At 40.7% G+C, this 137,003-nt stretch overlaps 1 protein-coding gene across 1 annotated transcript; it reads left to right on the top strand.

Moving 5' to 3' along the window:
* On the top strand, positions 16,391-80,951 carry CENPF (centromere protein F). The gene is made up of 20 exons (XM_013970408.2): positions 16,391-16,503; positions 19,278-19,480; positions 20,754-20,950; positions 28,021-28,142; positions 28,569-28,660; positions 30,797-31,088; positions 32,202-32,404; positions 41,426-41,551; positions 42,654-42,782; positions 44,606-44,728; positions 50,502-50,637; positions 52,489-55,886; positions 57,145-60,432; positions 61,660-61,812; positions 65,987-66,163; positions 66,548-66,709; positions 68,948-69,110; positions 72,607-73,083; positions 75,492-75,670; positions 79,989-80,951. Exons 2-20 carry the CDS (start codon positions 19,319-19,321, stop codon positions 80,190-80,192), a joined length of 9,783 nt encoding a protein of 3,260 aa, XP_013825862.2. The 5' UTR covers positions 16,391-16,503; positions 19,278-19,318; the 3' UTR covers positions 80,193-80,951.

Here is a 137,003-nt window from a genome sequence, read left to right as displayed (position 1 = left end):
ATCTGTCTGCAATGCAGGAGACCTAGGTTCGATCCCTTGGTCGGGAAGATCCCCTGGAGAAGGGAATGGCAACCCACTCCAGTATTCTTGCCTGAAAAATCCCATGGACAGAGGGGCCTCTCAGGCTACACAGTCCATGGCATCGCAAAGAGGACACGACTGTGCAACTAACACTTCACTTTGTCTAGAGTTGACCAGCTAGCTCAAAGAATCTGCCAGAAATAGTGAAAACTGTAGCAGTTTCATGATAGTTTGGAGGAAGGAGAGTGCCCTTGGGTTGAAGGTCTTAATTGGTAAGGCTGTTTTGAGTTGAACCTGGAAGGAGAGAAATTAGAGAGGTGGGGGGGAAAGAATTCCAAGCAGAGTTTCAAGGTGGGCACAGAGGTTCGAATGAGCACAGTGATAGGGATGGGGGTGGGGGTCGAGGAAGGCTGTTTGTTCCAGCCAAGGGAGGGGCTGCCTCTGAGGAACAGGATACAGCCTCTTCTCTGAAGGATGGCCTTAGCATGCCTGCCCAGTGGCCCATGCTGCTTCTGTCTGGCAGAAAGCCTTCATTAAGAGCTTTTGAACTGCCAAGGAAATTAGTCCCCAGTTTGGGTGAGTTAAAATTCAACTCTCCCCCATCCCACCACCAACCCTTCAGGATCCTTTCCTTTGGCCATAAGACCTTTAACGCTGCTGAAACAATGAGGCAGAGAAGAAAAGGTTAACAGTTTTTCCTAAGCAATTAATTTGGGCATGCTATTTGAGTAACAAGTTTTCTGGTATTCTCGTAATTTATTTTTCGCTAAAAATTCGTATCAGACTCATAGCTACTCCACACAAGGACAAGTTTTGGAATTCTTTCTTTGTTACACACACTCACACTCATGGCCAGTTACAATCTCATCTCTCTCCCTCACTCAGAATTTCCCATAGGTTCTGACCTGGGGCCCACTTAATAGCGCTAACCGGTGAAAGTAGCAAAGGAAATCTTAGCATTTGACTTTCAACTCATACTAAACATTCAACTGTGTGTACACGTTGCATAGGAAAGCATAGAATTATAACACTCAGGGGGAAAAAAAATCTTCCATTTCCCCCAGAGGAAAAAAAAATCACATTGGCCCAAGAATCTTGTAGTGTTCTTTTATTTCCCCTCTTAATTCCTGAAACCTAACAAGAAGATCCCAGAGAATGATTATAGAGTTTCCCAAGCTTGGTCCTCAGTTCTTCTAAAACACTCTTCTTTGGGTTTACATGAGTGTGTGGATCTTTATTAGATTTGGTCTTTGCCCAAATGCCTAACTCAATCTGTTGTCGTCCTGTTATCTTCAAGTGAAATCCGAGTCTCCAGGAGGAACTTGAAAAAAAGCAAAACAAAAACAACAACAACAAAAAAACCCCACACCTGGTCTGGCACCCAGAACACTAAGGGCTGAAAGCCAGGACAGATTCTTTAAGTATAAGAATCAAACCATTCACTGTCTGGCCTTGGGATCGAGTCTGCCAGCCAAGAGGGAACAGGAAGCTTGCCTCTGAGCCCAGGACTATGGAATGCAAACCCCCAAGCAGTTATTTGCTGTGGTTTCAAGTTTTGTCCTAGAAGTTAAGAACAATGTGAACTCTTTTCTAAGTAGCATTCTAGTCAATAAGTACCAACCTAGCGCCCAGAGTCTTTGAACCTACTCTAGTATGCACCCTTTACACACTATTTTAACACTGTATTAGGTTTTAAAGCCAATCTAATATGGGTACTAGTGTACAGAGAGCCTGGATCTCTTGGCTCATTAGGTTGCTATTTAAGACTGAGGGAGATCAAATACCCTCCCTAAAAGTCCTTAGTAGGCATCTCAGTGCCTTCTGTAAACCTCAGCCGACTACTGGACATTTCTCACGGGTCACACTCGATTTGTAGTTTACAGATTTGTCTAGGGTCGGGGACAGTTTGAGAGGAAAGGTCTGTAGCTAATACACACGTGCATTTAGACCAAACGCTTGCTGGCATGGAATGTAATAACTCATTTCCAAATCCTTTCTTGGAAAAAGAATTCAGATTACATAATCATGAAAAACAAACCTGTTGCCACTGAGCATGAACTAACATGTTACAGTATTTTATGGCTGAGAGTTGTTAAGCCAGCAGCCAGTTTCATGCACAGAGGAGAACGCTGGGAAAATGAGAATCTGCCAGTTTTGTTCAAAGTTATGCCACTTAGTGGTAATGACACAGGCAGTTCACCTTTCTTATTAGATCACATTACCTTGGGACTCTGAGTTGATTAAGTAGGTGCTCATTTACTGCTCATTAGAGCCATAGGATTATTATTAATAGCCACCTAGGAGCCGGTTAGAGCGATTCATTAGATGAGCTCTTCTTAGCAGGAAGACCACCTTGGGTGTCCCCAGGTGTCCTCCAGTTTCCCATCACATACACCCTCTGCTCTGGAGCCTTCCTGATGCTGCCTCCCTGGGCAACGGAAGTAATGAGCTCCGATCTGGTGTAGCTGTTCACCAGCCTACACTGTCCATTAAAGTCAACTGGAGAATTCTAGTGTTCTGAGTCTGTAAACGTTTCAGTTCAGACGGGCTTGGAGATAAAAGACTCTAAACTGGATTGTCATCTATGCTTCCTAACTTAAGAGCCAGATACAGATTCTGTCCTAAGACTCCTGCTTGTGATTCCTAAAGGAGATCTATGAGCCACAAGGGTGGGTCGGTGGCCAGGCATTAAAAAGCATTACGTTCTCCTTGCAGACGCTTTTTCTGCCTCAAGCACAAATTTGACCCAAATTTCTATTTTCAGCACAGAAGTGAAAAAAAAGAAAACAATCTGACTCATCAAATTAGGCAACCACCAACTCACCGTATAACCTTTCTTATGATTAATATACCTTATAAACTTACTAGGAGGTGTAAAAATCACCTTAGTTCTTCCAGCAGAAATCACAGGTAATTAGATGACACAGCCTACCCAGAACAGTACCTTTTGAGTACTTACCGTGTGGCCTGGCACTAAGAGCTCTCCACAGATTATTTCACTTAATCCTCATGACAACACTATTCGGTGGATAAAGGTGAAAAGAAATTGAGTCATTTGCCCAGCATTTCACAGCTGGTAGGTGGTGGCCCTGAGAAGTGATCTTCAGTTTGATACCTACAGCCCAGCACTGGGCTGCCTGCCGGTCACCAGGCAGGATACGAATTTAGAAGGTGAGGAAAACACCCTTCAGTTGCTATGGTCAATGGATCACCTTCATACATCCTGAACATATATTCTGTCACCTTTGACTTTTCGTGAAAAAGATATCTTTTTTCTTGGTAATTAAGAGTATGCAAATCTGAAAAGTGGTGGCTACCTGGTTTAAAATAATCAGGTATTCCTATTTTCTGGTTCTAGAAGTCTAGAAGCAAAATCTTCTCGAAGGGAAACTATAAGAGATAACTTTATACTTTTTCTCTCTCAGCTGTCTGGGTAACCGATACCAACCATGAGAGGAGAGCTAGGTTCCTTCTCAAAGAAGCAGAGGAGACAGGAAAAAAGAATTGCCCATTTGTGGTTCGTTTGCACTTCAACTCATCCTCTGAGGTCTGGGGTGAGGCAAAAAGGAAACCAGTCATTTCCCAACTTGTTCTCTCCCTTCTGCTCCCAAGGACTTTCACGGCAGAGCTGGGTGAGAAGAGTTGGATGAGTTTCTTCTTTTGGGGGACACTTTGATCTATCATTTACAAGTTCTACATACAGTCATTGAAATTTACTATGTGCCCAGCATTGAACTAGGCATAAGGACTCAATGCTCAGCTGTTGGGTGGGTGGCTATGCAGGGAAATGGACATTATAAAGTCAGGCAGTCCCTATGTGCTGTTCAAGTATTGTGCCTGCTCTCATAGCAGGAATAGGTTTAAGGCCGAGGGTGTGAAGAAGCAAAGTCAGGGATCCCCTGGAGAGAAAAGAGAAGGAAAAGAATCCTCATATTTGTCTTGAATTTTTCTAGTTTGAGAAGTGAGGACTGGAATATAAGGGAGTCATAAAACTTGCTATTCATTTTGTGATATAGTGAAGGTAGGGATTTTTCTGAAATCCTGGCTCAGGGGCGCAGTACTCATGATTTAGTTTCTTCTCATGCAAACCTAGCCTCAGCTAAACACCCTGGCGTCTGCATTCATGTAATAGATATAAGGAGATCATCAATTCTGTCTGTGTGAGACAGTCACAGTTTTAGCATTGAAAGTCGCACAACCCACGAAACCATCCTTCTCTCTTGGGTGTTTGTCATGTTGGTCCTTCAGTGATTCCTTGAAAGGCAACAAGCTAAACCTACACCCTCAATATGTAGGATTATGTTTTGCTTAGAAGCAAATGAACCAGTTTTAAACATTCTCTGGCCTTTATTTTTTTTTTCAATGCCTTATACACTAAAATAATAAAAGAATCTCCATCTAAATCCACTTAAAAACATTCCAGAACTAGACTTCCTGGGTGGTCCAGTGGTTAAGAATCCACCTTGCAGTGCAGGGGACACTGGTTTGATCTCTGGTCTGGAAAGATTCAGCCACAGAGCATTGAGGCCACGCCACAACTGTTAAAGCCTGCACACCTAGAGTCCGTGCTCCACAACAAACCACCACAGTGAGAAGCCCACACGTGACGACAAAGAGGTAGCCTCCGCTCTCTATACCTGGAGAAAACCAGAAAGCAGCAACGGAGACCCACCGCAGCCAAATAAAAAAGGATACCTTCTTTAAAAAAAATTCTAGAACCAATAAAGGGTGTGAATGATTTAATTGTTTCTCAAATTTGGGCTTAAAAGAGAGTGAGTATACAATTTAATTGAAAAAGATATTTTTGAGAATAAAAAGGCTGACTAAAGTTATTTAACGTGTCATTTTTAACACATTTATTTATTGAGCAATAAACTTTTTTTATATCAGTGGATCTATAAAATAGTTCCATTAAAAATCATTAAAAAAAAAATCGCTCTTAAAAACATATGCACCAGGAACTTCCCTGGTGGTCCACTGGTCGACTCCACGCTCCCAATGCAGGGGGCACGTGTCCCCTTCCTGGTTAGGGAAGTAAGATCCCGGGTGCCATGAGGTGCAGCCAAAAATCAGAAAGCAAAAACCCATATATACCTATGTATAATAAAGCAAACTTTTGGAAACATTTATATTGATTATCTGAATATTAAAAATAATATAAGCAGAACAATTGTTGTTGGTATGTATTTATATACTTTATTCAGTTTCTTAGCTGTATCATTTGCTAATACTTTGTTACTGAGATATTTCTGAAGAATATGTTGTTTCCAATACGATCTTTACTTTTTCCATCAAATTGCCGCAATTTTTTCCAATTGACTCTTCTCTGGAGCCCACAGTATTTGCAACTGAGAACTTATTCTTCAGGTGATGAGACTCATGGTAAGCTCAGAACAAATTCTGCTGAATGGAGGAGATTCTCAATTCTATTCTTTTTATTTTTAATCGTGTAAATACCTCCGCAAAGGTATTTTCACAGGTGCTTTATGTTTGCCTTCATTCAGAGTATTTTTTTTTTTTACAAATACACTTAACAAGACAAAACTTGTAAGTTGTCTCCATTTATACTTCTTTAAAATATTTTGTACAATTTGGATGCTTCAAAATTGTCAGCTTTTGCAGTTTCATTCCGTCTGGGACAGAATATACGTCCATGAAATAAAAGCAAGAGGCTCTCTCAGAAGATTACTCTACAAGTCTGGATATTCCAAGGCACAATGGTAGAATTTCAAAAGTAAATCTTGCAAATTGATTATGCTCTCATAGTTTAATTTGTTTAATTTGCTTTTGTAGTATACATTTCAATATCTCCGTTTCCAAATTTGTTTTTAAGAAATGCAATTTTCTAAAAGCTTCAAAACACACTTCTGCACTCTATATTTTTTATTTAGCAAGAAGTTTATTAAAAGATAGACTGTAGGCAGAATTTTACCTATATGATCTTCACAAAACAAATTATCTTCAAAATTAAACTTTTAACTAAATTTACAATAGCATTCACAATAAGGTCTAATGAACTTTTAAAACTTTGATTCATGAATCCTGAAAAAATTGAACAATTATTGGAATTAATTTTTAATTTGAAACTGTTGACATATAAAAAATGAGTCATTTAGCTGTCTGCAGAGTTCTCCTATTAATTAAGCCAAGCACATTAATAGTTATTTTTCATGGTTCATACTCATCCAAGAAAACCTTAAAATAGTATCTAAGATTTAAAGTAAATTCTGGGGTCTTTATAGCATATTTACTTCCCAGTTTTTGTTACTACAGACCCCATGGTTTATGGTAAATGTTGGCAAAAATTTTATGTATGTTGTACAATTATTATCAACCTTACTTCATTTTCACTAAACCTGTGTTTTCGTTTTGTTTAGTTTTGTTTCTTGAGCTCATTGTTCCTGAGAGAGCTCATTGTAAAATCTTTAAAAATTGTTACAATAATAAAGTAAATGCAGGTTTCCCCTGCTTTACAAAAGTAGAGTGTTTCTATTATCTTTCCTAAGCTGAAATGACATGAAGTGAGGAAGCAGTTTATTTAAGGCACATCTTGCTAATGGAGGCACAGAATAAATCCAGCTAAGGCACGGATGCTCAAAGTTCAAAGCTGCGGTGGACGTAGTTCCTGGGGAAGGAGCTTGGCAATGCCTCTCTCCCAGCTTCAAGTGTGTGCTCAGTCATTCAGTCGTGTCTGACTCTTCGCGGCCCCATGGACTGCAGCACGCCAGGCTTCCCTGTCCTTCACCATCTCCCAGAGCTTGCTCAGACTCATGTCCATCAAGTTGGTGATGCCAAGTGTGTACTGCCTCTATAATATGGGCTCCTGCAAAACAAACACGCAATACTGTTTTCCTTTTTTGCCCTTTTTTGTGAAAGCAAAAATCCTCTTCAGATTTGGTTCAGTTATCAAAGAAAGGTACTATAAGTGGCTTAAACCAAATTTTCGAAAAGTGGAGGATAGCTGTAAGGTGTTGTGGTCTTACATAGTAGTATAAGACAAAACTGTTTCAGCAAGATTGCTCACACTTCTCTGTAAAAGCTCTACTGCAGGCATGCTTCACCCCCACTTCCCGCCTTTATTTCGCATGCTTGGGAATTTCTGATATCTCACATTTCAAAGTGACCTCTCCCACTGGGAGACTGGCAGTCTACTTCCTCACTCACAGGCCTCTCTCTGGACTAAGAGACCACGATTCATCCACCAGATGGCCACCAGGGGCAGCAGCAAACGCTTCTCCCACATCACTGAGAACCAGAAGTTCCTTGTCCCAAGCCGCCTGCCTACAGGCAACTGCACTTTATCAGCCTGCATTCTATACAGCATATAGGAGGAAAGTGGTGGAGTTAGTTACCAGTGTCGAAACTGGTTTTGAATAAGTCAGAGGTCTTATCACTGCTGGCTTGGATTTATCCACTTATTAATTGCTGGACCCTGCTTACGCACCGTGTAGCTCATTGGCTACCACAGAAGGCCATGGGGGACTTCCCTGGTGGGCCAGTGGTTAAGAATCCACCTCCCAGTGAAGGGAATTCAGGTTCCATCCCTGGTCAGGGAACTGAAATCCCACACGCCACAGGGCAACTATGTCCGCCTGCCGCAACTAAAGCCTGCATGCTGCAAATTACGGAGCTGGCATGGCAACTGCTAAGACCCAACAGTGGCCAAAAACACACAAATATATAAAAAGAAGGCCAATCATAGAATATGGAAGTACAAAGTGATCTATCAGACCTAGCCTGGCTTACTTTAATACAACTGTTTTGAACAATGTTTTCTTAAAAACAACAACAGTTCTGGAACACCTGTTGAACCAGAAGGATGCCAGGACAATATAAGCAGATCAGGAGGTATATTCGCCGTATCTACTACCACGGGGTGCTTCGTGACATGGATTTCTGTACTCTACTCCAAACCTGTTAAATCTGAACAAGGTATAGCATCAAAATTTGTATTATAAGAAGCTTTCCATGATATTCTTGTTTGCTTTAAATTCTATTTATTTAATCTGTTTTTTTTTATTGAATTGTAGTTGATTCGCAATGTTTTGTTAGTTTCTGGTATACAGCAAAGTGAGTCAGTTATACATCCATATATATATCTATTTTTTTTTCAGATTCTTTTCTTTTATAGATTATTATGAAATATTGAGTATAGTTCCCTCCATGGTATTCTTCGGGACACTAAAGTTTTCCTCCTGGTTTAGGGAATTCCTTCACCTTTTACTGTGTCAAGCCCCACGGTCAGAGAGGTTGGGAGGATCACGTGTTTCACTCCATGGCTGATATAACACTTGGATCAAAACTATTATTGAAAATGAGCTAGACACAAATTGAACTTAAATTAAGTTGCAAGATAAAAATACTGTCCTCTCCTTAAGCAAACTTGTCTTGCAAGTTGAGAGATTTATTTTTGGCTATGTCATTGCCTGTTGGGGAATTTGGCCCTATACCAGCCACTTTCTTTCTTTGAGGATTAAGTTTATAGCTAAGGAATATATAATGAACATTGCTTTTAATACTTTGGAAGAGATAAGCATTAGGTTAGATGTTTCCCTCCTAAAAAAAATGCTACTAAAATTTTAAAAAGCATACTTTATTTCATTTGTAAAAATTACTACTGCTAGAGTCATAAGATATGTTTTGAGTTTCTGTAAGGTAGCTGATTCCAGAATAATGATGTTTTATCTGTTTATTTTTTTAATTTGCATTTTGGGTTTTTTTGGGGGGAGGGTCAGTAACCGCTTGTGTGAATTTTTAGAAATATCTTGATCTCACTGACCTCAGCTACAAAATGATTTTAGTCTAGTGGTTGTCCAATGGTCATTCTAGTTTCCTGAATTCATCTTTTAAACCTTTTTGAATGTTTGGAATTTTTATCATGTGCACATTATTGTTTTATTATTTTGTTAGTAAGAAAGATTTTATAAGCAGTAGGATTATGAGCTATTATTTTTTCCTCTACTTTAAACAAACACGTTATTTTAAAAAGAAAGTAAGCAAAAACATTAGATCCACCGAGGGAGGGGGAGAGGAAAGTAGAAAGATGATGTAGCAACCCAGGATATGGGACAGCAGCAAGTTTTAAACACTTTCTAAGGTACGGTATAGGGGATCACCTAGTGGTAGAACTAGGAAAAGCTTTTTAAAAGATTCCTGTGTGAGGGTCCATATGGATTGCAATCAATTTATTTAAAACATGAGATGATGTTGAATATGTATTTTTGTGATCAACTGTATTGAAATCATACTAATAGGTTGAATATGTAAATACTTACGCCAAGCCTCTCTTTTCTAGAGGGATCAAAAATCTCCTAATATTAAGCTTGGAAAATTAACTCTTGTCTCAAAGAGTGTGTTAAATTCATGGTTCCATGGTCAAAAAAGAGACACGACTGAGCGACTTTCACCTCAAGGTCAGAAAAAGTCTAGATATGCGCAAAACAAGCATGAAAGCATGACCCTTACCTATCAGAAAGCTCTGGTCTAAAAACCATGTTGTTGTTTACTTGCTAAATTGTGTCTGACTCTTTGTCACCCCACGGACTGTAGCCTGCCAGGCTCCTCTGTCCATGCGATTTTCCAGGCAAGATTATCGGAGTGGGCTGCCATGTCTCCAGGGAATCTTCCTGACCCAGGGATCAAGCCCATGTCTCCTGCACTGGCTGGTGGATTCTTTACCACTGAGCCACCTGGGAAGCCCAGGTAAATCCATTAGGACTGTACTTCTAATTTAACAGCTGAGATAGCTGAAGTTCTATCTATATAACAGAAACTTTAAACTATTTGGGACCCAGATGGAATTTTCACTTGTTGAAAATAATAATGAAACATATGAGGACGGCAACTTCTGTTTTTGTTTCGGTTCTCCCCAAACAGAGACTAAGAGATTTAGTAGTAGTTCATTTGGAAGTAGTTCACTTGGGTGATGATTCCAGGAAGCAAAGTAGGGAGCAGGGAGGCTGAGACAGGGGAGGGGGAGAAGCCAGGAGAAGGGGGACAAATGGCAGTTATTACAGTAGATGCCTACGGCTTGATTCTCCCAGCATCTCTCAGAATTGCCTGTGGGAAAGATGGAGCCCTGTGATGTTTATCTGCCTCCTGACTCCGTTCACTGAGGATTGCTCCTGTATACTGTAACTGTCCCACATCTCCAAGCTGTGCTGTATGCTGACTGAGCTGCCTCTCTCAGCTTCAGAGAAGGCCCTGGAGCAGAGAATTGGAGTGACATGTGGCTTGTTGAGGTGGAAAAAGTCTGAGCCAACAGGGAATTCTCTACTACAACTGTGGCTGAAATCAGAGCTGGGCCAGGGGGATGTCATAAAGTATGAGCGAAGGGCCACACCTTATATTACTCAGATCTGTTTGTCCTCTTATTAAGTTCATGTTGTCACTGTACCTTCAAGGTGGTGGCCACAATTTCTAGAAAGGACTCTGTGCAGGAGAAATAGTGGAATAAGGTCATGATGCCTGCTGGTCCCAAGGCCATGACTGATATTCATCAACTACCACTTATTCTGGATGATCTCATCCTTGGCCAACACTGGCTGGTCTAATTTATTTGCCTGGTGGGGGAATCCCAGAACTTCATCTGAGAGGTCAGGCCTTTCACTGTCTTGCCCTTATTTTGCTATAGTGACAGCAATTGCTTGTTCACTGTTACTATCAAACACAAAGACACGTAACGGTACCCCAACAAATCCCCTGAGTTCCAGACATATTCTCCACTGCGCCCTTAACAAAGCACCAGTGCTGGCTTTTTATGCTAATCAAGACTGAGTAACCTCACCAGTATTATAACTCCTTTCTTTGCCTGCTGTTACATCCACATAAGGAAACCAAAGAGATCAGTTGTAGCTTCTAATTTTGTGGAACCCTTCATGTGTCACTAAGAGTACTGTGATCCACTCCCCACTTTACGCAGTAGAGCCCATGCTAGAATGGGAAGCACACATGGGTTATTGGGAGTGGTAGTGAGAAGGGCAAAATCCTGTTCCATTTCTTGGCATCTGGATTCCAACCATGGGGGACACCGCCTGATATGTTGGTTAATACAGATAGTGAGTTACGGAGGATATTTTCCCAGGTCTATAGGATGTTGCCTTAGGTGAGCTGTTCATAGGCTGTTCCAATCTGGTATTCGTATTAGTTTCCTGACCCTGCTGTAACGAAGTACAAACAACCGGGTGGTTTAGAATGACTGAAATTTATTGTCTTAGATTTCTGTATTCTAGAGGTTTGAGATCCTGCCATTGGCAGGATTGGTTGCTTCTGAGGCCGTGAACTGAGCCGTGAGGGAGACTGTTCCATGCTTCTTGCCCAGCTCCTGGTCATTTACCAGCAGTCTTTGGTGTCCCTTGGCCCGTGGCAGCGTAACTCCATTCTTCACATGGTGTTCCCCCTGTGCGGCTGTCTCTGTGTCTGAATATCTCCTTTTAATAAGGACATAGCCATACTGGATCAAGGGCCACCTAATGACCTCATCTATAAGCTGATGATATCTGAAATGACCCTGTTTCCAATTAAAGTCACATTCTGAGTTACTGGCAGTTACCACTTCAACATATGAGTTTATGGGGTGGTGGGGGGAAGACACAATTCAACTCAAACAGTATTAGACCAGCTACTTCCAAGAATACTTTGGCCACCTGATCCAAACAGCTGTCTCATTGAAAAAGACCCTGATGCAGGGAAAGACTGAAGGTGGGAGGAGAAGGGGATGACAGAGGATGAGACGGTTGGATGGCATCACTGATTCAATGGACACGAATTCGAGCAAGCTTCCGGAGATGGTGAAGGACAGGGAAGCCTGGCGTGCTGCAGTCCATGGGTTTGCAAAGAGTCAGACATGACTGAATGACTGAACAGCAACTTCCAGGAAAAAGGTAGGATACAGTTCAGTTCAGTTCAGTCACTCAGTTGTGTCTGACTCTTTGTGACTCCATGAATCGCAGCACGCCAGGCCTCCCTGTCTATCACCAGCTCCTGGAGTTCACTCAGATTCACTTCCATCGAGTCAGTGATGCCATCCAGCCATCTCGTCCTCTGTCGTCCCCTTCTCCTCTTGCCCTCAATCCCTCCCAGCATCAGAATCTTTTCCAATGAGTCAACTCTTCGCATGAGGTGGCCAAAGTACTGGAGTTTCAGCTTCAGCATCACAGTAGAACCAGCAAATCCCATAGTCATGTACACATTTCTCAATAAAAGGAGTGCCTTGACCCGAGACAATCTTATGCAGGATGCTATGACTGTTAATCAGGTATTCTGTAAGCCCTTCAGACAGTACAACCAGTAGAGGCACTGCAGAAAGAGGAGATACACCAATATTGAGAGCAGGTGTAAAGTCCTTCAGAGTGGAAGGGATCCAACGCAATTGACTTGCCATCAAGAAGCTGGTTGTTTTCACTTGGGTTTCTGAGGGCCCAGTGTCAGTCTTATGATGACAGGTTGATTATGCACCAGAAATGGTGGTTGCTGCTGCTCAGTCGCTTCAGTCGTGTCCGACTCTGTGCGATCCCATAGACAGCAGCCCACCAGGCTTCCCCATCTCTGGGATTCTCCAGGCAAGAACACTGGAGTGGATTGCCATTTCCGTCTCCAATGCATGAAAGTGAAAAGTCAAAGTGAAGTGAAAAGTGAAAGTGAAAGTGAAGCCAGCCAGGCTCCTCCGTCCATGGGATTTTCCAGGCAAGAACTGGAGTGGGGTGCCACTGCCTTATTGAGCCCATGCTGTTGGGTCCATTTACAGCCATCATCCCTGATACCATGGCTGCTCTGATGATGGGACCATTGTGCACTTGGGTGACTGAGGACATCCACTGGACAATCCATCAGATCAATCATCTTGTCCACCTAATTGTGCCTCCTCTGCGGTGGATGCTCTCCAGTGAGTACTGACGTAAGACACAAAGACTTGAATACTTTGTTCTTTTTCCTATAAGGTCTACCCATAATGCCCTTTTCTAAAACTGTTTATAATATTAATAATTTAATCCTGCTCCTTCCAGGCCCCTGATCAATCAGCCAAATCATTTGCCCAGAGGTGTATCCTGATCATGGGCTACCTTTTCTTCCGTGTGAAGCAGGCAGTAGACTGTTCCTCTCACAGCTTTGCCCACGGGGTGTTCCCCTTGTGGTGCTGTAGGGAACAGCAATTTATTTTCAGGACACCCCAGCACAGTTCTCGAAGTATTGAGCCTTTATTAAAAAAAAAAATCTTTCTTGATAAAAATGCTGCTTCAAGAAAACCTCTTGCATACTGGAAAAGGGAAAACCTTTCAGTGGTTCCTTGCTGCTCTGGAAGCACACCGTGAGCTGGGACCCATGGAGCCGCCCTCTGCAGGGACAGAGCCCCCTTAGGTGCAGAAGCATCAGCCTGTGCCTGGTGGTCAGGGCAGCGGGGGAGCTTCTCCAGTCAGTGCGGACTCCCTACTCAGGGAGTTCCCATTAGGATCTCTGCTGCAGGAGCATCGTGTGCAAGGATGTCCTGAAAGCCCCGCTTCCCTGCTGTTGGTGATGTGATCTGCTGGGTTATCATCAGCAAATTAAGCCAAGCCATCTGTGAATGAAGATCAGGCATTTTCTCCTCTGTTTGCTTGTTTGGGGGAACCTAAAATAACCCGCCTGCACTGCAAGGGGCGCGGGTTCCATCCCTGGGTCGGAAGATCCCCTGGAGAAGGGAATTGTGATCCTCTTCCGTATTCTCGCCTGGAAAAATCCCATGGATAGAGGAACCAGGTGGACTATGCAGTCCAAGGGGTGGCGAAGAGTCAGACACAATGAAGCGACTGAGCATGCACGCACGCACTGTAAGAGCTCAGATATTCACAAAGTCTTGGTGAAACAGAACAGGTGACCTATGGCTACTTTTCTATTTATGTAAGTTATTTATGCCATTTGGACCTGCTTGGACCCCATCACAGAATGGTTTGCTGCTGTACCCACTAGAACCCCTGACTTGGTGGGTCTGACAGTACACAGCTAGTGATGGACACCCCTGATGTTCTCAGGTCAGGCGCTCGGTCTTTAATAAAGACAGCAGCACGTCAGGATGCTTTTATTCAGATGGTGAGTCATTCTCTATGGAAAAAACATGGCCTTGCTCCAGGATGCTAGGGAGTCTGTGCAATGAATTGCTCCCTGATGCTTGCACGCGGGTTGGCCTTTTCTGCTATACTCATCTCTAGCATTGTTAGGTTTGCAGAGGACATGGCCACATACAAGGCCCTCCCTTGATTTTGCACAGCAGTGGCTCTCAGCTTTCTGCTGGGCCAATGCTTGAATATCTCTGGTGATATAAATCAAGTGAAACCCAAGTGTGTTGACCACTAATCTCTCACCTAGGAACATAATCCCAATCAAAATTTCAGAAGGCTCTTGGAAAAATTTATATTCTTATTCTATTTTTTTTTAGAAAGATAAATAAAGGCCCTAGATTAGATGACACAATTTTAAAAGATCAGAATTTAAATCAAGAATTTATGTTACCTAATTTCATGACTTACTATAAGGCGGCAGTAATCAAAACAGTGTGTTACAGATATAAAGACAGACAATATAGATCCGTTAAACAGAAGAGAGGCGCAAATATATCCTTATTTGTATATTCAGTTAATTTTCAATAAAGGCGTTTTCAAAAAAGAAAGGATAATCTTTTCAACAAATAGTGGTAGAATGACTGGATCTCTAGATGGGAAAATGTAAAAATATCAATCCTAACTTCATAACATATGCTCATGAGCTCAGCTGGGTCTGACTCTTTGCGACCCCACAGACTGTAGCCTACCAGGCTGCTCTGTTCTGTTCTTTCTAGTTCTGTTTTCCTTTGACAGCTAATAAATAGTTGAATAATTACCCTGGAAAACAATGCAGCTGTAACCATTGTTGGAATTTGGTTTAAATCCCGGAACAGTCAGATACTAGACTCACACAGCAGTGTCTGAGAACAGTTCTCCCCTACCTGCTCCCTCTTCTCTCCTTAGGGCTTCAAGGAGAGTGGAGAACAAGGCCTTGCCAAGATAATTTTAAGTTACAATGTGCAAGGTTACTAGGGAGTTGCTAGGAATGTAAAGATGAATTCAAAAAGATTTTACCCTACAGGAATTTTTGAGTCTGTAGGGGGAGCCAGACAAAATTAGATATCTATATGTATACCTATATTTATCTATCCATCCATTTTAAAACACAGCAAAAATCCTTATAGTGAAGTATAAGCCAAAATCTACAAAAGGTCTAGGGAATTATTTCAAGGGGTGGGTGGGAAGAGCAAAAATTTTAAGAGGAAAGCGGTGTTTGAGTTGGGTGGAAGGATGAGTAAACTTTCAGTGAAGGATAAGGGGCTGCAGGAATAGCCTAATGGAAGGTAAACAGAAAGGTTGGAATCTGTTGAGGAACACAACAATTCATAGTTTTGATCCTGTCTTCTAAGGCTTATTTTTAGTTTGTTGCTGTTATTTAGTAGCTAAGTCCTGTTGGATTGGTTTTGCGACCCCATGAACTGTAGCCTGCCAGGATCCTCTGTCCAAGGGATTCTCCAGTCAAGAATACTGTGGGTTGCCACAGTGGGTTGCCATTTCCTTCTCCAAGGGATCTTCCCCACCCAGGGATGGAAACCCGCGTCTCCTGCATGGGCAGACAAGTTCTTTACCACTGAGCCACCAGGGAAGTCCATTATTTTTAGTTTAGGGTACATAAGTACACACATTACTAGGGAGCTTCATAAGAAAAGAGGGGGTTACATCCTACGTTCACAGTTTTTCTGGGTACAATCTTCTCCCCTGGAATCACAGATAACAAATGCTTAGAATCACTTGTTTAGAAGCAGTTAAACGTGAGACCCTGTTATCTTCTAGATTTCAGTTTCAAAAGACTTAAGCTTCTCCGTGCCTCAGTTAACCTTTAAATAAAAACAAGAATACTTTCCTAAAGAATCGTTAGGAATGACACAGGAGGAAGAATGTCTGCCAGAATAGTACTTTAGCAGATATGTCCTAAATTACATATTTAATAAGTAAGTAGATACGTGTGTGAAGTATTAAAAAGTTTTCACCTGGCAGCCTTCTCCCGCTGGCTGTAGCCGATAGACCACACCCTCCTAATCCGCCGTCCCATTCCCTGCCTTTGGAGGAAACAGCGGTTCGTAACGCCTCCCAGCCTCGGCTAAAGCACGTGGGCTCCGCCTCCCCACAACAACAAAAAACCCTGTAGCACCAGCCCCGGCCCCTCTGTGGACTTGGCTTGATTTTTAAATCCATCCGAAAGGGCCAATCATAAGCAGCCGTTCGACTATGCGGAAGCCGATTGGCTCACAACCTCTGATAGTGACCAATAGGCTTGCAGCCGAGTTCAGTCTCGAGGCCGGAAGCGGTCGAATCGAAAACCGGTGGCGGTCGCGGGCAGTTTGAATTGGCCTCTGTGCTCCAGCTCACGGAGGCTGGACAAGGACTCGCCTTTGAGAAGGGTTGTTTGCCCTCTCCCTCCAGCAAGGTGAGCGTTCTCCTTGGGTCCCAGCTCTGGTGGCGGGCGTGAGGGAGCCGCGGTCCTTGTGCTGGGGGCTCCTGGGCGGCGATGCCTGTGGGATGGCGCTTCTCGGCACTGAAGGTGCCGCGGGCCGCTGCCTCCTCCCACCCGAGGGACTAGAGAATCAGCCCTGGGCCAGGTTCTTAGGGGTCTCGGCGCCCCTGTGCTCCCGGTGAAAGTGGGCTTGCACTAGTGTCGGGAGCCCTTGCTCTGCCCTTTGGGGGAACTGATTCCTCTGTACGGTAAGGGACTTGAAGCTCAGCAGGTGTTTCACTGGCATCCTTCTGCACCTCCTGTTTGAAATTTGGACATCGGTCTTTTGTCCCTTGGAGGAGATGCCAACTTGGGATGTGAGAGGTTTGATCTGGGCAACGCTTTGGTGTGCCTGTTGTTCGTTGCGAGAGCATTTTCTCTTGCCTTCCCTTTCTTTACGCGTTTATTGGACTGCGCCTGTGGACCTGGCTTGCGCTATGGGATAAGGACTCAGAAATTTTAATTTTGATGAGAGAGGACAACTTCGGCAGATTTAAGGTGTCAATCATTCAACAATCTATATGGAACCACTGGGGCAACAGGACAAAAAAAAAAAAAAAATGTAAACCTCAAGATGAAAGAGGCAAAGGGGGTAGGGGGTGGGGTGATGAAGAAAAGCCCAGGAAGTCAAGGTTCCTGCCAAAAGGATCTGCAGGACTACGATCCTTCCAGAAATGCTCTTTTTATCTTAACCAAGTGGAAGACACTTCCCAGGCTCGAATCACTCAACCCCATAAAGTGCCCAAAGAAACTTGTGACTCGCGCACATCAAGTACTGCAGGCCGGTTCACACTTTTCCCTGTATCAGAATCCCCCATCTTCGGCAAGAAACTGGAGTCCCCGCCTACAGTGCCACCGCGGAGAGACTTTGAGTCCTATTCTCGAGCCTGTCCTGGAGGAGCAGGGAGAGTTTTCATTCACAGTCTCCGCCCCCCACCCCCTTTGCCTCTTTCATCTTGAGGTTTACATTAAAAACATTTTTTTGGTCCTGTTGCCCCAGGGGCTCCATATAGATTGGTGAATGACCGATACCTTAAATCTTTCGAAGTCATGCCCTCCAATCAAAATTATCTTGGGTCTGGTGATTGCTTTAACCGTTTATGTTTTGCTGTATCTTAAGACTTTGAAATGGAAAAGCATTTAACTTGCCAGTCGTCCTGTTTATTTCCATCGTCTGTATCACCTTTTTAAATCGGTTGTTTTAATATTTTGTTTGCTATGGTGTCTTGATGTAATGCTTTCCATGGCTGGCAGAATTGTTTCGGAGTTACAGTTGTGTTCCTCTGAAGGCACCCCTGAACTCCTGAATGAACGAGCTAGTTTATAATAGATGAGGTTGCTTATTGGGAAAGTGTAAATTGTCTTTGTTTCTGGAGAGGCACGCCACTCCTTGAAGTAGTTTTTGGGTGGATGGGAATGGGGTTTAAGATACTGTGTTCAAATAATTAAGGGGGAGGGGAGAATGGGAAAGAAAACCACTTTCCAAGGCTTGAAATTATGTGCTTTCTGAGACCCTTGCTTCTCTTTTAATTTTTGGAAAAAAAATTATTATTCTTAGTATTTTCATCAACTAATTTTTAATCATGCTGATAAATTTCCTTGATGAAGTCGATTGAAACAAAACACTAATATGGTTACGAACTTCATTTAGTAAAAAAAAAAAAACAAACCAGATTCTCATCCCCTTGCTAAAATAACTGGAAAATGAATGCTTTTTTTCCTTCTATTTACGTTCTAAAGGCTAATGAGAAAAGAATAATTGCCATACTTTTCTCCCAGCTGATTTAAATTTTCCAAGATATGTCCCAGAAAGAGGTAGGCTATTGCTGTCTTGGTACCATATGTAGCAATGTACAAATGAAAAAGTGTTTTTCAGGGACTAATATAATAGTTAATATGTATGGAAAGCTTATCAGGAGATAGTTTTCTAAAGGTTTAGGGAGTCACCACCATTATTATTCCCAAACAGGGAAACCAGAGCACAGACCTGTTAAATAATATGCCCAAGGCCACATATCTTGCGTATAGCTGAGAAGGGATTTGAATCACTAAGGCTATATACCTGATTCCTGGTCACAGTTGGCCTGGAGACTGACTTGACTGCATTTTGCAGTGATTCTGGGGCTTGTATGGCATTTATAGTTTGTTCATTCGTGCACTGACTCAACAAATGATAATCACGTGGGAGGAGGAGGCGGTACCTGTGTCATGAGAGACTCTGATGGAGAGAAAACACCAGATTATGATGGATGTCCTCAGGGAAGTCTTCTGGAGGAAGAGGGATGGAGTATGAGTGGGAACTAATGACATGAAGAGAAGAAAGACAAGCGTTTGCAAAATAACTTACGCATCTTCTTTGTCCTGTAAGCCCAATTTCCCCAGAAGCCTTGTACCAAAAAATTCATACCTTGTATAATGAAAATGAACTGAGTGGTAGAAAGCAGGTGGCCTAATGAGAAGTACGAAATGAGAAATAAGAAAAACAGAAAGCAAGGTGAAACCAAATGAGCATAATGTGTACTACTTCGCAGTCAGAGTTATTGGGAGTCACCTGGCAGAGGGTGGCTAGATGGATGCCATACTTTGTTATTTTTTGAAAGAAGTTTTGAAATTTGATTCTTAGAGGTGGTTATGTAGATTAGTTTGTCTCTGAGACTAGAAGTTTCATTTTACTGTGGTAGGATCAGCAGTCTGTTTATTCTTTTCAGTTTATTTATAAATGTTTGAGTAATAAAGAAAGGAGAGCAAAATGAGCTGGGCTTTGGAAGAATGGAAGGAAGGCCTGCCTACAAGAGCTCTTCAGAAGATTCAAGAGCTTGAAGGCCAGCTCGACAAACTGAAGAAAGAAAGGCAGCAGAGGCAGTTTCAGCTTGACACCCTGGAGGCTGCGTTGCAGAAGCAAAAACAGAAGGTATCACCGAAATGCTGGTATTTAAAACTGTTCACTCATTATTTGGATCAACAGTTTTATCTTGGTCCTTTTTTACTTTAGAGAAAGATGATTTTGCTGTCTTCAGGTGGTAATCCTCCTTCCTCTCCTCTACTGAGTCTTTTTTATTGTGATCACCTTATTTCTCCCTCCTCTGTCCTCATTTCTGCTTATGTGCTCGTGTGTAGGAGTGCTGAGTTCCATTTTCACTTCTCTTAGGGATGAATGGGACATTGCTTTCGCATTCAGCACCAACATGGCCAAAAGGCTTTGGCTCTGAATCTGGGGTCAGTGTGAGACTACTCTGCAGCCAAAATAGATACTGCTTTTTTTTTTTTTTTGCCAGGGATGGGGCGGGGGGTGGTGGGGCTGTGCCGTTTGTGGGATCTTAGTTCCCTGACCAGGAATCGAACCTACACTCCCTGCAGTGGAAGCTCAGAGTCTTAACCACTGGATCACCAAAGAAGCCTCCTGCTGCTGCTCAGTCGCTTCAGTCATGTCCGGCTCTGTGCGACCCCATAGACAGCAGCCCACCAGGCTCCCCTGTCCCTGGGATTCTCCAGGCAAGAACACTGGAGTGGGTTGCCATTCCCTTCTCCAATGCATGAAAGTGAAAAGTGAAAGTGAAAGTCACTCAGTTGTGTCTGACTCTTAGTGACCCCGTGGACTGCAGCCTACCAGGCTCCTCTGTCCATGGGATTTTCCAGGCAGGAGTACTGGAGTGGGTTGCCATTGCCTTCTCGGAAGTAGTCTCCTAGACACTGCTTTCTGACAGTGAGCTTTCACAGTGGAGTTCCCAGATCTCTCCAGGGCTAGTAAATGGAAACTTAAGTAGTATTTCTTTCATGCTAGAGTAGTAATAACAATTACTGCTTCTAAAATGTTTTTGCTAGTGAGAGAATTTTTCAATTTCTTACACTTACTGGCTTTGGCAACTGAACTTGAAAATGAGTAGCTAAGAGAGGGTTTCTAAGGTTAACTTTTTAAAATTCTCAAAAGCATATTAAAGCCTCTCTAGGACTGGTGTGTGTAGACCTAGCCAAAGACAGTGTAATACATGACTTTGTAAAGCTTTTCTATTAATAAACTTCAAAATGAGATCATCTAGGATTTCTCTGTTCATCAAGCATTGACTTCTGGATTATTACAATCGTATCTCAGAAAATTAGTCGTCAGGGTTAGACTCAGATTCACAGGTAATGTCTGATAAGTTCGTGAGTAAGTGATGTATTTCCTTTTGAACAATCCCCATTAGATTGAGAATGAAAAAACTGAGGGTGCAAACCTGAAAAGGGAGAACCAAAGCTTGATGGAAATATGTGAAAATCTGGAGAAGACGAAGCAGAAGATTTCTCATGAACTTCAAGTCAAAGAGTCACAAGTGAATTTCCAAGAAGGTCAACTGAACTCGAGCAAAAAACAAATAGAAAAGCTGGAACAGGAACTTAAAAGGTAACTTTTGGGAATAGTATTTATTATGGATGTCTGCATATGTGTTTATCAGATGTGTCCTTTTTATGATGTTGCTACTACATATTGCAGTTTTTTTCTTTCCAGTGGAATGAACAGTGATTTGAGGACAATTCTTATACGCTTCAGTCCTGTTGTCGCATGGCTCAGGGCTGTGTAAATTCATTAATGGTTGCTGGCTTATTCATTTACTTATTCAGTATATGTTTATTAAGCTGCCTCATGTGCCAGGCACTGTGTTTGTTACGAGGGGGGTGCAATGATAAATTCCCAAACTGTCAACAGTGGTTACTGGAAAGATGGAGGGAAGTTAAAACGTGGGTTATATTGACGGCTTGTGTCTTCTCTGCATGGAAAAGCTGTTGTACAGGAGAGAACTAGTCCCCAAGGGTGAGGAGCATTGAGAGCTCAGTGAAGATTGGAGGCCAGGAATTTATAGTGGGACCAGTCCATAGAGCTGTATGAGGTTTTTTTTTTTTTTCTTTAGCATGTGGGATGTAAATGCTAAGAAGATATCCCAGAGGATTGATTTAGGGTTTGGGGGCAAGGGTGATGGGATAGAAGTCAATGGAGTAATTGAGGATGTGGAAGAGAGTGAATGAACTTGCGTGCCAGCTGGGTGCCACGGAATCTCAGCTGGCGAGGAGGAAAGTGAAGTCTGGAAGACTTTCCCACTGAGATCCCCATCCGGGAGACCCTTCTTCCATCTTAAGAATTCCCCAATCAATTCACTGATTTCACTCTATGACTGCATCTCTCTTCCTGCCCTGGAAACACGTGGACACAGTTGGGGAAGATGGGGGTGGGGGAAATGGGGAAATTGGGATTGACATACATGCACTACCTTGTATGAAAGAGATGGCTAGTTGGAACCTATTGTAAAGCATAGGGAACTCAGCTCAGTGCTCTGTGACGACCTAGATGGGTGGGCTGGGGGCGTGGGGGGTAGGAGGGAGGTCTAAGAGGGAAGGGAGTATATACACAGAGCTGATTCCCTTTACTGTGCAGCAGAAACCAAGCACAACATTGCAAAGCAATTATACTCCAATTAAAAAAATAAAACTGCTCGTCTTACAAAAGGCAGCCAATAAAATACTTGTTAAATGCGGAAAAAATCACCAATTTCAATGCCATATTTAAGCAATTTTTTAAAAAAGTGCTTATTACTATTTTTCCATTAAAAAAAAAAATCCCTAAACAACTAGAGGCATTAATCAAAGTTTAGTGGGACTTGAGCACTGCGAGCTTATAAATGGAATCTTCTGATTCTAACAGTGGAAGATTAAAAGCAAAAAAGACTAGCAAATTGCCCCATGTTAATTCTGCAAATGTTCCCCTAGAAATTTTAAGAATAAATTTTATTTTTAAATAACTTCATACTTCCAGAATCAGTTGTTAACACCTTACATAACTGGGGTACAATGACCAAACCAGAAATAAACATTAATTCAGTACTATTAACTTATTGGAATTTCTCTCATTTTTCCAGTCATGTCCTTACTCATTTTTCCAGGAATGTCCTTTTTGTACTCTAGGACCTAAGCCAGGATTCCATGTTGCATTTAGTGGATGTTTTCTTTTTTCCCTAAGCTGTGATGGTTTCTTGACTTTTGTGACTTTGACATCTTTAAGGAGCACTAGACCCCTTTATTGTACAATAGTACTCAATTTGGATTTGTCCGCTGTTTTTCAGCAATGGCAGAGCTGACACTTAGGACTGGATTATTTGTTGTGGAAGGCTGCCCTGTTCACCATAGGATACGTGGAATTCCTGGCCTCCATGCACTACATGCCAATAGCACTTACCCCATCTCCAAATTTTGACAGTCAGGAATGCCACCAGGCACTGCCAAATGCCCTTTGGGAGGGCAGAGTCATCCTGGAGAGAATCTCTGGGTCAGACTGAGGCTATGGATTTTTGGTAAAAGTATCACAGAACTAGTGACATGCCTTTCTCAGTGCCTCATATCAGAGGGTACATGATTCAATTTGACTTTTAAACCATCACTTGGTTAGGGTGTCACCTGAATTTCTGGATTGTAAATTACTGTCTTTCCATTTGTATTTAATAAGTATTTTAATACCAAGAACTTTTTTCCAGGCATAGCTTGTGGTTATTTTAATTCTACCTACAAAGCAAACATATTTTTGAAAGGTAGAACATTTAAAAATTAAGAGTTGACTCTGCAGATCTATGAGTTCTGCATCCACAGATTCAACCACTAGGGTCAAAAATATTTGAAGAAAAAATTTCAGTGTTCCAAAAGCAAAAATTAAATTTGCATGCTGACAACTATTAACACAGTATATACATTATATTAGGTATTATAAGTAACCTAGAGATGATTTAAAATATACAGGGTGATGTGCATAGATTATTATGCAGATGCTACCTAAATGATTTTGTATGAGCGTTGAGCCTTTGCACATTTTAGTATTTAAAGTGAAAGTGCAAGTAGCTCAGTTGTGTCTGACTCTTTGCAACCCCATGGACTATACAGTCCCTGGAATTCTCCAGGCCAGTACTGGAGTGGGGAGCCTTTCCCTTCTTCAGGGGATCTTTCCAACCCAGGGATCAAACCCAGATCTCCCACATTGCAGGTGGATTCTTTACCAGCTGAGACACAAGGGAAGCCCTTTAGTATTTAAGAGGGTCCTAGAACCAACCTTCTGCAGGTACCAAGGGTTGATTGTATGCTTGTCTTTTTATGAAGATGATAGGTACACAGCAGTCTTTTTCTAATTTTGTTTTCTATCCATGTGTAAGGTGGCTATTCAGTCGCAATGTTAGAATGATAAATAAATGTCTATTTTATTCTTTGTTTTCCTAAACTTTATCTTTGTCTGTCTTGTTTATCACTGTATTCCTAGCACTTGGCAGTTGCAGGTCCTCAAATACTTGTTGAATGAATAAATGAAAGAAGCTTTTGTTTTGGAAAGCAGGTGCTTGGGAAGTAGGAAGTTCACTTCAGTATGCTGGAATAATTATTTCTTTGAAAAGAACATTTTGGGTGCCAATGTTAGAAATATTGATTTTAATAATTTAGACAGAAACATTCATATTTTAACATTTGAGGAAGAGATGCTTGGCTAAATGAAACCTAGTAGAAAACAGCTTAATTTAGTACATTTTTTTCAGTGGTGATAGTTTGTGTGTTTTTTTTCCCTAGGAGACAGGTGATACAAAGGTTTATAAAAATAACAGCAGGGTATATTTTTATTTACTATTTAAAATTAAGAAACTTTTTCAAATGAAAAGATAGGGAAAAGGAGATAAGATGTGAATTTGAGAGGGAAAAGAAACACCAATTTTGCGAATTCCTTCAAAATTTCTCTCCAGAGTCACCAGCCTTTTACACCTTGGGAAGTCTGTAGACCTGCAGCGTCCAGTATGGTAGCCGCTGGCTACATGTGGCCGTGGGACACTTGAAATGTGCTTAGTGTAAATGCAGGTGTGCTGGAAGTACACACTGAACTCCAAATTCTGAAGATTTAGTACAAAAACATGTAAAATACCTTATTAATGATTTTTGCATTGAGTGAGGTGAAATGATAATATCAAAAATAATGAGTGAAATATTAAGATTGAATTCATTTATTTCTTGTTATTTTGTTCACACTACTAGAACATTTCTATTGGAGAGGTGTTACCTATTGTAAATTCAAAGGTGATTTTATTTGCTGCATAGCCATTTTCGGCTCATAACATTACTCTTCTTTCTCGGACAGAATTTAGAGCCGGGAGGAGCTAGGGCGCTGAGGCCCTTCCTTTGTTCCTTTCTTCCCTCCCTGCTTTGAGTAATGTGTCCTTGGCAAAGAGAATGGTGCCCATCATTAGCGATTGTCTGAGGAGCTTCATTTTGTTTCTTGTGTTAAGGGAAAATCAGAGACACAGGTCAAGCTGCAAGAATTGAGTTCTTTTGAAAGGTCTTAGGACTTAAATGGTAAGGATACTTGACACCTGCACAGTCCAGGTTCTCTGTATCCTCAGCTTCCACACCTAACAATATGAAGGGCTGAAGATATTACTGCCAATTTTATATAAGGGACTTGAGCATCCCTGGATATTTGTCATCTGCAGGGGTCTTGGAACCAATGCTCCGCACATACTGAGAATGATTGTGTTTAGCTCACTTTCTCCATTTCTTTGGGTCTGTTTCCTGCCAGTATCTTTTCTACATGCATGAAGTTAACTTTTTATATATGCATTTTAAAAATGTCATAAAAGGCATGGTATGTATATTAAGGCTATGTTTTTATTTATTTAAAATTTCTATTTATTTAATTTTTAACTGGAGTATAATTGCTTTATAATACTGGGTTAGTTTCTGCTGTACAACAGTGGGAACCAGCTATAAGTACATGTATGTCCCGACCCTCTTAAGCCCCCCTGCCAGCCCCCCGTCCCAGCCCTCTGGATTGTCACGTGGCGCTCCCTGCGGTCCAGAGCAGCTTCCTGCCAGCCGAGTGTCTGATGCATGGCAGTGTATATGACAGTGCTGCTTTCTCCATCCCCCCGCTCTCTCCTTCTCCTCTGCCCACAAGTCCATTCTCTGTTTCTGCCTGGCAGATGGGTTCATCAGCACCATTTTTCTAGATCCCTTATATATGTCCTAATATGTGATACTTGTTTTTCTCTTTCTGGCCTCCTTCACTCTATGTGGCAGACTCTACGTTCATCCACATCACTACAAATGACCCAGTCTCTTTCCCGTTTATGGCTGAGTAATATTCCATTGTATATTTGTACATCTTTTTTATCCATTCATTTGTCTGTGGACATTTAGCTTGATTCCATGAACTGGCTATTGTAAATAGTGCTGCAGTGAACATTTGGGGTTGTCGTTGTTGTTCAGACACTAAGTTTTGTCTAACTCTTTTGTGACCCCCATGGACTATAGCCTGCCAGGCTCCTCTGCCCATGGGATTTCCCAGGCAAAAAAACAACTGGATTGGGTAGCCATTCCCTTCTCTAGGGGATCTTCCCAACCCAGGGATTGAACCCATGTCTCCTGCATTACAGGCGGATTCTTCTACTGCTGAGCCACTGGTGAAGCCCTAACATTGGCGTACATAGGTCTTTTTAAATTATGGTTTTCTCAGGGTATATGCCCGGAGAAGGCAATGGCACCCAACTCCAGTACTCTTGCCTGGAAAACCCCATGGACGGAGGAGCCTGGTAGGCTGCAGTCCATGGGGTCGCTAAGAGTCGGCACAACTGAGCGACTTCACTTTCACTTTTCACTTTCATGCATTGGAGAAGGAAATGGCAACCCACTCCAGTGTTCTTGCCTGGAGAACCCCAGGGATGCGGGAGCCTGGTGGGCTTCTGTCTATGGGGTCGCACAGAATCAGACACGACTGAAGTGACTTAGCAGCAGCAGCAGCAGCAGCAGCAGCAGCAGCAGCAGCAGCAAGGTATATGCCCAGTAGTGGGATTGCTGGGTCATATGGTAGTTTTTAGCTTTTTTAAGGAACCTCAGTACTGTTCTCCACAGTGGTTGTATCAATTTTCATTCCACTGGCAGTGCAGGAGGGCTCTCTTTTTTTTCTGCATCCTCTACAGCATTTATTGTTTGTAGATTTTTTGATGATGGCTGGTCTGACCTGTGTGAGGTGATACCTGTCTGCAGTTTTGATCTGTGTTTCTGTAATAATGAGCGATGTTGAGAATATTTTCATGTTGTTGGGCGTCTATCTGTCTTTTTTGGAGAAATGTCTGTTTAGATCTTCCATTTTTTTGATTAAAAAATAATTTTTATTTCCGTATTTATTTTTGGCTGTGTTGGGTCTTCATTGCTGTGCAGGCTCTTTTTCCAGTTGCAGTGAGCAGGGCTGCTCTCTTGTGAAACACAGGCTCTAGGGCATGCGGGTTTTGGGAGTTGGGATGCGTGCGCTCAGTGGTTGCAGCTCTGGGGCTCCAGAGAACAGGCTCGGTAGTTGCGGTGCATGGGCTTAGTTGCTCCACGGCACGTGGGATCTTCCTGGATCAGGGATCGAACCCATGTCTCCTGCATTGGCAGGTGGATTCTTTACCACTGAGCCACCAGGGAAGCCCTGTTGTTGTAGTTTTATATTGAACTCCATGAGCTGCTTGTATATTTTGGAGATTAATCTTTTGTCAGTTGCTTCATTTGTAAGTATTTTCTCCCATTCTGCTGCTGCTGCTAAGTCGCTTCAGTCGTGTCCGGCTCTGTGCGACCCCGTAGACAGCAGCCCACCAGGCTCCCCTGTCCCTGGGATTCTCCAGGCAAGAACACTGGAGTGGGCTGCCATTTCCTTCTCCAGTGCATGAAAGTGAAAAGTGAAAGTGAAGTCGCTCAGTCATGTCCGACTTCTAGCGACCCTATGGACTGTAGCCCACCAGGCTCCTCCGTCCATGGGATTTTCCAGGCAAGAGTCCTGGAGTGGGGTGCCATCGCCTTCTCCATTCTCCCATTCTGAGGGTTGTCTTTTCATCATCTTATTTATCATTTCGTTTGCTGTCTGAAAGCTTTTAAGTTTAATTAGGTCCCATTTGTTTATTTTTCTTTTCATTTCTCTAGAAGGTAGGTCAAAAGGATCTTGCCAAAATCTATGTTATTAATATAATGACAATATTATATGTAATGTTATCTAGTTTCAAGATTTGAGCCCCTGCTTCAATGATACCAATGTCCTCCTGTCTTAAGTTCTGGGTTTTTTTTTTTTTTTTTTTTTTGATAACACCGTGTCTTTCTTTGGCCTAGAATATAAAATTTGGTTGGAATGTGTCCCAACCCTCCCAACTCTTCTTTGCTGTGATAGTGGTTATTACAGATCTTCATTATAGCCTTTATCACACTGTAATTGGCTGGCTTATATTTCTGTTTTCCTAACCAGACCGAATTTCTTTGGAGACAAAGGACTGTCTCGCAATTAGTTCTTATGAAGTGTCTGTTGGATAAATGCAGTGGCAGGAATTCTTAGCCAGTGGGTTTTCTTGTCAGTTTGTTGCTCTCTGGGAATGTGTGGTGGTGGCGTTCTGCAGCCGTGACTCTGGTGTGGCATCCTCTCGGGTTGTTTTCTCACAGGTGTAAATCTGAACTTGAAAGAAGCCAGCAAGTGGCACAATCTGCGGATGTCTCTCTGAATTCATGCCTTACACCACAGAAAATTTTTGCAACTCCGCTCACACCAAGCCAGTATTATAGCGGTAAGGATTCTTTTCCCTTTGTATAAATAACTCTTTTGTTGAGATTTTAATTCTGCCCAAGAAAATGAAATCATTCAACCTTGAATTCAGCTTCTAATTTAAGCATTAAAAACAACAACAAAAAGCAGCCATTAGTTGTTACACATATATTTGTGTATCTGTTGAAATATGTTGCACCATCAGTCAGCCTTTAAGCTTTTCACTTTATCCGTCTATGGTATTTTTAAAAATAATTCAGCTTTGGAATATTCAAAATACTTGTCTTTCCATGCATTTTAATACTTGGGTAATTTGAGCAGTATTGGTTGGCTTAACCAAAATGTTCTTTCTATCTGATGTATGAAGATACTCATTTCTAGACTATCATAATGATTCTTTGCAAAATCAGTGATCAAACTGAAACTGTATCTCGTTGTCTGTGTTTAGGGTCCAAATATGAAGATCTAAAAGAGAAATATAATAAAGAAGTTGAAGAACGAAAAAGATTAGAGGCAGAGGTAAAAGCCTTGCAGGCAAAGGTAAGTTAATTATGGGCCTTTTAATGGAGTGTGCAGTTGAAGTACTTTGATATAGGTAGGATAGAAAAAAGAAGGAAAAATCTGCTCTGCATAGGATTGACCCGTTTTTCTTACACTGAGAAAACAGTTCCTGGCTCATTGGTTATGATATTTTTAAGTTTAAAAGTAGGTTAAGAGTGGAATAAAATGGATTGGGCAGGTGACTTGATCTCTAAATATCAAATAGGCCCCAAATTCCCCAGAAACTGTGGAAACATACTTAAGATCTTATGATAAAGAATATGTTTGGAGAGGGTGGGACCAGTTATTCCTGGCTGACTTTGGCACCTGGAGGCAATTGGTTCCTATTCAGACCTTACCAGGGCTTCCCTGGTGTCTCAGACGGTAAAGCGTCTGCCTGCAATGCGGGAGACCCAGGTTCGATTCCTGGGTCGGGAAGTTCCCCTGGAGAAGGAAATGGCAATCCACTCCAGCATTCTTGCCTGGAAAATCCCATGGACGGAGGAGCCTGATAGGCTACAGTCCATGGGGTCGCAAAGATTCAGACATGACTGAGCAACTTCACTTTCACTTTTAACAGGGATGAGAGGTTTAGGGATCATTATTAATGAAATGTTTATTTCAGGTGAGAAGGTTGTCAACATTATCTCTCTAGTTCTTTTAAATAAGTAGCTGACAAGGGATTTAAACTCCAGTTTGATAGGGGAAAAAGGCTGAGAGGTAGGTGAAAGATTTGCTTAACATCAATAAAATAAAACGCATGTTTTGGGAACCCCAGCTTTTAGTTACCAGGTATTTTCAGGGTCAGTCCTGTATCTGTAGAATATACCTTTCCCATTTCTGCTCACATGGTACTATTTGTTTTTTGTTTTTTTAAATTCCAGTTTGGTACTGAATGGCACAGTTCCACTAAGCATGTGAACTTGGTGAGATGGCCCAACTTAGCAGACAGGTTAAGGCTGAATTTATAGGTAGATGCCTTAAATAGTGAGGATCAAAAAGTATCTGTTAGAGTTTTAGCAATTTCAATTTTTTTTTTAAGCCTTTAACCCTTGTTTTGAGATCACCAGAGTTTTGATACATAGCAAAGGCATTGCTTTTCAACACGAATAAAAGTTAAACAGTAAACTTATGATTGTCTTGGAAATATCATTTGTTTTGTTACCCATTTCAGTCATTGGTATCAATTCTGGCCCTGACATCTGTTCCCAGAGTTATTTTGTGGAGGACTGTGAGTCTCCAGAAACATTAAACCTCTCCCCGTGGTGAGAAAAGCCCCTGCTATAAAAAATTTAACTCAGCTGCTGTAGCTGCAACTTGATGTTTGTCAGAATGGAGAGAGAGAACAAACAGGATTCTAAACAGCAGAAGACCCACAAATGTGTTTTATGTAATACAGAATGCCTCTCAGGACATTTCTTGGGGGGAACGGTGTGGTGGAAGATGGAAGAGTTCTTTAGTTAGTACTGAATTCTGAGTCTCTGTGTGCAAAGCTCTAGGGGGAGGGGACCAAGGATGGGCAAAGGAAGATCATATTTCAGAATTCACAATGGCAGTGAGTGCTCACATGCGTTTTTATGAAGTATAGGAGGGATGCAGGATAAATACAAAAGCTGAGCCCAGTTAAAATAGATTGGACCTCAGATGGTACTGGCTTCACCCTCCAGTGGTAAGTCTGACCATTAGAACATTTCTCTGGGTAATGGGACTCAGTGTGTCCTCTGACTTGATGAATGTTCTTTCTTGGTACACAGTAGAAGTGCTATTAAATACCTTCTTGGCGTGGCTTTATGTTCTATTTGAAAATAAGTACGTAGTCTTTTTTTAAAATTTTAGTTGTTGTATAGCTGATTTACAGTGTTGTATTAGTTTCAGGTGTACAGCAAGGTGATTCAGTTATATATATATATATACACACACACACACACATTTTCATATTCTTTTCTGTTACAGTTTATTGCAAGTTATTGAATATAGTTCCCTGTGTGTAAGATCTTGTTTATCTATATTACATGTAGTAGTTTTTCCCCCACCACCACTTTCCTCTTTCATGAGCATATTTATGTCTGTGAGTCTAGTACGTAGTCTTAAATATTGTGACTTCTAAAGGGCTCTAAAGGGCTTCTGTTTTTACAGAAAGCAAGCCAGGCTATTCCCCAAAGCACCATGAATCACCGGGACATCGCCCGACATCAGGCTTCTTCATCTGTGTTCTCATGGCAACAAGAAAAAACCCCAAGCCGTCTTTCATCTAACACTCTAAAAACTCCAGTTAGGAGAGATTTCTCTGCATCTCATTTTTCTGGGGAACAAGAAGTGACTCCAAGTAGATCAACTTTGCAAATAGGGAAAACAGATGCTAATAGCAGTTTCTGTGATAATTCTAGCAATTCTCATCTTTTGGATCAGTTGAAAGCACAGAACCAAGGTAACTTCTTGAGTTAAATTTTCTGAGATAATTTCAGACATGACTCAGACACTTTTAATCCTAGAAAGTGGTAATGTGTTTTGTTAGACCCATCCGTGGTTAACATCCCAGCCTGGTAATATGAAAATAGTGTCTTTGGGATAATGAAAAAAGCTATCACCATTTGGAAAGATACCTTTATTTTACCAAAAAGCTGGTGCTGTGAAGACTTCAAAAGTAGGGTGAGTGGCTTTGACTTTGTGAAGCAGAGAAAAGTGGTTACTGTTGTCATTCCCTGCGCTTCTCACCTGGCTCCTTTTGTGGCCCGTGGAACAAGCTAGTTTTGGCCAGAGGTGTGGCGTGTGTCTACAGAACAGCTTTTCTTTGTGCTGCCAGGTTGTCCATATGGGGGCAAACCTGTAACCTTGGCTGCTGCGCCACGCTGCTGCTGACAGCCAAGGGTGCCAGGTGGTGGTTTGGAATCTGCTCTGCAGACTATGATCATTTCCAGTGCTGTGATAGATTGAAAATCAGCATCAGCGTGCACTGGTGAGAGCTAGCTATTGCACGGCCAGTGCCTTTGGAACCAGTATTGTGTATGTGTGGGGAGAAAAAAATGAAAAGAAATTAGTGTTAATTTTGGCAGTAGAGGAGGCTCACACTGTCTTGCTCTTTATTGGAGGTAAAGCCACTAGAGAACACAGGGGGATGAAGTTTTCACTGCTTAGCACTCATTTGCATTGATACAGGTACAAGCAAGCAAATGTTTTAGGGTGTCTAAAACCAAGTGGTAATTTTAACATGGGGTATTACATGTGATACAATTTTTGCAGTTGTCTCAATAAAATACTATTCCTGATTTTAGAAAAGCATTCTCCCCTGCCACAAGTTTTCTATGAAAACATAAAAGTTTTCTTCTGCTTTTAATAGGATTTTTGAATACAAATAACAATAAAAACTAAATATTGAAATTAAATCCAATTAAAAGCTTCTTTGTTTAATGTGAATTGATTTCTATTTGACTCACCAAAGATTTCAGAGTGTAGTAACGGTGATACATTCTGAGTTTAGTTGTAAATTTCTTTGTGAAAAATATGTGTTAATTGAAGTATGGGTTTTGTTTGTGATTTAAAGAACTAAGGAGCAAGATTAGTGAGCTGGAACTATGTCTGCAAGGACAAGAAAAAGAAATGAAAGGCCAAGTGAATAAACTTCAAGAACTCCAACTCCAACTGGAGAAAGCAAAAGTGGAATTAAACGAAAAAGAGAAAGTTTTGAACAAAACCCGGGATGAACTAGTGAGAACAACTTCACAGTATGACCAGGCCTCAACCAAGGTACTCAACTTTTCATTAGTTATTGATAAATCTGCATTTTTTCATACAATTATTTGGAAAGAGTATGCTTAGACTTGTAAAATAAATATTAGTAATGAACCTTATTAATATATACTAGGCAGTATTGATTGCGGTTGAACAGTAAGTTCTTTTAGAATTTGGTAGATCTGGGTCAAATCTGGACTGTGTATTTTTTAGCTGAGGGACTTGGACAGGTTGCTGATCTCTCTCGCACCTCAGAGGGTGGTGAAGAATAGAGATGTGTGTACAGCATCTGGCAGGTGCCTGATACGTAGAGGAGGCGCTTGAAGTCATGGAGCTTTAAAAGAGGCTTAGGACATATGATAGAGCTGAATCGATCTACTCATGGAAACCAATATATACCCTTCTGCCATTTAACCTTTTTTCTTTTTCAAGTTTTTTCTTTCGTATTGGGGTATAGCTGATAACAGTGTTGTGATGGTTCTAGGTGAACAGCGAAGGGACTCAGCCATACATATACATGCATCCATTCTCCCCCAAACTCGCCTCCCATCCAGGTTGCCACACGTCATTGAGTGGAGTTCCCTGTGCTGAACAGTATGTCCTTGTTGGTTACCCATTTTCAACATAGCAGTGTGTACCTGTCCATCCGAAACTTCCTAACTATCCCTTCACCCATCCTTCCCCCGGCAACCATTAGTTCATTCTCTAAATCTGTGAGTCTGTTTCTGGATGCAATTTGAGTCATTTGCTGACTCATTTGACAAATATTTATTGACAGTCTGCTGTATGTCAGGCACTGTTCTAGACCTAGAATGCGGCAGTAGCAGTGAGTAAATAGACAAAAAGCACTGCCCTTACGGAGCTTCATCCTAATGGGGGATGTAACAAAAATGTATCAGGCACATTGATAGTGCGCTATATGGCAACAAGAGTAGAGAAAAATGAATTCATTTTATATATTTCTGAATTTTATTTACTAATAATTTGTTAAGGATTCTTCTGTCTATATTCATGACGGATGTTGGTCTGCTGTTTTATCTTTTTGTACTGTCTTTGCCTGGTATTTGTATCAGAGGTAATTCTAGCTTCATAAAATGGACTGGGAAGCGTTCCCTCCTCTTCTGAATTTTTGGAAGATATTGTGTAGAATTGGTGTTATTTCTTCTTTATAACATTTGGTAGAATTCTCCGTGAAACTGTCTGGGCCTGCTGATTTCTTTTTGGGAGTTCTAAAATGACAAGTTTAACTTTTAAAATAGTGACAACTATTAAAATGATTTATTTCGCATTGGATGAGGTGGGTTAGTTTGTGATTTTTAGAGTAACTTTCATCTAAATTCTCAAATTCATAAATGTGGCGTTCATAGTACTTCCTTCTTCTTCTGCTGACTGTAGGCCAGGCTTATTCCCTGTTCCTTTCTGATGTTTGTGTCTTCTGTTTTGCTCTTGGTCACTATCGCTGGGAGTTTCCAGTTTTATGGCTCTTTTATTGATCTTACCAAAGAGCCAGCTCTTTAATTGATTGATTTTCTCTATTTACTCTATTTCAGTGGTTTTTTTTTTTTTTTTCTGCGCTCTGTTATTTTCTTCTGCTTGCTTTGAGTTTATTTTGCTCTTTTTCTAGGTTGTTGAGGTGGGCCGCTTAGTTTATTGACTTGAGACTTTTCTTCTTTTCTAATGCAGACATTTAATGTGATAAATTTCCCTTTCCATACTACTTTCACTGTGCCCTTCAAATTTTGATATGTCTGGTGGATTATTCAGAAATACCTTGTTTAGTTTCCAAGTATTTGAGATTTTTCTCTTTTTGTTTTTCATTTATTGTTTGACTCCTTTGCTGTCAGAGAACATATTCTATGATTTCAGTTCTTTAGATTTCTTGGGGTTTGTTTCATGGTCTAGGATATGGTCTGTCTTGGTATATATTTCATAGCCACTTGGGGAAAAAATGTATATTCTGTTGTTGAGAGCAATATTCTAAAAGTGTCATTCAGTTCAGTTCAGTCTCTCAGTCGTGTCCGACTCTCTGTGACCCCATGAATCACAGCACGCCGGGCCTCCCTGTCTATCACCATCTCCCGGAGTTCACTCAAACTCACGTCCATCAAGTCAGTGTTGCCATCCAGCCATCTCATCCTCTGTCGTCCCCTTTTCCTCCTGCCCCCAATCCCTCCCAGCATCAGAGTCTTTTCCAATGAGTCAACTCTTCCCATGAGGTGGCCAAAGTACTGGAGTTTCAGCTTCAGCATCAGTCCTTCCAGTGAACACACAGGGCTGATCTCCTTTAGAATGGACTGGTTGGATCTCCTTGCAGTCCAAGGGACTCTCAAGAGTCTTCTCCAACACCACAGTTCAAAAGCATCAATTCTTCGGCGCTCAGCTTTCTTCACAGTCCAACTCTCACATCCATACATGACTACTGGAAGAACCATAGCCTTGACTAGATGGACCTTTGTTGGCAAAGTAATGTCTCTGCTTTTCAATATGCAGTCTAGGTCGGTCATAACTTTTCTTCCAAGGAGTAAGTGTCTTTTAAGTTCATGGCTGCAGTCACCATCTGCAGTGATTTTGGAGCCCAAAAAATAAAGTCTGACATTGTTTCTACTGTTTCCCCATCTATTTCCCATGAAGTAATGGGACCGGATGCCATGATCTTCGTTTTCTGAATGTTGAGCTTTAAGCCAACTTTTTCGCTCTCCTCTTTCACTTTCATCAAGAGGCTTTTTAACTCCTCTTCACTTTCTGCCATAAGGGTGGTGTCATCTGCATATCTGAGGTTATTGATATTTCTCCCAGCAATCTTGATTCCAGCTTGTGCTTCTTCCAGCCCAGCGTTTCTCATGATGTACTTCATGCATATAAGCAGGGCGACAGTATACAGCTTTGATGTACTCCTTTCGCGATTTGGAACCAGTCTGTTGTTCCATGTCCAGTTCTAACTGTTGCTTCCTGACCTGCATATAGATTTCTCAAGAGGCAGGTCAGGTGGTCAGGTATTCCCATCTCTCTCAGAATTTTCCACAGTTTATTGTGATCCACACAGTCAAAGGCTTTGGCATAGTCAATAAAGCAGAAATAGATGTTTTTCTGGAACTCTCTTGCTTTTTCCATGATCCAGAGGATGTTGGCAATTTGATCTCTGGTTCCTCTACCTTTTCTAAAACCAGCTTGAACATCAGGAAGTTCACGGTTCACGTATTGCTGAAGCCTGGCTTGGAGAATTTTAAGCATTACTTTACTAGCGTGTGAGATGAGTGCAGTTGTGCGGTAGTTTGAGCATTCTTTCGCATTGCCTTTCTTTGGGATTGGAATGAAAACTGACCTTTTCCAGTCCTGTGGCCACTGCTGACTTTTCCAAATTTGCTAGCATATTGAATGCAGCACTTTTGCAGCATCATCGTTCAGGATTTGAAATAGCTCAACTGGAATTCCATCACCTCCACCAGCTTTGTTCGTAGTGATGCTTTCTAAGGCTTACTTGACTTCACATTCCAGGATGTCTGGCTCTAGGTGAGTGATCATACCATCGTGATTATCTGGGTCGTGAAGATCTTTTTTGTACAGTTCTGTGTATTCTTGCCACCTCTTCTTAATATCTTCTGCTTCTGTTAGGTCCATACCATTTCTGTCCTTTATCGAGCCCATCTTTGCATGAAATGTTCCCTTGGTATCTCTAATTTTCTTGAAGAGATCTCTAGTCTCTCCCATTCTGTTGTTGTCCTCTATTTCTTTGCATTGATCGCTGAGGAAGGCTTTCTTATCTCTCCTTGCTATTCTTTGGAACTCTGCATTCAGATGCTTGTATCTTTCCTTTTCTCCTTTGCTTTTCGCTTCTCTTTTCACAGCTATTTGTAAGGCTTCCCCAGACAGCCATTTTGCTTTTTTGCATTTCTTTTCCATGGGGATGGTCTTGATCCCTGTCTCCTGTACAATGTTATGAACCTCTGTCTATAGTTCATTAGGCACTCTGTCTGTCAGATCTAGTCCCTTAAATCTATTTCTCACTTCCATTGTATAATCGTAAGGGATTTGATTTAGGTCATACCTGAATGGTCTAGTGGTTTTCCCTACTTTCTTCAATTTAAGTCTGAATTTGGCAATAAGGAGCTCATTATCTGAGCCACAGTCAGCTCCTGGTCTTGTTTTTGCTGACTGTATAGAGCTTCTCCATCTTTGGCTGCAAAGACTATAATCAGTCTGATTTCGGTGTTGACCATCTGGTGATGTCCGTATGTAGAGTCTTCTCTTGTGTTGTTGGAAGAGGGTGTTTGCTATGACCAGTGCGTTCTCTTGGCAAAACTCTATAGCCTTTGCCCTGCTTCATTCTGTACTCCAAGGCCAAATTTGCCTGTTACTCCAGGTGTTTCTTGACTTCCTACTTTTGCATTCCAGACCCCTATAATGAAAAGGACATCTTTTTTGGGTGTTATTAGCTCCTGTTGATTAATGTTCTTTGTTGAATTCCTCTTTATCTTTACTGATTTCCTGTCTAATTGCTTCTAGCAATTATTGAGGGAAGGGTATTGCAGTCTCTTATAATTGTCTATTTCTCCTTTCAATTTTATAAATTTTTGCTTCACTTATTTATAGTTCTGTAGTTTAGTCCATACACATTTAGGATTGTTATGTCTTCTTTTGGATTGACCTTTATAATGTAATATCCCTTGTGTCTGTGATAATTTTTTTTTTCATTCTGTGAAGTCTATTTTATCTGGTAGTAATACAACCTCTCCAGCTTTCCTTTGGTTAAAGTGTCATGATGTATTTCTTTCTATCGTTTTACTTTCAGCCTATCTATACTGTTAAGTTTAAAAATATGACCTTACTATTAATTAAAAAAATAGCCTGATGTTAGTTTTGTAGGACAGCGCATAGTTGGGTCATATTTTTTAATCTACTCTTTTATTCCCTTTTAGAAACACTGTCTCTATTAATTCGTGTTTTTAGACCATTTATAGTCAATATAATTATTGATAAATCATGACTTAAGTTTTACATCTTAGTTTTTGTGTTTTATTTCTTTCATTTTCCATTCGGCTGTTTTCATTTTTTCTGCCTTCCCGTAGGTTACTTGAACACTTTTTAGAATTCCATTTTGAATTATTAGTAGTTTCTGAGTATATTTCTTTGTGGGGCTTTTATGATTGTTCTAGATAATGTATGTCTACATACAATTTATCAGTTTATTGGTGTTGTCATTCTATCAACTCTAATAAATTATTGAAAGTTTGCTTCTCTTTTTGTCCTTTTATCCTCCCCTATTTATAGTATAATTTTCTTGAGCATTTTTTGTATATACGTTTAGAGACACATCAGGTAGTGTTACACTTTTGCTTTACTTGTCAAACATAATTCAGAAAACTGAAGAAGAAGAAAAGGAAAGCCTATTGTGTATGCATTTATTGGGTATACGAATGTTCTTATTTTCCTTCCAGATTTCCTTCTTTCATCATTTCCTTTCTTTGTAAAGAACATCCTTTAACCATTCTTTTAGTGTAGCCACAAATCCTCTAAATTTTCTTTTGTCTGGGAATGTGTTTATTCTTGGAAGATATTTCTGCAGGGTATAGGATTCTGGGTTAACAGTTTTTTCTTTCAGTACTATCATGCTTTTTCTTAGGTCTCGAAGTTTCTTGTTAATCTGCGTTTTTCTCTCTTTTCAGAGCTTTGTTATGTGTGTTTTAATAAAACATGTGGGTTTTGGATTGTTCCTGCTTTGGGAGTTATAGGGAAATGTTCATCTCTTCCGTATTCCTGGAGGTGGTAGTCCTGCTTCATTTTTAGAATTCCTCTAGTGCAGTGCTTTCCCCAGAAACATTCTCGACAACTTTGGGTTAGACATATGATGAAACATGACCTCCCTTGATCTGTGTGTATATTTACTCTCTTTGTGCAGTCTGGGTTTGTATGTGATTCGGTTGTCTTAAGTTAGACTTGAATTCAAGCCCTGACTCTATTTATTCTCAGTTTTGTTACTTTGGAGCTATTTAATTAACTTCGGAGCTTCAGTTGCCTAATCAATAAAATGGTGTTAGTAATAATGCCTTTCTCATAGGATTGCTGTCAAGTTTTTATAATTTTTATAAAGGCTTTAGCATAGTGCCTGGCATATGGTGAACTTATAATAGTTGTTATTGTTATATTGAGTTCCTAGTCAGCTTGGTTCATTTTCAGTTGCATTTCTGCCAACTCAGGCTTCTTTTGTATATGAGAATTATGCTTATTCTTTTACACGTTGAGGGCTTCCCTGGTGGCTCAGATGGTAAAGAATCTGCCTGCAGTGCAGGAAATCCAAATTCAATCCCTGGATCTGGAAGATTCCCCGGAGAAGGGAATGCTTACCCACTCCAGAATTCTTACTTGGAGAATTCTATGGACAGAGGACCCTGGCAGTCTACAGTCTATGGGGTCACAAAGATACTGAGCAACTAACTTTTACATGTTGTTTTGTTGGTTTTGGTGTGACAGGATCACCAGATCCTTCTCTCTAGCATATATCATGAGGTCACTTACCAGATCGTGAATTAAAATTTTTGAATAGGACAGTGCTGAAAACGTAGCTTTTGCTTTCTTCCTATTAGAGACTTCCCTCTAGATTCTTAAGACTCATTTATTCAACGTTTTCTAGATTCCATTTTTTTCTCATAAACTACGAATCCACCTAACTGAAAATTCAGTCTGCCTTTCTCTGTCTTGTCTCTAAAGATAGTATGACCTTGTCCAATATGTTGCTGAAATCAGATTATCCTTTGCTTATGCTGTTTATTCCCTGATCTACCTTTAGAATTACCTATTAAATGAAATGGAGCTAATTTAGCCAAAGTCAACCACGTGCTTCAGTAAACATACGCTGTTTCTAGTATGCTTCGTTTCCAAGTATTTACACACCATTAGGATACAAGGTTTGAACTCATGTAGAGACAGAGTGTTGGGGCTGGGCAGCAAATCTGGATTTCATATGTTATGGTTAAAAACTCAGGCCCAGAGTACTGAGCCTGTAGGGTCTCTATATACATACTGTTATATACTCTCTACAAACTGTTAAAGGACTAGAGCCTTGAACCCTTTTTTAGAGTATTATGGAGCATTCATGACACCTAGTGGCCAGGTACTTGTATATGGGTGGTGCATCATAAATACCAACATTAAAAAAAATCTAAATAAAATATAAATTACTCCTAAAGGCTTTTTTTTTCTTAAACCAACTGTTTGTACAATAATAAGAAAGTATTATTGATTCTGAGATCTTGTGGGTTGCAGTTTGAGGGAGTGCCAGCAGAGGGCGCCAGGGATTCATTCATTTATTCTGCTGTGCGTGGTTTCGCCCACCTCCCCGAGAATTGTCAAAATTTTAGACCATCATTTAGGCAGTGATTTTTGTCTTAGTTGCTTACTGCTGTGTCCCCAGTGCCTAGCATAGTGCTTGACATATTTGCTGAGTTCATATTTATTACTGGTAGAAATAATTTCTTTCATACTTTTTCTTAGGGGTTTAAAAATTCAAGAACAATAAGGATAATGATGGAGGTATCTTAATGTTCAAAGCAGTGAATTAATTCGAACTACTGGCTCAATATTTTACTTTTTAAATTCAGGATCTTGAAAGTTCTGATATTTGCAAGATCAGACCAGCTTTATCTTTTCATCTTTGGTTAGTTAATAATTGGTGTCAGGTCTTATGGGAAAATTTTACATAGTGGTTTCTTTTCCTCTTTGTTAAATTTCTAATAGTTCTAAATGGGTCTATAATGAGTCTCAGAGAAATGTATTAGTGGAGAGATTTGCCACACTGGGGTACATTTCTTTTGGATCAGGAATTCTCCCCCAGCAATGTGAGTTGTTCTTATTCTTCCTTGGGAATTTAGAGTTGTTTTGTAGGGCAGTTCTAGGATTTGAACACCACAGGGAAGAATTAGAGGAATGGGTTTTAACACTTTGAAGATTTAATTTTAAAGAGGATCCTAAATTTCAATGTAGTTCATGTTTTAAAAATGATTTTAAATATAGCTGGCTGTGTATAAAAAAGAATGGAATAATGCCATTGGCAGCAAACACGGATGGCCCTAGAGATTAGAAGCAAGTCAAAGACAAAGATCACATGATATCATTTATATGTGGCATCTAAAAAATCATACAAATGAACCTATTTATAAAACAAAGACTCACAGACATAGAAAACAAATATATGGTTACTAAAGGGGAAAGTAGTGGGGAGAGGGATAAATTGGGGATTTGGGCTTAACAGATACACACTACTATATATAAAATGGATAAAGAATACAGCACAAGGAACTGTATTCAATATCTTATAATAATCTATAATGGAAAAGACTGAAAAAGAATGTGTGTGTGTGTGTGTGTGTGTGTGTGTGTAATTGAATCACTTTGCTGTAACACTGTAAATCAGCTATAGTTCAGTTTAAAAAAAGAGATAACCGGCTATATAAGAAGGCGAGTGAGTATTCTTTGTGTTGCTTTTGGCAGCTTGGTTTAAAACCCATTGTGATACTCTCTGGAGTGCTGTGAACTTCCAAACATTAAAAATGACATAGTGGGAGCATTGTGGAGAGATGCATATTAATATTTAAAATTTCTCACAAAATCTGTTATGCTTGAAACAGACTACGCATGAGGATAATAGGTACCCTCTGGTTATTTTGCAGCCTCTAATTTGCACAAGTCAACATCACTGCATTTTAACTTCTCATTTCTGTATGACAAAATGTTAGGTGACTCAGTATTCAGACACACTGATTTCTTTTACGGCACAACTTATGAAGGGCTTATTTAAATAGCCTATGTAGGTTTATATCCTTGCTGGTATTTCCCAAATATAAATATATGTGTGCTAAAATAATTGTAGTAGTTTTGGTATTTGGCTAATTGTTTTAGCCCCAACTTTGTATGATATAAAAAAGTCAAAACACAATGTTAAACTTGAACCAGATCGTGGGACTAATTTTTCTAAAATTCAAAACGTTTACTTCTTTCCAAGAATAATTTTTGTTTTGTGTTGAACGTCTTAATTTGTTTTAGTGTACTGCTTTGGAACAAAAATTGAAAAAATTGACTGAAGATCTGAGTTGTCAGCGTCAAAATGCAGAAAGTGCCAGATGTTCTCTGGAACAGAAAATCAAGGAGAAAGAAAAAGAGTTCCAAGAGGTAAGGTAAACGGATTCATGAGGAGTTTGTCCAGAAGGCTCTTGTGGTCATTTCCTCGTTTGATCATTTGAGAAGAGGAGTGTCTGTCATCATTTGGGATGTCCCACTGGAGGGGAAATGCTGTGTGTGGAAAAGGTTACTGTACTTTCCTTCACACTTTTCCATCCTGCAATTTTTGATTGGAGAAGGGCTTTAGAAATTTTTTTTTTAATCCATGTTTTCTGATTTGTTTGAAATTTGATGCCAAGTAGAAAAGGATAGTATTTCTTGTTTCAAACACTCTGTGTTGTAAGGGAAATTATATTACATTCTACAACTGGTGGTTTGTTTTTTTTTTTTTTTACTTTTTTACAAGTTTTCTTTGTTTTTTAATTTTTTGGCCATCCCCTGTGGTGTGTGGAATATTAGTTCTCCAACCAGTGATTAAACCTACACCTGATCCACCTTGGAAGGTGGAGTCTTCACCACCGGTCCACAGGGGAGGTCCTTCCAGCTGTTTCTAAAGTCTGTGAGTTAATGTCTGAAGGGAAGAAGTTGGCAGACAAGTTAGGGCTGATGATGCACTTGGATAAATCTTGGTTTCAGTTTCAGGTGAGTTAGCCTGGAAGTAGGTCTGTAGTCCTTCAGTGAGAGTTATTGGAATTGTTAATCTAGTGTCCCTTTGTGGTTATCAAAGTTAATTGGTGGCATGTACTTTCTGTTATTCTCAATGGTCAGTGGTGTGTGATACTTGATGTCTTAAGCTCCCTTTTTGAGTGTGTTGATTTCTCAGTGGAGTTGTGACTGGTTGGCTCTCAGCCCTACCCTTTTGTTCCTGGGTACCTCAGAACAGAGGTGATTCATTTAGGATGGGGATGAGGTGCCAACAGGCCAGTTTCCATGTGTTCTCCTGGTGGACTGCTTCCTCTTCCGCTCAGAAACTGGGATCTGATTCCTGGGACCGGTGCTAAGGCTGCCTGTGTTGGTCATCAAGTAGATGCCGACTGGCTCCATCCTCTCCTGTTCTTTCAGAAGAGCAGTGCCTGGAGGATGTCTGGGTCTCGCCCTGGGCTCTCCCTTGTTAACCAGCGTCTGTTGGATACATTTGTCTTTCACTTTTTAGGAGCTCTCCCGTCAACAGCGTTCCTTCCAAACCCTGGACCAGGAGTGTACTCAGATGAAAGCCAGGCTCACCCAGGAGCTACAGCAAGCTAAGAACACATACAACATCCTACAGGCTGAGCTGGATAAAGTAGGGTGCTAACTTATTTCTCCCTCCTCCGTAACCTCCTCCCCCACGTTTTAAAATAACATGTCATTTCTGTACCTCAGTGGAAATAGGATTCCTTTAAAGGAAAAAACTTTCCTCACTTTCTGTAGTTATTAGAGTGGAGAGCAAACTGAACCTCTCTGGGTCTGGGTGTTCTCATTTAGAGAAAGGGGACGCCGAGTGGGGATCTCAGATAGGAGGGTCTGTGGGCGTCTCTGATATTCTGGTGGTTCTTGGTCATGCCACCACATGGGAGCTCTCCTAAGTGTGTATGCCGCCAGGCAAAGCGCTAAAAAAATATATAATTTACTTTTTTAACACCCACTGCACAAATGATTTCATCCAGATTTTTGGCTTTCTGACTCTCCATGTGATAATGACACCCATATTTAAATCTCCAGCCTGGATGTCTGGTCTGAACTTCAGACTTGGGGGTGTGCATCCAATATTTCCACTCACGTTTCTAACAGGCATTGCACACTTAACGTGTTGTTATTGGAACTCCAGCTTTTTTCAGACTTGTTCTTTGCTTAGGCTTCCTTGTCCCAGTAAATAGCAATTCCATTCTTCACGTTGCTTCGGTGAAAACCTTCCTGTCATCTTCAACTCCTCTTTCCTCTCATATGTCAAAGTAATCCCTTAAAACTCTGCTGACTATACCTTTATTTATTCACACACACACATACACGTGAGTGTATATTTGCATGCATGTGTATATATGTGCTCTAATACACATCATCGCCCACCTGGGTTTCTGTACTAGCAGAACCCTCCTGTGTCAGGATAAATTTTTATGGATTATTTATTGGCTGTCCTCCAAGATTAAAAAAACAATGAATATTTACAGATGTATAATTTTTTTTTTCTTGCTTGTTTTAATCTTTGCTAAAAAAGGAAAACTGTCTGAGCTTCATCCTTGTCAGATGTTTTGCAGTTTACTTGTTTTCCCTACTGATGGGTATTGAGGTTTGTGTAGTACCATTGGTAGTATCACTGGGCAGGTAAACGTGTGTGGGGCTGATGTTTCTGTATGACAGCTTCCTGCATGTGACATTGGTGGCCTCTAGGGCAAATATCTTCTCATATGTGACAGGGTACTTCCAAGCCGCCCTCCAGGAGAGTCATAGCAGTTTACCTGACACCTGGTGTAAGAGGCCTGTCACCTCCATCCTGCTAGTAGTGGACAGTCCTGGTTTTAAAAATTTTGCCAAAGAGTGAAAAATGTTATTATTTTTTAATTCACACTTTCTTGATTACCACTGAGGTTATTTCTTTCAGAGAGTCACTTGCCATGTGTATCTTTTGTATAAAATTTCTATTTCTGTCCTTTGCTCATTTTTAAATGGGCTTGCTTTTTTGTACATTGAATCATAGCTATGCTTTATGGGTTATATTTTGGGAATATCATTTTTATTCTGTTGTATTATTGCAAATGTGTTCTCTTAATTTGTTTTCCCATCTTTTGTTGTTTATTTCTCATCTCATTTTTTTAAACAAATTTCAGTTGTTTATTACTATTTAGTTGTTTTATTTCTTGTGGTTATTTTTTTTCTTTTGTGATTTCCTCCCCAAACCCAGCCGTATTCATCAACATGTGCTATTGCCAAGTGATGTCATGGGTTAACATGATGGTATTTTAAGTTCAGCTTCTAGGACCATGTTAAGCTATAATATATATAGTATGTCTCAACCAAAGTAGATTGCTTCGGTTCTTATATTCCATGACTTTTTTATTATTTAAGAATATGAATAGCTATTGAAAAGTAAAAACAAAAATGAAGCTTTGCCTTGTTTTCTCTTTGTAGGTCACGTCTGTAAAGCACCAGGTAGAAAAAAAATTGGAAGAGTTTAAGCAAAATCTCAGCAAAACTGAACAGGCCTTACAGGCAAGTCAGACCAAGGAAAATGAGCTGAGGAGAAGCAGTGAGGTGAGGAGCAGAGAGCATTTATTTGCTTCTGTGCATGAGGAAGTGTGAGGGTTAAAGAATTTCTGCACCATTTTCCTGTAGTGTTTTTCTTTTTTATTTGCTGGAAGTATTACAAAGTGTTTTGTATATAATCTATGACATAGAACATAAGTGGTTTTTTTCACTTTCTGTTCTGATGTAACTTACTAATATGCATCTAACAATTATAGGAAAACATGACTTATAGTAAGACCATTTGGTACTATTCTTTATTATTTTAAGATAGATTTAGACCACCTGCGAGGTGGAAGGATGGAAGAAAGCATGCGATTTTCTTTTCTTTTTCTTCTTCTTAATTTTAAAATGTATCTACTTTTTGCTGGACTGGGTCTGCACTGCACAGGCTTCCTCTAGCTGTGGTGGCTTTTCCTGTTGTGCAGCGGGGCCTCCAGGGCACTCAGCCTCCGTGGTTGCAGCACGCAGGCTCACACAATTGCCCCATGGCATGTGGGATATTCCAGTACTGGGATAGAACCAGTGTCCCCTGCAGTGCAGGCAGACTCTTAACCATGGGACCACCAGGGAAGTCCTGCCAGGGGCTTTCTAAGTGAAAAGTAACAAAATTAGTGATAGAAGGTATGATTTAAGTCCCCTTTCCAAGGGTTGGCTTTTGAGTCATCAAATATTAAAAACCTTGTGCAAAGTGATAGACTTAAATACAATTTTTTTGACAGATAAAGGGTTTCTAGATTTAATATTGTTACAAAAGCATTAACTAATAATTGTATGACTCTGGCTTCAACAGTCACACACTGACCTTCATGTTAAGCCTGTGCAGGCAGGGGCGCTGCTGTCTTTGTAGAGTCATGGTCACGATACACCTGGTGGGTGCGGTTTCCCAGTGACGAGGGTGCATGGAGTAGCCTGATAGCGCTTCTACCAATAGATTTATCCGTATTTACTTTAATTTGCTTCTCTCTGAATTTATCTAGTTGCTTGGAGTTTATTTTAAAGGACTTAATTAAAAACCAGTTAGGGACAGTTAATAGGATGAAACAATTTGAATAGAACCATAAGTCAGCCTCATAGTTTTATGAAGAAGCATAACGGAACAGTAGAAGTTTCTTCTCCATCAAATGCCACAGGGAAGACTATTTTTCACTAGTTTTAAAAATATTTTTAAAAGTATTAAATATTAAATCTTTTACATATCTAAAATTACTTATTAGATTGTACAGATTTTTTTTAAAGTTCTTTGTAAGGAACAGTGATTTATCCAGATGAGGCAAGTCTAAATGTATTTATCCTCTCAGCTTCAAAAAGTGTATCGGTTCTAGAATCAGAACATCTGTCAGTGGCAAAGAAGAGGTTGTTAAAGCAGCTATAGCCTCAGAGGGGTAATATTGCTGGAGAGAGGCGGCCCCAGCCCCAGCCGCCTGAGTAGAGGAAAGCTTCATATCAGATGATGGTTTCATCAGCAAACGTTTTTAAATGGAAGCGTTTGTTTCAGCAAAACAAATGTTTGCCTTTTGGCCAGTGGGGACCAACCAACAGATGCTTCTGCTAACATTTCCACAGGCAGACTGGCACCAAACTCTTCCCTCTCTGAGCTTCCCTTTCAGCCAGGAACTCTCCTGCGACTCCACTGGCTGCCTGGTGGAAACATTTTGTAAAAGTGATTGTCTGGTTAAATGAATCCAAACACTCTTTAAACGGTTTGCTGGGCCAAGGCTGCATAGCGAGCTGGACATATCTTGCAGGTGTTTCTGAAGACTCATGCGTCCCTGCAGGGTCTGGTTTGTCAGCCGAGGAGCTGTCCACCATGAAGTCGAGCTGTGCTGAGTCAATGCCAGTCATGTTTTGCTCAATATTTCATGAAGTTCTCTGTCTAGTGAGGGCAGTCATGGAGGTGTGTAGCACAGGGCCAGAGAGTTCATTTAGAATTAGTCTTCAATGCATGTTTGTGTATATGTGTTTTCTTTTGAGAATAATATCAGAAATTCAAAGGGCTTAGCTGGCTTTCACATTTTGAATTGGGATTGGAATCAGAAAAACAATCTACCCAGTTTGACGAGTGGTATAACTTTGTGGTAAAATGGTGGCTTTAGACGAAGTGAGATCTGAACCTGCTCTGTGGCCTTGGGATCATGACTTACCCTTTCTGAGTGTGACTTGCCTTATCTCCATATGAGGACTAATAGAACCCCTCTGTTTTCAGAGTTGAGTTAATGATTAAGTATTGTATGTCAAATGCTTAGACCTGTGCCCAACCCATAAGGGCCCTTTGGTCTTGATAACTGTTAGAAGTTTTTTGGTGTGACCACTGTTTGCTGTCACCCCGAGGCACAGAAAGTGAGCAAAGGACATGGCATTTGAGATTTTTCACATTTAAAATTATAGCCGATTCTAGTCTATCACTCTGGGTGTCTTTCTGTATCTAATTATAAGTAAGTGCAAGCAAGTTGAGTGCGCTGATAGGTTTTGGATGCGGAAATAATGTGACAGTTGTATCGAAATGTTCCTTGTCCGTGTTTAGCAAACTAATATGCCGCTCACAATGAGAGATTATCAGTAGTGGAAACGTGCTTTAATGGCCCAATCAAGGGTAAAGTTAACATTTAGTATCAAAGTGAATGGAGGGTTTAGCTAGGCTGCTCATCCAACATCTAGTGCCAGCCCCACAGCACTGGGGTTAGACGATCATAAACTGTCATTTGACAGCCAAGACGAGGGAACACTTGCTTGGGGACCTTCCTGAGCGTGGGGACCTGTATGACACGGGGTCCTCTAAGGGACCTGGTCTGGCAGGCAAGAATGATGGGGTGGAAGGGGAGAAACACATCCTTTGCATCCATCCCTGGTTCACCATATAGACTTTGCACCAGCAGGGGATGTATTAAGCTTCATTCATGGGTGCCATCACGAGATGCCACACAGTAGCTGAAATGTGTTTTGTCTGGCCCTAGGAAATGACACCTCCCTTGCTGCTTCTAAAACCAAAGTTGATCTGGGTGGAATTGCTTGCTAAGCTCTAATGCTGGCTTGTGGTTTATAGGGATTTTTGTTGTGTGTTTCCAGACTGGTGCCCAATTTTTCGAATCATGTTTGGTGGCGAGAGATGCCTGGGAGACTGTGTCCTGGTATGCTTAACTCATTGTTGGTAATGAGCTACCCAATCAAGTCTTAAGTGGTTGTAAGCTGTGCAGAAAACTAATTGCTGATGGATGGCAGCCTACAGCTTCATTTTCAGATACTCATTTTCTAAATTCTGGCCTTTTAAAATTCTTGGGTTGGCCACAGCTATAGCATGCTAAGCCTCAGGGTCTCGGGGTTGGCGGAATGTTTCTTCATTTGAAACAAATATTTACGGAGCTAAGGCCAGAATAAAGGCACGTTAATCTTTCCACTGGGCTTAGTGCTCACTTAAATGTCTCCAGTTATGGACGTGATAGATAGAGACGAGCAGACACATAAATATGAGTTGTCCCCCTCCCTCCTGGGGTCTCTCCGTCTTCTTTTCACCTTCCTCCTGCTGGGATGCACCCAGCTTTAGCTTTCTTGTCACACCTCTAGATGTAGATGCCATTTGATTCAATGATTTTTTTTAGAGCAAAAAATACAAGTTGCAAAATGTATCAAAGATGGTTACATCCTAGTTACTCTCATGTTGAGCTCATTTAGCTGATCTTAACATTGGACACACAGAGTCTAGAGGCTGTTGAATATTAGGAAGAAACACTACTATTAATGCCCCATTGCCCACATTACAGTGAGTTAAGGTATTTTTCCTTTCACGTCTGTGATCTCATTTGAGAGGTGATTATTCTGAGTCTGAAGAGCAAACAAGTGATGACACATTCTCTAGTTGAATAATGCTCGTTTAAGTCAATCACATCCTTGCACCTTAGTGATCATTCATCCTGTGCAGAATTTCACAATGACTGGTATGAACGTCAGTCTTGACATGAGTCGGTGCGGGCCTTTAGTTCTGGTGGATCTCTTAATTTGATAGAGTCTCAGTTGAGCACATGGAAAGGTGGGAGGATCAAGACAAAGGAGACAGAAATATAACTGCAGCGGGCTCTTAAATTTTGATGATGAAATGAACATATATACACGAACACAGCAGCTGCCAGCAAGTTTTCAAGTACTTTGTACCAGCCAGATTCTCCCTCTTCTTGAATTTGGCTTTGCTACATCAGTACCCATCTGCTGGTAGTAACCAGACTGATAATTGAAGGCAGGCTTCCAGCACCACGTTGCCAGGGCCATCTGTTTTCTAACGGTGCAGTAGGGTTTTGGAGGATGGGTCTTAACTGTTTCTTTAAGAATTCAAAAATTCCCTTTACTTCTCAGAGGAATATTTTTCTAAGTGTGTTTGTGTGCTTTTAAAATTAGGCTTATGAGTCTCCCCTCCCCACACCACTCCGAGGATGGGGGTTGCTTAGTTCTGTCAGTTTGTCATGATACATGCCAATTCCCAGTGATCCAGAAGGTGCCATATAATATAGGTTGAAATAATTAACAACTGTAACATCATTGAAGGTTGAACAGCAGTTTGAGGAATATGGATAGAGGATTTGTAATATTTATTATGCAAGTCACATGGTTAATAAGAAGCATTTTTATTCAGCAGACAAATACTACTTTGTTTTAAGACTAAGAAAAATAGGTCTCCCTAGAAAACAGAGTGAGGATGCATGTGTCTGTCTGCTAGTCTATGGCACATCGGTGCACGGCTCTTCATTTTATCAGGTGCCCGCCAAAGGACCTGTCTTCACTGGGAAGCCTCAGATTCCTCCATCTAGAATTGATCCTTCCATGTTCCAGCCCTCTCATTTCCCATAGCACACTTCATCTCTCTTGAGCATATAACACATCCTGCCATGTATTACAGAGAAGGTGATGGCATCCCACTCCAGTACTCTTGCCTGGAGAATCCCATGGACAGAGGAGCCTGGTGGGCTACAGTCCATGGGGTCGCTATGAGTCGGACACGACTGAGCGATTTCACTTGCACTTTTCACTTTCATGCATTGGAGAAGGAAATGGCAACCCACTCCAGTGTTCTTGCCTGGAGAATCCCAGGGACGGGGGAGCCTGGTAGGCTGTGCCGTCTATGGGGTCGCATAGAGTCTGACACGACTGAAGCGACTTAGCAGCAGCAGCTGCCATGTGTTAAGTGATGGCCCCCTGGCAGGTACCTGTCCTGAGGGCAGAGACTGTCTTAATTTGTAACTGCACCTTTCATAATGCCCATTCCAACATCTTGTACATTGCAAACTTTAATAAACATTTCTTAAAGGTAATTTACTCATAAAGACATTCCCCTATAGCAGTGAAACTTAAGATAGTTTTACAAAAAAACATCAAAATCGTCACGTGAATTTTTTTTGGTTCATTAGCACTTTGGAACTTTACAAAGATGTATTTGATTATTTAGGCATGATGTAAACTTGGAGCGATTGTTTCTTTGGTAAGCTTGTAAAAAGGGTTTTCTTTATATGCGAATGTTTTAACAACCATAGGGACACCCAGAAAGTTCAAAAAGTAAACTTCTTGAAGGAAAAAGATTATCATCAGTTTTTAGATTTTGTGCTTCTGACTTCTATTTATAATATCATTTTATTGAAATAAAACTATCTAACTTCATTGCTCGAAGGGCAAGTGTGGTTCCTCCCCTAGTGAGAGGCACACATGGTCCCATGAGGCAGAAGTCCCACCAAGGCAGAAGTCCTGAGTTGCTTGAGCATCTGTCTGGGCAGTAAGATAACTAACTAAACCTGTCTTTTAGGAAATGAAGAGGGAAAATAGCCTCCTCAAGAGTCAGTCTGAGCAGAGGGCCCGAGAAGTCTGCCACCTGGAGGAGGAACTGAAGAAGGCCAAGCAGTGTTTGAGTCAGAGCCAGAATTTTGCAGAAGAAATGAAGGGTGAGTGGCGTTTTAGAGTTCGTTCTCTAGGCTGATGTTCCCTCGAGGGAGGGTGGATGTCATTAGAAACTTCTTTGAATTTTTCCATATCTTCTCCCAGAGAGATGTCAGCAGCTGATGTGGAAAAGTTTTTGCTTTTCCACTTTTTAATTTCCAGAGTGATAGTTGGACTTTTTTTTTATTGAAACACATAGAGTCCCCAAATGCCTGGTTTTCAGCACTTTGAAACCAAAGGGGTAAATACTTTCCATACAAAAGTAACTTGTTGGTGCTGTCTCATTCCCCAGCGTGCTATTTTGTGTCTCAAGCGTGTTTGTTAGTTATATCCAGACGGCTCATCTACTCACCCATTACTGTTTCCCTTATAATGGAAAATTCTGTATTAACTGCATGTTTTCCCCGCCCTTAGTGACCATTGTTTTTGGATGGCTTACTTGACTGAATGATTTTATTTCCTTACTTTCTATATAGCCACAGAATGATGCTATGTACACCAAATGATTCCACTGTTTGTTTCACATTTATTTGTATGTGCCATGTGACTTTATTTAGATTTATTTTCTCCCCTGGGGTGTTTGCACGTCTTGGATTTCTTTTAACCTGAGCACTTCTCTGACTCTTTTCTTTTTTTTAAATTCTAACCTCCCCATACAGCTTTCAGTTTTCCATGGCAGGAGGTAGAAATATCAATCTTCAGATTTTTTGAAAGAAAACTATAGCAAAAGAAAGAGGGTGTTTTTTTTCAGCGTTGGTCTCCAGTGTCATTGCTTGAGGCTCTCCCAAGCAAATAGCCCCTATGGCGCTGTCTCCAGCAGCCATCACTCTCATTAGGTAGATGGAGATGAGCGGGCTAAAAAGAGGAATTGCTGTCCAGTTGGTATAACACCTGAGTTTATAATACATGCTACCTTTTTCATCTACTACTGAGATTCTTTAAGACTTCCTATTGTTGAATGAAAGCCATGTGATTATTCTCAACTCGGAGGGATCCGTGGGCAGAGGGGAGTTTTTAAGCAGAGAACAGGCAGTGATGGAGTCTACGACATCTTCCTGATGACTCTCATCTTCACAGGTACCACCCTGACTCTGAGGGGCTGGGGTGTGGGCCATTGCTCCTCACTGACATTCCTATGTTCGCCTCCAGAGCTGCTGATATATAGAACCATGTATACTTTGGGGGAAAAAAATGTACAATTTTTAATTGAAGTATAGTTGGTTTACAATTCTGTGTTAGTTTCAGTTGTACAGCAGAGTGATTCAGTTACACACACACACATGCACACACACGTTTTCAAATGCTTTTTCCTTACAGAATAATTGAGTATAATTCCCTGTAGCACCACATACTCTTGTACTTAAGCTTGATCCTGTGGATTTTTGGCTAAACTGGCAAAGAAGTTATTAACTTTTCTGAGATATCGGGGATGTTGCATAGTGGTGTGGGATATTTCCATGTTAGTGCTGCTCTTGTCACACTTTTCTCTCCTTGAGTAGCTATTTCCAAAGGGAAAAAATATGATATACATAAGCATATACAAGGTGAAAGAATAAAAGAAAGTTTCAAGTGCTTAGGAAAATAACCCCTTGGTGTTTTATACAATAACACTTTGTTATGCAGCTTAGAAAGAAGATAAACAAATGTATTGCCATCCTGAAAAGGACCATTTTCTTTATATGAGCTTAGATAATTATCAGGTGGTTTACTTTCAAGGAGATATGCAGGCAGTAATGCCAATTTTTACATGACTTAAGCTGTTAGTTTTAGTTTTTTTTTTTCAGAGTTTAGAATTATTGTAGGATAAGTATTTATTAAAGCCATGACAACTTATGTATTTTTTTCTGTTTTAATAGCTAAGAACACCTCTCAGGAAACCATGTTAAGAGATCTTCAAGAAAAGATAAATCAGCAAGAGAATTCCTTGACTTTAGAGAAACTGAAGCTTGCCTTGGCTGACCTGGAAAAGCAGCGAGATTGTTCTCAAGACCTATTAAAGAAAAGGGAACACCACATTGAACAACTGAACGAAAAGTTAAGCAAAACAGAGAGAGAATCTGAAGCATTGTTGAGCGCTTTGGAATTAAAGAAGAAAGAATATGAAGAATTAAAAGAAGAGAAAACTCTGTTTTCTCGCTGGAAAAGGGAAAACGAACAACTTTTAAGTCAGATGGAATCAGAAAAGGAAAGCTTGCAGAGTAAAGTTAATCACTTGGAAACTTGTCTTAAGACACAGCAAATAAAAAGTCACGAATATAACGAGAGGGTAAGAACCTTGGAGATGGAAAGAGAAAATCTAAACGTGGAGATCAGGAACCTTCAAAATGTGATCGACAGCAAGACCACAGAGGCGGAGACACAGAAACGTGCTTATGGAGAACTGCAACAGAAAGCTGAGTTCTCAGATCAGAAACACGAGAAGGAGATAGAAAACATGTGTTTGAAAATCTCTCACCTCACTGGGCAAGTGGAAGACCTAGAACATAAGCTTCAGTTACTGTCAAGTGAAATCATGGACAAAGACCAGCGTTACCAAGACTTGCATGCTGAATATGAGAGTCTCAGGGATCTGCTAAAATCCAGAGATTCCTCTGCAGTGACAATTGAGCCTCATCAGAGAAGTCGTTTGGCTTTTGAACAGCAGTCTGCACTGAACAATTTCTTTGCAAGTATAATTGGAGAGCAAGAAAGCGTGTCTTCAGAAAGGAGTGGATGCCATGTAGCAACAGACCAAAGTCCGGAAGGTTCATCCATGTTGCAAAATAGAGTCGTTTCTCTTGAATTTTCCTTAGAGTCGCAAAAGCAGATGAACTCAGATCTGCAGAAGCAGTGTGAAGAGTTGGTGCAAATCAAAGGAGAAATTGAAGAAAACCTCATGAAAGCAGAACAGATGCATCAAAGTTTTATGGCTGAAACAAGTCAACGCATTAGCAAGTTACAAGAAGACACTTCTGTTCATCAGAATGTTGTTGCTGAAACTTTAGCTGCCCTGGAGAGCAAGGAAAGAGAGTTGCAACTTTTGAATGAAAAATTAGAAACTGAGCAGGCAGAGATTGGAGAGTTAAAAAAGAACAACCATTTACTTCAGGAATCTCTAAAGGAGCTACAGTTTTTGTCTGAAACCCTGAGCTTGGAGAAAAAGGAACTGAATTCCATCATTTCTCTAAATAAAAAGGACATTGAAGGGTTGACCCAAGAGAATGGGACTCTCAAGGAAATTAATGCCACCTTAACTCAAGAGAAGATGAACTTGCTCCAAAAAACTGAGAGTTTTTCAAACTGTATAGATGAAAGAGATAAAAGCATTTCAGAGTTATCTAATCAGTACAAACAAGAAAGGCTTACTTTACTACAAAGATGTGAAGAAACAGGAAATGCATTTCAGGATCTGAGTGAAAAATATAAAGCAGTTCAGGAAAAGAACTCTAAATTAGAATGCTTGCTGAGTGAGTGCACAGGTGTTTGTGAAGACAGAAAAAATGAATTAGGACAGCTAAAGGAAACATTTGCAAGGGAACACCAAGCATTTGTGTCGCAGTTAGCATCAGCTGAAGAAAGAAACCAGAATTTAATTCTGGAGTTGGAGACGGTGCAGCAAGCCCTACAGTCTGAGATTACAGATATCCAAAACAGCTCCAAGAGGGAGGCTGATGGTTTAAAGCAAGAAATCATGAAGTTAAAGGAAGAGCAAAATAAGATGCAACAGGAAGTTAATGCCTTATTACAAGAGAATGAGCACCTGATGGAATTAATGAAGACAAAACACGAGCATCAATGTCTAGAACTGGAACCAATTCAAGACTCTGAGAAAGAAGGAGAGAGGGAGATAAACACATGTCATGTCCAACTTCCGATGGATCTTGATGTTAAAGATACTTCTCTAGACACTTATAAAGCACAGCTGGTGCAAGGAGAATCTGAAGTCAGAAACATGGAATTAAGACTTCAGAAGAGTGAGAAGGAAGAGTGTCTACAGCACGAATTACAAGCTAGAGAATTAGAAACTGAAGATTTGCAACAAGATACTCAGTCACAAGATATTAGTAGCCTTGGAGACTCTGAAATAGATCCAGAAGAAAAATATATTTCAGTGCTTCATGAGTTGTCAACAAGTCAGCAGGACAATGCCCACCTGCAGTGCTCTCTACAGACAGCCATGAACAAGCTGAATGAGTTAGAGAAAATGTGTGAAGCCCTGCAGGTTGAAAAGTCTGAACTCATATCTGAGCTGAATGACTCAAGATCAGAATGTATCACAGCAACTGGTAAAATGGCAGAAGAGGTAGGGAAACTAGTAAAGGAAGTTGAAACATTAAATGATGAGAATGGACTTCTCCAAGGCGAGTTAGTGGAAGAAACACCAGAAGGTGAATTTGGTGAACAACAAGATGAGCAGACATCTGTGAACTTAAATCCTTTGGATGACTGTAATTTCTATGAGCATTTGACCATGTCAAACAAAGAGGTTCAAATGCACTTCGCTGAATTACAGGAGAAATTTTCATCTTTACAGAGTGAACACAAAATTTTACATGAACAGCACTGTCTGATGAGCTCCAAGATGTCAGAGCTGCAGTCTTACGTTGACACATTAAAGGCTGAAAATTCAGTCTTGTCGATGAGTCTGAGGAGCGCTCAAGGTGACCTGGTAAAGGAGGTGACACCAGCACCCGGGGAGGAGCATTCACTGTCCTTGTCATTCTCTTGTGTGACTGACAGCCCTGGTAACGCAAGTTTGGGAGAATCCTCTTTTTACAAAGATCTTTTAGAGCACACAACAGAAACGTCCCTCTTGAATAATTTAGAAGGGACTGTCTCAGCAAACCAGTCCAGTGTAGAGGAAGTCTCTTGCAGTAGTCTGGAGGAGGAGAATCTGACCGAGAAAGAGATCCCCTCTGTCCCACTGAGGAGCACTCGAGAACTTGAGACCCTCTGTCAGACGTACCTCCAGTCCCTCAAGCAGCTGGAAGAGGAAATTGAAAGTCAAGGGCTTACGAAAAACAAGGAAATCGAAGAGCTCAAGGAGTTACTGAGTTCTTCGAGGGAGGAGCTCGACTACCTCAGGAAGCAGTATTTGTCAGAAAATGAACAGTGGCAGCAGAAGCTGACAGATGTGACAGCGGAGATGGAGTCCAAGTTGGCGGCTGAAAAGAGACACACGGAGCACCTCACACTTGAGCTCGAAGTGGCGCGGCTCCAGCTGCAGGGTCTGGACTTAAGCTCTCGGTCGCTGCTTGGCACCGACGTAGAAGATGTAAGTACACGGGACTGACATGCTATTTCTCTAATCGAGCGCCTAGGAGGCATGCAGTGTTTGTTGAAATCGACATTAAATCCAAATGAAAATATTTTTAGGGTTTAAGGAAATAAGAGCAAAATATACCAAAGTTTTGAAAAAATAAGCCAGATGTTTAGGAAAATGTGTCAGCTTTATTTAGGGGGGTAATTTCTATCATCATCATCTTTAAAAATTATTATATTGGACATTACTACAGATGTTTTTTAAAATTTCCTAGAGAAAATCATGTTACGGAGTCAGAATATCTTCTTGAGGATGTCTATATATTTTCACTTTGTGATTTAATAAAACACATTGAATCTCAAACTGGCACTTCGGAATGGTAAGGTGATCAGAATTTTTACCTCTCTTACTCTCTTCAGACTGGTTTTAATGTTACAGAGTTATAGTCATGAAGCTAAATATTAGTGTTTATTTTGTAATTATGAATACTTTTCTAACAGTTTGTTTGGGTACAAATCTATGATTTGATATCAGTTATTCTGAGACACTTCTTTCTTGGATAAAAAGTTGTTTAGTTACTTATACCTTTGTCTTTTCTAGTCTACCAGCTAAACTAGTAATGGTGTACAGTCAAGGAGTCTCACTTGATTCCCTCCCTCTACCTCTGTAGAGTGGCAGGAGGCATGTGCAGAGGTGACAGCCACTGTGGTCAAAGGAGCAGATCCCCAGTTTACAGATAAGAGAAGGGGAGGTTCAAACATGTGGTTTATCCAAGAATATAGGCTGCTTATATTAAGTGATTAAGTCCTTGACCTGGAAATCTGGTCATGAAGCCTTACTGCCTTCTCTTACTGAAGAGTGTCATAAATGCTGCAGATGGAAGCTGACCATTTAATTTGGAATTTGTTAGCCTCTTACTTGATAATCCCAAAGAAAATTTCAAATTTGGCTACTTAGAATATTCCTAACAGGAAAAACATTTTGAAATGTAACGACATCACAATTTAGATGATGATCACATAAACTGACCTGAAGGCTTTGTCTTCTTGATAAATACCCAGGACCTTGCACATGGAGGACACTTCCTGAATGTTTGTTTAATTGTGTTGACTATTTGGATGGAGAGACGTGAATCTGGTAGGCAGTATGCCATTTGAAGAGATGTGTTTAGCAGGGACAAGTATCTAGTTTCCAAAAAAAATAATAAGCCTATTTATTCTGATTCTTCTTGAAAAGTAAGCTGCATTCTTATTATATTTTGCAACTACAGGCTATTCCGGGTGGAAACGATAGCTGTGACATAAGAGAATCAGAAGAATATACTTCAGAACCTAAAGAGAGGACCCCAAAGCATGAGATTCACCAGGTTTGTGAAAAAGATGTTCAGCAGGACCTCAGTCTAGAGATGGAGAAAATAACAAAGACTGCTGCAGCCAAACTTACAGAAGAATGGTCCAGAGAGCGGTCCTCAGAAGCCAGCCCTGAGGCCCCAGTGGGAGATCCAGCCCAGGGCTGTTCAAAGTGCATTTCTGAACTGTCCCTTCCTGGGCCTAATGCTTCAGTGCCTAGGGATGTTCTGGAGAATCAGGTAACCATTCAGAGTCTCGAGCTGAAAGTAAAAGAGACATCAAATGAGAATTTGAGATTACTTCATGGCATAGAGGAACGTGACCAAAAAGTTGACAACTTGCTAAATGAAATCAAAGAGTTAGATTCAAAATTCCATTTATTGGAAGTACAACTAACTACCAAGATTGAAGCATGTGTGGCATTGGAAAAAATAGTTGAGGAACTTAAGAAAGAAAAATTAGATTTAAATGAAAAATTGGCATCCTTTTCTTGTCATAACCAGAGAGAAGAAAGTTCAGGAGGTCTCACTCCTAGCTTAGAAATGGTCACAAGCAAATTGCCACATGAAGATATTGAAGATGATGTAGCCAAGGTGACTGACAACTGGAGAGAGAAATGTCTCCAGGTGGAAAATGAACTACAGAGGATTCAATCTGAGAAAGATAGCATGGAACATCACACCCTCTCTGCGGAAGCCAGCTTAGAGGCAGTTCAAACAGAGAAACTATATTTAGAAAAAGACAATGAAAATAAACAAACAGTTATAACCTGTCTTGAGGAAGGACTCTCTGTGGTCACAAGTGAGAGAGATCAGCTTCGTGGAGAGTTAGATACTTTGTCAAAAGAAAATCAAGAGCTAGATCAGATGTCTGAAAAGATGAAGGAGAAAATACGGGAGCTTGAATCTCATCAAAGTGAGTGTCTGCATCTTCAAGAGCAGCTTCAGAGTTTGGAAAAGGACTCACAGGCACTGTCTCTGGTAAAAAGTGAATTGGAAAACCAAATTGAACAACTGAATAAAGAGAAAGACTCACTTGTATGGGAATCCGAAAGCCTGCAGACCAAACTGAGTGAATCGGAGAATGAAAAGCTGGCCATCACCAAGGCTTTGGAGACTGCACTGATGGAGAAGGGCGAGGTCGCAGTGAGGCTGAGCTCCACGCAAGAGGAAGTGCACCAGTTGAGAAAAGGCATTGAGAAACTCAGGGTCCGCATTGAGGCTGATGAAAAGAAGCAGCTCCATGTCTCAGAAAAACTGAAAGCAAGTGAGCGGAGGAATGACTCGCTTCAGGACAAGGTTGAGACCCTTGAAAGGGAGTTGCAGATGGCAGAAGAAAACCAAGAGCTGGTGATTCTTGATGCTGAGAATTGCAAAGCAGAGGTGGAGACCCTAAAAACACAAATAGAATTGATGACTGAACGCCTGAAAGATTTAGAATCAGACCTTGTCACAATACGGACTGAAAAAGAAAATCTTTTGAAACAGCTACAAGAAAAACAAGGTCAGGCATCTGAGTTAGATACGCTGCTCTCTTCATTGAAAAACCTATTAGAAGAAAAGGAGCAAGAGAAAATACAGATGAAAGAAGAATCTAAAGCTGCAGTGGAGATGCTGCAAACACAATTGAGAGAGCTAAGTGAGGAAGTAGCAGCCTTATGTGACGACCAGGAGATCTGCAAGGTCAAAGAACAGAGTCTGGACTCTCCTGCCCAGGAGGTACAACAGCTGAGAAATAACATTGAAAAGCTGAAACTCCACTTGGACATTGATAAAAAGCAGCAGCTCCATATCCTAGAAAAACTGAAGGAAAGTCAACATCAGGCAGATTTGCTTAAGGATACAGTTGAGAACCTTGAAAGAGAACTCAAGCTATCAGGAGAAAACCAAGAGCATGTGACTCTTGAGGCTGAGAAGTCCAAAGCAGAAGTAGAGACCCTGAAAGCAACAGCGGAGGAGATGGACCAAAATCTGAGAGGTTTGCAATTAGATCTTGTCAATATAAGATCAGAAAAAGAAGATCTGACTAAAGAATTACTGAAAGAGCAGAGTCGAGTGTCTGAATTACAAACATTAAATTCTTCATTTGAAAACCTATTGCGAGAAAAAGAGCAAGAAAAAGTACAGATGAAGGAAGAATCTAAAGCTGCAGTGGAGATGCTGCAGACACAACTGAAAGAGCTAAGTGAGGAAGTAGCAACCTTGTATGTTGACCAGGAGACCTGGAAGGTTGAAGAACAGAGTCTGGACTCCCCAGTTGAGGAGGTACAACAGCTGAGAAATAACCTTGGAAAGCTGAAAGTCTGCTTAGATGCTGATAAAAAGCAGCAGCTCTGTATCTTAGAAAAACTGAAGGAAAGTCAGCATCAGGCAGATTTCCTTAAGGATACAGTTGAGAACCTTGAAAGAGAACTCGAGCTATCAGGAAAAAACCAAGAGCATGTGACTCTTGAGGCTGAGAAGTCCAAAGCAGAAGTGGAGACCCTGAAAACAACAATGGAGGAGATGGACCAAAATCTGAGAGGTTTGCAATTAGATCTTGTCAATATAAGATCAGAAAAAGAAGATCTGACTAAAGAATTACAAAAAGAGCAGAGTCGAGTGTCTGAATTAGAAACATTAAATTCTTCATTTGAAAATATGTTGCGGGAAAAAGAGCAAGAAAAAGTACAGATGCAGGAAGAATCTAAAGCTGCAGTGGAGATGCTGCAAAAAGAATTAGAAGAGCTGAACGAGAAAATGGCAGCCTTGGGTAATGACCAAGAGACCTGGAAGGTCAAAGAACAGAGCCTGAGTAGTCAAGTAGATTCCCTTGAACATGAGAAGGCTCAGTTGCTGCAGGGCCTTGATGATGCCAAAAGTAATTACATGATTTTGCAGTCTTCTGTGAATGACCTCGTTCAAGAAGTTGAAGATGGCAAACAGAAACTAGAGAAAAAGGATGAAGAAATCAGTATACTAAAAAGTCAGACTCGGGACCAAGAGCAGCTTGTCTCTAAACTGTCCCAGATGGAAGGAGAACAGCAACTTTGGAAGAAGCAAAAGGCAGACCTGGAAAATCTGATGGTGGAATTGGAGCAGAAGATTCAGGTGCTGCAATCCAAAAATGATGCTTTACAGGATACCTTAGAAGCTCTGCAGAATTCTTACAGGAATCTGGAGAAAGAGCTTGAATTGACAAATTTGGAAAAAACGTCCTTTGTTGAAAAAGTAAGTGGCTTTATGTCTTTACATTTGAATCTGTTGTCAGGAGGAGGGGCAGCCACTGTGTGAATTCTGTTTCCTTCTGGACAGCGTTTGCTGTATTGGATCAAACTTTGTCAAGGCTTTAAGTTTGGGGGTCTTGAACTGTGGGGGATATTGACTTGGCTCCAATAGTGAGTGAGTCTTACCTGTGGCACACACTTCCATGGGGTGCTTCTATGGATTGGCCCAGTTTTCACTGTGACACCTGGACAGGGAAGAAGCTTTGGGCTGTGTATGGTTCATTTCTTGTACATCAGAATAGTAGCCTGCATACCCATACCCAGCTGAGGACCACTGCTGTGGAGAGTATAACACGTATTAGTCAGAATCAGTAGAGATCGCTTTTGCCTCTGCCCTACCATTTTTGCCTTTAGGAGAAAGAACTGTTAAAGATACTGATATAACCAACAGAACCCTCACGGCTCCCAGGACATGTCCCTCCTAGGGATTTGGTGCTTTCAGCCCCATTCTCTTTGGGCAGTCTCCTCTTCTGTTAGCTGATGATGAAAGGGAAGATCTGCCATCAAGAAACTCAATTATTAAAGAAAAGTTAAAAATTTCCCCTATACTCACTGATCTAGGAAAGTGATTCCTTCAAATTAAGTTTTTATTGGACAAGTAGATTATCCAGAAAATACAGTCAATCATATCTCAATATTTTCCAAGAATTTCAAGATTTTGCATAGCTTGCAAGCGTAGCAGTTATGGTAGAGACAGTTAGACAGACTTTACCAGGCTATTTCAGTTTGGTGTAGGGATGGATACAAACAATCCTGCTTTAACTGGTTTTAACAAACCATCATCCTGTTTCTTGAATTTTAGCATGGCTCTAGAGAATACATAAGAGATCCAAGGTCTGATAGATTAAGTCACTGCCTTGTAAATACTTTCTGATGTTTAAGTTTAATTCAAATCATTACCTCTATGAAGGATTTTAAGATTTGATAATATTATCTTTTCTTTGTCATTCCTTTCCTTATTGCTGTCTTATGTTAAATCTTGCAGAGAAGAAAAGGCAAGCTTATCAGTCGGTTTTGAGAATATTGGTTGAGTGGATTAGTAACGGGAGGATTAGCTGGGTTTTATTTTATTATTGGAGTGATGTGAATGTCACGAATATGCTGTATCACAGTGATTAATTTGACCAAACAGACAACCATAAGCAGATCCTAATGAAAAATGATATTTCAGGTAAACGCAATGACTGTGAAGGAAACTGAGCTTCAGAAGGAAATGCATGCAATGATACAAAAAACAGCGGAACTGAAAGAAGAATTTAGTGGGGAGAAAAACAGGCTAACGGAAGAATTAAATTTAATGTTGGAAGAAGTAAAGAGCAGCAAAGTAAGTTTCTCTATGACAGATTCATTAGACTCTAATAATCCTTGTGCACTGTCTGCTTGTGTGTTTTTGTAAGATCTTCTGAGATGTATCAGACTTTTTTTAGCTTTTGAAAAGAGTAACCCAAAGCTATGTCATGGTCAGACCTGCAGTAATCGTTGCCATCCAGCACTGTCATGAGCCCTGAAGGAGTCCAAAGAGGCCCCCAAACACATCAAAATACCTGTCAAGGAGCCCAGATACCTTTTTCATAGAAGACAGCCCTTCTGACTATATTAACTCATACCAGAAATGGATTGCATGCAGCTTTCAATAGGCTGTTTTCCTGGCCTGCCCCAGATTACACACCAGAGTGTTGCTAGAGACACATGCACTGATCTTGCAAAGAACTAACAGTGTAACAGAGTCACAGTAAAATGTAGAGTTGGAGCAGTCTTGGGGTGCTATTTTAGGGGCGGTGGTGGCAGAACTATAGCATTTGGGCTGCCACTCCCACTGCTGGTCTCATAATAGACATTGCTGATTCATGTGCTTTCTCCTGAATCTCTTAACAACGAGCCTTAGGTAGCAGCTACCATGCAGCCAGATGGTAAAATTCCTATATCCATATAGTCTGTGTGCAACTTCATCCCCAAGTAGTTCTTAGAAAAGGATAGCAAAATATAATTGTGATTATGACACAGAATAATCACATAAAGTTGCACTATTTGGAATAGCCTGTATAAGAAATGGGGGAAATTTGTGTGTGTTTTTTTTTTAATAAGGTAGGTTTTTAAAAAATTATTAACTTTCTGTCTTTGCTGTGTCTTTGTTGCTGCCTGTGGACCTTCTCTAGTTATGGAGAGCGGAAGCTAGTCTGGGGTTGCAGCGCTCAGGCTTCTCGCTGCCGTGACTTCTCTTGTTGCGGAGGATGGGCTCTAGAGTCCAAGCTCAGTAGTTACGGCACGTGGGCTTAGTGGCTGTGCGGCTTATAGGATCTTCCTGGACCAGGGATGGAACTGATGTCCCCTGCATTGCAGGGTGGATTCTGACCACGGAACCACCAGGGAAGCCCTGTGCTTTTCTTTAAATATGATATTTAATAAAAGTGGAAAAGCTTTGGCATTTAATCTCAGCAGTTGGTTCATGGGATTTGTGGCAATGCTGTGTGGAAGGAGTTCCTATGAATGATATCTGAGTCCTGCACCTGCTGAAATCTGCCTGGAACTGAGCAGTTTGAGAGTATCCCTAGTATATTGTTACTTGCATTTCATTTATAGGCTCTACTAAAAAAAAAAGCGAAGTGTTCAGCTTGAGGGCCATGTGTATGTGTTGGTCTGCAGTGGCTTTATCCATTCTGTAAACACTGCTAAGGTCAGAGGATGGAATGGTGAACGATAGCTACCCAGTGGTCCCTGCGCTCACAGAGCTTACCATCTCGACACAGTAAATCGCTCATAGGAAATGTATAAAATAATCATAAACGCTTCGAGTGCTGTAAGACTTCCCTGGTGGTCCAGTGGTTAAGAATCTGCCTGCCACTGCAGGGGACACTGGTTTGATCCCTGGTGCAGCGAGATTCCCCAAACCCTGAGGCAGCTAAGCCCATGTACCCAACTACTGAGCCTGTGTTCTGCAATAGGAGAGACTGCTGCAGTGAGAAGTCTGAGCACCAGAGCTAGAGAGTAGTTCTCCCTTGCTGCAACTAGAGAAAGCCCGTGTGCAGCGGTGAAGACCCAGTGTTGCCAAATAAATAAAAAACAAAACAACAAACAACCGTGAAGTGTGATAAAGGAAACAAGATTCTTTCTGCAGAATGTTTAGGAAGTTGGGTATAGGAGTAGGGAACAGCCTAATTTAGACAAGGTGGTCTGAGAATGCCACCCAAAAGGTACGAAGTCACCATGTGACGAACACGACCAAGGAGGGAGCCTTCTGAGTCTATAGAGCAGTGTGACAAAATCTCTGAAATTAGGGACTTCTGGTGGTCCAGTGACGAAAACTCCCATGCTCCCAATGCCGGGGCCCTGGGTGCAATCGCTGGTCAGGGAATTAGGTCCCATATGCTGCAACTAAGAGTTCACGTGCCTCAACTAAAGATCCCGCATGCTGTGATGAAGATTGAAGGTCCTGTGTGCTGAGAAGACGTGGAGCAGCCAAAAAAGGGGGGGAGGGGCGGGGGGTGGAACAAAACTCTGAAATTATAAACACCTATGGACATTTTCAAAATTGAAAGGAAGCCATTGTGGCTGGAGTCAGGTGGGAAATAGTACGAAGGAAGGTTGGAGCAGTAGGAAGAGATGGTAAAGAACTAGGGTACAGTCTAAAGTGACCAAACACAGGAGGCTGGTGATTGAAGGGAAGGTTTAGGATAGCTCCATGAATTTGGCTAGTGCACAATATAGATAGTGTTTACAAATTATGAGGATGGTGGAAAATACAGACGGAGAAGAGAAGGTGGAGAAGAGGCGGCTCTGGGCCCAGCCCAGGTGACCCCCAGCACGTAGGGTGAGACAGGAGGAAGAGCCAGCAAAGAAACTGAGAAGACAAGAGGAGGCAAACCAGGAGAGTATCCTGTTCCTGAAGGCACAAGTGGAGGCTGTCTTGGGACTGGAGTGGTCAGCAACATCAGATTCTGCTCAGAGGTTGAAAGAGATGAGAGCTAAAGGAAGGGGTCTGTAACATGGGGCTTGATGATGCTGTTTCAGGAGGAGCTGGGATAAAAGGAGTGGGAGTGGGCTGAGGAGTGGTTGATGAGAAAGGGGACACAGCATGTATATAAACACATGTAGGAACAGCTATTTGGGATCATGCACAGAGAAGCCAGATGCCTCTAGGACTGCAGTTTTGCTAGTCCTGCACCGTGAAGGGAGAGAGGGGCAGAGGAGTGGGGAGCATGTGGAAGGAAATTCTTACAGTGACAGAAGATGCACCTAAGCTGGCCAAGGAAGGAAACACAAGCCTGGAGGGGCTTGAGTGTAAAGGTGTTGGTGGTCCTGTTGATGAGGTCAAGAAATTACTGTAATAGAAGTACTTAAAAAAGTGAGAAGCCAAGGGAGCCAAGGAAGGTTTGGTCCAGGGTGTCTTAGTTGTAAAGTTGAGGTTTCAGAGATCCCGTGTTCCTTGTGGAGGTGACCTGGGGTTGGAACAAAGGAAATTGCCCCTGGAGGTGAAGTCGCCATTTAAAGTGGATTAAGTCATCCCTCTGTATCCACAGGAGATGGGTTCTAGGCCCTCCAGATTCCAAAATTCACAGAAGTTCAAGTCCCTCATATAAAATGGCATAGTGTTTGCATCTAACCTACACACATCCTCCCGTATGCTTTAAGACTGCATGTGCTCGGTTGCTAAGTCATGTCCGACTCTGCAACTCCATGGACAGTAGCCTGCCAGGCTTCTCTGTCCTTGGGAATACTGCAGTGGGTTGCCATTTCCTCTTCCAGGGGATCTTCCCAACCCAGGGATCGAACCCAAGTCTTCTGTGTCTGCATTGGCAGGTGGATTCTTTACCACTGAGCCACCTGGGAAGCCCATACTGGATTACTTAAAATAGCTAATACTATGTAAATAGTTGTAAATACTCTGCCTGCAATGCATGAGACCCCGGTTTGGGAAGATCCCCTGGAGAAGAGATAGGCTATTCACTTCAGTATTCTTGGACTTCCCTGGTGGCTCAGACAGTAAAGAATCCACCTGCAGTGTGGGAGACCTGGGTTCGATACCTGTGTTGGGAAAATCCTCTGGATCTTCCAGAGCAACCCACTCCAGTATTCTTGCCTGGAGAGTCCTCATGGACAGAGGAACCTGGTGGGCCCCAGTCCGTCGGGTTGAAAAGAATTGTACAGGACTGAGCGACTAAACAACAACAATAAGTAACTCACTAGACTATGTAATTACAATGTAAATGCTGTGTGGAAAATTCCTGGTACACAGAAAATTCAAGTTTGACTTTTTGGAACTGTCTTGAATTTTGGGGAGGGGGGTGGAATATTTTTGTTTTGTAGTTGGTTAAATTTGTGGATGTTTAATCTGTGGCTATAGAACATCAACTGTACATTGCTAAGGATTACAGCACTAATTTTATATAGATTTTATCTTGCCTGTAAATGATTTTTTTCCCTTCTATGCTCAGTGTTCCTAAATATATATGTCCAGGTTCTTAATTATCTTCCCATAATTTTATTGTTTTTCTAATAAGGGTCAACTGAATGAGCTCATGCTAGAAAATAGTGAATTGAAGAAGAGTTTGGATTGTGTACACAAAGGCCATATGGAAGAACAAGGGAAAATGAGAGGAGAAATAGCTGAATATCAGCTACGGCTTCAGGAAGCTGAAAACAAACATCAGGCTTTGCTTCTGGATACAAACAAACAGGTAAAAATGGGTGGTCTGGTGACTGGGCAAGCTGAAGAGTATGTGTCGATGGTGGTGATGAGGCATTTTTTGCAAGGAAGCCAGTGTTGTTATGCTTCACAATTTTTTGAATGGTCTATTAACTTCCCTTTCTTTCCCCTAGTTATTTGCACGTGTCTTATTTTATGCCTTGAGTTTTTAAAAAATACATTTCCATCTTGGAGAGAGTTCCAAAAACCATGGTCTTGGAAGAGCCTGGTGGGCTACAGTCCATGGGGTCGCAAAGAGTCGGACACGACTGAGCGAGCTCACTTCACTTTGGAATAGCAGTTTTCTTTTCTGTTTGTTTCCCTTATGATGTTTTTACTTGAGCCTCCTGGCTAAAGTAACATTTTTCTGCCCTAGCATGAAATGGAAATCCAGACATATCGAGAGAAACTGACTTCTAAGGAGGAATGTCTCAGCTCACAGAAGGTGGAGATAGACCTCTTAAAGTCCAGTAAAGAAGAACTCAATAATTCTTTGAAAGCGACCACTGAGATTTTAGAAGAATTGAAGAAAACCAAGGTATGTACACTTATCATTACTTCATAACTTAGAATGGCTCATACATGTAACAGTGGTTTTAGCGATATGAAATTAAGTGTTTTCATTTTAATTTTCATGAAAAAGGTTTTTGTAGTGATGAATAAAATCATTCATCTGTTGTCTGCTGAGTTGTTTCTACAAATGAGAGGACAGCATGCAGTTCCATAGCTTGAGCAGACTTTATTCATCACTCAGTGAATCCTGTCAAAGCAGAGGATGTCAGAGACTTCTGGAAGTGGATATGAAGATCAAGCCTATAACAGATGACGGCAAGCCCCTCCAGATGTAGATAATACATGATTTGGTGAAAGTCTTAATGATTGGTCTTCAGGTTCACTATCACCAAATCTTCTTTTCCATGACTTTGGGGCTCAAGGTGGGCCAAGCACTTGGCCAGCCATACATAAGTGTACGTTCTCCTCTTCCTCTTGATGCAGGGACCATCAAACTTTTTTCTTTAGAAAAAAGGTGAACCCTAATCTCAGTATTGTTAGACTGTGTGTGTGGGCTCAGTTGCTCAGTCATGTCTGACTCTTTGCGACCCTGTGGACTGTAGCCCACTGGGCTCCTCTGTCCATGGAATTGTCTGGTCAAGAATACTGGAATGGGTTGCCGTTTCCTACTCCAGGCGATCTTCCCTACCTGGAGATCCAGCCCATGTTTCTTGTGTCTCCTGCATTGGCAGGCGGATTCTTTACCACTGTGCCACCTGGACAGTTCCATTGTTAGAGTATAGGAAGTCCTATAGTAATTCTACTCGGAGAAGGAGGCTGTTTTTATTCCCACAAATACTTTGCATAAAACGAATACCATCCAGAATGTAAAATATGAACCTGGAAAATAAATATCTTTCAGAAAAGTTAAGATAACTAGGTATAGATTTCTTATGCTTATAGTCTTATACAATTATCACAGTGAAGGAAATATACCAAGAAAATACAAACTAAGTTTAAAATAACATTAATGATCAATAATGTCCTGTTGCTACAAAATGAGAGATATTAGGTTTAATAACAGAAAGAAATAACTTCAGGTCTACTTTTTAATTTACTTACTTTCTCCTTTTTTAAAATCTTTGACAGTTGTACTGTGGGGAATGTCTATAATGTACAAAATGGTACACTGTTAGTTGAGTCTATTCAAATCTCATAATTTTATTGAAGTTGATAAGCATTGTTGAAATTGAATTAAATCTGTCTCTGATCCATTTATGTTTGGAATCAGAAACAGAAAATTCTGAAGGTGCAGACTTATTTCAACATTGCTGATGAAATTATTTCAAGGTGAAATGTACAAAGAAGGAAATCTACTTGTAACATCAGTGTGCTACTAAGCTGCTTCTTTCTTTTCTTGATAGTTTGGTCTGCCTTTGTATGTTTATGATCTCTTATCAGAAACTCTTAGAGCTAGATTGTTTTAGAATTCTGTATTTCTTAGATATTAGATAATGTAATGCATAAGCCACATATCACATAATATCCTATCAAAGTCTGGGTGATACTTTAATCAAATTCATAGTTTTATAGCAAAATGTATGAATATTTTCACAAGGTGGGATAAATAAAGACTATAAATTCCTTTATATCTGTTCAGGTCAAGTTTTGCCTGTAAATCATTTTCAGAACTTGTTTTTTTGATTTTGCAATTGTCCTTAAGGAACTATGAACATGTGCTACTAAGAAGTGCTTGATGACATAATTCTCCCACCATTCTGTTCACTTTTTGTTTGAGGTACTATAACATTTAAATTTATGTTATAAACCATAATATCATTTGGCTTTAAATTAGTGTTGTGAGCCACATCTCTGGCCTTCATCTGGTGTGACTCAGCAAATGTCATCTCAGGCATTGAAACTGTGCAACAGCACAGAATCGCAAATGGGACACAATCCTCTCAACTGGAGTGTTCGGCCCACCAAGAGTATGTCCGTGGACCCCTGCCCCTACCTCCCGGGTGTGATTCCTGTTGGATAAACACAGATATATTGGGCTACTTAGTAGGGCATTATCTTAAGAAAGGGAGTGACAAAGACAGTGTTTACTGGGGGGACTTAGGACACTGAACAGAGACGAGGAATTGTTTCATGCATCTTTAGATGTTTTGTTTTGTTCTTAAACTTACAGCATATGATTCTTAATTATATCTCATTATTATTTTTCCATATGCTCACGAAAAGCAATTCAAGGTTTTTAAGTGGAATTGCTTTCATTTTGTAGATGGAAAATCTAAAACATGCAGATAAATTGAAGAAGGAAAATGATCGTGCCCAGAGTAAAATAAAGTTGTTGATGAAATCCTGTAAACAGCTGGAAGAGGAAAAGGTGATGTTGCAGAAAGAACTGTCTCATCTTGAAGCTGCACAGGAGAAACAGAGAGCAGGTGGGTGCTAGCCGGGCCCACATAGACAAGCCCTGACTGGCGCCGACTAGTGACGTCACATACACATCGACAGGCCCTGACTGGTGCCGGCTAGTGACGTCACACTGGTGTGTCTGCGCAGGAAGCGTGGTCAGCGCTCTGTTTTGTGGCGGCACGCCAAGGTTGAGCGGTGAACCGTTTCCCAGTTTCTGAATTTTGTGCACTGGCTGGGGTCATTAATGGGATTCAGAATGAAGCCTGCATTTAAAAAATAGAATGACTGCAACTTCTGTTCTATCAAACGTTCAAAAACCTGGCAGCCCCTTTTGCTAATGAGCCTTTCCAAGAAGAGTTATTCATGTGGATGTCCATTACCTAGTTCCTACATCAAAGGAAGACTGGCCTCTGAGCTGGCACTGGGAATTTACAAACAGATGATTCTAGTTGTCCTTGGCTCTACTAAAAAGGTTGGGGACTATATTTTTGGGTGTGTAGGTAGAATGAAACAGTAGTTAACAATGCTTTTTGTCACTTTTCTCCACACACACACCCCTAGAGTGGAATGCTTTTTCTGTATGGATAGATGACGGCAATTATAGTACGCATGGCTCTTCTGGACCATACATAGCTTGGCAGGGGTGAGGGGTCAACAGTCTTCCCTGCTGAGAAGAGTAGACAGAATGGACTGGGGCTTCAAGGATGGAATCAATGCCAACCAGGCGGCTACAAGTGACTGAGACATCTTTCCATGTAGTGTCCTTCAAACACTTGTCCGTCAGATCCTCCATTGCCTCCATGCACTTTTCAGCATTTCTTTGGACTTGTCTTTTCATTGGCCCCTGCTTGTATCCCAATATACAGCCTTGATGTATTCCTTTACCGATTTGGAACCAGTCTGTTGTTCCATGTCCAGTTCTAACTGCTGCTTCCTGACCTGCATACAGATTTCTCAGGAGGCAGGGCAGGTGGTCTGGTATTCCCATCTCTTTCAGAATTTTCCAGTTTGTTGTGATCCACACAGGGCTTTGGCATATTCAATAAAGCAGAAATAGATGTTTTTCTGGAACTCTCGTGCTTTTTTGATGATCCAACAGATGGCAATTTGATCTCTGGTACCTCTGCCTTTTCTAAAATCAGCTTGAACATCTGGAAGTTCTCAGTTCACATTCTGTTGAAGCCTGGCGTGGATGATTTTGAGCATCACTTTGCTAGCATGTGAGATGAGTGCAATTGTCTGGTAGTTTGAGCATTCTTTGGCATTGCCTTTCTTTTGGATTGGAATGAAAACTGACCTTTTCCAGTCCTGTAGCCACTGCTCAGTTTTCCATATTTGCTGGCATATTGAGTGCAGCACTTTCACAGCATCATCTTTTAGGATTTGAAATCACTCAACTGGAATTCCATCACCTCCACCAGCTTTGTGTGTAGTGATGCTTCCTAAGGCCCACTTGGCTTTGCATTCTAGGATGTCTGGCTCTAGGTGAGTGATCACACCATTGTGATTATCTGGGTCATGAAGATCTTTTTTGTATAGCTCTTCTGTGTATTCTTGCCACCTCTTCTTAATATCTTCTACTTTTGTTAGGTCTATACCATTTCTGTCCTTTATTGTGCCCATCTTTGCATGAAATGTTTCCTTGGTATCTCTGATTTTCTTGAAGATATCTCTAGTCTTTCCCATTCTGTTTTCCTCTATTTCTTTGCATTGATCACTGAGGAAGGGTTTCTTATCTCTCCTTGCTATTCTTTGGAACTCTGCATTCCAATGGGTATCTCATTCCTTTTCTCCTTTGCCTTTCGCTTCTCTTCTTTTCACAGCTATTTGTAAGGCTTCCTCAGACAACCATTATGCCTTTTTGCATTTTTTTTCTTGGAAATGGTCTTGATCACTGCCTCCTGTACTATGTCATGAACCTCCATCCATAGTTCTTCAGGCACTCTGTCTATCAGATCTAATCCCTTGAATCTATTTGTCACTTCCTCTATATAATCCTAAGGGATCAGGAAAGGAGTACGTCAAGGCTGTATATTGTCAACCTGCTTATTTAACTTACATGCAGAGTACATCATGAGAAATGCTGGACTGAGTAAAGCACAAGCTGGAATCAAGGGAGAAATATCAGTAACCTCAGATATGCAGATGACACCACCCTTATGGCAGAAAGTGAAGAAGAACTAAAGAACCTCTTGATGAAAGTGAAAGACAAGAGTGAAAAAGTTGGCTGAAAATTCAACATTCAGAAAACTAAGATCATGGCATCTGGTCTCATCACTTCATGGCGAATAGATGGGGAAACAGTGGAAACAGTGACAGACTTTAATTTCAGGGCTAAAAATCACTGCAGATGGTGACTGTAGCCATGAAGTTAAAAGACACTCCTTGGAAGCAAAGTTGTGACCAACCTAGACAGCATATTAAAAAACGGAGACATCACTTTGCCAACAAAGGTCCATCTAGTCAAGGCTATGGTTTTTCTAGTAGTCATGTATGGATGTGAGAGTTGGACTATAAAGAAAGCTGAGCACTGAAGAATTGATGCTTGTAAAACTGTGGTGTTGGAGAAGACTCTTGAGAGTCCCTTGGCCTGCAAGGAGATCCAACCTAAAGAAAATCAGTCCTGAATATTCATTGGAAGGACTGATGCTGAAGCTGAAACGCCAGTACTTTGGCCACCTGATGTGAAGGGCTGACTTACTAGATAAGACCCTGATGCTGGGAAAGATTGAGGGCAGGAGTAGAAGGGGATGACAGGATGAGATGGTTAGATAGCATCACGGACTCAAGGAATATGAGTTTGAGTAAACTCTGGGAGTTGGTGATGGACAGGGAGGCCTGGCATGTTGCAGTCCATGGGGTCACAAGGAGACATGACTGAGCAACTGAACTGCCTCCCAAAGCCTTTACAACAGTAACTTTATATTCTCTGTCGACTTTTACTGTTCATTCACTTAAAATAGAAAGAGCGGACAGAGGAATATAGAGAGTGTAATAAATTAATTCATTTTAGTTAGTATAACTACAAGGTGGTTTGATGGATTGGCTGAAATACTAGTTTGAGATATTGATGGGTTATATTTAAACTATCCCAGTAAGTATGTGGGTGCCCCTGTTGGCTGAAGACTCTGCCTGCAAAGCAGTAAAGAATCTGCCCACCAAGGAGGATATGTGAGTTCAATCCTTGGAGAAGGAAATGGCAACCCACTCCAGTATTCTTGCCTAGGAAATCCCATGGACAGAGTAGCCTGGTGGGCTACAGTCTGTGGGGTCTCAAAAGAATCGGGCATGACTTAGTGAGTAAACAACAATAAGTATGTAACTCACTAGAATATGTATCTTGATACAATCCCTTCCGGACAAGAGCTGTTTGAAATATAAGAACATCTGTAGCTACATTTTCCCCCATTCCTCCAAAATAAAAAAAATCAAGAGCAAGTCTAAGGTTATCTGCTTGATGATGCCCAGTGTTAACTAGAGAAGTGTTATGTTACAAATAACTTGTCATTTTACTTTTGACAGATACCGTTTTAGATGCTAATGTCGACGAATTAATAACTGAAATGAAAGAACTGAAAGAATCCCTTGAAGAAAAAACCAAGGAGGCAGACGAATACCTGGAAAAATACTGTTCCCTGCTTATAAGCCATGAGAAGTTAGAGAAAGCCAAAGAGATGTTAGAAACACAAGTTGCTCGTTTGAGTTCACAACAATCTAAACTTAATCTTCGGAGTTCTCCTTTGGTGAATTCGGTTGCTCCAGGACCATCCCCAGTCCCTTCTGCCACTGAAAAGAAGTTACCATCTGGCCAAAATAAATCTTCAGGCAAAAGGCAAAGGTCCAGTGGGATTCGGGAAGATGGGGGAGAAACCACGCCTTCTACACCAGAGACATTTTCCAAAAAAAGCAGGAAAGCCATCAAAAGTGGTACTCACCCTCCAGAGGATGCAGAAGATGCTGAATTTGAGCCAGAGGGGCTTCCAGAAGTTGTAAAGAAAGGTATGACATAATTTTAAAAGTATTTGTGTTCTTTTAAAGAAATTCACATACAAAAAGAAAAGAGGCATTTGTATTTGGGGATTATTACACCATGGTCCTAGTTAATCTTCAGAAGTAATAGTCCACTGTTAAATTGGTAAGGTATATACTTTCTTTTCTGTTGTGAGAGAATGACAGGTCTAATTACTTATGTCACAGTACAAAAGCTACTAGGAGATTTGAAAAATGACTGTCAGAAAACTGTTTGGAATTTGATATTTCTGTGCTGAAAAATCCCCAAATCAAAGATAACCCTTCAAGTTTCCCACCTTTAGTGTTGTGCGACCCAGGTAGTAGGGGAGTGGAGGGATGGGCCCTGATGGTGGCTCCTGGCTGCAGCTGCTTACCACGTTTTTTTTTTTTTTTAACCCCAGTGTTCCTCAACGTGTAGCCCAGAGACTGGGGCCAGTCTAGGAATGTTTGTTACTGGCCCATGACCAAAACAATGTATAGAAATCATGAGTTAGAGTTTAAAATTTTCATAGCCATTTGCTATTTTGCTGTTTGCAATATCCAAGCACATAATCCGTTTTTATTATACTCATTGTATTATATAAAACTATCATTCCACAGCAGATGAGAGATTACTTCCCACCCCTCTTTCCGTAGAACTAGAGAAAAACAAATATCATGTATTAATGCGTATATGTGGGATCGGAAAAAATTGGTATAGATGATCTTATTTATAGAGCTGAAATAGAGACACAAGTAGAGAACAAACATGGACACCAAGAGGAAAAGTGGGGAGGCAGGATGATTTGGGAGATTAGGACTGACATGTTTGTATATATTGACATATGACATTGTTGATCCTGTGTATAAAATAGGTAACTAATGAGAACCTACAGCATGGGCTTCCCAGGTGATAAAGAGTAAATGATATTCTTTAAGAATGATAAAGAAAGAATCCGCCTACCAATGCAGGAGACCAGCATCCCACTCCTGGATCAGGAAGATCCCCTGGAGGAGGGCATGGAAACCCACTCTATATTCTTGCCTGGGAAATCCCATGGACCGAGGAGCCTGGTGGGCTACGGTCCAAAGGGTCACCAAGAGCCAGACACAGCTAATTGACTAAATCGGCATGCACTGTATAGCGCAGGGAACTCTGTTGAGTGCTCTGTGGTGGCCTAAACGGAAACGCAGTTCCAAAAAGAGGGGTTATAGCTGATTCACTTTGCTGTACAGTAGAAACTAACACAACATTGTAAAGCAACTTTCCTCCAGTGACAATTTATTTTTAAAAATGAATTCTGGGATATAGAAAACAAACTAATGGTTACCAGTGGAGAGAGGACTGGGGGAGGGGCAAGATGGGTGCAGGAGACTAAGAGGTACAGACCTACTATGTTTGAAATAAATAGGCTACAAGGATATATCATTCAGCATAGTGAATAGAGCCAGTAATGTAGCCAGTATTTTATAATAACTAAAATGGAATATAACCTTTAAAAATTGTGAATCACTGTGTTGTACACCTGAAACTAATATAATACCGTCAATCAACTATACCACAATTAAAAAGAAAAAATTCTGGGAAATGATTTGGGGGGAAAAAAAAAGAAATTTTTTTTTTTTTTTTTTTGCCATAGATGGTTTGAGAGGCACTATTCTGAGTAATTCTAACCCTTAGGAAATCTAACCTCCAAATAGTTTGCTTGCTCTTTTTCATTGCTGTTTTTTATTTGTAGGTAAAGGGTTAAAAACAAAGCAAAAACACAGGCTCTTGTAGTTAATGTAGTTACTTTAAAGCTGTTCCGAGCCTGTGTGACATGCTTTCTTTTAGTGTCCTTGGGATTGCTGTTCTCCTCTTGGTCATCACGAGTTGCATCAGTTCCCTCTATGGGGGCAGATGATACCGAGGGAAATCGCTCTTAGCAAGATCCAGACTTTCCTCCCATCCAGTCTTTCAACGTGAGAGTAGTCACTGCAAGTAGCTGTTGTGACTTCACATTTTCCCCCTTTCCACGGGAGCAGGCCTTTTCTTTTGCCTGTCTCTTTCCATTTTACCCCCCATATTTTCCCCTCCAATCCGTCTAACAGGAAGGCCTGCTGGTTTGTTCTTAGTAGAAGCAGGAAGAACTTCTTTCTCTTTAATATTATTTCCGCCCCCACCTCCCTTTTCCCCATGTTGTTTCTTATGTTTCTAATAAGAAAAAAAAAAAAACCACCTGTTAGGGATTTACTGTTTGCTGCCTTCCAGGGTAATTATGAATAAAATGGGTCCACTGTCCACTGCGGCAAGGAGGAAGTGGTTTTGGAGTCACCCTTATCCTTGGTCACTCATGAATGTCACTTGTGAATATCACTCCCACTGGAGAGGCTGATGGAATTTCAGCCAGTGCTGACAATCAGTTTTGTGCCCTTAGGGTTTGCCGATATCCCAACCGGAAAGACTAGCCCATACATCCTGCGGAGGACAACCATGGCAACCAGGACCAGCCCCCGCCTTGCTGCCCAGAAGTTAGCAGCATCCCCGCTAAGTCTCGACAAAGAAAATCTCACCGAGACCTCCAAACCAACAGCTGGTGGCAGCAGATCACAAAAGGTAAGCTCTGTGAACATGTATCGACTGTGTGAAATCCAGGAAATGAGAGTGGCATCTGGGCAAGGCTTTGCCATTGCACTGGCTGACTCAGGAGCTCTTCAAAGTCTGACCTTCTCCCTGTGGTATAAATAAGTTGGTAGTGAGGAGAGTAGCAAGCAGATGTGAGGATAGGTGTCATGTTATCCTGCTGCACAAGCTCATCCTTGACGCAGCAGGCTGCTGATAAACAGTCTGATGGGAAATGGTGGTGTCAGAGCAGAGCTCCAAGGGTGTGTTAGCAAGTTTTGGGCAGAACCACGGAAGGACGCGGCACAGGCAGTGGTCTTTGCTTGTTTACAGGCTCCTCTCTCACCCCTCTGCCCCCTGGCTGTGATTCTTAGTGTTTGTTACTCCTTGACTTTCTACAAAAAGCACATATTTCAGTAGATATCTAAAGAAAGGAGCTCCGTGGATGTCTCTGTTTTGATTGTTGAAGTGAGAGAGGGTTGGAATCTTAGGGACCTCTCTGCACCTTGCAAACAGCCCAGTCAAGTTATTTAAAGCACAGAGTGTATTTGCTTCACAGTCATACCAGCAGCTACCATTTATGTATGCAAAGTACACGAATTTTAGGGAACTCAGTTTTGTTTTATTTTATTGAACTCTCGTAAGTAGTTACTATAAAAGGATGAAGAAAGTAAGACTCATTAAAGATTGGACCTACCCGGGGTTAACACCTGTCTCAGCTCCGGTCTTGCTTTTTTCCTATTGTTTCTCAAACTAGGGATCAGTGGAATCTTGTTGGAACTTTCTGGAATAGCTTACAGAATTTTTGTTTTTAATTTTGTGATTTTACTTTGCTTATTGGTTGCTTCTGCTGCTGCTAAGTTGCTTCAGTCGTGTCTGACCCTATGCGACCCCACAGACAGCAGCCCACCAGGCTCCCCCGACCCTGGGATTCTCCAGGCAAGAACACTGGAGTGGGTTGCCATTTCCTTCTCCAGTGCATGAAAGTGAAAAGTGAAAGTGGAGTCGCTCAGTCGTGTCCGACTTCTAGCGACCCCATGGACTGTAGCCCACCAGGCTCCTCCGTCCATGGGATTTTCCAAGCAAGAGTACTGGAGTGGGTTGCCAGTTCCTTCTCCATTGCTTATTGGTTAGAGTTTAAGTATTCAATCAGATTACCCTGACCCAGCCAACAAAACTCTGAAGTTGTAGTAACCCTTATTTGTATAATGTAGTACTTGTTAAGTGGGCAGGCGTGTTCCTCATTAGGATTTTAGATACCGAATACAAAGATGTTGGTGATTAGTTGCATCAAAGCAACATTTACGCAAATGTTTGTTATGCTGATATATAAGAGCTTTAAGGATTAAGGAGTTTATATCTACAGTTGAGTTTTGTTCATAACTTACATTATAATAAAGCTTTTATTAACTGGGGGCTGAGGAAGAAGGGTCTGAAATTTTCTTTCACTCATTAAAATGGGCCCGTCTATGACTTGCAGTTAGAAATATTCTGCTGTTTTGTGCATGTTTCTTTCCCTTCCCCATCAATCCTCCCACCTCCAACCTACCTTTCTCTATTTTTCTTTCTTACTCACTCACTCACTCACTCACATTTGGAGTTAACTTTTAAATGTTGGTAGCCATAAAACACTGAAGTATACTGGAGTAGGTCCTAATTCTCCAGGGACCATAAGAAGAGTTTCTTTTCCATAAAGTAACTAGTGCCTTTAAAGAGTGAAGCTTCCAGACTTGACCAAAACTATTAACTGCAACCTAATTCCTGAAGTGAAGTCTTTGGCTCTTTCCAGTATCCCTTCTGTGATGTTGCTGATTATGTTAACAATTTACTTGTGTCCTCATATCTAATACAGATATCTTCTGAATTAATGGAGCTGTTAATGTCCTGAAGTGATTGCAATGGTAGATGTTTAAAGCTGTGTAGGAAATCACCTCATAAGATTACCATAGGGGTCACTTTTCCTTCTTTTATGAGAAACTGATGGTAAAGCAGTTTTCACATGGAGTTTGAACTTATTTTCTAAGAGAGCTTTGCACGCTAGGGGGCCTGCTTTCCACACTGCTGTCGCATCTGCTGGGGACAGAGCAGTAACCATGGTTTCCTGCAGACTTGCATGTGCAGGAGCTATAGGCTGCAGCAGGCGCCAGTGGTTATGAATTGCTAAGCAATTTTGTGCACTTGTGCACATGAATGGCGGGTGGTTCCTCTTGAAAGGAGGTTATAGGGGACTCATGATTAGATGCAAGCCTTCAAAACCCAGCCTATTGATTTTTAATGTAACTCAACATTTTCTGAGTCACTTTATAAAATTCTTGCCTCATCTGCTGAGCATATTTCATCATTCAGTTTGAAAAAAGAGACAGCAAGTTATCCGTTGCTAAAGCCGTTGCTTAGAAACTTCAGATTATGAATCTTCGCCTGAAGTCACTGGCTGAGTGTTGAGAGATTTCCTAGATTATTTAACAGAACTGTTAGTGACAGCTGACAAGTTTGAAGGGGAACATGGGTAAGATGCAGAATAGGTGAGGATCAGTCTCTGCTTTGTCTCTGGGAGTTAGCTCCAGAGGGCTGTCCACTAACTGTACGAGATGATTGTGAGGTCATCACCACAGGGCCTGTCAGCAGGGATCTTAACCATTTTTCCTACTTATGAGTTCCTTTTCCAATGAGTTATTTGCATACCCGCCGTCTCCCCACTGTGGCTGCAGACACGGTTTGTAAGACAGTTAGGGTATGGTGCACTTAATAGGTTAAATACCTGGGAAGTCTGACCTCATCTAGTTACGGATAAGTCTGAGGCTAACTAACCAACATGAGGATCAAATCCAAAGTTAAAACTCTGATTACCAGCTACAGTTACCTCAATTCAGAATCAAGAGATTGAGTCCGGAAGAGGAGGCCCAGGGGTGAACTTTGGCTATTCTGTTGGGTTTCAGAAGGAGTTTTACTAGCTCAGATTCTCTTTCCCCAGTGCAGCCTCTCTCCCCACCTCCTCTGTTTTTTAATGGGTGCAACTAAAGGTTTGATTCTCCTGCAGCTCATGGGTTCAAGGGAAATGTCTGTCTTCTGTATCACTTTCTACTTTTTAAAAAAAAAAAAAAAGGGAAAAAAAAGAGTGCCAGTAAAACTCTTGTTTTTTTCCTTCAAATTTCCATGGACAGTAATTTTCCATTAAGTCCTGATCCTTCAAGGCCACTCCTTTTAAGTGTCCTGCACATCATCTGAGGTAGAGGCAACCTTTCTAGGGATCTGATCTGTTGGCCAGATTTACTATGTTTTCTGTCATGAAAAGTATTTAGTTGCCTTTTAAAACCACACACTTCCTATGGAAAGAATATACACAGGGAAATAATTTCCATTCTTTCTTCTTCTGCTTCAGAAGGCAGTCCCGGGCAGGCGGTTGGGCAGGGAGTGGCCTGTCACATAGGTGCTTCTCAGAGTTGGTACTGAAAACGTATCACCCTGGTTAAGGGTCCTTCCTCTTTTTCTGTTAAAGATCTTCCTACCTGAACCGTCTACTCTTGCCCTTTCACTTTGGTTGTGACGTTTTTCTATATTTCATCTGTCTTGCTCTTTCTGTCTCCTGACCCTGTATTTTTTCTCACTACTATAGAAACCTCAAAAAATCTCAATACTACCAGTGTTGGGTTACCTGGTAATGCACTACCCTCTCATCTACTTAAAGTCTCACATTTTTTGAGATCCCCCTTTCTCTTAAAAGGCAGGACATTGGAAAGGGAACTTACTTTTTTTCTGGACTTTAAATGGAAGGAGAATGATGAAAATGTTATTATGTGAGGAAGAGGCTCTAGGTCTTTTAAATGTTGTAAATAAAGCTTCCACCTTATGCAACTGTTATGACTCACTGGTACACATTTATTTGAATGATAGAGGATCAAGTAAGATAAATGGAAACTGGTTTGGGTTCTTATACAAATATTGAATGTTTGCCATTAGTCAAGCACCTTCTGGGCACTGGATGCAAAGGTAAAGAGGACATAGTCTTTGCCCTCAGAGAGCTTACCTTCTGATCTGAGAAGGTCACAGTGGTCTTCAGAACGAGTGTCTGGTCATTAGACATGTCAAGGAAAGCTTTGCAAGGTGGCCCATCAGAGGTGGTGTCTGACCCTTTTCTCTAGCTTCTCTGTTTAGGTGGGGGCCTGTTTTCAGAGAAGAAGAAATAGTCAAACCGTGTACAACTCCTAGAAGAATCGCACTTCAAATGTGATGACCTAAATAAGTACTTTTATTTTTCATGTTGTAGAAATGCGAATGTGATTTTAGACCTCTAACTGTCATACTTGTGTTGCAGGTCAAGGTTTCTCAGCAGAGCCCAGTGGATTCAGGCACTACCTTCCGAGATCCCACTGCCAGATCTCTCTCCATCAGTAATCTTCCTGAGAGAAGTCCAGCGGGCAGCCCCAGGGAGGGCCTGAGAGCCAAGCGAGGTCACCACGCCCCCAGCCCAGAAGCCAGCCTGCAGTCCAAGGGCAGCGAAAACTGTAGAGTCCAGTAGAAGAGCCCGTGTGTGTCAGGACTCCTGGAAGGTGGCAGTTGTTGAACAGAAAGCAGTGTGACTGTCAGCAAGCACCGTACCAGAGGGAAGAAAACAACTCCTTTTAAACAGAAATATATTGACTATTTAGATCCCCCCGTAGAAGAATTAGAAAAGTTTGGAAGCACTGATTACCTCTACATTGATATTCCTCTTCTGTAATGTAAAATAGTCCTGTATAAAGCATTTTGGCAATGTTACACTTAAACGGCAAGCACTATATTACAACTCCTGTTTTTATGTGGATTTTACACTAAAAAATGCAAGTAACATTTTCTTGCTTGCAATGGACAGCTCCCAGGAAAATGTAAACTTTTGCTTTATGACATTTCTTTTGTATAATGTTAGACATGGAATAATTTTAGATCAAGAATTCCTTTGAGTTGAGTAAAATGAAGGAAACCCTGTTACATGTTTTTCAGGAAAACATGCACGCAGATACATGTGTGGGTGTGTCCCCTCTTCCAGTGTGTTCTAAATCTCGGCTTACTTATGTAACCTGTTCATATTTGTGTGTGGTGTGGTGTGGTGGGCGTTGTGTGTTGATTTTCGATTAGCCTGGTTGCAGGCTCCTCAAAGGTATAGTATTTTGAGTTTTCTGTCATTGTGCTGTTTCTCTTCAAGGCCAGTTTGTTGTAGTGTTTTGGTAGGATTCTCATAAATGGTGATCTATAAAATATGGCATTTTTTCCAATAAAAAATTCAATTCACCTTTGTTTTCTGTACAAATGATTTCTAAATATAAATATGTTATGAAGTTTGGTACCATTTCTTGCTAACTTCAACAGCCTCTTATAAAAGTAAAAATGTTTTAACAAATGGTACTACTACATTTAGAAAACACATTCAGTTGTATTAAAAAGACATGGTTTGGAATGTGGGTCATGAAGATTATGTAGGCATATAATACATCCAGTCAGTGCCTAGCACATTGTGTGTACTCATTAAATCTCATCAGCAAGGTTACAAGTATGTGGTATTTTCCAGCTCATTTATGGATGACAAAGTTTTGTAAATATGCAGGCATTCTGAGCCATATCAATTCCAAAAACTCTGGAACAAGTCCTTGTGTCCTCGAATCAGGGTAAAGAAGTTTTCCAGGACATGAACTAGTAAAAGATAATTTGCTGTTGACTTTCAGTTCAGATTTATGTATAAACTTTGACAAATACTAACATTTATATTTTAAAATTGTCCTTAGCTAGGTGTCCTGTATTGCTGGATAATGCTTCAATAATATGAAGCTGCTTAGTATTCATCTGCTGAAAGTGATATCCTATCTTTCCTCCTGTTTCTTCAGTTGCTCGGGGTTGTGGTCTGGTGCAATATCCTTATCAAAAGTCATCCCAAGGCTGCCATGTGCTCAAGGGCATGGCCCAGAGGAGATATTACTAATACCAGGCCATCAACTTTATTGGCTGCCTGCAGTTATTGGAAGATTCCACTCAGCAGGTCTGGCTGGGTGGTTCCCTGGGTCCTTGAAAGCATCCTTTTGTTTTTCTTTTAATTTTTTTACTAGAGTATATTTGCTTTACAATGTAGTATTCTCTGTACAGTAAAATGAATCGGCTATGTATATACACATAATCCCTCCTTTTTGAATTTCCTTTCCATTTGGATCACCGCAGAGCGCTGAGTAAGAGTTCCCTGAGCTATACAGTGTGTTTTCATTAGTTATCTAGTTTATTCACAGTATCAACAGTGTATATATGTCAATGCCAGTCTCCCAGTGCCTCCCACCCCTCCCACCTTCCCCCTTGGTATCTGTATATTCTCGATGTTTGTGTTTCTATTTTGGCTTTGCAAATAAGATCATCTATGCCACTTTTCTTGATTCCACATATATTAATATACGGTATTTATTTTTCAGACTTACTTCATTTTGTATGACACTATTTCCGCCATCCATGTCTACAAATGACCCAATTTTGTTCCTTTTTATGGTTGAGTAATATTCCATTGTATGTAAGCATTTTGATCTTTTCCCAGGTGGACTATAGCTGCTGCTCCTTGTTATGGGAAATACTCAGCATGTCTTCCATTTATATAATTGTAGAGAATTGTTCACAGTAAATGGACAGTCAAGACGTTAAATATTTTTTTCCTTAAGCTAACAATACTTGTTATACTATGAGCTGAGTTGCATATAGGTCGTGGCTTAGTTGTTGTATCTGACTCTGTGCGACCCTGTGGACTGTAGCCTGCCAGACTCCTCTGTCCATGGGATTTGCAGGCAGAATACTGGCGTGAGTTGCCATTCCCATCTCATTGCATAGAGCATGAAAACTTCATATATTAGTCCTAACCCCGAAGTACCTGATAAGCCAGTTGAGTCACAAATAAGATCCGGTTGACAAATCATAGGGGAAAATAGACCAGGTCCAGAGATTAGGTATTTGATTCTCATTTGTACAATGACAGGCTCGATTGAGATGATTATTTTCCTCTTGAATATTTTGTAGGAACTGAGATGGCTCTTTGTATTATTGAGTTATCAGGAGTCCAAAGGGACTGCATCTTCAATAGAAAGGAATAAAAACCAACTTTGGAATTGTAGCCCAAGTGTCTTAAGGGTAACCCCTCAACTCTGTATACATACTAATTTTCTCCAAGATTTGTGATTTTTCTCATTCAATTCCAATCTATTTCTTTTGTTGGAACTATCAAATTTAGGTTTGTTTGAACCTGGAAAGTAGTCAGTATACTTCTTCCCAGGGGCTTCTAACTCTAGAAGGGGTGATCCGTTTCCCTTGCTAACTGTTTTTGTTTGAAAAGAGTTCTACTACCCTTAGGATGGCTCAGAACATTGATCTTGGAATTTCCAAGTTAGCTTTCCCAAAGCCATTCAGGCTAGGGCAAGATGTCATGAAAATAAGTGGGAATAAACTATGACCAATGTTTTTTTTTTTAAACAAGGATTATGCATTTATGTGGCTCTGCTGGGTCTTTGTTCCTGTGTGGGCTTTTCTCTAGTTGTGGCGAGAGGGGCAGGCTTCTCGCTGCTGTGACTTCTGTTGTGGAGCACGGGCTCTAGGGCATGGAGGCTCAGTAGCTGTGGTTCCCGGGCTCTAGAGCACAGACTCAGTAGTTATAGTACATGGGCTTAGTTGCTCTGCGGCATGTGGAATCTTCCGGATCAGGAATCAAACCTGTGTCTCTTGCATTGGCAGGCAGACTTCACCACTGAGCCACCAGGGAAGTCCTTTTTTAAGTCAGAGGTTTCTTATACCACAATCAGGAGTTGAACTAATCATTGGCACGTATTTTATTTCCCTTTTGTGGTTGACAAAGTGGATACAAGTGTTTCTTCAGCAGGACATTGGAATCAGTAGCTGCAAATTAACTGACGACTGAGGATAGTTGAGCTATGTTTTTTTCTCCTACTTCTATTCACAGAAGCTGCCTTCCCTTTAGAGAAATGGGCTTTACTGACCGGAGGGAACACTGAGGAGATAGAACTTGGGGAGCTTCGGAAGAACCAGGTCGTTCTAGTGAGAAAAGCCTGAGGACCTCACACTAGCATCCTCCCTCCGGGTGGAGCTGTGTATCTAAGGGCACTAGACACCTGAGCTGTGGCTCAGCCACTTAAGACGCTGTGTGGAAAGTTGTATTCATTTCACAAAGTGTTCCACATGTTTGCTCAGACCTTACACCTTCGTGAGGTAGTCATTAGGATCTCCATTTCATCCGCTAATATTAAGGAAGAGACACAGAGCTTCTGACGTCTGGAGAGAGCTTGTTAAGAATCATAACAATGGATCTCACCACAAGCTTGCAAAATGGGGATTATCCTCCTTGGATAAAAAATGACAGGGGCTCAGAGAGTTGAAGTATTTCAAACTTGGTTTCGTGAGCCGAGAGGCCACTCTTGTTTATACTGTGCCTCTCTGGGAGCAGGCTGTTCCAGAATAATTTTGATAGCACAGATATTCCTGTGATAGAAGTAGCTTTTCCATTTTGTGCAATGCAGATGTCTGTCCTTCAGTCTAGGATGATGGCATCTGGCTTGTGTTACCTTCTGTTGAATTTTCAAAACCTTAAAATGAGACTAGCTATAAATTTCAACTTGTAAAACTTATAACTACTAACACAATGCATGCATGTGTGCGTGCTAAGTCACTTCAGTCATGTCAGACTCTTTGAGACACAATGGACTGTAGCCCGCCAGTCTCCTCTTGTCCATGGGGACTCTCCAGGCAAGAATACTGAAGTGAGCTGCCATGCCCTCCTCCAGGGGATCTTCCTGTCCCAGGGAGGGAATCCACATCTCTTATCTCTCCCGCATTGGCAGGCAGCAGAGAGATAACTTTACCTCTGGCGCCAGCTGGGAAGCCCCAACTCAATGCATAAGCACTATTTAAAATGCATGTTTAATATAATGTAGACATTAAAAGTCAAGTGTCAGAATGCCTGGGCTCCCCATGTGACCTTGGGCCAGTTTGACCTTCACTGTGCCCCAGTTTCCTCTGGTAAAATTGGGAATAGTAATAAAGCCTGAGAATTCCAGAAAAAACATCTGCTTCATTGAGTACACCAAAGCCTTTGACTGTGGGGATCATAATAAACTGTGAAAAATTCTTAAAGACATGGGGAATACCAGACCACCTTACCTGCCTCCTGAGAAATCTGTGTGCAGGTCAAGAAGCAACAGTTAGAACTGGACATGGAACAATGGACTGATTCCGAATTGGGAAAGGAGTACATACAGGCTGTATATTGTAACCCTGCTTATTTAACCTATACACACAGTACATCATGGGGAATGTCGGGCTGGATGAAGCACAAGCTGGAATCAAGATTGCCGGGAGAAATACCCAATAACCTTGGATATGCAGACAACACCACCCTTACGACAGAAAGGGAAGAGGAACTAAAGAGCCTCTTGATGAAGGAGAAAGACAACATTCACAAAATGAAGATCATAGCATCTGGTCCCATAACTTCATGGCAAATAGATGGGGAAACAATGGAAACAGTGACAGACTTTACTTTCTTGGGCTTCAAAATCACTGCAGACAGTGACTGCAGCCATGAAATTAAAAGACGCATGTTCCTTGGAAGAAAAGCTATGACAAACCTAGATAGCATATTAAAAAACAGAGAGATTACTTTGCCAACAAAGGTCCATCTAGTCAAAGCCATGGTTTTTCCAGTAATTATGTATGGATGTGAGAGTTGGACCATAAAGAAGGCTGAGTGCTGAGAAATTGATGCTTTTGAACTGTGGTGTCGAAGAAGACTCTTGAGAGTCCCCTGGACTGCCAGGAGATCAAACCAGTCAATCCTAAAGGAAATCAGTCCTGAATATTCATTGGAGGGACTGATGCTGAAGCTCCAATACTTCGGCTACCTGATGCAAAGAACTGACTCCTTAGAAAAGACACTGATGCTGGGAAAAACTGAAGGCAGGAGGAGAAGGGGACGACAGAGGATGAGATGGTAGGATGGCATCACCAACTTGATAGACGTGAGTTTGAGCAAGTTCTGGGGGTTGGTGATGCACACGGAAGCCTGGCATGCTGCAATCCAACAGGTTCCAAAGAGTCTGACATGACTGAGCAACCGAACTGAACTGAATAAAACCTGGTGTGCTGCAGTCCATGGGGTCGCAGAGTTGGACACGTCTTAGTGACTAAACAACAACAACACTACTTCCTGATGCTGTCATGATAATCAAATTCATTGCTTACTATTTACTTATACAAATGATTTTACACTTAATAAATTGTTGGTTATTCTGTAGCTTCCTGAGCTTCCTGGTGGCTCAGTGGTAAAGAATCCGCCTACCAATGCAAGACACCCAGGTTCGATCCCTGGGTTGGGAATATCCCCTGGAGAACAAAGTGGCAACCCACTCCAGTGTTTTCGCCTGGGAAATCCCATGGAGAGGGACCCGGCAGGCTACAGTCGATGGGGTTGCAAAAGATTTGGACACGACTTAACAATCAAACAATTCTATATACAGATAATTACACAGGTGATTTTAAATTTTCAGTTTACAATTGTTAGATAAATCTGTTCATTCAACACTACACATTAATTTCAGATGAAGTTCTGTCCTACAAAATTCTCACCATTCTCAAAACCACTAATGCTTGTTTTGCAAATGAATTTAATCCCTGTAGACTTGTTCATATTGTTGAATTACTGATCTTGCAAATGTACTGTCCACTAGTTTTGCTTTTTCTTTGGCTCATTAAAAATACTCAAAGAAAACAGTTGCTGTAATTTTAATTACAAATGAGTTGTGTCGCTGAAGTTCATATAAATTGACCATTTGGAACTCAAAATACATTTCTTTACAGAAACAACATTACGAGTTGTGCCTAATTCAAGCTTAGAAAGTCAACTGAGCTCACACATAATAAATTAAAAATGAGAAATACTTCTGTTTCAGCTATCAGCACCTCCACTCATAGCATTGTTTTACTGGAAAAAAAATGTATTTTAAGCTTTGAGTTACAGAAACTCATTTTTCTACACCTCAGTTCTTTTTCTAGTACGTCCCACTCTTCCACCCGGTGTAGTGTTGGACAGAATTTTCTGTGGTTTCTGGAGAGTAATAGGTGTGCAGATTCTTGCCTGCCGCATTTCTAGCAGCAGTCTTTCCTGGTATGAAAGCCAAAGGGACTGTTTTTGTGTTGATTCTGATGCTGCAGCAAGATCGTCCTCTGTGATGTGGGTGTATTTATGTATGTAAATATTCTACTGATGTTTTAGAAAACCACAAGGAAACACGCATATCCCCAAACTTAATACATTTTTGTTGACTTGCAGATTGAATTCCAGCACACAAAATTCCCACCAGCCCTCATCCCCTCCAAACAAAGACGGAAGGAGATGAATAAGATGACTGTCCTTTGTTATTCCTCTCCTCTAGGACACCTTGAAGGTGATCAAAGGGTAATGTTTATATGTATACAAATAACCATACTTGTCAAGGGGAATCTTTGCAGTTTCAAATGCCTTATCTCATTTGATATTTAATAATTTTGTGAAAAGTGCTAGTTGCTCAGTCGTATCTGACTCTTTGTGACACCGTGGACAGTAGCCTGCCAAGCTCCTTTGTCCATGAAATTCTCCAGGCAAGAATACTAGAGTAGGTAGCCATTCCTTTCTCCAGAGGATCTTCCCAACCCAAGGACTGAATCGAGGTCTACTACAGTGCAGGCAGATTCTTTACTGCCTGAGCCACCAGGGAAGCCCAAGAATACTGGAGTGGGCCCTTATTTTGGCACTCAAGAAGACACCCTCCAAAATAGCCAAAAATGTTACAAAGTTTGTAGCAAAACAAAGCTGAGGTTCTAGACAATCTCCAGTCCAAAGCTCCTCATATATTACCATATACCTTCTAGTAGAGAGTAAAGGAGACCAAGAAGTCAAACACCATCCCGATGAGTTCTTTTTAGGATCCTATTCTGAACCCAGTGGTGGGGGAGTTCTTTTTTTAGGGCTCAGTACAACTCCACACCTAAGGAAAATGTGCTGTATTTAACTTCACTTAACGCTTTAGTCAGGAGAAGGCAATGGCACCCCACTCCAGTACTCTTGCCTGGAAAATCCCATGGACGGAGGAGCCTGGTGGGCTGCAGTCCACGGGGTTGCTAAGAGTCGGACACGACTGAGCGACTTCACTTTGACTTTTCACTTTCATGCACTGGTGAAGGAAATGGCAACCCACTCCAGTATTCTTGTCTGGAGAATCCCAGGGACAGGGGAGCCTGGTGGGTGGCTATCTATGGGGTCGCACAGGGTCGGACACGACTGAAGCGACTTAGCAGCAGCAGCAACGCTTTAGTCAGGAATGGTTTCTAGTAAAAGTTACACTATTGTAATCATAGGGAATTTCAATTTTTTCCACCTCAAAATTTCCTCCAATGCTGCTTTTGCAAGGAGGTAGGAAAATGGCAGCTTTCCGCAGTTACATGTTTTTAGGGAAATATTGGGATATTTCTGAGTTTTAAATGGGAGCTGATTCTCTGGGTGTTGAAATCGAAGCTCTAACCACGTGTACTGGCTGAGAGCCCTTGCCTTCTTGCTATCTCTTGGGCTGTCCATTGTCCTGGTTGCCACCTGCCTGTTGTGTTAATGGTCATCTTCTTGGACATGGGCCAGCAGAGGGTCATGAGCGTGCCTTGTGTCCGCCCACAATGCTTTGTCTCTATGCTGTTTATGGGCAGCCCACAACTTATGTATTCACAGCAGGCTGGTGGTCATTTTCTTCTGAATCATAGACCTGTGGGGAAGGAAAGAAGTGCTGCTGCTGATTTGTAAACTGGTGTAGTGAGTGTGGAGTCTTATTTTTCTTTGGAAACAGCCACGATTTGGAGCAGGTATGTGAGCTACACCTTGGCTCACTTAGGTTCTTTCAGAGGTTATATTCAACCTGTGAGACAAGTTGAAATGCCAGATGTTCATGGGCTTGCATATAACAGATCTTAATGGCAGAGCAAATAAATGGAAGATACCCATCATTCCTAGAAGTAAAAACAAGTTCTTATTGAGAAGATTTACTGAAGATCCCACTTACCAATCTGTTGTTATAAAAACCAGAAGCCCAAATTAGCATCCTAAATCTTATTCCAACATGTATAACAAAATTAGAATTTTTTCCTCCTTGAAGTTGTTATAAACTCATTGAGAATATATTGGTTTGCAGAGTCTCACACTGATCTTCCAAACATATTTGGAACGTTGTAGTCAATGAAGGCTGTAGTCAATGAAGAATTATTAATATTTTTAAAGCAAATTTAGTAAGTTAAAAATCAAATTATCCCCAGACAGAAAATTTTCCTTGTTGTGGTAGAGATGGTTGATTGCCTACTCAACTGCACTTCCACTTTCTTTCTTGCCAATGGAACCTGCTTTTGTTCAGATGCTGGGCAGCATTTGCTCAGAAAATATGGTCCCATTCCTAGGAAAGGAATGAAATGAGCATAAGCCAATTATGGTTATTCCATTCTCTTTTGCCAGAGATTAGTTATCATGACCACTCTAGAGTCACTGCTTCTGAGACCAGAAATAAAGCATTTCCAAAACACAGATGCCAGATCACAAAGGTGGGTCATTGACAACTATGTCAACCCTCTGAACCAATCTTGGATTTCTCGTCATGTCAGAAAATAAACTATTATATTTTAAGGTAACTTTCAGGAGGAAACTCTGTTACTCTGCCCACAAGCTTCCTGATATAATTGCAAAGCCTGTTTTCTGATTTTTGTTAGCCAGTTCCTGCACTCTTCATACTTTGTCTTTTGTCTGCTACCTGAGCAAGAGAGCCCTTTGAAGCTCATATGCCTAACAATCCTACTTTCTCCAGGTCTGTCATGAATAGCATTTCTGCCTGGATTGGCACAGGGTACCTGTCTGAAACCTAAATTACACCGGGGAGGACATAAAGAAAGTACATCACTTCCTAATGCTTTTTATTTTATCTTTGGCTGCGCTGGGTCCTAGCATGTGTGGGCTCTTCCTTGCGGTGCATGGGCTCCTCTTGTTGGGGTGCATGGACCCCAGGGCACATGGGCTCGGTAGTGGAGGCGCCTGGTGGCTTCTCTACTAGCAGCACTCACTTTAGTTGTCCCATAGCATGGGGGAGCTTAGTTCCCTGACCAGAGATTAAACCCTCGTCCCCTGCATTGGAAGGTGGATTCTCAACCACTGGATCACCAGGGAGGTCTCCCCAGTGCCTCTTAATGCTCATCTTAAAAGTCATTCATTACTCTATTGGGATTTCCCTCAATATCCAGTACAATACTTTGTATTGCATCCAATACAAAGTCCAAAAATCAAATGCCCTTGGGGGGCATCCATAACTTCTATTATGACAGTACAGTTTAATTATCTAGGTCTCCTTTATCACTTTGAAGATGAAGACATTGAGATCCTGAATAAGAAATTGTTTTCTCTACATCCCACACTTTGTCCTGAAACCTGCATTCCAGCTCCTCAGAATGGTGCTTTAAAAAAAATAAAGCATGTGACCAATGTGAATAATATTTTCTAGAAATGATCATTTGCAGCCCTCAAAGGAGTAGCAAGTGTGAACCACACCCAGAAAATTGGATCTTGAGTTCTACGCGGGTCGAATATCCCTTTGCTCTGTTCTGGCCTTACAGACAGGCGATTTCACTAGGAAAACCAGTAAGGAAGCCACGATTAGGATGCCAGCCACAGAGAGATGTATGAGTGTGTGTGTTAATGGAATCACTGCAGGGACAGACATACAGAGAATGAACCCTTAGTGTTTCTGGTGACAGAATCACAGAAGCTTTCCACCTCCTACACCAGGCTTTCCCCCAAGCTAATGCCTCTGTGTGCTCAAAGGCTCCTCTCTTCAGTTCAGTTCAGCCGCTCAGTCATGTCCAACTCTTTGCGGCCCCATGAATTGCAGCACGCCAGGCCTCCCTGTCCATCACCATCTCCCGGAGTTCACTCAAACTCACGTCCATTGAGTCAGTGATGCCATCCAGCCATCTCATCCTCAGTCATCCCCTTCTCCTCCTGCCCCCAATCCCTCCCAGCATTAGAGTCTTTTCCAATGAGTCAACTCTTCACATGAGGTGGCCAAAGTACTGGAGTTTCAGCTTTAGCATCATTCCCTCCAAAGAAATCCCAGAGCTGATCTCCTTCAGAATGGACTGGTTGGATCTCCTTGCAGTCCAAGGGACTCTCAAGAGTCTTCTCCAACACCACAGTTCAAAAGCATAATTCTTCGGCACTCAGCATTCTTCACAGTCCAACTCTCACATCCATACATGACCACAGGAAAAACCATAGCCTGGACTAGACGGACATTTGTTGTCAAAGTAATGTCTCTGCTTTTGAATATGCTATCCAGGTTGGTCATAACTTTCCTTCCAAAGAGTAAGCGTCTTTTAATTTCATGGCTGCAGTCACCATCTGCAGTGATTTTGGAGCCCCCCAAAATTAAGTCTGACACTGTTTCCACTGTTTCCCCATCTATTTCGCATGAAGTGATGGGACCAGATGCCATGATCTTTGTTTTCTGAATGTTGAGCTTTAAGCCAACTTTTTCACTCTCCTCTTTCATCAAGAGGCTTTTGAGTTCCTCTTCACTTTCTGCCATAAGGGTGGTGTCATCTGCATATCTGAGGTTATTGATATTTCTCCTGGCAATCTTGATTCCAGCTTGTGTTTCTTCCAGTCCAGTGTTTCTCATGATGTACTCTGCATATAAGTTAAATAAGCAGGGTGACAATATACAGCCTTAACGTACTCATTTTCCTATTTGGAAACAGTCTGTTGTTCCATGTCCAGTTCTAACTGTTGCTTCCTGACCTGCATACAGATTTCTCAAGAGGCAGGTCAGGTGGTCTGGTATTCCCATCTCTTTCAGAATTTTCCACATTTTATTGTGATCCACACAGTCAAAGGCTTTGACATAGTCAATAAAGCAGAAGTAGATGTTTTTCTGGAACTCTCTTGCTTTTTCCATGATCCAGCAGATGTTGGCAATTTGATCTCTGGTTCCTCTGCCTTTTCTAAAACCAGCTTGAACATCAGGGAGTTCACGGTTCACGTATTGCTGAAGCCTGGCTTGGAGAATTTTGAGCATTACTTTACTAGCGTGTGAGATGAGTGCAATTGTGTGGCAGTTTGAGCATTCTTTGGCATTGCCTTTCTTTGGGATTGGAATGAAAACTGACCTTTTCCAGTCCTGCAGCCACTGCTGAGCTCTCAAACATGGCTGTATGTGTCTTTTACACAAATAGGGCTTTAAATTAAAAAAAAAAAAAATCCTCAGATAGAATTTGTCAGAATTTAAAGAACTTCTCCTCCCAGACTCCTTCTCTTCATATGTACAACCTATATCCTCAACTTTGATTCAATTGATGAAGACCAGAACCAAATCAGAGTATGAATATCAACCTTTCCAAATCATTCCCAGGTATTCCCTTGAAGTAACAGTGGGTGAGAGCTCTACTATATTGCTTTGAGGAGAATTAATCACTTGACAGAGTGTTTAGAGAGAAATTTAATAGTGAGGTTAGTTAGAGGGTTACACCCACTGAAGATCAAGTAGAAATACAGATGAAGAATCCATGGTGGTCATTGCAAAAGCAAAATATATTTAAATATATTTAATTTTGTGTTTATTTTTGTTTATTTATTCTTGTGGCCACACCATGTGGTAGTTCCCTGACTAGGGATTGAATCTATGCTCCCTGCATTGGGCGTGCAGCGCTGCGACACCAGAGAAATCCTGAAAATATATTTTAAGTCAATATCAAAAATAACGGAATTTTGAAAATAGAAATATTGTCTATAAACTCACCCTAACTCAAAAATTATTTTTTAACAGAGATAGAGATATTAAGAAAACTCTTTTTCCTCATGTAACTTTTCATGACACACCATCAGAGAAGAGTTATTAACCACACACTCATCTTAGCTAGAGAGTTACCCACTAAGGTTTCCTCTCAATTCTGTTCTTAACTGTTATATATTTTTTAAGTTCAAAAGGATAAAAAACTCTTTTTTGTTTTCTGGTTTCACATACTACATTTCCAATTTAACTATGTTAAAGACTATGTTAGAGTTATCTAACTATGTTAGAGACTATATTTCTAGTCATTGAAGTAAATGAGCCCCAGGATTTAGGGTTGGTTGACTTAGATACCATGACCAGCTCACAGTAATTGGTAATGAATGTACTGCTGGTGGTGATCAGGAAATGCAGAAAGATACACAGTGAAGGAAGGGAAAAAAGGTGTGAAGGAGAACATTGAGCAGATGGGGAGGGACAAACATGGGAAAGGAATGCAGGCTGGGGGTCAGAACACACCCAGAGTCACTGGAGGCTTTCACAGTTACAGTTCAAGAACTGGAAGTTCAGTTGCATGAGAGGACTGCTAATTCTTGGCTGGGCAGACCTTGGACCCCCATCTCACAGCTATTACTTGCCAACACCCATTTCACAACTGTGAACTCATGGAAGCCACTCCAAGGCTCTATCCAGTGTTTAAAGTCTTCCTTCCGCACATACACACTTCCTTTTCAGACATAGTCAAAAAGCCTCGGCTTATTTAAAGAAGTTTAAAGTCAGGTTATTCCGATTCCAACTCTGATTTAACTAATAGTTGTAGCTCCCACCCTCACATTTCTGACCAGTGATGCTCTCCTGTATTGACTTGGAATGGTTTGCAGCCCTCTACCCTAGACTCAGAGGGTAAAGAGTCTGCCTGCAATGCAGGAGACCTGGGTTTGATCCCTGGGTCAGGAAGATCCCCTGCAGAAGAAAATGGTAACCCACTCCGGTATTCTTGCCTAGAGAATTCCATGGACTCATGGACTTCCAGGCTCATCTGAGCGTGGTAGGGCTACAGTCCATGGGGTTGCAATGAGTTGGACATGACTGAGTGACTTCCACATTCGCCACCCTAGTACAATTCTGAGAATTGGATTAGAAGTTTTAAGCCTTATATAACTTTGCAGGTATAGTAAAACCTAATGTATCCATTCTTCATTAATTTGGCACTTGTGAAAACGTCTTACATACTCTAGGTTGAGACCTGTCTGCACCATCTGGGAAGAACAGGCTTTCCAAATGGATTCAATTTACAACATTCCCAGCACTTACCAGCCTCATTAACCTCCCTGAGTGACCCTGCACCTGCAAGGCCTTTCCTTCAGGTATTTTGATTTTAATAATTTTCACCTCTTCCCTTTGTTCCTTTCATCTTAGGAATAATGACTGCTTATTGCACTTGCAGTCTCTGTAAACCCTTCGTGTTCTTTTGTTTGCTTTTTCGGTTCTGCAATATCTAATGAACAATTCTCTATTAAATTCATTCTGTTTAAATAGCTGGTGTCATTTCTGCATTCTGGTTGGACCCTGTGTGAAAGACCACACAGGTTCTCTGGTGTATATGGAGGTAATGGAAATATTTAAAATTCTCTATGTTTTCCACCTTTTAAATTGTTCACCAAATGTGTCTGAATTAGCGACATGTTCTAGAAATCCTTCTGCAACAATCTATCTACCAGGCTTGATGCTAATACCTCAAAACCAAAAAAAAAAAAAAAAAAAAAAAAAGTCCACCAATCTCCATTTCCAGCAGATGAGAGTTGATATGGTTCTGTGTCTCCTTGTCTCCTCACATCCCAGGAAGAGGGGATGAGTTGGAATGGGAGTATCCAAGTCAGTTCCACTCTAGTGACACCTTCCAAATCACAGGAGGGGGCAATGCAGGACATTATGATAATCATCTCCCCCAAGAAGCAGTGATCCTGGGTCTTTCTTGTTCTTGGCAGGGAAGGAGAAGCCCCAGGGGGAGCAACAGAATCGATTTAAATATTCCTTTCAACATTGCTCAGCATGAGGGCAGATGGGCTTTAGGAACAGAGACTTTGGCTTGAAGTTGGCTATTCTGAGGTCAGAGCAAAGTTTCTCCCTTGAGAACTTTTGTGCTGAGAGCAGTGCTCTTGTGTGTTTTTTTTGTTGTTGTTATTATGGAATGGTATCTTTTGCAGGGCAGAAGTTTTTAACTTCAGTGAAGTCTGATTTAACAATTCTTTGTTTCATGGGACATGTTTATGATGTTGCACCTAAAAAGTTATCACCAAATCCAAAGGCACATAGACTTTTCTCCCATGCTTTCTTCTAGAAGTTTTATAGTGTTCCATTTTATCTTTAGGTCTGTGATCCATTCTGAGTTAATTTTTGCGAAGGGTGTAAGGTATTCAGATTTTGATTTTTATCTGTATAACAGCCAGTTGTACCAGCACCATTTGCTGCAAAGACTCTGTCTTCTATATTGCGTTACCTCTGTTCCTTTGTCAAGGATCAGTTGACTGTATTCGTGTGGGTCAATTCTGAGCTTTATGTTCTGGTCCAGGTTCATTCAATTTTCAGAAAATGTTTATTAAGCAATTAATAAATAAAGTTTAGAGAATTCTGCTTAGGTACAAACGGGAAAGACAAAACCACTGTTTTCAGCAGCTCTCAGTCCTGATACATGCACCGTTCACAGAACAGCTTGGTAAATGATACAATGGAAATATACACAGCATACTAAGGGTTCCCAGAACATATAAAACATCCAACCATTTCTTCCCACGCAACTAAAATTTTCTTTCACACTTGCTCCTTGGAAGAAAAGCTATCGCCAACCTAGACAGCATATTAAAAAGCAGAGACATTACTTTGCCTACAAAGGTCTGAATAGTCAAAGTTATGGTTTTTCCAGTAGTCTTGTACAGATGTGAGAGTTGGATCATAAAGAAGGCTGAGCGTCAAAGAATTGATGCTTTCAAACTGTGGTGCTGGAGAAGACTCTTGAGAGTTCCTTGGACAGCAAGGAAATCAAAAGAGTTAATCCTAAAGGAAATCAACTCTGAATACTCATTGGAAGGACTGATGCTGAAGCTGAAGCTCCAATACTTTGGCCACCTGATGCAAAGAGCCCACTCACTGGAAAAGACCTTGATGCTGGGGAAAATTGAGGGCATGAAGAGAAGGGGGCCTCAGAGGATGCAGTGGCTGGATGGCATCAATGACTCAACAGACATGAGTTCGAGCAGGCGCTGGGAGATAGTGAAGGACAGGGAAGCCTTGCATACTGCAGTCCGTGGGGTTGCAGAGTGGGACATGACTGAGTGACTGAACAAAAGCAAATTTCTTCCCACCTCTGTCATGACTGTTTCCATTTGGGTCCCTGATACTATTATTTTTCACCTTGATTTTTTAAGTTGCTTTATAAAGTTCTCTGATGATGTCTTTGCCTTTCCATTAAAAGAAAGTAGAATTATGTCACTGTTCTGCTAAAAATCCCCAGTGAGCTCCCTTCTACCTTGTAGTAAATGTCAACGTCCTCTCCATGGCCTTCGTGAGCAGGATCCCATTGTGCTCCGGCCCTCATCTCCTAGTCTCACCCTCTTGTCTGGTCTGGCCTCTCTGACTGTTAAAGTGCCAGGTGCTCTTGTTTCAGTATTGGTTTTTGCTATGCTCCTTGCTGGGGAAAACCTTGCCAGATATCCACACACCTATCTCCCTCCAATTCCTTTAGAGTTTAATACAGTCTATGCTATCAGTGTCTATTACCTGCTTAGTATTTTAGATCTTCTTTTTCAAAAAAGTAATCTATGTCTCCCCAACAAATTCCATGAGGTTAGGGAATTTTATCTCTCCTCTCCCTTCATTCTCTTCTCTCCACTTTGGTGCCTAGAATAATGCTTGCAATATAATATAAACTCATAACATATTTGTGGAATGAGGGAGTAAAGGCAAGAAAGAGAAACAGGGACAATTTGGGGTAATCCCAGTAAACTATCAGCTTCTCAAGGAAAGAAGAGCTTATGCGTGCATGCATGCTCAGTAATGTCTGACTGTTTGACCCTATGGACTGTAGCCCACCAGGTTCCTCTGTCCATGGGATTTTCCTGGCAAGAATGCTGGAGTAGGCTGCCCTGCCCTCCTCCATGCGATCTTCCTGATCCAGGGATTGAACCTGTGTCTCCTGCACTACAGGCAGATTTTTTACCTGCTGAGCCATCAGCTGCTTCTGCTAAGTCACTTCAGTCATGTCTGACTCTGTGCAACCCCATAGATGACAGCCCACCAGGCTCCCACATCCCTGGGGTTCTCCAGGCAAGAACGCTGGAGTGGGTTGCCATTTCCTTCTCCAATGCATGAAAGTGAAAAGTGAAAGTGAAGTTGCTCAGTTGTGTCCAACTCTTGGCGACCCCATGGACCGCAGCCCATCAGGCTCCTCCATCCATGGGCTTTTCCAGGCAAGAGCACTGGAGTGGGGTGCCATTGCCTTCTCCGGCTGAGCCATCAGAGATGCCCCTAGAAGCTTATAAAAGCCATGAGTGATTCTTAGTGTTTGAGCATGAAATAAATGCTGAATAAATGAGGAATAACATACTCAAATATCCATTTACAGTTGAGAACACTGAGGTACAAAACTTTAGATGATTTCTTAAGATCTTGTACCCTTGTAGAGACAGACAAGGCATTTGAGACTACAGTGATACTTTTTTCTTTTCATTGCAACATTTTAAGACTATAATCTCTAAATAAGATGAACTAATTGAGTCAAGGGAATTAATTAAAAGCCAGGAGAGGACTTCATGGGTTAGAATGTTTCTCAGTAGGATTTTGAAGGAAGTGAGCCTCAATTATAAGGTACGGAAAAAGAGGTTTCTCCCTTCCAAATTCCCTATCTTGACTGAGAAATCGGCCACTGCAGGAGTGTGTGTGCACCAGAACGTCCTGACAGTAGCCTTGACAAGTGGCCACGGAGACTGATTGCCAATTAACAGAGCTAGGAAGGTATCCTAAGGAGTCGGACGCGACTGAGTGACTAAGTGCATGCTTGCACACACATTCACACACGTGAAGGTATGGGCTGAAAATGGATTTATCGCAAAGAGTCAGACATGAGGACATGCCTGAGTGACTAAATCTCTCTCTCACACACACATGAAGGTATAGGCTGAAAATAGATTTATCACAAAGAGTCAGACATGAGGACATGCCTGAGTGACTAAATCTCTCTCTCACACACACATGAAGGTATAGGCTGAAAATGGATTTATCACAAAGAGTTGGACATGAGGACATGACTGAGTGACTAAGTCACATACCCCCCCCCCCCACACACACGTATGGGCTGAAAACGGAGTTAGCAAGACACACAGACACACTCACGCATGCATGCACACACACATACACACACACACATGGGCTGAGTTAGCATCCTGTAAGGCCTTCTTCCATTTGCATGAAAAAGCAATGCTAGAAGATTAGGAACACCTGAGCAACCTAAGATGCAGAAGCAATTTTCTCAGACACGAGCTCTTCTCAGGGAATACCAGAGATGACCCAGAGAAAGCTATCCTTCTCAGGGTCCCTCTCACAGGGTCTCTCCTGACCCGTGCTGAAGATGCCTGTCCCAGCTCAGCCTTTCTGGGAAAACGTGGGAAAAGGGTGAGATGTAGCTGACTCTGCTCTCAGTGCTCTCCAGGGCAGAGGTGTACACTGTAGGGTGGTGGGAAGGGTCTGCATTAAGACCTCACTCAGTTCAGTTCAAGAGCAAGCGGCCACGGAACTTCTGTACCAACATCACAGATGCTGCCATTGGTGCTGATGCCGGTAAACAGGCATGGTTGTGTCTGATCTCTCCCGCAAATGGCATTTACAGCTTTTCTTTATATTAACTTTTTGGCTGAAAATATATACCATCAGAGAGCAAATAATGCTGACTTTCAAGATTTATGTAACTACTTTCATATACCTTTGACAGTTCTATCCTGTTTTTAGACAGTTACAAAAGACAACTGGATAGCAACCTGAACAACTAAGGGGTGTCTTGTGAAGTAAATAAAATACTAGGAAGTCAAAAGCTAACTACAAATGTTTTTACCAAAATTCATCAAGGAAGAAATGAGGAGAAATATTCTTTATAGTGATAACATGCAGTAAAAAGAAATGCTGCTTTTTTTTTTTTTTTCTGTTCAAGATTCTGGTTAACAAAAACTTTTTTTTAAAAGTTAATTGTCTATTAGTAAAGCATCACTGTCTTAAACATGTTCTGAATTTTCTCTTTAAATTTGCCACGCTTATCATTATTCAGTATACCTGATAAGTTCATTTTTGGAATTTCAGAAGCTTGATGAAATGGATTCATCATTCAATAAAGTACCAAGAAAGAATGGAACATTTTTAAATTGAATTCTGCTTTGCAGTTTCAGGCTTTTATACAGGTTACAAGAGAAAAAAATAATTTTCTCTCTAAGAGAAGCATCATGACACCACATCTCATCCAATATTTATACCCTAAGGACCTCTGAGTAAGTCAACTGCTCTTTAAGTTTCAGGGATGGAGAGAGGGACTTGGATTTTCACTCTGTAGGGTCTGACTGACAACACTGAATTTTTCTTTGCATATGGATACATTTTCTTGCACTCACGAAGAGAAGAAAAAAAAAAAGCTTGGAACTCTATTCCCTCTGAGGATTCTTCTCTTTTTTTCTCCATTTTTTTTGGCTGAAGAAGCAAAGATGAATGTGAATGGTTATTAAATAATCACTTGTTACAAGTAACTGATTAGAATTTGGACTATGTCAACAGTGGTTGCTTGCCAGCCTCTTGGCAGAGCTCTAATCACGTTAGGTTTCGGGTAATCAATTTATTCTAATACAAACCATATTGAATGACTGAGATTTTATGCCTTTTTATTTCCTTTAAACAGACTTCTGAACCAAATGCTTATTATTTTGAAATGCAGCCAAATTCCGGCCACCACAGGAGTTCAGTGTTAAGACAGAGCTCCTAGTACTTTAGATATTTTCTTGGCTTACACAGAACCCTTAGAAAATTGGTCCAAAAATTTATGCTTCTGATTTTCTTTCTTATCTGCTGATGATTCAAGTTTCTTTAGGAAAGTAATTTTTTTAATCTATAGAATATTTTTCTGCAATAAAACTCCCTCTTGTTTTATTTTGCCTAAATTTTAGGTAAACAAAGAGTACCCAAACATTTAGAATTCAAATCCAGTAATAAACAGCAACCATGGGGGTGGACGGAGCCCCAGAGAAGTGAGCAAAAGTGGGGTTTTCCGGGAAGAGATCATGGAAACTAACAACCAACAATGAAGAGGACTAGAGGAGTGATTAAACTTAGAGGCTGGACACAGAAATTACTTAGGGCTTTCCAGGGGAATGAGGCTATTAAAAAAGCCACATTCTACAGGTGACATGAGGATGTCAACAAGCCAAATATTTTGAGATATATAGGGGAGCAGGAGAAGAAGATATATAGGGCACAGAAGCTCAGATGAGCACCTGTGGATGAGATGGAGAGATGGCTAATGTTTGAGAGAGGTGGCAGTCTCAAAGGCCTGTGGGGAACTGGCAGGTGACCTACATGTAGAGATGCTATTAATGATGTTTCACTGTTACGGGAGTGACATTTACCAATCAAAACAGACACTGGCCACAGAGGTGGGGTAAAATGGACTCTGGAGATATAACAGAGAGCGGTGCAGACTGTGGTAAGCCTGAGTAGGCATGCCACTGTGAACCACAGTCCAGTGAGTTTTATGTCCATTGGAAATCTCCGTTTTAAAAACTATTTTTTAACCCCATGCAGGTGAAATAAAACACATTTGCAGTTACTGGACAATTTCCATGCACCAGGGACTACACTAGGTGCTGATAGAGATAGTCTCTTTCTATTGCCCTCAAGAAGCTTATTGTCTAACTCAACTCAGCTTTCCACTGATGAAGTATTATCGAGAGTCTGGTTGACATCATCTTACTCAGTCCTTGGAGATGCTGATTGAACAGGCTTTTCTCTTTTTTATTTTTTCACCTCCCTCTTCTCATGTTGGGCTTCCCTGATAGCTCAGTTGGTAAAGAATCTGCCTGCAATGTGGGAGATCTGGGTTCGATCCCTGGGTTGGGAAGATCCCCTGGAGAAGGGAAAAGATACCCACTCCGCTATTCTGGTCTGGAGAATTCCATAGACTGAATGGGGTCACAAAAACTGGGACACGACTGAGTCATTCACTTTCACTCCTCATGCTACAACACAGTAAGTTCCTCAGCATCTCATCTCATACCCTCCTTATTGTTCTGCTTCTCAAAGTCCCCTGTTGAGCTACCTTGACAAACCTCACCTCTGCAGTCCCTTCATACCCTTTTCCCTTCCTTTTGTGGCTTTTGGACTTTCTTTTGCTCAGTTGCTCAGTCATGTCCGACTCTTTGTGACCTCATGGACTGTAACCTGCCAGGCTCCTCTGTCCATGGAATTGTCCAGGCCAGGATACTGGAGTGGTTTGCCATTCCCTTCTCCAGAGGATCTTCCCAGCCCAGGGATCGCACCCAGGTCTTTTGCCTCTCCTGTACAGCCATCTGGGAAGCCCCTTGGACTTTCTTGCTCATGCAAATCCTCTTCCCTCCTAGCAGTCATGGGTCTTCAGCTTCATCAGGGACATTTTCCACAGCCCAGCTCATCAGGGCCTATGGCTTTCCTCTGAGCTGCTGCCTGGATCTGATTTAATCTGGGGGAGATTTGTGCCCTTTGCTTTTGACTGACCTAACAGGTTTTCGCATCAGGTATAAAGTGAAGGGGTAGCAGAAGCATGTTGCCTGACACAAAAGGAGCACTAGACACATCGGATTCACTTAGCGGAGGGAATTGAAAAGACAGGCAAAAGGAGAGAAGGGCAAGTATGCACTTCCTAAAGGAAAAAAAAATGAAAGGGAAAGCCTTCCTTATCTAAACTTCCTGAAAGCTGTGAACAGTGGTGAGTTCAGAGAGCAACACTGTGCAGGCCGGACCATAGAGCTGGTCTCGTTTGAAGGCCGGAAAATGACGCCTTGGTTTCCATTCAAAGTCACTTTCTCCTTAGTCTAGGGTGAAACTTGTACACAGCAAGGACTAGAGAAGATTAAAGACGAGCAGATGAGGCTTCTCAATATCTTCTTTTCAGAGTTATGTGGTCAATACTGTTTACATGGGAATGGAGGGCCACCAGGACTTCTGACCTGTACCAGCTGCCTTTTAAGGATCAGAATGAAAGACGGGGCTTGTCAGCTTTCAGGGACCCGCTTACATCCATGCAAAGAAATGACTGCTACGGTGAATGTTCTGTATTCAGTTTCCCCCTGGCAAAGATATGCTGAAGTTCTAATCCCAGGCACCTCAGAGATTGCCCATACTTAGAAATAGGGTCTTTATTATAATTATTATTTTTATTCTTTTAAAAGACTGGAAAACAGAACTTGCCTCTATTTTCCTTAGGGAAAACGTGATATCTACAGGAAAACTGGGAAAGTCTCTGACCCAGAAATAAGGTCTTTACAGAGGTTATTAAGTTAAAATCTGGTCACTGAGTGGGCCCTAGTCCCTGTGACTAGTATCCCTATAAAAAAGAGAAATTAGGACAGAGACACAGAAGGAAAACAATATGAAGACGCACAGGGGACTTTATCCATATGACTCAAAAATGCTATCTACAAGTCAAGGAATACCAAGGATGGCTGGCAAACAACAGAAGCCAGAATAGGCTAGAAAGGATTTTCCTCTGGAGGTGGAAGAGAGAGCATGGCCCTGCCAACATCTTGGTTTGCACTTCTGGCCTCCAACATTGTAAGACAATATATTCCTATTGTTTCAAGCCATCCACTGTTTGGTATAACTAATACTCCTTCTTATCTTGTCAGCAGTCCCATATCAGTTCTGCGTATGGCCTACTACAGGCCATATAATAAAAGATAGGTTTCTTCTGCTTAGAGTATGGAAAGAACCACTGTTTTGCAGACACATTTGCACATAAAGGCAGTATCTGTCTATAATCTAGTAATATACAACACCTTCTCTGTTTTTCTGCAACAGCACTGTCCAGTAACATAGTCACCACTAGTTACATGCGGTTCTTTAAAATACAAATTTAAGTAAAATTATTAAATTAAGAATTTAGTTCCTTAGACACACGAGTCACACATCAAGTCATGTGTGACTAGTAGCTACTGTATTAGGCAATGCAGATACAGAGCGTGTCCTTCCCTGCAGAAAAGTTCTATTGCACAGCACAGTTCTAGAGAAAGAGGTTCTAGTCAGTTGAATTTTCTGGGTAACACAAAGATAACACATATGACTCAGGAAGTACAAATCAAAGAAAGAAAGAAACAAAAAAAGAAAAAACAGCCTATACAGTTAACTCTGAAAATGTACTTTGATAAACCTGAAGTGATGCTATGACTTTGAAATATTTTAGAGGTGGGAGTATGAATTTCAACCCTCACTGTATGAACAGTGGGCCAGAATGTTGGCAAACTGAGAGCTGGATTGATTGAACACTAAATAAATCAGCGTCTGTTGTCTAAACTATGGCCCCAGCACAAAATCTAACCAAGTCTGGGGAATAATTTAGGAACATTTAAAGTCATTAGGATCATTAGCTCTGACTTGAGCAAAGCAAAATAAACAGCTCTCTCAGCCTGATTTGGAACTAGTTCTTCTACTGAAATCCTCTGAGTTTAAGTCTATTACAAATGTTTTCCTTTATTAGGCTATGTTTATTCTTACATCTCTGTGTTTTGGGGGTTTGCGCCATTGTTTTCTGTACTCTGGTTATACACTGTGTTAGAGCCTTGGGACTGTTAAGGACTGACTGGTCTCGTCTGTCCTTCAGTCTGAAAGGCAACTGAACAGAATGTCTATACTTCTGTGTTCCAGGTCCATCCATCATGGGAACATAATCATCCCAGGAATATACCTAGCAGTTTGATATTATACCATGATTTCTCTCAGCCCCTTATTTTTCATAATGGCATTTTTTACAGTCTTTCCAAACCTTTGGGTCAGAGTGACATTTAGTCCATTCCTCTGACCTCTGGCTGCAATTTTCTTTGTCTGGACTGCAGAGAGGGAGGCTAAATTTCCTTTTTTTAAATTGTAGTTAGAGGGTTCACCAAGGAACAATGGTAAGAATGTAGCTCTGAGTTCTGAAATCATAGATAACTAATACTTTACAAACAGAGGGGACTCCAAAAATATTTCTTAACTGACTGGTTGGCATAAAGAAATTAACACTCTTCTATAATAAATAATTTTGTCTATATTTAAGAGAGGTGTGGTACTCTAAATTTGAAAAAAATTGCTGAAGAAGGACTTTACTCCAACTCTTCAGGGAGAAAAGTCATTATATTTGGCTTTATTGATAACACTGATTTAGACATTTATTTCTTTTCTTCTACCAGAAAAATGCCATGCCAGTTAGGTTGTCAAGAACTGCAGAGCTAACTGGGCTCTGATGAAGGCTTATCAGGAAGGTATGAGCAAGAAGCTCTCCTGGACAAGCAGGCTGAGTCTCAGATGGTGCCCTGGGTGCTCTTTGGGAAGAGAACTGGCTCAGTGGGCTGCTTACCTTCCAGGGCCCTGATTATGTGATCGACAGATTATTATGTCAACCAAGAGAAAAGATGAATAGATGAAACAAGAGAGAGAAGTTTAACAGGAGAGCCTTTTATATGTTGAGAATAGAGAGGTTCTATCACTTTTTCAAGCCACCTCTGACCCTAGGCAGTCTCTCTTCTCCCCAGTATGGAAGATACATGGTGCTTCCCATTTTAAGAAATTCAACAAATAAAAATCTAGAAAAAGAAACCCAGAATATCTTTTAAAAAACAGTAATTATTGAAAAAACTTTCTGAATTACTAAAGAGTATCTATGTAGTAAGATTTTTTTTGAACAACAAGACTTGGCAGAAAGTTCTGTTCTGGTTTTAAGTAAATTCATTACTGTTTCTTTTCTTTTCTACCTGGGTTCTGGATACCTCACAGTTCACTCATAGTGCTTTACAATAGCTGCTTTTTCTCTTATGTTGTTCAGCAGCTCAGTCATGTCCAACTGTTTGCAACCTCAAGGACTGCAGCATGCCAGGCTTCCCTGTCCTTCACCATCCCCTGGAGCTTGCTCAAACTCATGTCCACTGAGTCCGTGACGCCATCAACCATCTCATTCTCTGTCATGCCCTTCTCCTCCTGCCTTTAATCTTTCCCAGAATCAGGGTCTTTTCTAATGAGTCAGTTCTTCACATCAGGTGGCCAAAGTATTGGAGATTCAGCTTCAGCATCAGTCCTTCCAATGGATCTTCAGGATCAATTTCCTTTATGATTGACTAGTTTGATCTCCTTGCAGTCCAAGGGACTCTCAAGAGTCTTCACCACAGTTCAAAAGCATCAATTCTTTGGGCTCAGCCTTCTTTATGATCCAGCTCCCACATCCATACATGACTACTGGAAAAACCAAAGTGTTCACAGACCTTTGTTGGCAAAGTAATGTCTCTGCTTTTTAATATGCTGTCTAGGTTTGTCTTTTATATTGGGGCCCTTATTACAAGTTGTAGACAATTCTTGGTCTCTATCCCTAAATTTGGAGCCCTAGCCTACATCTTTATGTACCAAATAATCTAGGTAGTTTTTAACCTGATGGTCCCATGGACACCTCACACTGAACAGAGCCCAAGACTGTCTTTTAACCCCAAATATATTCTACTAGGAGTTTTCCCTGTGTCAGTTTTGGGTAATTCCAAAATTCCATCTGCTTAGGTCAAAAACCTTGGAATCAACTGGAACTTACCTCTCCTCCCATTTCCCCCTTTCCCCACACTTCACATCTACCGGTCAGGATGTCTACTTGGAAATATCTCCAGAATCTGGTCGCTTCTCACCTCCCGCACTGCTCCTATCAGCCACCACCATCTCCCATTTTATTATAGTGGCCTCCTATCAGTTCTCTCTGCTTCCACTCTTCCCATTTATAGTTTGTTGACTCAGCGGCCAAAGCGTAGGAGCCATTGCTCGCTTTTTGACCAGAGGAGTGACAAGATCTGACTTTTGATTTAAATCTCCTAAGACTTGACAATAAACACTCGATTTAAAAGTATAAAGCTACCCTTTCTCTCAGCATTCTTAATGCCCTTAGTTTGATCAAATTACACACGGCACTCATCACTTGAAAGAAAATCTTTGGCTATTCTGGGTCTGTGTTGTTGTGCGTAGGTTCCCTCTCCTTGTGGTGAGTGGGGTTTACTCTTTAGTTGCAGTACACATGCTTCTCATGGGTGGCTTCTCTTGCTGCGGAGCATGGGCTGTAGTGCCCACGGGCTTCAGTAGTTATGGCTCATGGGCTTAACTGCTCCTTGGCATGTGGGATCTTAGTTCCCAGGCCAGGTATCAAACCCGTGTCCCCTGTACTGGCAGGTAGATTCCTAACTACTGGATCTCCAGGGAAGTCCAAGTATTAATCATTTGAAACATAATATATAATTTACCTATTCATCATATTTACTGTGTTCTCTTATCCTATCTCCCTACCCCCACCCCAGAAGAATGTAGATATCTCGTCTGTTTGCTGGTATTTCCAAGCATGGGATCATACTGATACATGGCACATTGAAAGCACTCTACATACTTGCTTAATGATGAAAAACAATTGAATCACCATCCCCAGCTTCTGAATCCTGTACTGGGAAGGGAAGCATGGATGCTTCTAATCCATAGCCTTACCATTTCTAAATCCTGCTCACTAGGCCAGCTTATGACTCCTCATTCCTTCTGAATTGGGAAGAAGGCATTAAGGAAACAAACAGGATCAGAGATTGCTGTTTTTACAATCTGTCCTTGGTGTTCATGAGGCTTGGCAAAAATAAACGTAGATCTAGGTCTTTCTCTTGCAATACATCTTGTGGGTTTCTAAGAAACCCTGCTTGCCACCCCCCTCCCACTCCCTGCCCCTGGCCTCACCAGGAATCTCCGACAGTGACCAGTCCTGTGATGTGGGATGTGGTTGGCCACTTTACAGTACAAACTCTCAGACTTGGAGCCCTGGGCCTTCCACCTTACCAGACTCTCTGTGGTAAGCCTCTTGGGAGCAAGGTCTCTTTGAAGATGGCTCCAGTCTGGCTCCCAGGAGACCCTTATACGGTTGAAAAGGATCTCTCCTTTCATCCTTGCCTGTGCAAAGTGCAATTCACATTCACTTTCTCTGAACGCTGCTTGTTAGCATGACTTCAGATACTTCAGCCAAATCTGACTGCAGTACACTGAGGAGTCTCCTGGAATCTCCCACTAGATCGCAAAGTGTGGGGGTAAAAGATCCCTCTTCTTCCCCTTTGTGGAAGAGACAGATTGAGGGAGTGGATGCAGAATGAGAGCTTCTTCAGAGAAATTCTTGCTCTCAACTTTTTCAACTCCAACTCTGTTGTAGTCTCAAGATGGGTGGTAGATTAGGGGTTGAGGAAAGGATGCCTGGGCACCCTCTTGGCAAGTGCTGTGGGGATGTCTTGGACTTGTTACTTTGCTGTCAGCCAATGGGGAGAATAAACATAGAACAAGCCACAGCTTAGGATGCTCTTACAGTTTTAAAATAATAAGGAAATGAGTTGATGTTGTCAGGATGTCCCAACCTGAGTTTTGCCTCCACACACTGCTTTCTGGGCGTGGAGGCTCCGTGTGCCCAGCTCCTCTTCCATTGCAGGTCTTGGCTTAGATGGAGTTTCTCACAGAGGCCTGCTTGGCCTGATCAGCACAAGAGAGGTCCCTGTTATGCTTTCTTAGCTCCTGCTTCATTTTCTTCATATATTTATTATAGGTTGAAATCATATGTGTATTGATAGGATCAATTTCTACCTTTCATACCAGACTGAGTGCTCCAGAAAGTCAGTCTGCTTGGTTCATAGTAGCTTCCCTGGAGCCCAGGACAGAGTTGAGCATCCAGGTCCTGCTCAGATTCACTAGGGGACCCTCAGTGCTTCCTGGTGTGGACATGGCTCTGCCACTCACTGGCTGCGTGCTCTTGGGAAAGTTCCTCAGCTATAGAGTTGGGACAACAACAGTACTAACTATTAGGTGATATTTGTGTATTTACAGTATTTAGAAAAGGGACTGGCAGGTACCTTAAAAAGGTTTGCCCTGATTATTAACTACATAAAGGTGATGCATTATCTAAGTGATACAATCACTGTTTTTAGGAAATGTTCAGTTAAGGAAGGGGAGGGCCGAGAGGAGCTACCCCATGCCTGAGGTCAGGGGCGGCGGCCATGAGGACATACCCGTTGTCCAAGGTAAGGAGCAGCGGCTGTGCTTTGCTGGAGCAGCCATGTACCCCATGTCCAAGGTAAGTGAAACCCAAGTAAGATGGTAGGTGTTGCAAGAGGGCATCAGAGGGCAGACACACTGAAACCATAATCACAGAAAACTAGTCAATCTGAATACACAGACCACAGCATTGTCTAACTCAGTGAAACTAAGCCATGCCATGTGGGGCCACCCAAGACGGACGGGACATGGTGGAGAGGTCTGACAGAATGTGGTCTACTGGAGAAGGGAATGGCAAACCACTTCAGTATTCTTGCCTTGAGAACCCCACGAACAGTATGAAAAGGCAAAATGACAGGATACTGAAAGAGGAACTCCCCAGGTTGATAAGTGCCCAATATGCTACTGGAGATCAGTGGAGAAAGCACTCCAGAAAGAATGAAGGGATGGAGCCAAAGCCAAAACAATGCCCAGTTGTGGATGTGACTGGTGATAGAAGCAAAGTCCAATGCTGTGAAGAGCAATATTGCATAGGAACCTGGAATGTCACGTACATGAATCAAGGCAAGCAAAGTGGTCAAACAGGAAATGGCAAGAGTGAACGTTGACATTCTAGGCATCAGTGAACTAAAATGGACTGGAATGGGTGAATTTAACTCAGATGACCATTATATCTACTACTGTGTGCAAGAATCCCTTAGAAGAAATGGAGTAGCCATCATGGTCAACAGAAGGGTCTGAAATGCAGTACTTGGATGCAGTCTCAAAAATGACAGAATGATCTCTGTTTGTTTTCAAGGCAAACCATTCAATATCACAGTGATCCAAGCCTATGCCCCAATCAGTAACACTGAAGAAGCTGAAGTTGAACAGTTCTATGAAGACCTACAAGGCCTTTTAGAACTAACACCCAAAAAAGATGTCCTTTTCATTATAGGGGACTGGAATGCAAAAGTAGGAAGTCAAGAAACACCTGGAGTAACAGGCAAATTTGGCCTTGGAGTACAGAATGAAGCAGGGCAAAGGCTAATAGGCTAATGGTCATTGCAAACACCCTCTTCCAACAACCCAAGAGAAGACTCTACACATGGACATCACCAAATGGTCAACACCGAAATCAGACTGATTATATTCTTTGCAGCCAAAGATGGAGAAGCTGTATATAGTCAGCAAAAACAATACCGGGAGCTGACTGTGGCTCAGATCATGAACTCTTTATTGCCAAATTCAAACTTAAATTGAAGAAAGTGGAGAAAACCACTCGGCCATTCAGGTATGACCTAAATCAAATCCCTTATGACTATACAGTGGAAGTGAGAAATAGATTTAAGGGACTAGATCTGATAGACAGAGTGCCTGATGAACTATGGACAGAGGTTCATGACATTGTACAGGAGACAGGAATCAAGACAATCCCCAAGAAAAAGAAATGCAAAAAAGCAAAATGGCTGTCTGAGGAGGCCTAACAAATAGCTGTGAAAAGAAGGGAAGCGAAAAGCAAAGGTGAAAAGGAAAGATACACTCATCTGAATGCAAAGTTCCAAAAAATAGCAAGGAGAGATAAGAAAGCCTTCCTCAGTGATCAATACAAACAAATAGAGGAAAACAATAGAATGGGAAAGACTAAAAGATGATGCTGTGAAAGTGCTCCAGTCAATACGCCAGCAAATTTGGAAAACTCAGCAGTGGCCACGGGACTGGAAAAGGTCCGTTTTCATTCCAATCCCAAAGAAAGGCAATGCCAAAAAATGCTCACACTACCGCATAATTGCACTCATCTCACACGCTAGTAAAGTGATGCTTAAAATTCTCCAAGCCAGGTTTCAGCAATACGTGAACCGTGAACTTCCAGATGTTCAAGCTGGTTTTAGAAAAGGCAGAGGAACCAGAGATCAAATTGCCAACATTCACTGAATCATCGAAAAAGCAAGAGAGTTCCAGAAAAACATCTATTTCTTTTTTATTGACTATGCCAAAGCCTTTGACTGTGTGGATCACAATAAAATGTGGAAAATTCTGAAAGAGATGGGCATACCAGACCACCTGACCTGCCTCCTGAGAAACCTATATGCAGGTCAGGAAGCATCAGTTAGAACTGGACATGGGATAACAGATTGGTTCCAAATAGGAAAAGGAGTATGTCAAGGCTGTATATTGTCACCCTGCTTATTTAGCTTATATGCAGAGTCCATCATGAGAAACGCTGGGCTGGAGGAAGCACAGGCTGGAATCAAGATTTCCGGGAGAAATATCAATAACTTCAGATATGCAGATGACACCACCCTTATGGCAGAAAGTGAAGAAGAACTAAAGAGCCTCTTGATGAAAGTGAGAGAGTGGAAAAAGTTGGCTTAAAGCTCAACATTCAGAAAACAAAGATCATGGCATCCGGTCCCATCACTTCATGGGAAATAGATGGGGAAACAGTGTCAAACTTTATTTTTCTGGGCTCCAAAATCACTGCAGATGGTGATTGCAGCCATGAAATTAAAAGACACTTACTCCTTGGAAGGAAAGTTATGACCAACCTAGATAGCATATTCAAAAGCAGAGACATTACTTTGTCAACAAAGGTCCATCTAGGTAAGGCTATGGTTTTTCCAGTGGTCATGTATAGATGTGAGAGTTGGACTATAAAGAAAGCTGAACACAGAAGAATTGATGTTTTTGAACTGTGGTGTTGGAGAAGACTCTTGAGAGTCCTTTGGACTGCAAGGAGATCCAACCAGTCCTTGCTAAAGATCAGTTCTGAATATTCACTGGAAGGACTGATGCTGAAGCTGAAACTCCAATACTTTGGCCACCTGATGCAGAGAGCTGACTCATTGGAAAAGACCCTGATGCCGGGAAACATTGAGGGCAGGAGAAGGGGATGTCAGAGGATGAGATGGTTGGATGCATCACCGACTCAATGGACAGGGGTTTGGGTGGACTCTGGGAGATGGTGATGGACAGGAAGGCCTGGCGTGCTGCGGTCCATGGGGTCGCAAAGAGTCGGACACAACTGAGCAACTGGAGTGAACTGAATCCCATTATGAGGAAATAAATACCTTCCATCCCCAGCAAATCTCAATCTTAAATTAATAAAAAATATTTCCCCTCCTTGCTTATTTCAAGCAACACTCACTGGAAGTAGTTTCTAGCGGATAACATAAATCAGACTGCAAACGTGAGGAGTGGTTTGAATCTCAGTAATCTCTGGATTTACTGGTACGTGAAGCACCTCCCTGTGAAAGCACTTTGAACTCTTACTACTGACAGCACCAACTAAATCAATGGTGCTGGTGTTATTTCAACCAAATTCAACTTCTGGAATAATCTCTCCTCACACACATAAATCTCTTAGTTTTAAATCTGCAAAACATTAATATAAGATTCTCAGTGTTTGGTTTACTGGAAATGATATTTGGATTACACTAGAAATGCAGATTTCTTGCTAGTTCTATGATAACTGGATGAAAAAAGGTGGATTTTGATTTAGAATTTTTTCCATTGATATTTCTTTGTTTAAATTGTGTACCCATCCATTTTAGCAGGGGGCAAGAGAAGCTGAATAAAGACATTCCACCTACAAGATTAAGTCCCTCTTCAGAATCCCTTGGGAACTGCGCTGCGGGGATAGTAGCACTCAGCGACTCCTTGTTATAATCATTCTTCATGATTAAACATTTTGAGGACACTCTCTGGGTCTGTTTTTCAAAGACAGTTATTCTCTTCGACTCTGTATACTTGATGTGATGTCATTTTCTTGTTTTCTCAAGGAAGCTAGATAATTAAGCTAGAGTTTAGACATTTTGGTTAGTGCTTATGGAAATTGAGGGCCATAATATATTTAGCAGGACTCCAAATCTTCGGTCACTACAATCACATGTTTCTGCTGCTTACTAGAAGCCTGGGGTTTTTGTACTTTCTTTGATCTCCCCAGGCTGTACTTCTGAACTGTGGGCTGAAGAGTGCCAGAGAAACTGTTCCAACCGTCAGGGAGTCCCGTGGTTTCAGGCAGGGCAAGCCCTTGCATTGCTTCTTCATCCTGGGTCCATTTCCTTAAGTGACCCTTTCTCTCTGCACCTGGTCACAGGGAGTCCTACTCTAGATTCAGAGAGCTGGAACTCGGGAGATGGAGGAATGTGGATGAGAAAAATGGCCTGTCTTTTCATATCTCAGTACAGCGAAATGTGTGGTCAGGGTATCTGAGAAGAAAGCTCAGATGCTCAGTTACTCTCCTCTCCTGATGAGCCTTTCCTCTTGTTTTTCCTAGTAAACCTTCCTCCCTTCACCCAAAAGCTTTTCTTCCGTTGCAGAGCCATGGGCAGTAGCACCTGGGTGTTGTAAACTGGCAGAGAGCCAATGGACAAAAGGGTGGCGAGGCTGTGCAGGCTGTCGTTCACTTTCACGGTGCTGTCTGCAGTTGCGCCTACCTGCACCGCTGCACGGGGCAACCTCAGCCATGTGCAACGCGGTTTAACTGAAGACCTACTAGTTAACTTTTCGTGTCAGTGACTAACTTCCTAACTCTGTGTTTAGGTTTTGCTTGTGAAAATGCTTGTGGAAAAGTAAGGTGATTTTTTAAAATTAGCAATTCTCTTTGAGAATTTACAGAATCCATCATAGTTGCCAACAGCACAGTTCATGGTATGTGAGAAAGAATACAGATGGGCCAATGTCATCCCGTCTCTTAAGAGAATGCAGATAAGCTGTGTGGTGTAAAAACAGCATACGTGCATACAGGATTTTATCAAGAGACCTGTGGTTTGATCCAGAAGAAGGAATGCCATGACTTGTTGAATTTTAAAGTAAGCCAGAAAGAAAAACACCAATACAGTATACTAACACATATATATGGAATTTAGGAAGATGGCAATGACGACCCTGTATGCAAGACAGGGAAAGAGACACAGATGTGTATAATGGACTTTTGGACTCAGAGGGAGAGGGAGAGGGTGGGATGATTTGCAAGAATGACATTCTAACATGTATACTATCATGTAAGAATTGAATCGCCAGTCTATGTCTGATGCAGGATACAGCATGCTTGGAGCTGGTGCATGGGGATGACCCAGAGAGATGTTATGGGGAGGGAGGTGGGAGGGGGGTTCATGTTTGGGAATGCATGTAAGAATTAAAGATTTTAAAATTTAAAAAAAATTAAAAAATTTAAAAAAAAAACACATCAAAATGGAGAAAAGTTCCAAATTTTAAAAATAAAACTATCAAAGCATTAGATGCAACAGGGCACTTGTGCAATCGTGAACAGAGCAGACACTTTCCAAGCAGACAACACCAGAATTATAAAGGAAAAGCTGGCAGAATCGCCTCTAATAGTAATTTCTCATTGATTTTTTTCCTTTTAATTAATGATTTCACGTTGAGATAACTGCAGATTCACTTGCAGTTGTAATAAACAGTACAGAGAGCTCTGATGCACTTTTTGCTCCAATGCCCCCAATGGTAGCATCTTACAATCGTATACTGCAATGTCACAACCAGAATATGGACATTGATGCAGTCAGGATACGTGATATTTCCGTCCACATAAGGAGTCATCACATTACTTTTTATAACCTCAGCCACATTCCTTCCACCCCCATTCCCTCCCTAACCCTGGCCAACCAGTAATCTGTTCTTCATTTCTATAATTTTTTTCATTTCAAGGATATTAGAGACATGGACTCACATAGCATATAATCTTTGGGGATTAAAAAAAACCCTCAGCATAATTCTCTAGAGATACGTCTAGTTTGGTGTGTGTATGTATGTTAATAGTTTCTTCCTTTCTTTAAAAAAAAAAAAAATTTATTTGGCTGAGTCAGCTCTTAGTTGCGGCAGGTGGGATCTTTGTTGCCACACGTGGGATATTTTCGTTTGGGGTAGGCGGGCTTCTCTCTAGCTGTGGTGTGGACTCCAGAGTGTTGTGGCACACGGGCTTGGTTGCCCGGCAGCATGTGGGATCTCAGTTCCCTGACCAGGGACTGAACCCATGTACCCTGCAGTGGAAGGCAAATGCTTAACCACTGGACCACCAGGGAAATCCCCAGTAGTTTATTTCTTTTTATTGCTGAGTAATAAAAAGGTATGGTATGGCTATGCCACAACTTATTGAACCACTCCCTGAAAGGACATCTGGATTATTTCTAGGTTCTGGCTATTATGAATAAAATTATAATAAGCATTAGTGTACAAGTTTTTGTGTTACCATAAAATTTTACTTCTCTTGAATAAATGCCCAGGAATGCAATTGCTGAGTCATATAGTAGCTTATGTTTAATTTATTAAAGAAATTGCTGCACTGCTTTCCAGAGAAGGTGTAATGTTTTACATTCCCGTCAGCAATGGATGAATGATCCAGTTTCTTTGCATTCTTGTCAACATTTGGTGTTGGCACTACTTTTTATTTTAGCCATTCTGATAGGTGTGCAGTGATATCTCCTTGTAGCTTTAATTTGCGTTTTCCTAGGGGCTAATGCTGTTGAGCATCTTACGTATTTATCTGCCATCTGTATATCTTCTTTGGTAAAGCGTCACTTCATATCTTTTATCCCTGCTGAGTTTCCAGAGTCCCTTTATATATTCTAGATGACAGTCCTGTGATAGATAGGTAGTTTGTAAATATTTTTTTCCCCTCTGTTGCTTGTCTTTTAACTTTCTTAACTGAGTCTTTCACAGAGAACTGTTTTTAAGTTTGACGAAGACCAATTTATCAAATGTTTTCTTTCCTGCTTTCCCTGTTAAGTTTAGGAACTCTATGCTTAGCCCTAGACTAAGATTTTTCTATGATATTTTTCTTAAAATTTTATTATAGTTTTATCTTCTATGTTTAAGTCTACGATCAATTTTGAGTGACTATTTGTGTAAGGTGGGAAACCTAAATTGAAAATCTTTCTCTTTTTTTTTTTCTCTAGCACTATTTATTGAAAAGGCTATCTTTTCTCTGCTGAACTGATTTTTCACTTTTGTCAAAAATAAGTTGGGCATATTTATGTTGGTCTACTTTTGGGTTTTCTGTTCTATTGATCTATGTATCTATCCTTCTCCCAATAATTCACAGTCTTGAATAGTGTAGGTATATAATAAGTTTTGAAATCAAGTAGACTGATTGCATCTACATTATTTTTATGAAACTATTTTAGCTACTATAGTTCCCTTGCCTTTCCATGTAAATTTTATTTTAATTGAAAATATAGTTAATTTACAATGTTTCAGGTATTCAGCAAACTGATTCAATTATATATATATGTGTGTGTGTGTATGTGTGTGTATTATATATATATATTCTTTTTGAGATTCTTTTTCATTATAGGCTATTATAAGATACTGTGCATAGTTCTCTGTGCTGTACAGTAGGTCCTTGTTTATCAATTTTATATATAGTAATGTGTATCTATTAATCTGTGCTATACTGTAGGACCTTGTTTATCAGACTGAACTTTTAAATTTTGGTTATTTGCATTTTTCAGATCTGAAATTTCCACATTGTTTTTTACATTGTTTTTATATTTCATTGATGAGACTTTCTACTTAATCACTGAGTTGTTTTTTTTTTTTTCATTTGTTTCAAGCATGTTCATAGTTGCTCATTGTTAGCATCTTTATCATGGCTGTTTGAGAATTTTTGGCAAGATACTTTTAGCATCCCTGTCATATTGGTGATGACATCTGTTGATTTTCTTTTTCTTATTTAGTTTGAGATAATTCCTCATTCATCGTATGGCAAATGATTTTCAATAGAAACTCAGACATTTCTGTATTACATTATGAGACTCTGGATATTTTGAGAGAGGAGACCCCTCATTACCACTGGATGAGGATGAAAGTTTCTCCTCTCCACATGGTCTCCACTGACACCATGGCATGGTGGCCATAATAACACTGGGTGATGGTGAATGTCCTGAGTCCCTACTAGAGTTCCTTTGATGCCATGCCAGTGGAGAAATGTTTGGGTGCCTTGTTATAGCCTTGCTAAGGCTGAATTCTGAGCTCCCCATTTGCCCTTTTCTGGCATGGGTAGGGGCTTCTCAAGTGGCACTAGTGGTAAAGAACCTGCCTGCCAATGCCAGAGACAAAGAGATGCGGGTTCAGTCCCCAGGTTGCGAAGATCCTTTGGAGGAGGGCATGGCAACCCACTCCCATTTTCTTGCTTGGAGAATCCCATGGACAGAGGAGCCTGGCAGGCTGCAGTCCATAGGGGTGCAAAGAGTAGAATATGACTGCAGCGACTTAGCACCCACATATTGTTTTCAGAATAGAGTGGTTATTGTCCAAAATGTTTCTCTATTGCTAGGTTTTCTCCTCTCCAGATTTTTCTTTATAAACTTGGCTGTCCCGGGTCTTACTTGTGGCATGGAGGATCCTTGTTGCCATGTGCAGGATCTTCATTGTGGCATGCACGATCCAGTTCCCTGATGAGGGATCAAACCCAGGCCCTCTGCCCTGGACCACCAGGGAAGTCCCTCTCCTGATTCTTTGACTAGAAGGTGTGGCATTTGGATCACATGACACGGAAAACAAAAATGTCAACTTTTTGGTATCACAGGGGAGCAAGTTTTAAAATGTTGAACTTTACTTCTAGGCCACATATCAAACCTTCACCTCCACCCTACCCTCACCAGCACCTCTGTGCAGATTGTGTTCAGAAGTGTGAGAGTCTGGATCAGTCCAAAGGAAGAAGAACCAGTCATTCATAGCATGATAGGGATCTACAAATGGTGCTGAAACAGCATGAAAAAATAACATGGAAAACACAGAAAAGTAATCCTGGAAAGATACCGAACTACAATAAAAGGAGCAGTGAACTGCCTTATGACCCAGCAATCCCACTTCTGGGCATACACACCAAGGAAACCAGAATCGAAACAGACACGTGTACCACAATGTTCATCGCAGCACTGTTTATAATAGTCAGGACATGGAAGCAACGTAGATGTCCATCAGCAGACAAATGGATAAGAAAGCTGTGGTACATATACACAATGGAGCATTACTCAGCCATTAAAAAGAATACATTGAATCAGTTCTAATGAAGTGGATGAAACTGGAGCCTATCATACAGAGTGAAGTAAGCCAGAAAGAAAAACACCAATACCGTATACTAACGCATATATATGGAATTTAGAAAGATGGTAATGATAACCCTGTGTGCGAGACAGCAAAAGAGACACAGATGTATAGGACAGACTTTTGGATTCTGTGGGGAGAGGGCGAGGGTGGGATGATTTGGGAGAATGGCATTGAAATATGTATAATGTCATATATGAAACAAATCGCCAGTCCAGGTTCGATGCATGATACTGGATGCTTGGGGCTGGTGCACTGGGATGACCCAGAGGGATGGTACGGGGAGGGAAGAAGGAGGGGGGGGTTTAGGATGGGGAACACATGTATACCGGTGGCAGATTCATGTTGATGTTTGGCAAAACCAATACAATATTGTAAAGTAATTAACCTCCAATTAAAATAAATAAATTAAAAAAATAAACAAAAAATAAAAGGAGCAGTGTATTCTATCTGTTCCTATCCTGGTGTATGACTGGTTATATTTATTTGGTAATTTAATAATTCCCAGAAGTCTCCATTTTTTTAACTTGTAGATTTGTGTGCTGCATTTGCTGTATCATTTGAGAACTGGTTTGGATTTATGAACTAACATGGAGCAGTGAGGAGCCAACCACAGTTCTCTATCTGAAATTGTAGCAGGGTTTCTAGAATTAGCTGTTCTAGTTGCTGGCACAAGTAGCCCGTGTAAGTTTTAAAAAATTATACAACTTTCTGGATCTAAATTTCTGCTAGTTGTTTTCTTGCTAAATATGATGTCTTTGGTGTATTATTAAGAAGAAGTACATCACATAATACAAAATGCTACTGAATACAGAGCATTAAATCACTAAATCACTGTGGACAGTGACTGCAGTCATAAAATTAAAAGATGCTTGCCCTTGGAAGAAAAGCTATGACAAACCTAGACAGCAATTAAAAACCAGGACATCACTTTGCTGACAAAGATCTATAAAGTCAAAGCTAGGATTTTTCCAGTAGTCATGTACAGACGTGAGAGATGGACCATAAAGAAGCCTGAGCACCAACGAACTGACGCTTTTGAACTGCGGTACTGGAGAAGACTCTTGAGAGTCCCTTGGAGAGCAAGGAGATCAAACCAATTACTCCTAAAGGAAATCAACTCTGAATATTCATTGGAAGGACTGATGCTGAAGGTCCAATACTTTAGCCACCTGATGTGAAGAGCTGACTCACTGGAAAAGACTCTGATGCTGGAAAAGACTGAGGGCAAAGGGAGAATGGGGCAGAAGAGGATGAGATCATTAGATGGCATCACTGACTCAATGGCAGAATCTGAGCAAACTGCAGGAGCCAGTGAAGAACAGGGAAGTCTGGCATGTGGCAGTCCACGGGGCTGCAAAGAGTCAGACACAATGCAGCGACCAAACCACAATGGAGCACTGACTATGCACAGCAGGGAGATAAAAGGAAAAGCAGCACAGAGCACAGTCATTTGTTTCTTTTATTGTGTGTGCTTAACTCTCTCTTTTATATGAGGGAATGCATGAAACCTAGATAGAATGAACCTGGATAGACTTCTGGAGTGATTTTCAAAGAGTCTCCCTTGTTCACTAGGGAACATACTTGGACAGCAACTACTGCTCATGGTAAACATACAAATTTAACATACAGTTATAAATCTCAAAGAAATGTGTCACAATGTCCTCTAGAAAGAGGATTAAGTTTGTACTTTTGGCTGAGTCTGAGTGACTGTAAAGTAATGCCAGGAGCTAACGTTTAAGAACTGGACATGGAACAACAGACTGGTTGCAAATAGGAAAAGGAGTACGTCAAGGCTGTATATTGTCACCCTGCTTATTTAACTTACGTGCAGAGTACATCATGAGAAACGCTGGACTGGATGAAACGCAAGCTGGAATCAAGATTGCCAGGAGAAATATCAATAACCTCAGATATGCAGAGGACACCACCCTTATGGCAGAAAGTAAAGAGGAGCTAAAAAGCCTCTTGATGAAAGTGAAAGAGGAGAGCGAAAAAGTTGGCTTAAAGCTCAACATTCAGAAAACGAACATCATGGCATCCGGTCCCATCGCTTCATGGGAAATAGATGGGGAAACAGTAGAAACAGTATCAGACTTTATTTTGGGGGGCTCCAAAATCACTGCAGATGGTGACTGCAGCCATGAAATTAAAAGACGCTTACTCCTTGGAAGAAAAGTTATGACCAACCTAGATAGCATATTCAAAAGCAGAGACATTACTTTGCCGACTAAGGTCCGTCTAGTCAAGGCTATGGTTTTTCCAGTGGTCATATATGGATGTGAGAGTTGGACTGTGAAGAAAGCTGAGTGCTGAAGAATTGATGCTTTTGAACTGTGGTGTTGGAGAAGACTCTTGAGGGTCCCTTGGACTGCAAGGAGATCCAACCAGTCCATTCTGAAGGAGATCAGCCCTGGGATTTCTTTGGAAGGAATGATGCTAAAGCTGAAGCTCCAGTACTTTGGCCACCTCACGCAAAGAGTTGACTCATTGGAAAAGACTCTGATGCTGGGAGAGATTGGGGGCAGGAGGAGAAGGGGATGACCTAGGATGAGATGGCTGGATGGCATCACGGACTTGATGGATGGTGAGTCTGAGTGAACTCCGGGAGATGGTGATGGACAGGGAGGCTGTGATTCATGGGCTCGCAAAGAGTCGGACATGACTGAGCGACTGAACTGAACTGAATGTTTAAGAGAACACCCAGAGAGCAACAATCAGTTGAAAATCAACACTCATAGGGAAGAGAAGCTATTACAAAGGAAAACAATTCTGAAGTGAGTCTTAGGAGAGGGGAAGCATGGATCATTACAGGTACTCATTTCTTTCTACAAAGTTGCTTTTTGTCAAAAAGTTTAACTGAAAGATTTCAACTTCTTTTTCTGTAAGAATATTCACTGCCTACCCTATGTCATTCAAATTAAAATTTAAACAACCACTGAAAACATCAATTCTATACTAATTGAGACCTCATGAAGAATCTGAGATTATTTTTTGCATTTAACACACTATCAAAGTATGTTGATTGTGATTCCATTTTCATACGCTGCACATATTTCGCTCCCACATACCTATCATGTAAAATAATGCAAAACCAAACATCAGGATGCTGACATTTTCTATGTGTAGAATGATAGTATTAGAAAAAAAAGTTATGGCAAATTTTTGAAAACCTGATTCTACCACAATTTGAGTAACTTTAAAACAACACTACATTCACTTCAGAAAGTCCTCTGCTACTGATTTGGCTAATAGAAACTGGTTAAATGCACATGAATATTTTTAGGAAGTCTTGAGGAAGCTGTCACTACTAAGATTCAAATACATTATTATAATTATTTTAGATAAAATCAAACTGGCTTCAAACACATTTCCTTGAGGGCAGATTTCGGGTTTATTTCTTAAGGGTCTCATCCATGTGGTCAAAATAAGTGCAAATGTTCATCAACCTACTGAATGTGTTTTACTAATCATTTCTCTCCCTAGGCAGCACAAACAGTAAAACAAAGCAAAACAGCTTCTTCCCCCACTGTCTGACAAGGGCATCCAACCCTACTGGCCAGATAGCAGGTATGCAAATTGTAGTATATATACTGCAGACTGAATGAATGAAGTGGTTGTTTGCAAAATCAGCTTTGGAATTTGCAGGGTACTAACCATAGGGTGAGATTTCAGGCTGTCAATATTTTTCTAGATATAATATTCATTTTCAAATATCAAGACAGGGATGATGAAATATTTATGGTAGACAGCAAAATTTTAAAAAGACTTTCTGCTTTTTTAATGTTTTTAACTCATCTCTGTCCATCTCTTTCTTGACAATAACCTCGGCTTCAATTTTATAGATAAGATTGAGTTCTGGATCACCTTGCATGTCTTAGCTTTCCCACTTCTTTTCTAGGTAAGAATTGTCCCTTGTCCTTGCTAAGTTCAAAACTGGTATCTGAGCTCATGATTCCATTTTGCGTGTCCTTCTTGGTTACACTATGTCCCAGGAGGCTCAGTGGTAAATGAATTCTCCTGCCAATGCAGGAGATTCAGGAGACATGACTTTGATCCTTGGGTTAGGAAGATCCCTTGCAGGAGAAAATGGCAACCCACTCCAATATTCATGACTGAAAAATCCCATGGACAGAGGAACCTGGTGGGCAATAGTTCATGCGGTCACAGAGAGTCAGATATGGCCTACCGACTGAACACACACACAAAGTCCCAGTCTCTGGTAGGGCTTCACTTTTGCCTTTTCTGCTTGCTCCATCTCTGCCTCTAAACATGTCATTTCCTGTTACAACATATTTCCCCTTGGTCCTGCTACTATCTCAAGTTTTAAGTACAGTATCACATGATATTGAGCATTTTTTCATGTACCTGCTGACCACCTGTATGTCTTTGGAAAAATATTTACTTAAGTCTTCTTCCCCTTTTTAAATTGGGTTGTTTGTTTTTCTGATTTTGAGTTGTAACCCCTTTTGATGTTGTTCAGTGGCTCAGTTGTATCCACCTCTTTGCAAACCCATGGACTGTAGCATGCCAGGCTTCCCTGTCCTTCACCATCTCCTGGAGTTTGCTCAGACTCAAGTCCATTGAGTTGGTGATGCCATCCAACCATCTCATCCTCTGTCATCCCCTTCTCCTTCCACCTTCAATCTTTCCCAGCTTCAAGGTCTCTTCCAATGAGTCAGCTATTCACATCAGGTAGCCAAAGTATTGGAGTTTCAGCATCAGTCCTTCCAATGAATATTCAGGACTGATTTCCTTTAGAATTGACTGGTTTGATCTTCTGCTGTTCAAGGGACTCTTAAGAGTCTTCTTCAGTGCCACAATTCAAAAGCATCAATTCTTTGTTGCTCAGTCTTCTTTATGGTCCAACTCTCACATACAAACACGACTACTGGAAAAACCATAGCTTTCACTATATGGACCTTTGTTGGCAAAGTGATGTTTCTGCTTTTTAATACAGTATCTAGGTTTGTCATAACTTTTCTTCCAAAGAGCAAGCATCTTTCAATTTCATGCTGCAGTTACCATCCACAGCGATTTTGGAGCCCAAGAAAATAAAATCTGTCACTGTTTCTGCTTTTCCCCCATCTATTTGCCAGGAAGTGATGAGACTGGATGCTATGATCTTCATTTTTTGAATGTTGAGTTTTAAAGCCACCTTTTTCACTCTCTTCTTTTACCCTCATCAAGAGGTTCTTTAGTTCATCTTCAATTTCTTCCATTAGGGTGGTATCATCTGCATATCTGAGGTGGTTGATATTTCTTCTGGCAATCTTGATTCCAGCTTTCCAGAAGAAATATCACTATCTAGCCTGGAGAATTCCATGGAAGAGGAACCTAGCAGGCTACAGTCTGTGGGGTCACAAAGAGTTGCACACGACTGAGTGACTGACACACACACTCTGCATATAAGTTAAATAAGTAGAGTTACTGAGCATGGTCCTGCCCATGAAAGCAAGACCCAGTTTTCCCTACCAACAGTCCCTCTCATCAGGAAGCAAGAACTAGAATGTCACAGCCTCCAGGAAGACAACCAAAATCACAGAAATCTAACCAAAAGGATCACATGGATCACAGGCTTGTGTAACTCAAGGAAGCTATGAGCCATGCCCTGCAGGACCACCCAAGACAGGCAGGTCATGGTGGAAGAGTGCTGACATAACGTGGTCCACTGGAGAAGGGACTGGCACACCTATGTTTAGACTGCTATAAGTGACTTTATTTTTTTTTCCTCGTACATGTAGCTGAACAAAAGCTAACTGATACGTAGCTTATTATCCATTGTATTTCCTAATTTGATATCGCTGGCATAGGAGAACACAATTTATGTAGATTGATATAATAGAAATTTGCATTAGTTCTAGACTCTTGCTCCTTTGGAAGAAATGCATGATAAACTTAGACAGCATATTAAAAAGCAGAGACATTGCTTACCAAGAAAGGTCCGTAAAGTCAAACCTATGGTGTTTCCAGAAGTCATGCATGGATGTGAGAGTTGGACCGTAAAAAAGGCCGAGTGCCAAAGGATTGATGTTTTTGAACTGTGATGTTGGAGAAGACTCTTGGGAGTCCCCTGGACTGCAAGGAGATCAAACTAGTCAATCCTAAAAGAAATCAACCCTGAATATTCATTGGAAGGAGGATGCTGCTGAAGCCCCAGCTCCAATGCTTTGGCAACCTGATGTGAAGACAGGACTCATCAGAAAAAACCCTGATGCTGGGAAAGACTGAAGGCAGGAGGGGAAGGGGACAACAGAGGATGAGATGGTTGGACGGCATCATGGACTCAATGGACATGAATTTGAGCAAGCTCCAGGAGATGGTGAAGGACAGGGAAGCCTGGCGTGCTGCAGTCCATGGGGTTGCAAAGAGTTGCACATGTCTGAGCAACTGAACAACAATTAAATAATTAGTTTGTGCATTATATTGATTCACTTGAGGTTTCTCTGTAAAAGAGGAAATCATATGCATATGAGGCTAAACTGTATTATTTCCCCAATACTTATAAGAACTCTTTTTTTTTTTTTTTCTTTTCTTAGGTGCTGGTGAAGACTTTGGAGTACCAATGATCATACATTCTAAAAATATTTACTGAGCATGTATTTTATGCCAGATGCTATACTAACCACTGTGGAAACAAAACTTCTCTAGTATACTAAGGACATTCTTTTTTCTTATCTTAAATAAGTCATTCACATATCTTATCTCTTTTATCATTGATTTTAATTTTCTTACTTATAGCTATATTTGTTGTGAAAGCAAGTCTGGTGCATACATGCTCAGTTGCTCAGTCGTGTCCTACTCTTTGTGACCCCATGGATTGTAACCTGCTAGGCTCCTCCGTCCATGGAATTCTCCAAGAAGAATACTGGAGTGGGTTGCAATTTCCTCCTCCAGCAAGTCTAGTACAGCTTCTCTAGCATGTCTGGAAGGAGTTGTACCCAAAGAATTAACTAACACACATCAATATAAAGTTTCTGTTTATCCATGATATTTGCAGAGGTTTTTGGTAAATAGTTTTTATAAGGTCAAGGGAATTCTTTTCTGTTACCAATTTCTAATAATTAGAAATTAATTTGTTAAGTTGTATCAAAAAGTTTTCTGGGTTTATTGTGTGTTTTTTCTTCCACAATTAATGTGGTGAATCACATTGATTTTTCTGAGATTTATTTCTGTTCTTGTACTGAATTCCATTTTATTATTATGTAGTACTATATTTTAAAATAAACCATTCTATTCAGTTAATATTTTATTTAGGATGCTTTTGCATCTACATTTTTAAGTGAAATAGTCCTATACTCTTCATTTCTTCTTGCTTTTATATTTCAATTTTGCAATCAAGACTACTTTGACCTCATAAGATAAAGAGGACTACTTTACTTACTGTCTTTTTTCGAAGTTTTTTTTTTTTCCCCTGTAGTAGGTCATTTGTTATGTTAATGTTGGGTGGAATTCACTTGTACAATTTTCTGGATCTGTTCAAGCTTTCTATTTCTTCCAATTTGGGCATCTTTTATTTTTTCAAACTTATGTCCATTTCTTCTAGATTACCAGAGTATGCTTTTTCATGTTATCTTTTTATTCTAAAGTTTCATTCTATCTTTTTATTCTTTTACATTTTGATACATTATTTCTCCCTTTTATTATATATTTTAACTCCTTTTTCCCCCATCTTATTAAACTTGTCAAAGAATCTAATTTTTGTGTAATTTATTATGTTTTGATTCTTTTGTTTTCTAATTCATTGAGCCCTTAATGAGATGTCAATTAGTTCTTTTTCTTTTGGGCTTATTCATTGCTTTTTATCTCTTCTCAATTTGGACATGTAGATCCCTTATTTAAAATTTTTATTTAAACTATAACATTTCTTTTTAAAATTAATCTTTATTGGAATATAGTTGATTTGCAATGCTGTGTTAGTTTCTGCTATACAGAAAAGTGAATCAGTCATACATATACATACCTACTCTATTCTTTTTTATATCCTTTTCCATACAGGTCATTACAGAATATTGAGTAGAGTTACCTGTGCTATACAGTGAAGGCGTTCAGTCGTGTCCGCCTCTTTGCAACCCCATGAACTGTAGCCTATCAGGCTCCTTCGTCCATGGGATTTTCCAGGCAAGAGTGCTGGAGTGGATTGCCATTTCCTTCTCCAGGGGATTTTCCCGACCCAGAAACTGAACCCGGGTCTCCCACATTGCAGGCAGACGCTTTACCGTCTGAGCCACCAGGGAATACAGTAGCACATATAAAATTTCTTTGAGTACTGCTTTAGTGATATCCCACAGATATTGGCATGCAGTGTCTTCGGTATCACTCAGTGCTTAGCATTTAATAATTTTCCTTAAAATTTCCTCTTTAATGAAGGTGTTATTTCTTAGATTATCTTTCAGTTTCCATAAATGCCAGCTGTTATACTTTTGTATTACCACTTCTGGACTAGTTTGTAAACTCCTTGGAGATTCTGTGCTTTCCTTATTGTCTTCCCTTACAATATCCAGTGGAGATATTTTCTACTTCTGTAAGTGCTTAAAGGATTTCTATGATAAAACTGGTAATCTATAGAAGAAAATTACTAAATTGATGTTTACATAGCATTGTTGTCATTGCTGGTTCTAATATTGCTTTTCTTTGTGCCTGAATGTAAAGAATTGTCCTCTCAGGAAAGGCATACCCTAAAAATAACCCAGCTGAAGAGGTCTACCGAACAAGACAAAAAGCTTAAGAACTGCAAATAGGTGATTATATTCTTACTTTTGACAGAGCTTATAAGTTGATTTAAGTCACTAACTCCTCTCCCTCTTTTGCTATGGTAGATGGCTGCCACAAAGCTGTGAAGGGTGGAAAACTTAACGATACCACTCTCACTCCAGTTCTGTATTTATTTGATCACTTACCCCCGTGAAGCTAAATGACATAGAAGGACCTATTGATGCTATCACTTTTTCTTTTTTTTTACATCCCTTGGCTTTATACATATGGCTACTTCACCATCAGCTGAAGATATTTGAAACTCCTCTCTCTCCACCTCAAATATATTGTGGGATTTATTACTTTACTAGAAATGAGAAACTAAGAGTCATTATTTTTCGGTGCCTAAAAGGCATAAATGTGTATAATTTTCCATTTAAAACATTTTAGTCAATTAAATAAAAAAGAGACTAGGAAATGAACAAATATGCACATCCTAAGTCACTTACTGGCATAGGACATTCATAAATAGTTTGACCTAAGAGTCCCTCCACTTCTGCTTTTATGCTATTTATAATACTGATCCTAACTCTTATTTATGGATGACAGTCTAAAGAATGTGACGCAGAATGAATGACTGTTCCACTAAATACACCTACTGGGCACAGTAAAGAAGTCACTATGGAAACTGCCATCTCTTCCCTCCTCCACTCTCTCATTCTCTTACCATTTACTTTTCAAAAACTTTTGAACACATTTATGAACATTGCATGAGCAATGATAATTGTAGAAAAGATGGAATGCGGATCAAAGTTCCTTGGAGGAAAAGAATGTCTTTGTCTGATGTAGGGAAGACTGATTAGGAAAGAGACATATTCTTGGACATATACCTGAGAAAGCCTCACCTAGTTCAGATCAGTTAGAGAACCTTCCCTCGCCAAGCCCTGCAGGAGTCATTGTTGCTGTTGGTCAGTGTCTCAGTCATGTCCGATTCTTTGCAGTTCCATGGACTGCAGCATGCCAGGCTTTCCTGTCCTTCACCATCTCCCGGAGCTTGCTCAAAACTCATGTCCACTGAGTCGGTGATGCCATCCAATTATCTTATCCTCTGTCATCCCCTTTTCCTCCTGCCTTCAATCTTTCCCAGCATCAGTGTCTTTTCTAATGAGTCGCCTCTTCTATCAGGTGGCCAAAGTATTGGAGCTTCAGCTTCATCATCTATCCTTCCAATGAATATTCAGGATTGATTTCCTTTAGGATTTAGCAATATTTATACTTAGCTTTATATTCAGTTATTTGTAAAAACATGTTTGTGGTTTATATTCATTTCTTTAGATATAAACTATTTCCAGACATGAAAATTCAGTTTATAATATTGTATGTATATAGGATACCAGCCCAGTGTACACTATTTTGATTTGCAGCTGTTGTACAAGGGACCAATAAGATTGTAGGTCAGGTATCATTTGCATCAAGAATATCTGTGTTTATTTCTCTTTGTACGGGGGCATCCCTTATCACAATTTGCCTTTTGTCTCATGAACATTTTCATTTCATCCATTCATTCAACAGAGGATGCTCATGTTCTCCCTGGTATTTCTACCAGGGAAGAGTGCTACTCCTTTCCCAGTGAACGTGGGACTGGCGCAGTGAACACTTCAGTTTCTTCCTCTTTTCACCTGATTAGATGGACTAACAATTTTATTGGTTGGGGCTGTTACCTGACAGTGGGAAATCTCCCTCTTGGGAAGTGCCTGTACTCTGTGCTCACGCAAGATGGTCCTGCACGACTATTTTCCACACCACAGCACCCTTGTGAGGGGCTTTTTAAGAGACAAAGGACAGAGGAGGGAAAGTGTGACATTTTCCATTTTCTCTAGCTGCAAATACTTTGAAGACTCAACTGTTTTCAAGAGCTCCCAGTGTGGCCTCAGGTTTCAGTTACATTCTCAAACCTAGCTTTATCAGTTTTTTTAAGTTATTAGATCATCACTAATAAAACTGGATTTTATATATCTATACATCTTCCAGGATCCTTTCTTTACTGGGAAGGACTTGGATAGGAGGAAACGGGAGTGTCTGACACTCCAAATATGAGATATAAACATATAAGTCTGTAGCCCTCAAGTAGCTTATAATGTAGTTGAGGAGGCCAGGAATGAGCATATAAGTTCAATTAAAAATTTAAATGATCAGCTCACTGATGCAGACAAGGATTCATAAAAGACAGCAATCTTTTATGAGTGTTAGGGTACTCAGAGTAAGATTTATAAAGGAGAAGGCAGAAATCTAGAAGCAAGGTTGTTTCAAATAAGTAGGGAAGCATACCAAAACATGGAACTTGAGCAACAGAGAAACTGTAAAGGGCAGATTTTGGACTAATATGTGGAAGCTCTTTCCAACACATATTAATTTAAGATTATTGGTCCCAGAAAAGGACCAATCAAAATTTACCATTTTGAACAAAACAACAAACAGAAAAAAGTTTGACACTTAAAGTTAAAATTATGAAAATAAATTGATTTTATCTTAAAGTTAACAATATTCTGCCTTTAAATGCACATATGTATTTATTCTTAGAGTAAAAATAACTCAAATGATTTCTTAATATTTCTGATTATATATGATTTGATAATTTTCACAAGATATTTGACTTTTGCAACCTTATGAAGAAATTTAACCCTTTTTCTATTATTTTCTTTTCTAAATTAGCATGGTCAGTGTACAGCCCTGACATTAGTGATCATCCTTGTTTATTACACAGTTTAATCGTTGGCCTTTAGATTCATTTATTTAATAATATAATTGGTACCCTCCTATCCAGGATTCAATTCAAGGGTATTGGTACAACTTTCATCATTATGCTTCTCTTTATTTCCTCCATTTGTTTCTTCCCATCCTGTTGAAACTATTTTGAACTTCTGTGCTTATCATTCCTTGCCTTACTTTTCAGTTTTAATACTTACAAATACTTCAACATTTTAAGTTTAATTTGCTTTCAAACTTTAATTAAAACAAAGTAGTACTAGTCCTTATGAGTTTGCTTATATCTCTAAATCTAATATTATAAAGATTTAGCCAAAATATGTAGATTTTATTCATGAATTGCCATTGCTGTAAATTATTCCATTTATATAATTATACTACAATTTATCTATCTGCTCTTCAGTCAAGGTATGGTTTAGTTGTTTTCAGTTTGGCTATTAGTATTTTATGTTGCTACAGAAATTCTTTTTGTTCACATGTGCAAGATTGTCTATAGTTAAAAGTATATGTCTAAGAATGACTATGCCAAAGCCTTTGACTGTGTGGATCACAATAAACTGTGGACAATTCTGAGAGAGATGGGAATACCAGACCACCTGACCTGCCTCTTGAGAAATCTGTATGCAGGTCAGGAAGCAACAGTTAGAACTGGACATGGAACAACAGACTGGTTCCAAATAGGAAAATGAGTATGTCAAGGCTGTATATTGTCACCCTGCTTATTTAACTTCTATGCAGAGTACATCATGAGAAATGCTGGACTGGAAGAAACTCAAGCTGGAATCAAGATTGCCGGGAGAAATATCAATAACCTCAGATATGCAGATGACACCACCCTATGGCAGAAAGTGAAGAGGAACTAAAAAGCCTCTTGATGAAAGTGAAAGAGGAGAATGAAAAAGCTGGCTTAAAGCTCAACATTCAGAAAACGAAGATCATGGCATCTGGTCCCATCACTTCATGGGAAATAGATGGGGAAACAGTGGAAACAGTGTCAGACTTTATTTGGGGGGGCTCCAAAATCACTGCAGATTGTGACTGCAGCCATGAAATTAAAAGACGCTTGCTCCTTGGAAGAAAAGTGATGACCAATCTAGATAGCATATCAAAAGCAGAGACATTACTTTGCCGACTAAGGTCCATCTAGTCAAGGCTATGTTTTTCCCAGTGGTCACGTATTGATGTGAGTGTTGGGCTGTGAAGGCTGAGCGCTGAAGAATTGATGCTTTTGAACTGTGGTATTGGAGAAGACTCTTGAGAGTCCCTTGGACTGCAAGGAGATCCAACCAGTCCATTCTGAAGGAGATCAGCCCTGGGATTTCTTTGGAAGGAATGATGCTAAAGCTGAAACTCCAGTACTTTGGCCATCTCATGCGAAGAGTTGACTCATTGGAAAAGACTTTGATGCTGGGAGGAATTGGGGGCAGGAGAAGAGGACGACAGAGGATGAGATGGCTGGATGGCATCACTGACTCGATGGACATGAATCTGAGTGAACTCCAGGAGTTGGTGATAGACAGGGAGGCCTGGTGTGCTGCGATTCATGGGGTCGTAAAGAATTGGACATGACTGAGCAACTGAACTGAATTGAACTAAAGAATGGAACTGATAGTTTGAAGGGTATCAAAGTGAAAGTGCTAGTCACATGAAATGTGTATTATTATCTGAATTTGCAGATGAAAGGAAAAAAAATTCTGAGGCTCTGTATCCTCTCTGGTTCACTCATGATGCATTCATTTATTTAGTAAATGATTTTTGAGTACCTACAATGTGGCTGGCATTAATCTAGTGAAATATATACATCAGTGAATAAAACAGAAAACACCTTATCTTTAAGGAAGTGCCTTTGTTTAAGTGAAACTTCTAAAGAAAATAAAATGACAGGTATCTTTTATACTACATCTTTTTCTGTTCCTTATTTCATAAAGTAACACTTTAAACTTTTTACATGACAAAGAGAAATAGCACTATTCTTTATTATCCTTGACTCCAAGTTGTGGTCTCTATTTAATACTATTTTAAATTTTATTAGATTAAAAAATACTCAAACTGTTTACAATATTATTTTATTTAGAATGAAAAAAAATTTTTAATTATTAGTAGAATAAGCCTTGAAGAAAAAGTAGGCTAAAACTTATGCAAAATAAACATATGAATTTTTTTTTGGTTAAAGAAAAAAATTTATTTCTACCTCTCTTCAAGTTTACTTTCAGGCTGGTTTTCCCTCATTTATTATTTTGTTTTTATTTTTCTCTACAGGAAGTAATTCTCAATAAACCTTAAAATTCAGGATATCTTGGTGTGCATTTCTTTCTATAACACACTTCAAGGCAAAGCTTTTGAAGTGAAGTAAACTTCAAAGCTGGACCCTAAGCTTTTGAAGTGGATCTACTCTCAGATCAATTTCAAAACAAAAGTTATATGTTCATTCTCTCTTGTGCTTCACACATGACAGAGAAGAAATTTGTAGAGACAAACAGCACCTCTACCAAGACCTAAAGTATTTAAACCAGTAAGCACAGTGTCCAAATGGTTTACGATTTTGGAGGCAGAAGTTATCAAAAAAAATTAAAACATAAAAGAAAAGGAAGCTTGGAAGTTCTTTCTACTATCTGGGAACACAGTGGATTAAAACAACTTTAGTTTTCAACCTTGATTTGAAAGATGTTAAGAAAGACTGTGAGGTGACTACAAAAATGCAAACTTAATATACTTAGATTAACCTATCTCAGCAAGCCCAGGCTTATCTATTCTTTTTTTTTTCCTCCAAAGTTCAAACTCATAGGGCAGCTTTGGTACCTAAGTATTCAGCTTTTTAAAATTGAAACAATATTGAAATATTGTAAATCAACTATATATATAATATATATGAATCCCTAAGAATATATAACTGAATAACTATATATAACTGAATTCATATATATGTAAAATATATAGTTAATTTACAATATAAATCAACTATATTTCAATATTATTTTAATTAAAAAAATAAAATCTGAATCCTTAGGTGCCAAAGCTACCTTAACATTCTCTTCCATTACAGGTTATTACAAGACACTGAGTATAGTTCCTTGTGCTATACAGTAGGTTCTACTGATTATCTATTTTATATATGCGTGTGCTAAGTCGCTTCAGTCATGTCCAACTCTTTGTGACCCTGTGGACCGCAGCCCACCAGGTTCCTCTGTCCCTGGGATTCTCCAGGCAAGAATACTGGGGTGGGTTGCCATGCACTTCTCCAGATATTCCCAACCAATGAGTCAAACCTGCATCTCATGTCTCCATTGGCAGTTGAGTTCTTTACCACTAGCACAGTGTGTATTTTTTAATTCCAAACTACTAATTTATCCCCCCTTTACCCCTTTGGTAACCATAAACTTGTTTTCTATGTCTGTGAGTCTAGTGCTCTTTTGTTAAATAAGCTCACTTGTATCATTTTTTTTAAAGATTCCACATAAAAACATTTATCATATGATATTTGTCTTTCTCTGTCTGGTTTACTTCACTTAGTATGATAATCTCAAGGTCCATCCATGTTGCTGCAAATGAAATTATTTCATTCTTTTTAATGGCTGAGTAATATTCCATTGTGTGTATATATATCACATCTTTTTTATCCATTCATCTGTCAGTAAACTCTTTGGTTGCTTCCATGTCTTCGCCATTGTAGATAGCACTGCAATGGACATTTGAGTGCATTTATCTTTTTGAATTAGAGTTTTCTCCAGCTGTATGTCCAAGAGTGGGACTGTAGGATCACTTTGTTGTTCTATTTTCAGTATTTTAAATGACCTCCATACTGTTCCTTATAATGGCTATGCCAATTTACATTCCCAAGGATAGTGTAGGAGGGTTTCTTTTCTTCCATATTCTCTTCAGCATTTATTATTTGCAGACATTTTGATGATGACCATTCTGACCTCTGTGAGGTGATACCTCACTGCAGATTTCATTTGTATGGATGTAAGAGTTGGACTGTGAAGAAAGCTGAGTGCCAAAGCATTGATGCTTTTGAACTGTGGTGTTGGAGAAGACTCTTGAGAGTCCCTTGGACTGCGAGGAGATCCAACCAGTCCATTCTAAAGGAGATCAGAGATCCAACCAGTCTATTCTAAAGGAGATCAGTCCTGGGTGTTCTTTGGAAGGAATGATGCTAAAGCTGAAACTCCAGTACTTTGGCCACCTCATGAGAAGAGTTGACTCATTGGATAAGACTCTGATGCTGGGAGGGATTGGGGGCAGGAGGAGAAGGGGACGACAGAGGATGAGATGGCTGGATGGCATCACTGACTCGATGGACATGAGTTTCAGTGAACTCCGGGAGTTGATGATGGACAGGGAGGCCTGGCATGCAGCTATTCATGGGGTCACAAAAAGTTGGACACGACTGAGCGACTGAACTGAACTGAACTGAATAATTAGTGATGTTGAGCATCTTTTCATGTGCCTGTTGGCCATCTGAATGTCTTCTTTGGAGATATATCTACTTAGATCTTCTACCATTTTTGATTGGTTTATTAGGTGGTGTTAAGACTGAGTTGCACGAGCTGCTTATATATTTTGGAGATTAATCCCTTGTCAGGTGCATCATTTGCAAATATTTCTTCCCCTTCTGTAAGTTATTTTTTGTTTTATGATTTCCTTTCCTGTGCAAAGCTTTTCAGTTTAATTCGGTCCTGTTTGTTTATTTTTGTTTTTATTTCCTTTACTACAGGAGGTGGACCCAAGTAATACTACTGCAATTTCTGTCAAAGAATGTTCTGCCTATGTTTTTCTCTAGGAGTTTCATAATATCTGGTTTTACGTTTAGGTCTTTAATAAATCTTGTGTTTATCTTTGTATATGGTGTTAGAGAATATTCTAATTTTATTCTTCTTTTAAAAAAGGTATTTATTTTTTATGGCTTCTCTGGGTCTTCATTGTTGCATATGGGCTTTTTCTAGTTGCGGCAAGCAGAGGCTACTCTTTCTTGTGGTCCATGGGCTTCTCATTGCACTGACTTCTCTTGTGGAGCATGGGCTGCACGTGCTCAGGCCTTAGTAGTTGTATAATGTGCTGGCTCAGCAGTTGTGGCTTATAGGCTCTAGAGCCCTGGTTCAGTAGTTGTTACGCACAGGCTTAATTGCTCCTTGGCATGTGGTATTTTCCCAGACCAGAGACAGAACCTGCGTCCCCTGCACTGACAGGCAAACTCTCAACCACTGGACCACCAAGGAAGTCCTAATTTCATACTTTCACATGTAGCTGGCCAGTTTTCCCAGCACCATTTATTGAAAGGCTTTCTATCCTGTTCCATTGATCTGTATTTCTATTTTTGTTTCAGTACCATACTGTACTTTTGATGACTGTAGCTTTGGCACATAGTTTGATGTCAGGGAGCTTGATGCTTCTAACTCCATTTTTCTTTCTCAAGACTGCTTTGGCGACTTGGGTCTTTCTTGTGTGTTTTCATACAAAGTTAAACATTTTCCAGTTCTGTGAAAAATGCCATTGGTAATTTGACAGGGATTGCACTGAATCTGTAGATTGCCTTAGGTAGTACAGTCATTTTGACAATATTGATTCCGCCAATCCAAGAACATGGTGTATCTTTCCTTCTGTTTGCATCATCTTTGATTTCTTTTATCAGTGTCTCACAGTTTTGGAGTTTATGTCTTTTGTCTCCTAAGGTAGGATTATTCCTAGATATTGTGTTCTTTTTGATGTGATGGTAAATGGGATCATTTCCTTAATTTCTCTTTTTGAGCTTTCATTGTTAGTGTCTAGAAATGCAACAGATTTCTATGTATTAATCTTATATCTTGCAACTTTACCAAATTCATTGATGAGCTCTAGTAGCTTTCTGATAGCATCTTTAGGCTTTACTATGTGTAGAATCATGTCATCCAGAAACATGGCAGTTTTACTTCTTCTTTTCCAGTTTGGATTCCTTTTATTCCTTTTTATTCTCAGATTGCTGTGACTATGACTATCAAAACTATGTTTAATAAAACATAGTTTCATTGGTTTTAGTGGTGACAGTGGACATCCTTTTTTTTGATTCTGATTTTAGAGAAAAATGCTTTTAGGTTTTCAACAGTGAGTATGATGTTAGCTGTTGGTTTGTCTTATATGGCCTTTATTATGTCAAGGTATGTTTCCTCTATGCATACTTTCTGGAGAGTATTTTTTAAAAAAATTATAAAAAGATGTTGAATTTTAGGAGACTTTTTTTCATCTATTTTGACGATCATCTCTGTTTTCTATTCTCAATTTATTAATGTGGTGTATCCCATTGATTGATTTGTGTATATTGAAAAATCCTTGCATCACTAGGATAAATCCCACTTGATCATGGTGTATTATATGTTTCATGTACTGTTGGATTCAGTTTGCTAGTATATTGTTGAGTTCTTAGTGTCTATGTTCATCAGTGATATTAGCTGGTAATTTTCTTTTTTTTGGTGATATATTTATCTGGTTTCAGTATCAGGTCTTATAGAATGAATGTGGAAGTGTTCCTTCCTCTTCAGCTGTTTATAATAGTTGATAAGGATAGGTGTTACCTCTTTTCTAAATGTTTGATAGAATTCTCCTGTGAAGCCACTTAGTCCTAGACTTTTACTTATTGGGAGTTTTAGAATCAAATATTCAATTTCAGTACTTGTAACTTGCTTGTTCATATTTTCTATATCTTTCTGGTTAATCTTTGAAGATTGTGCCTTTCTAATTGTGTTTCTTCCAGGTTGTTCTTTTTATTGACATATAGTTGTTTATAGATAGTCATGATGATGTGATCACTAGTCTAGAACCAGACATCTTGGAATGTGAAGTCAAGTGGGCCTTAGAAAGCGTCACTACGAACAAAGCTAGTGGAGGTGATGGAATTCCAGTTGAGCTGTTTCAAATCCTGAACGATGATGCTGTGAAAGTGCTGCACTCAATATGCCAGCAAATTTGGAAAACTCAGCAGTGGCTACAGGACTGGAAAAGGTCCGTTTTCATTCCAATTCCAAAGAAAGGCAATGCCCAAGAATGCTCAAACTACCGCACAATTGCACTCATCTCACATGCTAGTAAAGTAATTCTCAAAATTCTCCAAGCCAGGCTTCAGCAATATGTGAACTGTGAACTCCCTGATGTTCAAGCTGGTTTTAGAAAAGGCAGAGGAACCAGAGATCAAATTGCCAACATCCTCTGCATCATGGAAAAAGCAAGAGAGTTTCAGAAAAACATCTATTTCTGCTTGATTGACTATGCCAAAGCCTTTGACTGTGTGGATCACAATAAACTGTGGACAATTCTGAAAGAGATGGGAATACCAGACCACCTGACCTGCCTCTTGAGAAACCTGTATGCAGGTCAGGAAGCAACAGTTAGAAATGGACATAGAACAACAGACTGGTTCCAAATAGGAAAATGAGTACGTCAAGGCTGTATATTGTCGCCCTGCTTATTTAACTTATATGCAGAGTATATCATGAGAAACGCTGGGCTGGAAGAAACACAAGCTGGAATCAAGATTGCTGGAAGAAATATCAATAACCTCAGATATGCAGATGACACCACCCTTATAGCAGAAAGTGAAGAGGAGCTAAAAAGCCTCTTGATGAAAGTGAAAGAGGAGAGTGAAAAAGTTGGCTTAAAGCTCAACATTCAGAAAACAAAGATCATGGCATCCGGTCCCATCACTTCATGGGAAATAGATGGGGAAACAGTGGAAACAGTGTCAGACTTTATTTTTGGGGGCTCCAAAATCACTGCAGTTGGTGACTGCAGCCATGAAATTAAAAGACACTTACTCCTTGGAAGAAAAGTTATGACCAATCTAGATAGCATATTCAAGAGCAGAGACATTACTTTGCCGACTAAGGTCCATCTAGTCAAGGCTATGGTTTTTCCAGTGGTCATGTATGGATGTGAGAGTCGGACTGTGAAGAAGGCTAAGCGCCAAAGTATTGATGCTTTTGAACTGTGGTGTTGGAGAAGACTCTTTAGAGTCCCTTGGACTGCAAGGAGATCCAACCAGCCCATTCTGAAGGAGATCAACCCTGAGATTTTTTTGGAAGGAATGATGCTAAAGCTGAAACTCCAGTACTTTGGCCACCTCATGAGAAGAGTTCACTCATTGGAAAAGACTCTGATGCTGGGAGGGATTGAGGACAGGAGGAGAAGGGGACAACAGAGGATGAGATGGCTGGATGGCATCACTGACTCAATGAACGTGAGTGTGAGGGAACTCCGGGAGATGGTGATGAACAGGGAGGCCTGGCGTGCTGCGATTCATGGGGTCACAAAGAGTCAGACACGACTGAGTGACTGAACAGAACTGAACTGAACTGATACTAGTTTCTTATGCTACTTTGTATTTCTGTGATATCAGTTGTAATTACTCCTTTCTCATTTCTAATTTTATTGATTTGGGCCCCTGCTTTATTTTTTAATAAGTCTGGCTAAATTTTTATCAATTTTGTTTATCTTTTCAAAGAACCAGCTTTTAGGTCTGCTGGTTTTTTCTTTAGTGTCTACTTCATTTATTTTTGCTCTGATTTTTATGAATTTTTTTCTTTCTATTAACTTTGGGTTTTGTTTGTTCTCATTTCTCTAGTTGCTTTAGGTGTAAGGCTAGGTTGTCTATTTGATATTTTTCTTGTTTTCTGAGTTAAGACTGTACTGCTATACAGTTTCCTCTTAGAATTGCTCTT

The sequence above is a fragment of the Capra hircus genome, chromosome 16 (assembly GCF_001704415.2).
Source record: "Capra hircus breed San Clemente chromosome 16, ASM170441v1, whole genome shotgun sequence".
NCBI classification, from domain to species: Eukaryota; Metazoa; Chordata; class Mammalia; order Artiodactyla; family Bovidae; genus Capra; species Capra hircus.
Note: the sequence above shows the minus strand (reverse complement) of the source record. Positions and strands in the feature narration are given on the sequence as shown.

Excerpts from the sequence above, each read along its gene's own strand:
- CENPF (XM_013970408.2), top strand. The coding sequence starts at position 19,319 with ATGAGCTGGGCTTTGGAAGAATGGAAGGAAGGCCTGCCTACAAGAGCT. Across the intron at positions 55,887-57,144 it reads TTGGCACCGACGTAGAAGAT|GCTATTCCGGGTGGAAACGA; the intron begins GTAAGTACACGG and ends TTGCAACTACAG. Across the intron at positions 60,433-61,659 it reads AAACGTCCTTTGTTGAAAAA|GTAAACGCAATGACTGTGAA; the intron begins GTAAGTGGCTTT and ends ATGATATTTCAG.